The sequence below is a fragment of the Ornithorhynchus anatinus genome, chromosome 1, assembly GCF_004115215.2.
Source record: "Ornithorhynchus anatinus isolate Pmale09 chromosome 1, mOrnAna1.pri.v4, whole genome shotgun sequence".
Taxonomy (NCBI): domain Eukaryota; kingdom Metazoa; phylum Chordata; class Mammalia; order Monotremata; family Ornithorhynchidae; genus Ornithorhynchus; species Ornithorhynchus anatinus.
The window spans coordinates 10,707,019-10,851,197 of NC_041728.1; the positions used below are offsets into that span (position 1 = coordinate 10,707,019).

Here is a 144,179-nt window from a genome sequence, read left to right on the forward strand (position 1 = left end):
GAGGTCCCAAACTCTGAACTAAAATAGAAAAAAAACCCACTGTAGGCCTACACATGTTTATGAAAGTAAGTTTGGTTTCTAAGCTTACCAAAAGCAAAATATAAAATTTAAGAAAATTCTACCAATCAAGATACCACTCAAACTGATGTCATTTGATTCTCTTTTTTCCCCACTTCATAAAAGGCAGAATCAAGCTGGATTGCAAGGCTTGGAGGGAATTTTACAGCAAATTCCAATTGAATTGATTTCTGCTTTTATCTGCCTGCAGGGATCATTTTTAGAGAGGGAAAAGGGAAAAGGGGGAGAGAGGGACAGAGGGAGAGAGAGAGAGAAAGAGAAAGTTAAAGAATATTCATAGACTTTAGCCTCCAGACACCTAAAAATCTCTAGTTCCAGATGCTAAGCAACCCAGCAAGAGTTCTGCATAGTACTTTGGGAGCTTGAGAGCAGAACTGGCAGGACAGTTTAGACTGTGAGCCCGTTGTTTAGAGTGTGAACCCGTTTGTGGGCAGGGACTGTCTCTATCTTTTGCTGAATTGTACATTCCAAGCACTTAGTCCGGTGCTCTGCACATAGTAAGTGCTCGATAAATACGATCGAATGAATGACAAGGAAAAATAATGGGAGGGGTACAGTGGGTATTTGAGAAGCAGAAGCTGAATTACTGCCCACTTGACTTTGAACATGAGTATAGCTGAAAATCCTGGCCACGCTGAGCACACGTAAGGGCTGTTCCTTGATGTCACGTCGGACTCTGGCAACCCCTCTTTTGTTTCCTCATCTCTGGTGAAAACTAAGCATAGACCCAATTTCGAAAGGCCTATAGAAGCCTTTCAGAAATCACCCCTTGCACCTTTCTTATTTGCTCCCCATCAGAGGATCTGATTTAAGCATCTGTGAACTCTGATTTTATATTGTGGGTGTATTTGTTTTTTTGGTCACTAGAGAAGAAAACACGGGTTCTCGTTCCAAGTCAGTACAGCAATTGTTGGTAAACCTAAGGTCATATCGTGCTTAGGTCTTGGCATTTTGGTGTGCCCTATTCCTAATTAATACCTCTTTAAGAAAGGGGGGTATTAGTTGACAAGACTAGCAAGTAAAACAGGTGCCAGTGACCCATAGGTGTTAACCAGGAATGCTTTGGAAAAGGAGGGGCCTCTTTAAAATCTGACAACATGCTACCATTCTAAACTGAGGAAGATTTAAGAGCACAGCTCTAATAGACAAAAACAACATTATTCACGGTAACCTTTAGCCAAGTCTTCAGGATTGAGAGTGGTGATTAAAGCTATTTTGGGCCGGGGTGTGAACTCCTCTGCTTTGAATTAAAGTAATGTGATTCGTCTCTATTTATGTATATAAATGTATATATATAGTGTAGGGAGATCTAACACTTTTGAATAATTAACCGAAGTCCCAGTGCATGTTAACCTATAATTTGGATATAAAGCAGAGGGTCAGATTATCAAAATTCATACTTATTTGGGGCAGGGATAATAATAATAATGTTGGTATTTGTTAAGCGCTTACTATGTGCAGAGCACCGTTCTAAACGCTGGGTTAGATGCAGGGCAATCAGGTTGTCCCATATGAGGCTCAAAGACTTAATCCCCATTTTACAGATGAGGTAATTGAGGCACAGAGAAGTTAAGCGACTTGCCCACAGTCACACAACTGACAAGCGGCGGAGCCGGAATTCGAACCCATGACCTCTGACTCCCAAGCCCGTGCTTTTTCCACTCAGCATGGATTTCACCCACGATACAGGTTTAAACCAACATACTACACTGCCAAAAGACATGTATTCTACTTTTGGAAAGGAAGGCATTGTTTCACGAAAATGAATCAAGGAGCTAGAAATATCTTACGAAAGGAGGGTGTCAAACCAGTACACTTTTTAAATCTGTTCCAGTTTGGCTTCATTGGGGACCTATGTGTTCAAGCTCAGCTCTTTTTCAAGTCCATAATGCTCTGGACAAAGATGAAACAATTCTTATGGGAAAAATATCACCAGAATCATTTTTCAGTTCAGTTCCAACTCAACAACAAAGACATCACCATTCTTACTTAAGGTGAAAGTGAGACTTCAGTGGTCAAAATGCATGGTGTAGCGGATAGAGCACGGGGCTGGGGATCAGAAGTCAAGGGTTCTAATTCCAGATCCACCACTTGTCTGCTGCGTGACCTTGGGTAAATCACTTCACTCCTCTGGGCCTCGGTTACCTCATCTGTAAAAAATGGGGATTAAGAATGTGAACCTAATGTGGGACAGGGACAGTGTCCAACCTGGCTAACTTGTACTTACCCCAGCTTCACACATAGTAAGGGCTCAACAAGTACCATTACTATTATTATCATTATTAATTCACAAGATAGTCTGCCCCACTGTCCAAAAGTAAAATGAAATTATCGTACATAGAAAAATAGCTCAAAAAATAGCATGGTCCTGGGAGTCGGAAGGACCTAGGTTCTTAACCCTGTCTCCGCCACCAGTCGCCTGTGAGACCTAGGGCAAGTCACTTCACTTCTCTGTGCCTCAGGTCCCTCATCTGTAAAATGGGGATTCAGCCTCTGAGCCCCATGTGGAACATGGATCGTGACCAAGCCTATTTGCTTGTACCCACCCCAGTGTTTAGTATAGTGCCTGGAACGTATTGAAGCGCTTAATAAATGCCACAATTATTATTAGCTTGTACCTACTCCAGCGCTTAGTACAGTGCCTGGCATATAGTAAGTGCTTAACAAATATCATTTAAAAAAGGCATTATACCTTCCTCTATCCTCTAGAGTGACATCTTTCTCTTGAATATAGATTATGAACAACCAGCTGCGTGTAAAAGAGGTACCCTTGGGTCCAGGGCCTGAAAACTGATGGAGCCCAATATTTATCTCATACTTCTATTAATACTAATCCCTCTTCTCTCAAAGCGCTTTACAAACGTCGGTGAAGTGGTGCTCTGTTCCTGTTCTGCTCAAACTAACCGCCTCACCATCCCTCTTCCTGCCCTACATCCTAACTGGCTCCTATTGCTCAACCCTCACACAGCGTGGCTCAGTGGAAAAAGCCTGGGCTCTGGAGTCAGAGGTCATGGGTTCGAAACCTGGTTCTGCCATTTGTCAGCTGTGTGACTGTGGGCAAGTCACTTCACTTCTCTGTGCCTCAGTTCCCTCATCTGTAAAATGGGGATTAACTGTGAGCCTCACGTGGGACAACCTGATTACCCTGTATCTCCCCCAGTGCTTAGAACAGTGCTCTGCACATAGTAAGCGCTTAACAAACAAATACCAACATTATTAACCCTCCCTCACGCCATTCCCCCTCACTTCCTTGCTACTTGAAAAGCCTCCCCCCTCCGCCGAGCCAGATTATGTCGCTCCCAACCTCCCAAACCAGCCTCCTCCTCCAATTTTTCCCTGACTAACCTCAGGTGACCCCAGCCGCACCGCCTACCAACGAGTATTAATAGGCTCCAGAGGCTTTTGGTTGGATGTGTGGGTGAAGGATCCAATCTGGGTTACTGGAGACAAGAGACTAGAGGTTAGGCAAGCGTTAGGGAGATTGACCGATCAATCGGTGGTATTTATTGAGCGCTTACAGTGTGCGCTTAGACTAGAGGTTAGGCAGCATGGGGGAGTGGATAGAGCCCGGGCCTGGGAGTCAGAAAGTCATGGATTCTAACCCCGGCTTTGCCACTCGCCTGCTGTGTGACCTTGGGCAAGTCACTTCACTCCTCCGGCCCTCAGTTACCTCATCTGTAAAATGGGGATTGAGACTATGAGCCCCATGTGGGATAGAGACTGTGTCCAACACAATTTGCTTGTATCCAACCCAGTGCTTAGTTCAGTGCCTGGCACATAGTAAGCACTTAACAAATACCATCATCATCATTATTATTATTATTACAATTCAAGAAAAGCAGTGTGGTCTAGTGGATAGAGCATAGGCCTGGGAGTCAGAAGGACCTGGGTTCATTCATTCATTCATTCGTATTTATTGAGCGCTTACTGGGTGCAGAGCACTGTACTAAGGGTTCTAATCCTGACTTCGCCACTTGTCTGCTCTGTAACCTCGGGCAAGTCACTTCACTTCTCTGGGCCTCGGTTACCTCACCTGGAAAATGGAAGTTAAGACTATGAGCCCACGTGGGCCAGGGATTGCATCCAGCCCAATTTGCTTGTATCCACCCCAGTGCTTAGTACAGTGCCTGGCACATAGTAAGAGCTTAAAAAATACCACTGTTATTATTATTATTACTTGGTAGACATTCCTTTTTCACAGCGAGCTCAGTCTAGAGATGTAGCAATAACATTAAGCTCGATGCGGGCAGGGAACGCGTCTACCACCTCTGTTGTATTGTACTCTCCCAGTCGCTTAGTACAGTGCTTTGCACACCGTAGGGTAATCGTACCAATAAGTCCGATTGATTGACTGATGCCAGGGAGGTTACCGTCACAGTGTTCCTCTGCCCATAGCCTTCTGTCCCCTGGGGAGAGAGGATCCCGGCCAGGATGGGGTCCACTGCTTCCATCCTTTGGCTCTCTGATCATCCTCATCACAGCGTCTCCTGCTGCTGCTCCTGTAATTCTGGCCACCGCTTTGACATCTTATCAATCAATAGCATTTATTGAACGCTTACTGCGTGCGGAACGCTGTACTAAGTGCTTGGGCGAGTACAATAAAACAAAACTGGTAGACAAGCTCCATGCCCACAACAAATGTACTATATAAATTATATTAAGTACATTTATAGAATTTATTATTCTATTTTATTAACCATGTGTATATATCTTTGATTCTATTTCCCTGTTTTGATAGTATTGATGCCTGTGTACTTGTTTAGTTTTGTCTTCTGTCTCCCCCTTCTAGACTGTGAGCCCGTTGTTGGGTAGGGATTATCTCTGTTGCCGAATTGTACTTTCCAAGTGCTTAGTACAGTGTTCTGCACACAGCGAGCACTCAATAAATTATATTGAATGAATGAATAAACAAAATTATACTCTTCCTCTATTCCATCCACACTGTTCTGGCCCATTCATTCTTTCAGTCATATTTATTGAGTGCTTACTGTGTGCAGAGCACTGTAATAAGTGCTTGGGAGAGTACAATAGAACAACAAACAGACACAGTCCTGCCCACGGCAAGCTCAAGGTCTAGAAGCTCGTTTCTCTTTTGCCCCTTTTCTCACTCCTCTTCTGTCACCTCGTCCCAGTGACTTGATGTGGAGATGGACTAGAGGTTCTCTAATCCAGGATCAGCAATTTCAATCCCTGTGCTCCCTTGGGTGGGGGGGGAATGGACCAGTAATATCATTATTATTAATAATAATGATAATTATGGTACTTGTTAAGCATTTACTATGGGCCAAGCACTGTTCTAAGTGCTGGGAAAGATATATGTTAATCAGGTTGGACACAGGGCCTGTCCCACATGGAGCTCACAAGTCTTAATCCCCATTTTCCAGATGAGGCAACTGAGGCCCAGAGAAGCGAAGTGACTTGCCCAAGGACACACTGGAGACATGAGGTGGAGCTGGGATTAGAATCTAATTGGGTTCTAATTCTGACGCCACCACTTGTCTGCTGTTCATTCATTCAATCCTATTTATTGAGTGCTTACTGGGTACAAAGCACTGTGCTAAGCGCTTGAAAGAGTACAATATAACAATAGACACATTCCATGCCGACAAAGAGCTCACAGTCTAGAGGGGGAGACAGACATTAATATAAATTAATTAATTAATTAATTAGTTAAATAACAGATACATAAATATGTACTGTGGGGACGGGAGGGAGGATGAATGAAGGGAGCAAGACAGGGTGACGCAGAAGGGAGTGGGAGAAGAGGAGAGGAGGGCTTAGTCAGGGAAGGCTTCTTGGAGGAGATGGGCTTTCAACGAGGCACACTGAAGTTGAGGAGACCGATTATCTGTCCGATCTGAAGAGCGAAGATGTTCCAGACCAGAGATAGGATGCGGGCTAGTGGTCGACGGCAAGATAGATGAGTTCTAGGTACAGTGAATTAGAGGATTAAAGGGTCAGAATTAGAGGAATAAAGTGTGCGGGCTGGGTTGGAGTAGGAGAGTGGCGAGATGAGGTAGGAGAGGGCGAGGCGATTAAGTGCTTTAAGCAGTGGTGAGGAATTTTTGTTTGGGCGAGTCGCTTCACCTCTCTGTGCCTCAGTTACCTCAGCTGTAAAATGAGGTTTGAAACTGGGAGGCCTGTGTGGGACAGGGACTGTGTCCAACCCGATTATCTTCTATCCACCCCATCACTCAGTAAAGTGCCTAGGCCACAGTAAGTGCTTAACAAATACTGCAACGATTAGTATTTTTCTTCTTATTTTTCTATTCCCTGCCCACAGTGAGCTTCTTCTCTGCCCTTCTCCTCCTTTCCCCTTCCTCTCACCTCCCTTCTCCTCCCCAGGGGGCTTAACAACTGTCACTGTTGCTAGGAAGCAGTAGTGGAGCACAAGGATATCATCACACTGCTCTAAGTGCAGTGTGATGTAATGACATCACGTATCTATCACAAGGAGCCCCCAGTGAGGATGGGGCAGGGGAAGGTGAGGGAGGATGGATTTAATTCAGGCTAGTCTCTAAACAGTGAGTATTGCACTACTGTGGAAGGGGGGTGAACCATTTAACAATCTTTAGAGGAGGGAAGGCTGAAGGAAGATGGTTGATGTGCGTTTAAATTGAATGATTGGCTCTATTCACGTCTCACCCTCTAGACAGCAAGCTCGCTATGGGCTGGGAACGTGTCTGCTAATTCTGCTATACTGTACTCTCCCAAGCGCTTAGTACAGTGCTCTGCATATAGTAAGGGGGGAGACAGACAACAAAACAAAACGAGTAGACAGGCATCAAAGTGTCAATATAAAAAAAATAGAATTATTTATTATTATTTATAGCCCTTAATAAATACAGTGGATGATGATGATGGCTAAAAACTGGTATGGAATTAGGTAATGTTCTTCTGATAATAATAATAATGTTGGTATTTGTTAAGTGCTTACTATGTGCCGAGCACCGTTCTAAGCGCTGGGGTAGACACAGGGGAATCAGGTTGTCCCACGTGGGGCTCACAGTCTTCATCCTCATTTTACAGATGAGGTAACTGAGGCACAGAGAAGTTAAGTGACTTGCCCACAGTCACACAGCAGACAGGAGGCAGAGCTGGGATTCGAACTCATGAGCTCTGACTCCAAAGCCCAGGCTCTTTCCACTGAGCCACGCTGCTTCTGATAACATATGTCTACCTTGATAGAACATGAAGGGGGCCCCCAGATTGAGCTCCCCTGTCCCTCTGCTCCTCCTCCCCTCACCATCGCCCCCACTCCCTCCCTCTGCTCTACCCCTCTCCCCACCTCACAGCACTTGTGTATATTTGTACATATTTATTATTTTATTATTCTATTTATTTTATTAATGATGTGTATATATCTATAATTCTGTTTGTTTATATTGACGCTATTGATGCCTGTCTACTTGTTTCGTTTTGTTGTCTGTCTCCTCCCTTCTAGACTGCGAGCCCGTTGTTGGGTAGGGATTGTCTCTATCTGTTGCCGAATTGTACTTTCCAAGCAATTAGTACAGTGCTCTGCAACAGTAAGTGTTCAATAAATATGATTGAATGAATGAATGAACGATGCAATGTCACTGTCAAAGCCTTGTTAAAATTACATCCCCTCCAAGAAGCCTTCCCTGACCAATCTTTCATCTTTCCACCCTGTTTCCCCCACTACTATGTCATCTATGAACTTGAGTCCTCACTCCCTAAGCATCCAGGTCCTCATCCCAAATCAGTCAATCCATCAGATCTATTTATTGAGCACTTACCGAGTCCAGAGCGCTGTACTAAGCACTTGGGAGAATTCAATATAACAATATAACGGCACGACTTAGTGGATAAAGTACGGGCCTGGGAGTCAGAAGGACCTGGGTTCTAATCCCAGCTCTGTCACATGTCTACTGTGTGATCTTGGTCAAGTCGCTTCACTGCTCTGTAAAATGGGGATTAAGAGTGTGCGCTCCATGTGGGAAGGGAACAGTGCTCTGCACATAGTAAGCGCTTAACAAATACCAACATCATTATTATTATTATTATTATTATTAGAGATCATTGGTCCTCCCAGGGACCTGAGTGCAGTCTCCTCGTCTCAGGTAAGTCTTTTTATTTCATTCATTCATTCCATCGTATTTACTGGGCACTTACTGTGTGCAGAGCTCCCTCCCACCTTTCCCATAACCAAATTTGAGTGATTATTTTGTGTGCAGATGACTGTGGGCACTAGGAAGAGGACACTTAGTAGACAAAATCCCTGTCCTCAAGGACCTTACAGCTTCCTGGGAGTGGCAATTATTAAAATTAAATGATAGGGGAGTAAAAAATATATTTAAATATATTTACATAATTGGGATATCTGCCTCCCCCTCTAGGCTGTAAGGTCAATGTGGGGAGGGAATGCGTCTGTTATATTATACATATAGATAGATAGATCTGTAGATGGATCTGTAGATATTATAGAGAAGCAGTGTGGCATAATGGACAGAGTTCGGGCTTGGGAGTCAAAGGTCGTGGGTTCTAATCCTGGCTCCGCCACTGACCAGCTGTGTGACTTTGGGCAAGTCGGTCGACTTCTCTACGCTTCAGTCACCTCATCTGTAAAATGGGAATTAAGACTGTGAGCCCCACGTGGGGCAACCTGATTACCTTGTATCTACCCCAGCGCTTAGAACAGTGCTCAGCACAAAGTAAGTGCTTAACAAATGCCATCATCTTTATTATTCTTTTTATTATTATTATTGTTATCCTCACATGAGAAGCAGTGTGGCTTAGTGGCAAGAGCCTGGCCTTGGGAGTCAGAGGTCGTGGGTTTTAATCCCGGCTCCACCACTTGTCAGCTGTGTGACTTTGGGCAAATCACTTGACTTCTTCAGTTCCCTCATCTGTAAAATGGGGATTAAGACTGTGAACCCCACATGGGACAACCTGCCTACCCTGTATCTACCCCAGTGCTTAGAACAGTGCTTGGTACATAGTAAGCGCTTAACAAATACCATCATCATTCATTCATTCAATAGAATTTATTGAGCGCTTACTATGTGCAGAGCACTGTACTAAGCGCTTGGAATGTACAAATCGCTAACAGATAGAGACAGTCCCTGCCCTTTGACGGGCGCACGGTCTAATCGGGGGCGACGGACCGACAAGAACAATGGCAATAAATAGAATCAAGGGGAAGAACATCTCATTAATCATCATCATCCCCTTGTCCCGGAATGCCTTCTCAGTTCATAAGCAACGGATCACTCCTCTCCCCACCTTCCAAGCCTTACTAAACATCACACCTTCTTCCAAGAGGCCTTCCCCGACTAGGCCCTCTTTTCTCCCATTCATCCTACCTTCTATGTTGCCCATTGCTTTTTATCCCTCCTTTTATCTCCCTAAGAACTTGATGTTCACCCATCCTCCAGCCTCACAACATCTAAGTACATATCATTGCACTCTTCCTTTCCCCCCCTCCGTAATCAGTTAATGGTACTTGTTGAACACTTACTGTGTGCAGAGCACTGTACTCAACACTGATGCAGTAGAGTCGGCAGACACAATCCCTGCCCACGAGTTGCTTACAGTCCCCAGGGGGAGAAACCATTTATTTTAATGCCTTTCTCCCCCTGTAGACTGTGAGCTCCTTGTGGGCAGGGGATGAGTCTACCAACTCTACTGCATTAATGCATTGCTCAGAACTCAGTATGTCCTCAGTAGACTGTGAACCCGTTGTGGACAGGGATCGTCTCTCTTTATTGCTAAATTGTACTTTCCAAGAGCTTAGCACAGGGCTCTGCACACAGTAAGCGCTCACTGATGATGATGATGGTATTTGTTAAGCGCTTACTATGTGCAAAGCACTGTTCTAAGCCCTGGGGGGGGATACAAGGTGATCAAGTTGTCCCACGTGGGCTCACAGTTTTAATCCCCATTTTACAGATGAGGTAGATACGATTGAATGAATGAATAAATACCACTGATTGAGTAATGATGATCACTAAGGATACTGAACATGAGGAAACAAAATAGTAAGGGACCAACCACAGTTAAGTGGAATACAGAAAAATACTTTGGGAAACAAATTTCACTTGCGTGACTTGATGGGCAGTTCTACGCAAGCCTCCCAGATAATGCAATAGGTCATGACTCCATTGCCAAAGCAAACTGGAATATTAGAAAATTGCCTGTTACTCAGACAAATATGCTTTTCAGGCCTCTAGATTGTTAGCTCGTGGTGAGCAGGGAACATGCAAACTCTGTTTTATTGTATTCTCCCACAACACTTAGTACAGTGCTCTGCACACAGTAAGCGCTCACTAAATAGCATTGATTCTTTTTAGCCAGTTCGTAACAATTCATTAAATTGTATTTATTGAGCGCTTATTGTGTGCAGAGCACTGTACTAAGCACTTGGAAAGTACAATTCAGCAACAATAATGGTAATAATAATGCTATAATAATAGTATTTGGTAACAGTCTACTGTGTGCCAAGCACTGTACTAAATAATAATAATAATAATAATTTTGGTATTTGTTAAGCACTTACTATGTGCCAAGCACTGTTTTAAGCGCTGGGGTAGATACAAGGTAATCGGATTATCCCACGTGGGGCTCACAGTCTTCATCCCCATTTTCCAGATGAGGGAACTGAGGCCCAGAGAAGTGAAGTGACTTGCCCAGATTCACAAAGCTGACAAGCGGTGGAGCCTGGATTAGAACCCATGACCTCTGACTCCCAAGCCTGGGTTCCTTCCACTGAGCCACGCTGCTTCTCAAATGGTATTTGCTAAGCGCTTACTATGTGCAAAGTACTGTTCTAAGTGCTGGGGGGATACAAGGTGATCAGGTTGTCCCATGTGGGGCTCACAGTTTTAATCCCTATTTTACAGATGAGGTAACTGAGGCACAGAGAAGTTAAGTGACTTGCCCAGAGTCACACAGCTGACAAGCGGCGGAAGCGGGATTAGAACCCACATCCTCTGACTCCCAAGCCCGGGCTCTTTCCACCGAGCCACGCTGCTTCTAGTCAAGTTGGAAACAATCTCCGCCCTACATGGGGCTCACTGACTAAGAGGGAGAACAAGTATTTAATTCTCATTTTCAGAAGAGGAAACTGAGTCACAAAGAAGGTCACACAGCAGGCAAGTGGGAGAGCTAAGATTAGAACCCAGAACAGAACTCTTTCCATTAAGCCAAGATGATTTATTTGCTCAGTTTTCAACATCAGAATCTATTAATGCCTGTTTACTTGTTTTGATGTGTACAGTAATGATGATGGTATTTGTTAAGCGCTTACTACATGCCAAGCACTGTTCTAAGCGCTATGTATACATCTATAATTCCATTTACTTATATTGATGCTACTGATGCCTATTTATTTGTTTTGATGTCTGTCTCCCCCCTCCTAGACTGTAAACCCGGTGTGGGCAGGGATTGTCTTTATTGCTGAATTGTACTTTCCCAAGCGCTTAGTACAGTGCTCTGCACACAGTATGCGCTCAATAAATACGACTGAATGAGTGAATGAAAACTTCCAATTTCTTGCCTAAAAGTGTGAAAAACATCCCCTCTGGAGAGTACTTCTTAATCCAATTTCACATGATGGCCCAAAGGGTTGGGCCCCCAAAACCAGTTCCCAACTGTCTCAGGCAACCTGTTTTTCACACAAACAAAAGTAATTAGCAAGCCTCTTTTTAAAAAATAAAGATAAGATCAATTAATCGACTGTGAGCCCCCACCCAAATCACATTACCACTTGGTAGTCCCCTAAACATGGTATTCCTTAAGCTATTATGTGCAAAGCACCGTACTAAATACTGGGGAAGATACAATGCAATTAAATCAGATGTAATTCTGTCCCTCAAAGCTCTCACAGTCCAAGGGAGAGGGAGAATAAGTATTTTATCCTCATTTTTAAATTGAAACTGAGGCACAGATTAGTTAAAAGACTTGCCTAGGGTCATGGCTCAGTGGAAGGAGCCCGGGCTTGGGAGTCCGAGGTCATGGGTTCGAATCCCAGCTCCACCATTTGTCAGCTGGGTGACTGTGGGCAAGTCACTTAACTTCTCTGTGCCTCAGTTATACCTCATCTGTAAAATGGGGATTAACTGTGAGCCTCACGTGGGACAACCTGATCACCCTGTAGCTACCCCAGCGCTTAGAACAGTGCTCTGCACATAGTAAGCGCTTAGCAAATACTAACATTATTATCATATTGCACAGAAGGGATCAGAACTCATGTCTCCACCTCCCATTTTGTGTTCTTTCCACTAGGCCGTGCCGCTTCTCATATTATATTTTAACACGAGAACGACTGAATTTCGGTTGTTCTTACTTGTACAGATAACCCTTGATTTAGAGAAGTTTGTCTCCACTCTCACCTCTCCACCGGAAGTACGGTACCATTCTAAATTCACCTTTCCACTAAAAAATAACCCCAAAAAAAGCCCCCAAGGGGGAAAAAAAATCACTTTAAAGCCTTTCCTGGAAGTTAAGTTTAATAGGCTTAAATACTCCTTATAGTTACCAGTGAAACTCCTTACTCTCAGGACACAAATTATTAGGATTTCCTAGTTAGCTTGGGATTCACTTTTTATGGAGGGCAAAATGGGAATCTTTGATCCCCTCTCAACTTTATAGCCTTAACGCTTCAGTTCCAGTTCCCTTGAAGCAATCGAGTATCAACATGTCACAAACTAAAAGCAAAACACAAACCAATAGATTAGGGGTGGTGTTGGACTATGTATGATGTGCAAACGAGTCTACTTCGCCATACTGCTATTGGTCTTTCACTCTTCCTGACCCTAAAAAACATCTAGTCTACTCTGAACTGGACCCATTAAGGCCTCCGACAAAGAAAACACCCGAAAACCATTCTAGTCCAGCTATAGGGAAGAAGCATGGATTAGTGGCAAGAGCACAGGTTTGGGAGTCAGGGGATGTGGGTTCTAATCCTGGCTCCGCCACTTGTCTCCTGCGTGACCTTGGCAAGTCACTTAATTTCTCTGTACCTCAGTTACCTCATCTGTAAAATGGGGATTAAGACTGGGAGCCCCACGTGGGACAACCTGATTACCTTGTATCTACCTTTGTATCTTATGGGAAGCAGCGTGGCTCGGTGGAAAAGAGGCTGGGCTTCGGAGTCAGAGGTCATGAGTTCGACTCCCGGCTCTGCCACTTGTCAGCTGTGTGACTGTGGGCAAGTCACTTCACTTCTCTGTGACTCAGTTCCCTCATCTGTAAAATGGGGATTAACTGTGAGCCTCACGTGGGACAACCTGATTACCCTGTATCTACCCCAGCGCTTCGAACAGTGCCTCGCATATAGTTAGCGCTTAACAAATATTATTATTATTATTCCTTCTTTCTGGTCCCCCCAAAAAAAAAAAATCCCCAACAGAATCAAACCAACCTTACCAATCCTACATCTGTGTAGCTTAAAGGGGGCCATGAGAACTGCTTACACTGGGATCTGGCTATACAGATAATGACTTTTTTTAAATGGCATTTTTTAAAGTGTTTTCTATGTGCCAGGAACTGTACTAGGCAGTGGGGTAGACAGTCCGTGTCCCACGTGGAGATCAGTCTTAGTCCCCATTTGACAGGGGAGGTAACCAAGGCACAGAGAAGTGAAGAGACTTGCCCGAGGTCATACCAGCAAACGGCAGAGGCGGAATTAGAACCCAGGTCCTTCCGACTCACAGGTCTGCGCTCTACCCACTCGGCCATGGTGCGTCTCACTGTAACACTTGTAGATGAGGAAAAGAGGTCCGGCCGTCCTGTGCATCTATATCTGCATATCTACTCCTGCAAATAAGAATAATAATGGTATTTGTGAAGCTGTGTGCCAGGCACTGCTCTAAACACTGGGGCGGATACAAGCAAATCGGATCGACTTGCCCAAGGTCACGCAGCCGGCAAGTGGCAGAGCCGGGATTTGAACTCATGAACTTCTGACTCCCGGGCCCGGGTTCCAGATGTCCAAAGGGTCTCAGCCAAAAGGCAAAGGAGAGGGTGGAGGTTGGGCTACTCCATCAAGCATCGTGTAGTGATCCTCCGCAACTCCAGTAACAGCAGGGCCTCATGGGGAAAGCATGGTTCTGGTAGTAAGGAGGACCTGGGTTCTAATCCCTGCTCTGCCACGTATCTGCTAAGGGAGACCTTGGGCAAGTCACTTCACTTCTCTGTGCCTCGGTTGCCTTATCTGTAAAATGGGGATGAAGACGGAGAGGGGAGGGGACGGGAGGGGAGAGGGATTGGGTCTCCTCTGATTAGCTTGTATCTACCGAGAAGAAGCGTGGTTTAGCGGAAAGAGCACAGGCCTGGGAGTCAGAGGACATGGGTTCTAATCCTGGCTCTGCCACTCATCTGTTGTGTGACCTTGGGTAAGTCACTTCACTTCCCTGTGCCACAGGGGACAACTGTTGACCTTGCATGCTTTCCAGCGCTTAGAACAGTGCTCGGCACCCAAACTGCGCTTTAGAGAAGCAGCGTGGCTCAGTGGAAAGAGCCCGGGCTTGGGAGTCAGAGGTCATGGGTTCGAATCCCGGTTCGGCCACTTGTCAGCTGTGTGACTGTGGGCGAGTCACTTCACTTCTCTGGGCCTCAGTGACCTCATCTGTAAAATGGGGATGAAGACTGTGAGCCTCCCGTGGGACAACCTGATAGCCTTGTAGTGTAGTGCTTGGTACATAGTAAGCATTTAACAAATATCAACATCATCATTATTGTTATTATTGGCCATTCCACATGGGACAACCTGATGACCCTGTATCTACCCCAGCGCTTAGAACAGTGCTCTGCACCTAGTAAGCGCTTAACAAATACCAATATTATTATTATTATTATTGGCCATTCCAAGTGGGACAACCTGATGACCCTGTATGTCCCCCAGCGCTTAGAACAGTGCTCTGCACCTAGTAAGGGCTTAACAAATACCAATATTATTATTATTATTATTATTGGCCAATCCACGTGGGACAACCTGATGACCCCGTATCTCCCCCAGCGCTTAGAACAGTGCCCTGCACCTAGTAAGCGCTTAACAGCTTAACAAATACCAATATTGCTATTATAATTATTATTATTATTGGCCATTCCCAGTGGCAAGTCCCGACACCGCCCCCTCCCGGCTTCGAATCAAGGCCGTCGACGGCGCCAACCAATCAGAAAAAGAGGCCCCAGCGGCGCTAGCCAATCGCGACCGGGGGGCCGGGACCGTCGTCGGTGACGTCAGAAGTAACTAGGCGCCGCGTCACCGACTCACGTCAGCCTCGGCCGCCGGCGTCTCCGGCCCGAAGCGAAACCGAAGCGCCCGGGGAAGCTCCGCCCCCTTCCCCCCCCCGCGGGCGGCGGTAGCCAATGGGGAAGGGCCGTGCGGGGAGCCGGCCAATGAGCGCGGCGGGGGGCGGGGCTGCGGCGGCGGCGGCGGCCGGGGCCGGGGCCGGGGCCGGCGCTGCTCTGCTCTGCTCTGCGGGCGCGCGGTATATGACAGTAGGTGAGCGTGGGGATGGCCGGAGCCGGAGCTGCGGCGGCCGCGGCGGAGGCAGCGGCGGCGGCGGCGGCGGGGGGACTGTGAGATGGCGGGGCCCGGGGCGGCGGCGGGGCCCGGGGGCCTGCGGGAGGAGCGGCGCTACGGCTTGGCCTGCGGCCCGCCCGGCCAGGACAACATCACCGTGCTGCACGTAAAGCTCACCGAGACCGCCTTCCGCGCCCTGGAGACTTATCAGAGCCGCAAGGTGGGTCTGCTGCGCCGGGGCCCGAAGCCCGGGACTCCCGGAGTCCAGCCCCATGGCGCCGGACGGTCGGACGGACGGAGGGAGGGAGGGAGGGGGGGGTGGATGGGTGGATGGGTGGATGGATGGGGGGACCCCCTTCCTCACACACACACACACTCCCCCCTTAGTCACAAACAGACACACACACTCCCCCAATTCCCTCCTTAGTCAGACACACACACACTCCCCCCCCCCCCTTAGTCACAAACATACACACACGCACACTCCCCCCTTAGTCACAAACATACACACACACACACACTCCCCCAATTCCCTCCTTAGTCAGACACACACACACTTCCCCCCTTAGTCACAAACATATACACACACACTCCCCCCCCCTTAGTCACAAACATATACACACACACTCCCCCCCCCTTAGTCACAAACATACACACACACACACCCCCCCCCCCTTAGTCACAAACATACACACACGGACACTCCCCCCTTAGTCACAAACATACACACACACTCCCCCAATTCCCTCCTTAGTCAGACACACACACACTCCCCCCCTTAGTCACAAACATACACACACACACACTCCCCCCCTTAGTCACAAACATACACACACACACACTCCCCCCTTAGTCACAAACATACACACACACACTCCCCCCGTAGTCACAAACATACACGCACAATCCCCCAATTCCCCCCTTAGTCACACACACACTCCCCCCTTAGTCACAAACATACACACACACTCCCCCATTCCCCCCCTTAGTCACACACAGTCCCCCCTTAGTCACAGACACACACACACACTCCCCCAATTCCCCCCTTAGTCACAGACACACACTCCCCCCCTTAGTCACACACACACACATTCTCCCTCCTTCATTCTTATACACACACTCCCCCCGTAGTCACACACACACTCCCTCCCCCCTTCATTCTTACACACACACTCCCCCATAGTCACACACACACACACACATACACACACTCCTCCAGTTCCCCCCTTAGTCATAGACACACACTCCCCTCTTAGTCTCACACACACTCCCTCCTTCATTCTTACACACACACTCCCCCCGTAGTCACACACACACACACTCCCTCCCCCTTCATTCTTACACACATACACCTCCCCCATAGTCACACACACACTCCCTCCCCCCTTCATGCTTACACGCACACTCCCCCCCCATAGTCACACACATACAAACACTCCCCCACTCTCCCCTTTATTATTCACACACACACACACACACACACTCCCCCACTTAGTCACACAGACACACACTTCCCCCTTAGTCACATACACACTGCCCCTGCTTAGTCACAGACACACACACACACTCCCACACTCTCTCCCCATTCAGTCTTACACACACTCCCCCCCCCCTTAGTCACACACATACACACACACCCCTTAGTCACACACACTTCCACCCCCCCTCCAGTCTTAAACACACACTCCCCCCTTAGTCACACACACACACACCCCTTAGTCACACACACACACACACTTCCACCCCCCCTCAAGTCTTAAACACACACTCCCCCCTTAGTCACACACACACCCCTTAGTCACACACACACTCCCCCCCTTAGTCACACACACACACACACACACACTCCCCTCCTCAGTGACACACATACACACTCCCCTCATCCCCCCCTTCATTCTCTCACACACACACACACACACTCCCTCCCCTCAGCCACACACACACACACCAGTCACAATGTGTCCCTCACACCCCAGTCCCAGGGTGTCCCTGTCACCCCATGGTGTCGTTCGTACACATCAGTCACCACGTCTCTGACACGCATCACAGCCACAGAGTGTGTCATACATACACACACCAGACACGGTGTCTGTCCACGTACACCGCAGCCAGAGTTTTTCTCTCTCGCAGGCAGAAACACAAACACACACAGCCAGTGTGTCATTCGTTTGGTCGTATTTATTGAGTGCTTACAACGTGCAGGGCCCTGTACTAGCCCTCTGGGAAAGTATAACAATACAACAATAAACAGTGACATCCCCTGCCCACAACGAGCCTCGGGTCTCGGGGTCTGTGTCACACACCTCAGGCAGTGCGTCTCTCCACACACCTAGTGTGTGCCTCACACACCACAGCCGTTGTGTGTCTCTCTCACACACAGCCATTTTGTGTCTCTCTCACACACCACAGCCGTTGTGTGTCTCTCTCACACACCACAGCCGTTGTGTGTCTCTCTCACACACCACAGCCGTTGTGTGTCTCTCTCTCACACACCACAGCCGTTGTGTGTCTCTCTCACACACCACAGCCGTTGTGTGTCTCTCACACCACAGCCGTTGTGTGTCTCTCTCTCACACCACAGCCGTTGTGTGTCTCTCTCTCACACCACAGCCGTTGTGTGTCTCTCACACACCACAGCCGTTGTGTGTCTCTCACACACCACAGCCGTTGTGTGTCTCTCTCACACACCACAGCCGTTGTGTGTCTCACCACAGCCGTTGTGTGTCTCACACACCACAGCCGTTGTGTGTCACACACCACAGCCACAGTGTGTCTCTCTCACACACCACAGCCACAGTGTGTCTCTCACACCACAGCCCCAGTGTGTGTGTGTCTCTCACACACCACAGCTAGTGTTTGTGTCTCTCACACACCACAGCCACAGTGTGTGTATATCTGACACACCACAGCCATATTATGTGTGTCTCTCTAACGCACCACAACCACAGTGTGTGTGTCTCTCACACCACAGCAATAGTGTGTGTGTCGCTCACACACCATAGCCCCAGTGTGTGTGTCTCTCACACACCACAGCCCCAGTGTGTGTGTCTCTCACACACCACAGCCCCAGTGTGTGTCTCTCACACACCACAGCCCCAGTGTGTGTGTCTCTCACACACCACAGCCCCAGTGTGTGTGTCTCTCACACACCACAGCCCCAGTGTGTGTGTCTCTCACACACCACAGCCCCAGTGTGTGTGTCTCTCACACACCACAGCCCCAGTGTGTGTGTCTCTCACACACCACAGCCCCAGTGTGTGTGTCTCTCACACACCACAGCCCCAGTGTGTGTGTCTCTCACACACCACAGCCCCAGTGTGTGTGTCTCTCACACACCACAGCCCCAGTGTGTGTGTCTCTCACACACCACAGCCCCAGTGTGTGTGTCTCTCACACACCACAGCCCCAGTGTGTGTGTCTCTCACACACCACAGCCCCAGTGTGTGTGTCTCTCACACACCACAGCCCCAGTGTGTGTGTCTCTCACACACCACAGCCCCAGTGTGTGTGTCTCTCACACACCACAGCCCCAGTGTGCGTCTCACACACCACAGCCCCAGTGTGCGTCTCTCTCACACACCACAGCCCCAGTGTGCGTCTCTCTCACACACCACAGCCCCAGTGTGCGTGTCTCTCACGCCACAGCCTCAGTGTGTGTGCGCCTCTCACACACCACAACCACATTGTGTCTCACACACCACAGTGTGTGTCTCCCACAGGCACATTGCATCCCTAGGGTGTCTCACACACTCACACACCACAGCCAGTGACACTGTGTGTCACACACACACACACACCCCAGATATCTCTGTTAGGTGCACACTTACTACAACCCCAGAGTGTCACTCCCAGACACACACACCCCAGGCAGGGACTCTCTCTTTCTCACAAAAACACACCCCGCAGCCACAGAGTGTCTCACACACACACACACCCCCACCCCCCAGTCAGAACATCTGTCTCGCACCGTAGCGCCTCTCGTACATATACACACACCCCAGCCCCAGGTTGTGTGTCTCCCCCACACCCACAGCAGAGCCACGGTTTGTGTGCGCCTCCCAGGGACCCCGGTCACAGAGCGTGGCTCTCAAAGTGGCGGAGGGGAAAGTCGCCCCCTCCCCCCGCCTCCCAAGGACGGGTGCAGCTGCCCTCCCCCCAACCACACACACACACACATAGTCGTTGCAACTGTTGTCACGCCGGTCCTTCGTGGGGGCCCGGAGCCATGGCCGCCCGGCGCGGGGCGCTGGGGGAGGTTCAGGGGTCCGTCCCCCTCCTCCTTCACACCCCTTCCCCCTCCAGCCCCAGCAAGAGGAAGGGGACCGGGTTGGATGTGTGGGGAGCCCCAGCCAATCGATCAATCAATGAGGCAGCGGTGTAGATTGAGCGGCCGGGAAGTGCTCCGGACACCGTGCGGGGGCACTTGGCTCCCCCTGCCTTCCCGGACACCGGCCGGACATTGGCTTGCAGGCCCAGTGCGGCCCACTTAGACCCCAGAGGTGCCCGGAGCACACACCCCTGGCACAACTGTTGCTCCCGGCCGGGCAGGGCCGTGCAGGATACCCTCAGGTGACGAGGGGGCCGGGGCCGGGAGGGGGCTGCCCGCTGGGCCCCCCCCCCCCCCGCATCCATCCCACCCTCCCTCCATACCCCCATCCCTCTATCCCCCCATCCCTCCCCCCATCCCTCCATCCCATCCCCCTACTCATCCCTCCCTCCCTCCCCCCATCCTTCCATCCCTCCCCCCATCCTTCCATCCCTCCCCCAGCCCTCCATCCCTCCCCCCAGCCCTCCATCCCTCCCCCCCATCCCTCCCTCCATCCCTCCCTTCCCCCATCCCCCCATCCCTCCCCCCCATCCCCATCCCCCCATCCGTCCCCCCATCCGTCCCCCCATCCGTCCCCCCATCCGTCCCCCCATCCGTCCCCCCATCCGTCCCCCCATCCCTCCCTCCATCCCTCCCTCCATCCATCCCTCCGTCCGTCCGGTCTGGTCCGGTCTGCCCCGGCCACCACCCACGGCCCTGGTCAGCGCCTCCAGCCGACCGAGACGCCTTTCAAGTTGACTTGAAAGTCTCATCTGAAGGGTGTGTAGATTGAAGCTGCGTGGCTCAGTGGAAAGAGCCCGGGCTGGGGAGGTAGAGGTCATGGGTTCGAATCCCCACTCTGCCACTTAGCTGTGTGACTTTGGGCAGGGCACTTCATTTCTCTAAGCCTCTGTGACCTCATCTGGAAAATGGGGATGAAGACTGTGAACCTCTTGTGGGATAACCTGATGACCCTGTATCTACCCCAGCGCTTAGAACAGTGCTCTGCACATAGTAAGCACTTAACAAATACCAGCATTATTATCATTATTGAAGGTTGCATCGGCGAAGCCCTCTTAGAGAAGCAGCGCAGTGGAAAGAGCCCGGGCTGGGGAGGCAGAGGTCATGGGTTCTAATCCTGGCTCCGCCGCCTGTCAGCTGGGTGACTGGGCAAGTCACTTCACTTCTCTGGGCCTCAGTGACCTCACCCGGAAAATGGGGATGAAGACTGGGAACCCCATGTGGGACAGTCTGGTTACCTTGTATCCCCCCCAGCACTTAGAACAGTGCTTGGCACATAGTAAGCGCTTAACAAATGCCATTATTATTATTGGTCAGGTTCTTGGCCTCTGCAGAAACTCCTTCGATTTGCCATGGAATTGTGTCCCTGTCCCCCTTCCCTCCCTCCCTCCTTCCCGAGCTATTCATAATTCATGGAGAGTGGTGCCAGCCGGCAGGCTTCAGCCCGGCCAGGGTTAAACCTCTTATTCCCCCCCCGATCCTCGAGCTTTTTTAAAAGGAACAGGACTTCTTGGAATCTAGACCGTTCCGACCGTGTGGAACTCTCCCCCGCCACCCCCCACGCTCCCTTAAATTAAACATTTCTTCATATTTCGTGTCTGCCTTTCCCCCCGATGCGTATAAACTGGACGTTGGGATCTCTCTCCTCCAAGGAGTTCAGAGGGAATGTCATTTCGATGCCTTAGGAACTGGGAAGAAGAAAAGCAAAGATCGTTAGTGGTGTATTTGAGTAGAAACGATCAGTCCACTGTGGTCTAACCTAATTTTTTTCCTAGAGCGGTGGGGTTGGTTTGTGTGAGATTCTAAATCGTTTTACTTCCCAAATCACTGTTTTTTTTCCATTTGAGAGGCGTCCTAGCCAAATGAACCGTTCCAGTACTTTGGCCCAGTAAATATGAGGCAGCATCCCCCTCCCTTCTCAGTGTAATTTTCTCAAACGGTAGGGTTTTTAGGTAAATGCACGAATTAAAGCCCGTGAGCAAAAATGATCATTTGGAGCAGGTTAGCTTTAAGGGTAGTTTTCCAGTCGGTTTAAAACATTTTATCGTACCTGTAAATGTAAACTTGAAAATAGTTAAGGGTTTTCACAACTGGTATTATAAACCCTACATGTTGGAACAGATTTTTTGGATACTCTGCTGACTACAGCGGAGCTGCTTTCTCCAGTGCAGGTAACTATTTCCTGGGTGAGCAGGCGGTTTAAGGAAAACAACAAAATCATCTACTGTCGAGATTTCAGAAGAATGAATATTCGTTTTCTGTAATCTTGTTGAGGGGTACTAAACGTAATTCCATTAGTCTTTTAAATTTGCAACTGTTTGAAATGTCCCCGAACCATTATATATTAGCTCAACAACTAGTTCTTCAACTTAGAATAATTTTGCCCTTCCCGAGAAATGTCAGGTACCGAGTTGAAATTCTAGATACAGTCTATCTTAATTTTGATTTCAGTGGCCCGATGGTCTTTTTAAAAAGTCTTGCAGGAAACCTCAATGCTTTGTGACTTACACATTTTAAAAATAGCAGTGTGCTCACCTACAAACTTCATTTACAGTATAAAGTCCCTTTTTATCCGTAGAGCACCCGAAGCTAACGTAATAATAGTACCCTCCGTTCTCCCCTAATGCATGTTTTCACTGTGCCGTTTTGGCTAGAAAATTGTCAGGGAATTAGGGAACTTTTTGTCTCACAGCTAGAGCCCCTTTGGATACAGTGCACTGCGGTGACAGAAGGAAGAGCTTTTGTGCATAAGAGTTTTCCATTATGTGGAGTTTTGTCAGGGGAAAAAAAACTCACCACTTTATAGGAGAACTGGACGTACAGTTCCGTTAAGCACTTTGGCCCCTTTGTTTTCTTCCTATCTGCAGTTCGTTTTAATGTCTGCCTCCCCTCTTAGTTTGCAGAGTCTTTTGAGGGCAGAGATCCTGTCCTCTCCCAACTGTTCAGTACACTGTTCTGCATAGATAAGTACTCAATAAATATTGTTGATTGAATATACATTAAGGATTAGAAAGTAGATCCCTTAAAATTCTACCTGTTAATTCCTTTTTCAGGAATTACTCTACAGCATAGATTTTTTTCCCCCAAAGTATTGTGTGGGTTTTGTGGAGGGTTTTTTTTCTGTTCTTTTGAAAGTACCTCATGTAAGACTAAATCTTGCTTTTTGATTCCTTCCCCCCTCCATCCACATTAACATTTTCTCTTATAGTTTCTCCTCAGTTTTCAAATCAATCATTCATATTTATTGAACACTTGCAGTGTGCAGAGCACTGTACTGATCACTGGGGAGAATACAAAAGAGTTGGCAGACATGTTCCCTGCTCACAGTGAGCTCACATTATTCCTTTGCGAATGTGACCTAAATATAATTAATGAATTTCCTAGGTTTGTGGCATACATAAGGTGTACATCTCCAAACACTTTATAAGATCAAATAAAGTTAAACTTTAGTTTGAGGCCTTTTCAATTGTTCTCTCTCAAGTTAACAGTGCTCTGCACATGGGCAGTGCTCAATAAATATTATTGATTGATGATCTCATATTGCGGAAAGTCGACGTGAAAAGGTTTTTGAGATTGTTATAGATTGCTCCAGGGTCCAGTTTCTGACAGGGGGCAGAGTGTAGGGGGAATAAAAAATAGGCCAGGAATTCTGGCACCCAAAAAAATGAGGGAGAAGCAAGGTGCGAGAGAGATTGGGAAATAGTCCAAGAGAAAATTTAATGGCAGTAGAGAGAAGCAAAACTAGAGCAAGATCCATGGAAGCTAATCATTCGCATGCTGCTTTATCTGAAAATTTATGAGCAACCCTCTCAGAGCTTGTAGAAGCCAAATTCGTCATCCAAGCCAGGAGACATGAAAAAAAGGCATGAGTATGAAGTGAGAGGAATCATTGTGCAGCATCCAGGATTTACGGTGCATAAAGGCTCAGGAACCTAAATCTGACAGGGAGGTTGGCTCACTCCATCTGAACGATGACGATGATGTCCCCAAATGGGGATACCTTGAACGTCGTGACTACCCTGAAAATGAATAGTTTTTAAAATCTTAGTGCACTTGCCCTACACTTAAATTTGGCACTTCTGAAAAAGATAAGGATCAAAACTCTCCACAAGATTAATGGAAAAAATCTTGTAGAGCCAAGAGTGATCGACCCCTGTCTTACCTTGAAGGCCAGTTGATGGCTAGATTGGCACAACCAGAGAGCAAAAATGAAGACATTATCCAAATAATTTTGATCCAGAAATGGATTTTTGCCTGATATTTTTTATTTGGTTGTTCTCTGTGGGAATTGTTAAATTTGCAGGAAGAACAGATTCAAGACGTTTCACCTTCAGCCAACCTTCTATCTGTTTCTCGCTTTTGACTTTCACCTCCTCTGTTCTTTCTCTCTTGCTATACCTCTGGCATGGATCTTACGACCCTTATCAGACAACCCACAGCTCTCCTCATTTTCAGAGTCCTCCGAAAAATCCCACTTTGTCCAGCATGCTTTTGACAACTAATATCCCAACACCCTGAGCCGTAGGATCCCTTCAGTTTTTATGAACTTATTTGCATCCTCCGAGGCACTCATCTTTATGTGTCCACTTTATTTTTGGCATCTTTAGTTATAAATTTTTTCATTTGTTATAAACTCCTGGTGGTTAGGGAATGGGCCACTTTGTTATTTTTTAATTGCCAAGCACCTCCCTAGATGGGTGCTTAATAAATCACATCTGCTACTACTAGAAATAATTTGTTGTTCCCAGGAAAATATAGGTAGCTACTGTGGAATGGAGACATTTAGCCTGAATTTTATTAAAATCTAAAGTTTACTCTTCTTGCGTGGAATATAATGTATGATCCGTGGGAGCAAAGCTACTGTAGAATCTTAGTTCTTACCTTACAAAGGCCTGAGGAGAAACTAGCAGTAACCAATTAGGATTCAGTCAGGTCACGATCATATATTTGCAATATTTTCTTCAAGACTCAGTTTGAGCGTCACATTTGTTTTAGGAATCCTGATGGAAGTGGTATTTTCAAGCATTGTGGAAGTAAATTAGGATACAAATTTAGGACTTTGCTATATCTTCTAGTTGCCGTCCTGCTTCCAATCTTGGTGAGTTTTTTGTTTTTTGTTGTTTTTTTTTGTGGGAGCTGTTGAGGGTGGGTGAGACCCAGAGATAAAGTTTTGAGGTTTTTGACTGGTTGGATTTTTCCGCTTCATGGCTTTTTTTACGCCTTCTTAGACTCTCACTCAGTCATTTATCATTTACTATTGAGCGCTTCCTCTGTGCAGAGCACTGTACTACACAGTTGAGAGAGTACCGTGGAGAAGCAGTGTGGTTTAGTGGGAAGAGTCCAGACCTGGTTTCTAATCCCGGCTCAGCCACTTGACTGCTGGGTGACCTTGGGCAAGTCACTTAAATCTTCTGTGCCTCAGTTTCCTCATCTCAGTCAGTCTTATATGTTGAGTGCTTACTGTGCACAGAGCACTATAGTCATTTGGGTACAAAATGAAACGTTAATCACATTCTCTGCCTGTAAATTGGGAATCCAGTACCTGTTCTCCCTTCTGCTTGGACTGAGCCCCATGTGGAACAGGGACTGTGTCTGACCCGATGATTTTGCATCTACCCCAATGCTTTAGAATAGTACTTGACACATAGTAAGCGCCTTACAGGTATCATACAGTAGAATTAGTAGAAGTGACCCCTGCTCTCAAGGAGCTTGTAGCCTAGCCAGAGATGTCAGACACTAAAATAAATTGCAGATAGGAGGAAACATTAGATTTTTTTCAGAGATTACAGTTCAGCGAACTCATCTCATTAGATTTTAAGAAAGAGAGCAGTGCCGTAGTGGCTTCTGCACTAATAATTAGTGTAACTGTGGAATATCCCTTCCTACAGAGATGTTTCGTGGCATTTCTAAATATTGACAATTAAATAGTAGAAAACCTTAAGATCGGTATTTTCCCTCCTTGCCTCAATCTGACTTTTTTTTTTCTGGATGCCTTATTCCCCTTTGTTTTGATCATTTCCTTTTGTGGAGTTAAAAAAAAAACCTCACTTATCAAAAGTCTACATAGGGCTTTTCTTCAGCATAAAATTAAAATTTATAATGGGCAGTTATCAAGACGTTGTTCACTGCCTACTGAGATAACCTGCCAGAAAACTTTTCAGGGCAAACAATGGACCTTATTCATTGGGTGGAGTCTGACTTGTCAAAGAGAATCTGACAACCACAGAAAATCTTGACAAGAACCAATCTGTCGGCGGCTTAACCTTTCTCCAAAATCTCACTGAGTCACTTTGGAACTCAGCTTTATGAATGTTTATCTGAAACTGGGATCTTGGTAGACCTTAAGGTAAAATGAAATCTGGGCCATTGACAGCTTATTCATTTCCTCTGGTGTTCCCAGCATTGTGGCAGAAGTGGGCGATGATACGTGTTCATCGCTTCATAAAAGTATAGAAATAGGAGCCCCAATAAAAGCTATCCTGTAACTGGTACTCTCATCCCCTGTCTCTCTTCCCTACCAACCCCTGCCTTCCCCCCCGACAACGCTTCTCAGCTCCTCTTTCTCCATTCCACTCCCCCAAACAGCAGAATTCCCTAGACCTCCAGAGGATTTTGCAAGATGAAGAATGTTTCCCTCTTCTCTTCTTTCTCCATTCAGACACTCGCCTGCTGAGCCCCAAGAGGGGTTTGGTTGGACCAGAGGTCAGCCTTGCTAAGTAGCACATTGCCCGAGGCAGATTTTTATAAAGGACTTGTGAGAGTCTGAATTTTTTAGTGCCCAACTATTATTTCTTCATGATTGCCAGCATTTATTTAGTACCTTCTGCGGGTAGAATACTGTGCTCAGAGGCACTTGGGGAGCATACAGTAAAAGCGTTTTACTTGAATGATTGTGGCAGAACCATTTATTTTTAAAACAAGGAAATAAAGATCACATTTTTTTTTTTAGGTGCAGAGGATAACTAGTCATTATTCTGAGAAACGAGAGCCAAGTTTTTATGGTTTTTGTACCCAAACCTTGGCAATCTTTTCAAAGACAAAGGGCTTACAAGCTAATGGCAGCATCCTGATGGACAGCTAGGAGCATTTGGTAAAACTGTCCAGCACCCTGAAAATGAAATCTAAGTGTTCTAAACTGTTCAATCAAAGCTGGATATTTAGTTATGATTTCTAACAGGTGCGTGATGTCTTTGTACACGTTGTTCTCGGCTTCACTTTTGTCAGCTTTTTATGCTTTTAGCCTAGCTCCCACACTTTTTAGCAAAGCTCACTTGTCACTTCTAGCCGTAAATCCACTACTCAATTGATTTAATCCCTGAGAACAGAGCTGCCCTTATATTCATCAAGGATAGACAGATGTGAGATGTAAACTTGTTTTACAATTATAAACCCAGAGTGGATGACTCTTTAAAAAAAAAAAGAGAGAGAGAGAGATTTCAGGAGTACTGTGCTTCAGTGCTGCAAATAAAAAGGATGATTCAGGGTAAATCAAACTGCTGAGCTTGCTATTTTTGTCCAGAGAAGAGCTTTTCTTCTGTATTGTTGACTGCTTAAGTCATTTCAAATCCTAACATTAGAAACAGCCAGAAACTCTCCGCAAAGCCTTAATAATCAACCTGTTTCCCAGTGGTTGCTGTTTAGCAAGACTTCATCTAGACAGGTTTTGAATCTTGTCCTCCCTTCTCTCTCCCCTGTCTCCACTCACACCCCCCCTTCCATCTAGGACAGTTCTGTTTTGTAGTTCACTGTCTTTTCTGCCGCAGCACTGGCTGCTAGCACCTCACTTAAGCCCAGAAGTTAATTAAATTGTTTTTTAACAGTTCAGGCTGCTAAATATAATCAGCCACGCTTTAATAACGTCCGACCTGGGTGTCTGCAGATCTCCAGAGGAGACCCAGAGTGCTCCCAGATTGGTTTGACTCCTCGGGCAAAATGACCCCTTCCCTAAGTGGGAGGGGAGCCTTTTAAACACATCTCTGAAGAAATGATATTTTTGAATTATCTGTGGATCCTAATTACTTATCGTAGATAATTGAGAGTGGGCTGAATGTAATTCTTCCCCCTTTCCCTGGTGAGGGGGGAAAACCCTTCATGGCCTGAAGAATCATTGCCCTCGCCGGCAGTGGGAGAAGGCAGAACAACCCTGTCTGTGTTCAGCTTCCGAGTAGGTCCAGACATTCTCCCTTTGCCTATTTATTGAGCTCTTACTTTGTGCAGAGCACAGTACTAAGAGTTTGGAAGACGACCGTAGGAAAAAATTAGGAGAAAAGTTCCCTGCCCATGGATGACAGCATTTCAAGGATTGTGATTTTTGTGGAGAACGATCTGTAACAGTTAGATCTCCTGTCTATCTGGTGTTGGAGAGCATCTAAACTTTATGGTTGCAAGTTCCTCGAGGGCAGGGATCGCTTCTCCTTACTATAGTGTGCACTACCTTCCGACTGCTCAATACCAAACTGTGGACGCAGTAAGCCCTCGATAAATACCATTGATTGATCCCAGTAGCAGTATCGATCATTTCATTTCAGAATTGTTTAGTAGCCAAGCATCGCTCTGACTTTTCTTTTTACTTGTGTACTTGTCCTTGTGTTTTGTGCTGTTTTGGCATTTTATTGTTTCAGCCCTCCTGAAGGGTCTTTCTCCAGTCCCTTCCCCCAACACTTAATATTCTTAGATTGTGAGTCCCCTTGAAAGACAGGGACTGTTTCTAATTCCTACGTGGCCTCGTGGATAGAGCACGGGCCTGGGAGTTAGACTGCTGTGTGACCTTGGGCAAGTCCCTTAACTTCTCTGTGCCTCAGTTACCTCATCTGTAAAATGGAGATTAAGACTGTGCCCCTACGTGGGACAGGGACTGCGTCCAACCTGATAATCTTGTATCTACCCCCAAACTTAGAATGGTTCTCGGCACATAGTAAGCACTGAACAAATGCCATCATCATTATTATTATTATTATTCCCCTGCCAAGAATACAGACCTCCAAACACGGTAAACGCTTTCCAGCTCTGTTGTATTGGACTCTTCCAAGTGCTTAGTACAGTACTTTGCTCACAAGAAGTGCTCAAGAAATGCCATTGATTGGTTGATTGATTAATAAATACCACTACAACTTCTCAAAAGATGCTCAAACAAAACTAAGGCAAATTTAACATCACTCTCTCTTAAGGACACTGTAAAAAAAAAAAAAAAACAAAACAAGACACAGGGGACTCAATAGGAACTCCACTGGGCATTTTCCCTGCTAGTAGCGTTCATGAGTGGGGAAAGTTCTGTGAAGTTTGAGCTACTTTGCACTCCCTGTGCTGGAGAGAAGAAAGTTGGTTTTGCTGTTTTTCAATCTAGTTTTTGTCCATCAAGATAAGAAGGGGGAAGGCTGGTATTGATGTTCATTTTTGAAAATGTGGGTTTTTGGTGTTCAGTTGAGTAAATGTTGTTTTTTAAAATGTCCAGTTGGAAACATTCCGTCAGTCGCGGGTGGTGTCATAAAAGTATTTGCTCCTCTTGACCCCTAGAACCTTAGTGCACATTACACTGACGTTAACATGGTGGGTGAACAGTGAAGAAGCATTGTTTACTGCCTTTCTTCTATTTAAAAAAAAATAATGCCAGAAATCTGGGCTTGCCTGCCTGTATATGTATTGGATGCTTTCTTTAAAGTCGTGGGAAGGCACAAGGGTTAGCTTGAATATTGGACTGCTAGGACCTCTCCATCATCTTCAACCCGGACAACTCTAATATTGCTTAAATGCCATCGGATCTACCTGGAGTTGAGTAAAATAGCTAAGCGTGAAGTAACTAACTGAAGCAGGAACAGTTTGCATTTGGCCAGAGGAGTGTGTCTCGCTCAGTCTAAACTTCAGTTCTGCTTCTTGACCTGTTGTTACCAGATTGGCATCTTCCTTATGGTTCAAATGATGTTGAATTAAATCCTGCAAAGTCACTTTATCTCTGCAAGTGCTTCTTGCGGCAAATATTTAGTGATATTAAAAGGTCGGAAAGCACCCAAAACTCAAGTCTTTCGTTCCCTTTATAAATCCTCTGAGGGACTCTGCATTGGTTAAAAACATGGCAGACCTTATTTGGCCAGTCAACCTTTTATTATCTTAGATTTGACCTATGTTTTTTCTTTTGTAACTAGTGAACTTCAGGCTTATTAGAACAGGCTTAGGTTAGTGGCTAATAACTTTATTTAACAAGAAGTTCTGTGACTGACATTTGTTGTGATGTGGAGTCTTGGGTCAGCTATCCAAAATAGTAAGTCTAACAAAAGGGAAGAGTTTTGGCAGAGCTCGAGCTCTAAAAAGAAAGGGTAGGGACTGTAAGCTCATTGTGGGTAAGGAAAGTGTCTGTTTTATTTTTTTAGCATACTCTCCCAATTGCTTAGTACAGTGCTCTGCACAAAGTAAGCGTTCCACAAATACGATTGAGGGGAACCTGCCTCCCATTGCATTTTTTTAAAAATACATCTATGAGCTGCAGCACAGCAATCAAGATAAGGTAACATTTAAAACTATTGGGCATACTGGTCTGAAATACCATTAGTCCTTTAATATTTGAATTTTTCTTGTACTGTTAGCTTTAGGTGGTAACTGTTGACCTTCTGTTGTGTGGTAGAGTTGACCATAGAGTGTGAAGATGAGATTTGCCTCCATAAGTGTTTATGAGAGAGACCCACGCACACCCTTGTGTCCTTTGTCAGTGAACATTCAGTAGTACACCTTTCCAGTGGGGTGAGCATTTCTCAGTGGAACACCAGTTCAGTGGGGAAGAGCATGTCTTACCGCTAGCTTTGGTTGTTCTTGCAGTTAGTGGCGATGGTTTGTACTGTACCATCCGCATTCTCTCGCCCGGGGGTCCCCGTGCCCAGCAGCACACATCACAAGACAGCTGGTCTAGGGCACGGGCGCAGTCCGGGGGTCACAGAATCAGCCACAGACCCCACTGTTCCTTCACTAAGGCAGTGAGCCATCATTGAATAAGCTCGCTGGGGGCAAGGAACGTGTCTACTTTATTGTATGAACTTTCCCGACTGCTTAGTACAGTACTCTGCACACGAGAAGCGCCCGATAAAGTCCATCGATCGCTTGAGCGTTACTGCAGAGCAGTACTGTGCCCTGCACCTAGTTCAGCGCTAAATACTATTGATTAATTGAACGATTATCCAGATTGGCTTCAAAAGGGGCAGAGATGGGGAGAGGGCCTTTTCCACTTGTTGCAAAAACCAGAAGTCTAGTGCCCGCCGCACAACTAGACAGAGCAGAGCCAGAAAATAGCAGGGGTGTCAGAACAGGGCATGTTCAAGCAAGGGCAAGTCATTTCAAGGAGGAGCCCAACGTCACCAAATCCGTCGGGCACGTTGGACGGTCTGATCCCAGCTGTTGCCTGACTGCAAGCCACTCCCCCCGTCAGCTGCTCCTGCCTCATTAAGCCATCCCACCTCATTAGGTCCCTCAGCATTGCCCACTGCTACAGGGGATGCCGTACTTTCTGGATAACGCTTAATTAATAACTTCAGTTTGTGCTAAGCACTTACTATGTTTCAAGCATTGGTCTTAGCGCTGGAGTAGGTACAAGTTTATTGGGTTGGACCCAGTCCCTGTCCCATCTGGGGCTCACAGTCTAGGTGGGAGAGATCACATCATCTCACCATCATTCACTGCCTCTCCCCGATCGGAAGGGGTGGCCAGCCTGGAAGTGACATCTGTTGACAGGGTTGAAGCGGGGTGAAAAAAGTTCAAAACCCACAGTTGCTAGCATATCAGGAGGGTAAGGGATGGTAAACCATACCTCCTCAGAAGCCCCCATTTGGGGGTTGGGCTTTTTTGTTGGATTTGGGTTTGTAACAATGATAGTAATAAAAATAATGACGATATTTTCCAAGGGTTGTTCTGTGAATTGGGGAAGATATAAGGTTATCAGTTTGGACCCAATCCCGGGAATTCAGTCCTTAGATATTTTAATTTTCTACTGGGGGACGAGGGGGGAAACTTTCAAAGTCTCCTCAACTGTGGCACTGAGGCACAGCATTGACCCTGTCTGGGGTCATTGTAGCCGTAGAAGAGGCATAGACATTGCACCCCTGCCCTCCGTCTTGGTTGTTACACTCTATGTCTTGGGGAAAGAACAGCTGATAGGAGTGAGAGTGCAAGGGGGTTACACAAACCACCAGCATTTGAATCAGTTCCTTCACTCTGGTTCTCAGACTTGAAGTCCTCTTGACTGGACCAACACCAGTCTGTTTCCAAAGGCTGACCCCGTTTGTAATAGGACATATCGCTGGTTGAGAGATTCACATTTAGTGGTGAAAATGTTGAGGTTTTTTGTTTTCTTTTGCTTTTGTTCGTTTTGCCTTTTTTCTTTTTTTTTTTTAAACTGCATCATGAAAATCATGGTAGAATCTTCACGGGGCACACCATCCTCAGTCCGAGAGCCATTTGCAGAATCGACATTTTGTTCAAGCCCTAACAAAATCTGCTTTGTTGGCCAGCTAATGATAGGGAGATTTGCTAACTCTCTTGTTGTAGTTCACCATGGAAGGCCTGAAAAACATTAGAAGGGAGTGTCGTAGACCTAACTGGTTTGCCGGGGCACCCGAATGATAGCCTCGGCATTGTTCCCTCCTGCCGTTCGGCCCAGTTGGACACCAGGTACTGCCTGATGCTGTTATGGGTGGCAACAGAATGAGGACAGAGCTGGAGATGAGACTGGAAACAGCCTTAAATTCTGTCAGACAGACATAATGTTGTCAGTGCCTGGGGTGAGCTCTGAAGTGGGACTAAGCGTTACCTGCAGTTAGTCCACTAATGTGGTTCTGTTTTCACAGTGGGATCTTGTTCCCATTTGCTTACAATTTCAGGCCAAAAAACTCAGAATTTTCCAGTGTTAAAAAATTAACAAATGGACTAGTGAATCTAACCCATGGGTATTCTGTCTTGATAAAGGGAGAGATCGCTTATAGTATTCAGTGAAATCCCAACTAGGAACACCCAGGTAAGAAACTTGTGAACGAGGGATTTGAGGAGCAGAGGTTTCTTTTATTCCTCCAAAAGGCTTTCCCTGACTGATCCTTACTTCCCTGATCAGGTGATCCTATTAGCCACCTCTGTCACTTGGCCGTATACCAATTTTGGTGTTTTATTGTTTCATTTTCCCTTTGTTGTCTCTGTTTTCCTTCTCGTTCTCATAGTATGCTGTCTGTATTTACCTGCCTTCTCCCATTAGATTTTAAACTCCCCAAGGGCAGGGATTGTGCCCTCTATTGTAGGCTCCCGCAGTGTGGCTTAGTGGCCTGTGAGTCCGAAGGACTTGGGTTTTAATCCTGGCTCTGCCATTTTTCTGCTGTGTGACCTTGGGCAAGTCACTTAACTTCTCTGTGCTTCAGTTACCTCATCTGTAAAATGGGAACTAAGACTGTGAGCCCCATGTGGGACAACCTGATAACCTTGTGTCTATCCCAGTGCTTAGAGCAGTACTTGGCACTTAGCAAGCACTTAACAAATACTACCATTATTATTTAGTAATTTAGTTGTGGATAGGGCATGGTCCTGGGAGTCAGAAGAACCTAGCCCGAATCCCAGCTCTGCCACTTGTCTTTTGTATGACCTTGGGCAAGTCACGTCACTTCTCTGGGCCTCAATTCCCTCATCAGTAAAATGGGGATTAAGACTGTGAGTCCCTTGTGGGACAGGGACTATGTCCAATCCGGTTTTCATCTCTTTCGCCCCCTACCCCCCCGCACAATGCTTCATACAGTGCCTAACACATAGTAAGTGCTTAACACCATCATTATTATTACTGTTGTTGTTCTTATTATATTTAATAATGTTGTTAATTTTGCTTTGCAAGCAAATACTGATGATGATGATGATGACCTCCCCCAGGCCCACAGGAAAATGGCCCAGGTGAAGAGTGAATGGCTTTGTTTTTTTTACTGACCTGTAGATTGCCCTGGGCCTGAGTTCCTCCTGGGTTCATCCAGGGCAATCTAGAAGCCCAGCTCTGGGTAGGAGAAACCAACTCAGTGGTGAAAACTTAGTCAGAGGGGTGCACACCCTGCCTGCTCTGGGGGATCCCGTGGCCCGTCCCACCCACTCGATGCCGAGGATGATGATTCATCCATGCTACCTTAACTGGCCTTGCCGCAAAGAACCACCTTGCTGCAAGGTAGGAGAGTGACTCCTTGACTTGGACCTCGTTAGAGCAGCGGTGGGAAACTTAAAGAACTCTGCTGAGTGGCTCAGTCCACCTGGGCATTGGCCAACATGGCTTTCCCTCTTAACTGTAAGCACCCTATGGGTAGGGAGCGTTCCTTCCAACTCTTATATTGTACTTTCCTAAGCGCTTAGTATAGTTTTCCGTACACAGGAAGCGCTCAATCAATAGAACTGATTGATTTCCAGTGTCCTGCCCGGCCAGAGGACTGGAGGGAGTGGACTTGGCAGGAGAAAGGCATCTTCCCTTGGAAGATGGAAAGGGTCCCGAGAAGGCGTCTAGTCCACTCTGTCCTAGCTCTTGGCTGAGGGCCCAACCTAGGAGATCAGTCAGTGATATTTATTGAGCTTTTACTTGATGTGCAGAACCCTGTACTTGGGAGAATACAATGCAACGGAGTCGGTAGACAAAGTTTCCTGTCCATAAGGAGCTTACAGTCCAGAGGGAGAAACCTGCTTTGTCACTAGTTTCCCCTTCCCACCTCCATCAAAAGCCTATTTTCTCCCCCTGGCATTGCATATCCTACGAGTCCCCAGGGGAACGTGCTGGCACTCTTCCTCAGCCACGTGGAGCAGAAAGTAATTGGCTAAACAGTCTGGAAATCTTTTCCAAGATCCCAAGGCTCTTCCTGGCACCTACTCGAGCGTTTGTCTTCAGCAGCATCCTTGCTCTACAGTTGGTCCAATGCGGGGATGCTCACCAACTGCTCACCCTTTGGCGTCCTTGCCATCTTTGATTTCTCCATGCATACCTAAGCGTGCCCCTGAGCAAGGGATTCCTTAGAGGAATGGTAATGTTCCTAGCCTTAAGTAAGTGATTAAGGTGGCCAACCCCGGAGTTATTATACAAAAATCAGTCAATCAATACTTGTTCCTGGCCCCCAGGGAATTTACAGTGCAGCTGAGGGAGGACAGACACTTAGAAGGATGCCATGGATCAACAGTAAAAACAAGAGTAAAATGTGACAATCAGAAACATCAGCAGTAAGATATTTAAGTTAAAAACTACCTTATTATCTCACCACCCCTGGGGATGGTGGGGAGAGGGAGAATTTATTATTATTATTATTATTTATTTATTTATTTATTGGTATTTAAGCGCCTCCTCTGCCAGGGTAGATATTAGATCATCAGGTTGGATACAGTCCATGTCCCCTGTAGGGCTCACAGTCTCAATCCCCATTTTACAGAAGAGGTAGCTGAGGCACAGAAAAGGTAAGTGACTTGCCCAAGATCACACAGCAGACAAATGGTGGAGCTGGGATTAGAATTCAGAACCTTCTGATGCCAGGCTTTATCTACTAGGCAATGCTGCTTCTCATACTTTATCCCAGGTATCAGACATGTTTACATCCTGAAATTCCCGGAGCCTGACAATAGGAGCTCCAAAGTTATACCTGTGGGTGTCTAAGGTAATTTCTCCAGATATCTGCCCTAAATTCCTCCAAAACAACATCTGCCTGGTTTTGCAGCGGTCCAGAAGGCAACTGCTCATGGCCAATAAACTATTCCTTCATATATGTAAAGACTGCTGGTCGGTTTCCCCCCTTCCCTTCTTTTCTTCTTCCTTTACCCCACCTTCCACCCACACTATTAGTTCATTCATTCAATTGTATTTATTGAGTGCTTACTGTGTGCAGAGCACTGTATTAAGCGCTTGGAAAGTACAATTCGGCAACAGAGACAATCCCTACCCAACAATGGGCTTACAGTCTAGAAGGGGGAGAGAAACAAGAACTCTAGAACATTCTCCTCTTTCAGCTAAATAAGTCCAGTTCCTTTAACCATTGGAGGCCATTATCGAAACCTTCATTTACCAGTTTTTCCTCCTCTGGAGTCTCCAAATTAATCATATCCCACTTAATAAGTCAATCAGTGGTATTTATTGAGTGTTTCCTATGTGCAGAGCAGTGTACTAAGCACTTGGGAGAATACAGTTCAACAGAATTAGCAGAGGCATTCCCTGCCCATAACGAGCTTACAGTTTGAGAGGGAGACAGACTTCAGTTGTGGGTCTCGAAGCAAAATATAGAAACTGGTAAAGATTTGACTATTCTCTGAGAGATGTGGGAAAAATGCGGTCACTAGGCAAATTAAGGACCGTCACCGGAAGAGGCAGTATTTCAAAATGCCAATCGACACAAAGCATTTTTTCCAGACAGAATCCAACTAAGCACCCGAAAGAGCACAAGCAGTGCCTTTGATGAGTCAGACCCCTTGGTTGGGTCAGGCCAGTGGCTTGTCGATAGCCGTATTCCGTCCCCAACCACGGCACCGAGAAACACTGAGAAATCATCACTCCCCTTGACACCCGACTGTACAATTAGGGGTATGCCAGCAGACATCCCCAACCCACCCTCCTCTTATCCATAAAAGCATTTTAAAAAGCCTTTGCTCTTCACAGAGAAGAGGGGCCAGGATAGTGATTTAACTTCATATACAGAATCCAACAGAGTTCTCTGTTCTTAAAAGGTGTCGATGAACACCGAGGGCAGTTCTCTTGTACTCTGAAGTACCTGTCAATTCAGCTCAACCAATCAATCTGCCGATAGTATTTATTGAGCACGTACTGTGTGCAGACCACTAAACGAAGCACTTGGGAGAGTACAGTGTAACAAGCACTTTCCCTTTCATTCATTCAGTTGGATTTACTGGGCGCTTACTGTGTGCAGAGCACTGTACTGAGTGCTTGGAAAGTACAGTTCACCCATCAAGAGAGGCAATCCCTGCCCCACACCTGGCTTATAGTCTAGAAGAGGGGGGAGACAGATACCGAAACAAGTAAACAAGCATCAATAGAAATAAATAGAATTGTAGAGATATACATGTCGAAACAAGTAAATAGGCATTAATATAATTAAATTAATATAATACCTGTCCTCCCTGTCCTCAGCGAGCTGACAGTCTATGAGATTGCAAACACTTTGCATCATGTTACCTTCCCCCGTACCTGAATTCACATGCCCTTTAAAATTTGAAAGGATTGAGCTCACTACGTGTAGCTTCATGCCCCGGAAGGAAAACTGTCAATGAAATACTGTCAATAAACTGTCAATTAAATATCCCCAGGATGCTCAACTTGAATAACAATAATAACAGTGACTGTGGTATTTGTTGAGCACTTACTATGTACCAAGCACTGAGGTATAATCAGAGTACAGTACAATCAGGTCAGACATAGTCCCTTCTCCCACAGGGGACTTACAGCCTTAGGGGGAAAGAGAATAGTTATTTAATCCTCTTTCTGCCAATGAGGAAACAGGTTCAGATAAATGAAATGATTTTGCCAAGGTCACTTAGTAGGCAAGGGATGGAACTGGGATTAGAAGGTTTTCTCACTCTCGGTCCCGTTCTCTTTCCATTAGGCTACGCTGCTCCTTTAGAATTTGTCAGATCGATCCAAGATGGGGAGGGGAGAGAGGATGGGTGACTTCCAAGGACTTCCAGTTGTAGGGGATGACCAGTCGATCAACATGATCATCAGTGGAATTTATCAAGCATTTTACCGTGTGCAGGGTACTATGTGAAGCGCTTGGGAAAGTACAGTATGACAGGATCGGTCGTTGTGGGCCCCGCCCAGAAGGAGTTTACAGTCTAAGGGGGAGGCGACATTAAAGTAGATTAGGGATAGGGGATATGGGAGAGTATGAGAACATTTACATAAGTATTATGCGGCTGGGGTGAGTATCAAAGCGCTCGAGGGGTCCGCAGCCAAGTTCACGATCGAAGCAGAGGGCGGATGGAGAAATGAGGGCTCTGTCAGGACGTGTGATTTTTAGGAGAGTTTCACAGGTGGGGAAGAGGCGGCCTGTTGGACGTGAAGCGGGACGGAGAGGGAGGGAAGCAGACCGGCGCCATCTGCCCCGAGTCGTGGTGGCCCTGCAGTCGGTTTGGCAGAGCAGGCACGGCTTGGAAGATCTGCACATTTGGGGTAGACTCCTGCCTCCGCGAGTAGGGAAATGCCCGCTGGGCCCGTGTCACCTGTAGGGAAGCCTGGCTTGTTTGTTGTGTGCCTTTGTTTGAAGAACCACTTATAATAATAATTAAGGTATTTGATTTAGGGCAACCTGCAAGGAGATCGGGCCCAAATAATCCTGAAACGTAGCAGGCTCGTGTGAGCAGTGAACAGCGCAGCGGCAACTGGCTGCCGAGCTCTGGCACTGAGGCCCCGGCTCAGGAGGGGGCTGGGACCCTATCACCTTCCAGTGGGTCACACACAAGGAAAACCCCCTTTCTTATTACTTCACAACTTGCTGCCCCCTGCCACGTTGAGTTTCTCGTTGCGCTCCGTGTTCTAGCAGGAGCCATGACTGTTAAGACAGAATGTGCAACCAGCTCTGCTCAAAGCAATCACTCCTACTTATTGAGCGCTTACTAGGCTTAGGGCACGGTACTAAGCACTCCCGAAACCATCACTCCATCAGTTCCACCACATGGGTTCCCAGCCCAGAAATCTCAGGACCGAGGCTTGGCCCTTGGGTTTATTTTGTTTGTTTTCTCATGGCATTTGCTAAACAGCTTATTGTGTATCAGTCACTGTACTAAGCACTGGGGTAGATAGAAGCTAATCAGGTTGGTCACAGTCGCTGTCCCACACGGGGCTAACAGTCGTAATCTCCATTTTACAGATGAGGTTGCTGAGGCACAGAGGCGTGGAGTGACAAGGTTACTACACACCAGACAAGTTCTAATCCCGGCTCCACCGCTTGTCTGCTCTGTGAACTTGGGCAAGTCACTTCACTTCTCTGGGCCTCAGTTACCTCACCTGGAAAATGGGGAGGAAAGCTGTGAGCCCAGTGTGGGACAGGGACTGTGTCCAACCTGATTTGTTTGTATCTACTCCAGTGCTTAGTACAGTGCCAGGTGCTTAGGAAGTGCTTAACAAATACAATTAAAAAAAAAAAAGCGGCAGAGCTGGAATTAGAACCCAGGTACCCTGACTCCCAGGCTCTTTCCACTAGGCCATGCTGCTTCAAAAGAGACTTATTCATCATCCTGCTTTCAATTTTATCTAATCTGAGGGTTTCCATCTCCGTTTTCTTCTGTCAGTTGAATTTATAGAGAATATCTACTGGGTGCAGAGTACTTTACTAAATGCTTGGGAAATGGTTCAATCAGTGGTATTTATTGAGCATTCACCGTGTGCAGAGCACTGTATTAAGCTCTGGGAGAGAATATACCTGGAGGAATTAAACTTGGTCGCTATTCCTTGGTGTATGGGATGCTCACAAATTGTTGTTTAATAAAATTACCGTATTCAGGTTCCACAGAAGTCACACTTTGAAATGAAATGTTGTCGTAATTTTTAGTTGAAGAATTCAAACACTAGAAATTGTTTCTCATTATGCTTTTTACCTTTCCCCTCCCGGCTCCCAAAATGAATTTGCTACTTAAGTGAAGTTTGGACTCTGCTGATAAGCCTGATGCAAACTTATCTGTAGGTGAACCCTAATGGGGTATTTTAATTAAATCATGCTTCCAAGTAATGTGAGTTCCTAGCAACTATTTATCAATTTTAGTGAAGGAAATAGCAAATACTTTCAGTAACATACCTTTCAATAGTCTTATGTGACTAGAACTGAAATTGTTTACTAAATTATTGAACTTGATAAAGCGATAAAGGTTTTTGGTAGTTAAGTGCATGTTAAACTTTCCAAATAAATGTTAGGGAGAGAATATATATTTGTGTATATATATATAAATATATATAATGTAAATATATATATTACATATATATGTGTATATATTATGTATGATTATATGTATGTGTGTGAGGTCAGTAATAGGCTAATTATTTGGTTTTATTTTTCTTGTAGAAATGCCTACATTTTTAGTTATTGCTAGCAGGTTGTAGTGTTTTTTTGAAAAGGAAGTTTTTTTTTATTTTGTACTTACTTAACTTTCGTTATCATCAATAGTATTTGTTGAGCAATACCACCGAGGTACAGTGCAACAGAGGGCAATTTATTAAAAGTAAGCTTTTTGATTTCAGTTATTTGGATTCAGTATTACATAAACAGATGTTCATCAGACCGTTTTGAAACCTTGAATTTCCTGAATATGTGTCAGCTAGATAGGTTTCTGTATGGCGAAATGCCATTTGTTTGTTTCATTACTTTGTTTTTCTAAGTTTCAGCCTGAGTTCCTCTAAGCTTCTATTTTGTTTGTTATAGCAGTTCAATCACTATGAAGAGACTCAAAATGTATTTGAGACCTATTCAGTGAAATGTCTTGATTTCCTTTAAAATAAAAAGTTGCAGAAAGGCATTTGTTCATGCCAAAAGTTGACCCTCAGTCAGTGGTACTTATTGAGCACTGACTGTGTACAGAGCACTGTATTGCGCAGTTGGGAGAATGTGATGCAACCCTTCCTAAGGATTTTGGAGTTTTGAGGTCTTCATAATTATATCCATTTTAACAAGACTGAACTATTCCTTTTCTTTCCTTTTATAGAACTCGACTCCTTCCAGACCCTCTATTCAATTTCAAGGACTTCAAGGGGTGAGTGTTCTTACCATTTCACAATTTCTCATTTGCTGCTGTGTACAATAGCTTTGTCTTGTGCTTTTCTCCCCTCCCCCTCCCAAGGGAGCCACTAAGCTTGTGTGGTTTTAAATCTATTAAGCACCTCACCTTATAACACTTGAAATAACGGAATGTATGGGATAGATAGCTGAAGTTCTCTTTGGTGCAATCAAGGCAGTCGGATTATCTTCCCTTCTCCTAAGCGAGGTGTAGTTGGTACTGAATTCTGGACCTCAAAAGCACTTGTGTAAAAGAAATGTAAAGTCAAGAATATCACATAAACCAGTTTAACAACATAATTAGGAAACTAATCAAGCGTATGCCGGTCGATTCAGTTAATAATGTCAATGGAGACCGCCGATTTGTATAGCAACTTTTAGGTTCCGCTTCTCAAGGTGGACTTTAGGAAATGGAATGAGTGTGTTTAGTAGGAAGTTGTACTCATCGTCCTTGGTTTAACGTAACACGATGTAACAGTGGTGGGGGCGGTGTGTGGAGTTTGTTACTTTGTTCTAAAAGTGACACTTGCAACTGAAATATAATTTCCGGTATTGGGAATTAGCATAATAATCCAGGAGTATTATGGTAAACTGTACAGGTTAAATCTCAGAATTTTTTTCAAGCCACCTTTCAGATGAATCTGGGTCATAGTGCAATAGTTGTATGTAATGCTCCTTTCTCTGGAAATGGGAAGAATTGGTCGAGAAGTGAGGTTAGGGAAAAATTTCTTAAGTCTTGTCTTTTTGTACACGTTTCTTGCACTCTACCATGTTAAGAGTGTCTGCACGTAGTAGACACTAATAAATACCATTGATTGATGTGAGCCTATCATTGGGCAGGGATTGTCTCTATTGCCGAATTGTACATTCCAAGCACTTACTACAGTGCTCTGCACATAGTAAGCATTCAATAAATATTATTGAATGAATGATTTGAAGCCAACCTCCCTCCTGTCAAAATGCCCAGGTACTGAGTGTTATAGCACACTTAATGATAGGACACAAGGATATTCCATTCATAGACCGTTCCCTAACAGCTAGTTGCTTTTAGTTTGTAAAATTGCAGATTTCATGTGCAACAGCTGTTATACTGATCATCAAAGGCAATATCAATCAGTCAGAAGTTTTTATTGTCTGCTTGGTACAAAACACTGCACTAAACCTTTTCGGAGCATGCAGTAGTTAGTAAACAAGAGAATTTACAGTCTATTGGAGGAAGACAGACTCTGTTAGTGCTGTGTAATAGGGTAAGAAAGAGGAAGTTGGAAGTACACTAAATAACAGTAATAATAATTGTGGTTTTTAAGTACTTACTATGTGCCAAGCACTATATTAAGCACTGGGGTAGATAGAAGATAATCAGGTCCCACATGGAGCTCACAGTCCAAGTAGGAGGGAGAACAGGTATTGAATCCCCATTTTGCAGATGAGGGAACTGAGGCCCAGAGAAATGAAGTGACTTGCCCAAGGTCACAGAGCAGACAGGTAGCAGAGCCAGGATTAAAAACCAGGTCCTCTGATTCCCAGGCCCGGGATCTTTCCACTAGGCCCTGCTGCTTCTCACAAATGTGTAGTTGGTGCAGAAGTGGTGAAATGATATTTGGGATAAAACTTGGGTGTGGGGTGGGTGGAAGAAATTAATCAGGAAAGGTGTCTTAGAAGAGAATTAATTTCAGAAGGACCTTGATAGGAATTACTGTGGTCTAATTAATTTGGAATAATGACTGGCCTTTATTAAGCACTTACTATGTTCCAGGCACTGTACTAAGCACTGAGGTGGATGCAAGCAAATTGGGTTGTATACAGTCCCTGTCCCATGTGAGACTCACAGTCTCAACCCCCAATTTACACATAGGGAACTGAGGCACAGAGAAGTGAAATGATTTGCCCAAGGCCACACAGCAGGCAAGTGGCGGAGCTGGGATTAGACCCATGACCTTCTGACTCCCAGCCTTATGCTCTATCCACTATGCCAGGCTTCTTGAGAGTTCCACGCAGAGGAAAAGGATTAAGCAGAGTTGGGAGCCAGGAGAGACAAAGAATGAGGTATAATGAGCAGTTTGACTTAAGTGGGACAAAGAGTGCAAGCTGGGGTGTAGTGGGAGGAGACAGAATATGTAAGAGGAAGAAATTGCCTTAAAGCCAGTGGTCTGAAATTCCTGCTTGATGCAGAGGGGAATGGGCAGCCAGTGGCAATTTTCAAAGAGTAGAGAGCTATACAGAATATTTAGAATAATAATAATTATGGTATTTGTTAAGCACTTACTATGTGCCAAGCACTGCACTAAGTGTTGTGATTTGAGGAGCAAAGAGAAGGGCGAGTCAAGAGACAGGAAGACCAGTGCGTGGGCGAGCAGAGGGGCCATTTGGACGGACAGAAGGACGGAATCCTGGAAGCGTTGTCCAGGAAAGACCGACAGGATTGAATGAGTGAGAGTCAAAGATAATCAAAACAGTGGTATTTATTGAGCACTTGCTTTGTGCAGAGCACTGTAGGCAGCTCTTGTGGGAGAATACAGTATACCAGAGTTGGCAGACACATTCCCTGCCCACAAGATGTCCAGGGATACAGGTTTCGGAGACAGTGGAACCGGCCCTTTTGTCAGCTGTGTGGGGAATGTTAGATGTTCTTAGAAGCAGAATTGAGTCTTCAGGCCTCTCAGCTGGCCCAGGAAGCCTGACCGTAAAAGCCGATCAGAACTTCTAGAAGACTTGTAGTGCTGTCTTGTAGGAAAGTTCGTTGTGCAAAGTACAGAGGGATGCAGATAAAATTAAAAAAACTAAGCTTTATGTTTAAAGTAGTAGCAATAATCATTTGTTAAGCATCTACTTTGTGCGGAGCACTGCTGGGAGGCAGAGACAGGTGGAAATTAGCCACAGTTCCTGTCCTTCCTTGGCCTCACAACCTAAGACTTAAAAGTCTTATAAGGGTGTTATGCTCACTCATGTGTTATATTTTTATATTAAATGTTATGATAGAATGAGTGATTAAAAATGAAATGTTTAATGCGTAGTTGAAAAATTGAAAGAACTATTTACATTAATTCACTGAATCAGATGCAATACCACACCGTCTTGTGATTCTTAAGAGTCACACTGAACAGTATATGGTTCACTGCCTTTTTTGCCCCAGAGGGCTGTGGTGATAATTAACAGAAGCTTTAGCTGATTACAATAAAACCTTCTGACGGCATACAGTATTGGCTGATAAAGTTTTGCCATATGTTATAAAGGCAGATGAGACTGAAAATTTAGATCCTCTCCCCGTTTACCCTGTCAGAAGTTTGTAAAAGCTGGTGTCTACCAAAAAAGTTGGGTGCTCTGTATTGTTTCAGAAACTTCCCTACCTACAAAAAAAATTAACAGCATTTTTTAAAGTCTATAACAGTCTTCTGTATGTGTCAGACTTGGTTTTAGATCATCTTAGAGCATCATGACAGTGCAGTTTACAGGACTGTTCAAAGATGAGTTTGGATGTTATGAAAATTCCCAAATGGGCTGGAAACACTCAATACAGCCCCAAATATGAAAGCAATTTGCTTCTTCATTTACCTGCCGAGACCTGTGCTGAGGGTTCTAAAGTTCTCTTTTTCCATGTTACTGTTGATGTCATTTCTTAATCATTTCTTTGGAAGGCCCACAATTGGGCCTTGGCAAATGTACCTTCTGTTTACCCCTTTAAGAATTTTTACTTTTATGCCTGAACATGTACTCCTTTGTTGAAGTTTTCTTCGTAAATGTGAACTACGAAGAAGCTGTTCAAAGAATATCAGCATGGCACCTTGGCAGTGTATAATCTCGTCAGAGTTTTGGAATTTATTTTTTTTTTGTCACCAGTCCCATTATTCCCACACCTCAGACTTTGAAAGCTTAATAAAGGTTACAAGAGTCTCATTTTTGCCATTTTGGGGCATTCACGTAACTGTGCCATGTCGTTTATGAGGAACCGGGGGCGGGGGGAAGGATTTCCTTTCGGACAGCTGCATTTATCAATTTGAACCTGCCTTGTCTGTAGCCTGAAAAACGAATGAATGAAACCTCTTCCCTCACCCAGAGGTTTTCAGCTCTTCTCAAAAACTTGATGCCCACCGTCTCAAGGTTTCCTAAAAAGAATTGCCCCACCTCCTCTCTTTCCCGCCGACCCCCAAACACACACACAGGTCCCTTCACATGGAGGAATAGTCTTCAGAGCTGAGGGAAGGGTGCGTCCGCAGTCAGAGCAGCCGAGAGGAGAGGCAGTGTACAACTGGGTGGGCCAGTTGGGCTCCAACTCAGGACTGGAGGTGGCCCGTGCATGAATCAATCAATCAATCAGTGTTATTTACTGAGTGCTTATTATGTGCAGAACACTATTCTAAGCTCTTGGGAGAGTACAATAATAATAATGATGGTATTTGTTAAGCGCATACTATGTGCCAAGCACTGTTCTAAGCACCAGGATAGATACAAGGTAATCAGGTTGTCCCCCGTGAGGCTCACAGTCTTCGTCCCCATTTTACAGATGAGGTAAATGAGGCACAGAGAAGTTAAGTGGCTTGCCCAAGGTCACACAGCAGACAAGTGGCGGAGCCAGGATTAGAACCTAGGTCCTCTGACTCCCAAGTCCGTGCTCCTTCCACTAAGCCGCGCTGCTTCTCAATACAAGAGAATAAGCAGGCATGTTCCCTCCCCATAATGAGCTTACAATCTAGAGGGGAAGAAGGTCATTAATATGAATAAATAATTCATAATCATTTAAAGATATGTACCTACGTGCTGCAGGGTTGGGAGTGGGGCAAAAATCACATGCCCAGAGGTCACAGATCTAAGTGTATAAATGACGTAGAAAGGAGAGAGCCAGGGAAAAGAGGGCTAAATCAGGGAAGGCTTCATGGAAAAGAGTTCTGCCGCTTCTCAAGTGCTCCAGTTGTTGCTGCTCTACTTATTCCTCAGGTTCCTTGGATTTCTGGTCTTGCCCTCCAAGAAGCGGTTCAGCAGGGGCCAAGTCAGTCCAGGCACTTGCCATAACCCCTCTCAATCCCTGCATCGGCTTCTCCCAGCGTGGTTCAGTGGAAGGAGCCCAGGCTTGGGAGTCAGAGGTCATGGGTTCGAATCCCCGCTCTGCCACATGTCAGCTGTGACTGTGGGCAAGTCACTTAACTTCTCTGTGCCTCAGTTACCTCATCTGTAAAATGGAGATTAACTGTGAGCCTTACATGGGATAACCTGATTACCCTGTATCTACCCCAGCGCTTAGTACAGTGCTCTGCCCATATTAAGCACTTGACAAATACCAACATTATTATTATTAGTCCATACTTCACTCTGCTGCCCAGGGCATTTGGCTATAGCAGTCATTCTGTGCCCTCTTCAGAAAACCTCCAAAGGTGCCCCTCCATCTCCTAATGTAGACAGAAACTCCTCACCATCAACTTCAAAGCCCTCACTCACCTCCTCGCCCATTAAAACCTAGCCTGCGCACTTTACTCCTCCGTCACCATCCTTCTCTCACTGCGCCTCGCTCTCGATTCTCTCACCGACCACCCCTTGTCTTCGCCCTTCCTCCTGCTTGTGCTCCCTTCCGTTTCACATCTGGGGGTCCAATACTCTCTCCACCTTCTGAGTCCTTTTAAAAATCTCATCGCCTCCAGAAAAGCCTGCCCTCATCACTCCACCCTATTTTCCCTCTCTTACCTATATATTTGTGTGTGTTTCCCTTGAGCACTTGGGTGGTTATTAACACCCCCCCCAAACACACACAGCACTTGTGAATATTCCTCTGCTAGATTGTAAGCCCCTTGAGGGCAAGGATTGAGTCTACTAACTCAGTTATATTCTGCCAAATGCCTAGTAGATTGCTCTGCACACAGTAAGTGCTCAATGCGTACCACTGACTGAAAATTGGCCTTACTGTAGGTGCTTCTTCAGTGCTTTGAAGTATCTTCTGCTCTACCACCCAACTAGAGAAACTTAATTTAAATGTCGGCTACTTATTTGGTAAATGTCACCTGATATTCTGCAGGAGGGATGTTCAAATTATGTAATGCACCAGCCTGGCTTGGTAACCTGCCAGATGTCTAAAGGCTGCACAATAATTTGCACGTAAGTGTACATAAATTCAGAACACCGTGTTCCTGTATTTTAACCAGATGCCAATAATCTGCTGACTTTTTTCAACTCCTGTAAAAGAAATCAGCAATGTTCCCATTGCGTATGTTCAACAGATACATTTGCAAACTAAACATCTAATACTTTTCTAATCCAGAGCTGTGATTTTGGAGTCCCATGTAATCACAGTAGTCTACCATTCCCAGTGCCCTATAAATCCAGATGTTAATGATGTGTAGCACTTTTCCAGAACCCTCCATTTAGACGTTGAGGAAAAGCATATGTCAACAAGAGACTAGGAGGGGAAAGAGTGGGCTGTGTGTTTGTGTTTTTAAGTGATAAAAACACACTCCAAGTAAAGCTCCATTCTTCTAAGATATTGCAGAAGGTAAAGTCATGTGTTCAGAAAGCTTTCTGAAGAGTTAGTCTTAATTTTGAGAAAATCTGTAGAATCAAGATCCTCAGTAGGACATAATGTCCCTGGAATTTGTCCTGAGCGATCAGGAATCACCAGGCTTATGGGGAATCCCCAAATATTTGTGATGGGCTTATCGATTTTGGTGAAAAAAGGTTCCAGCCTCCCAAGTCATCCTCTCTTTTTCCCTTCACACCCAGGCCTAGACAATATTCAGCTCTTCCCCTGCCTTGCCCCGAGAGCACACGCCTCTGCTCCCCAGAGCTCTCCCATCCCTGAGTCCTACCTTGCAAACACAGGGACTTCGGTGCACTACTGGCAACTTGGGGGCTGCCTTACTCCAACCTGGAGGCAGGTGGTGGGGAGAAGAGTTGGTGGGTGTTAGAAACTCAGAGGGCCAGGCCATTGGGAGGAAAAGGAAGAAGAGAAATGGCTGCCAGGAGCAGACCACCCCCCACCGCATCCCCTCTGCCTTTACAACCAAGATGATTGTCCTTACACCCGACAGCCAGGAACCAATAAATGAGGAATGGTTATAAGAAAACTGAATACAGTGCAGTATTTCATTTCAGTGAGTTGGAATGCTCATTAAAATAGGATCAAAACTATTGCAGTTAATGGGGGTTGGCTGGGCCTTCTGAAATTTCTCATAGCAGGCGAGAGATTATTCCTCTTAATGGAATTTTACCTGTGATTATTTTATTAAAGGCCAGTCAGATCTTAGTAATCATATTTACACTCCCAGAGAACTCATACTCTGAGTGCAATTGAATTGACCCAGTATTATGTTTTGAGCAATAGTACTTGAATTTGTTTTTTTCTATCTATGTAAGTGGTACATGAAAATTCATGTCCAAAGTCCTACCTCAGGCTCTACCAGTGGTCTCTTTTAAAATGAAAAAAAAAAAAATGCAGAAAAGGAAGGAGTTGCAGATACCTCCTACGGGGATCCGTCCCTATGAGTCACTGAACTGGGCCCTCCAGTGAAATCCATGTTTGCTCCTCTGAGGGCAGTTAAGACATAGCCAGCCTAACCAGTTTTAAATGTGCTTTTCCAGAGAGACCCAGCCATCTCCTAAAGATTAGATTCCTGTTGGACTGATTCATCTTTTTAGGATGTAAGTGCTCTACAGAATTGTTAATTCTGGAGGAAGGTGTAGTTGCTTCAGATTTATCAAATATTTCAAAAATAATTTTTTGTTACTTAAAAATCTTCAAGCAGATTGAGAGCAGTGAAAAAAGTGTGCCTGAAAAACAAAATGACTTAGCGCTCCACCTTAGGTCATTTATTTCTATTACTTGAAACGAGCGTCTCTGTTCTCTGAAAATGGCTACTCCATAGGCTGTTAAAGATCTTTATAGTTCAGAGACCAGTAGAGGAGGAAAAAAATGCCTTTCTTCTCCTAAATCTCCCTTATTTCGTTCACTTGCTCTATTGCCCCAGCTTTTGGTCAGTGCTTAAATTTAGGTAATCTCTTTTATAGAAAGAAAAAGGTGCAACTGCCTCATAGCAACATCAGAATGCACACGAAAAAAATATCATCTTGCTTCCTATCAAGGATACTAGTCCTTGAAGCAACTGATTTACTTTGGTGTCTATAGTTAAATACCCCAACCTCTTGAAATAAATACAGGCTTTTATAGCAAAATTGAGAAGTTGTCACAGTTTAATTTGGGGAGAAGAGTAAAATAACACCTGATGATAATGATAGTAATAACAAAAAATTCCACGAATTCATAGAGCCCTTTTATTTTTCCGAGGAGCCTTTCGCATGAGTTAATAATTGTGGATGTAATTGTAGTATTATGCACATACTTTGTGCCAGGCACTGTAGTAAGCGCTGGGGTAGAGGCAAATTAATCAGTTATCTTTACTATCCTCCCACCACCCTGTGAGATGGGGAGAGGCAGATATTCTTATCACCATTTTACAGATGGGAAACTAAGGACAGAGAGTTTAAACAACTTGCTTAAGTTCCCAGAGTAGGACAGTGGGAGAGATGAAACTAGAATGCTCAAATTCTGGCTCCCAAGCCCATGCTCTGTTCACATTCCCTCTCTTGAATCTGGGTGTTCAAAATCTGTTTTTCTTGGGAGGTCACTGTAGCCACATGCTACCTTAACCATAAAATATCCGTGTTAAATATCAACAAGAAAAACTATCAAAAATCCAAAAGTGAAATGTACTTTTTGGAGGATAGTTTCCCCCAGGCTTTTACTGAAACTCTACTCTTTTGAGCCATGGAAAAATTGACGAGTGATAAAGCAGCAAGGTTGGAAAAGTTCTCAGTTCCGCAATTTGGGGAACTCATACATATATTTTGAAATCCTTCGTAACTCATTTTATAAAGCGTATGAAATATGTCATCACATATTGAATGTTTTGTGTGTGTGCATGCACGCACTCAACACTTCCTATCCCAAAAATGAACTTGTTGAGCTACAGGAAAGTGTGTCACTTGCAGCACACCAGTTTCCATGAAGTCAGATTTTGGAAAAAGATCTTTTCTGCCCTCTGCACATAGTTAACACTCAATAAATACTATTGATTGATCAGAGTGCACCACGGTTTTATTACTTTTGCTGGAATAAATCCTGGGTCTCTCTTTATTGTTTTAAAAGTAATTTGAATATCCAGGTGCTTTTCTTCATGGACATTATGGCTCGTTCATCAGGAAAAAATTTTTTTTAAGTCGTGTTTGTTAAGCATTTACTGTGTGTCAGACACTGTACTAAGCTCTGGAGTAGATGGGTTGGACACAGACCATTTCCCACAGAGGGTTCTCAGTATTAATCCCCATTTTACAGATGAAGAAATTAAGGCACAGAGAAGTTAAGTGACTTGCCCATGATTACACAGCTGACACGTGGTGGGGCCGGAATAGAAACCAGGTCTTTGGACTTCCATGCCCACGCTCTATCCAATAGGCCATGCTGCTTTCCATTAAGAGGTTCTTCAAGCTCATTTCCTCAACTTTGATTCAGAATTGAAGGCACAGAGAGGCAGGTGCACCGAAATGTTGTAAAACTTTCTTAATGCCAAACATAATTATTGAAAATTGAAATCTTAAAAAAAATTTCATGTAGGGTAAGTTTAAGTTAAACCAGCAGAAATAGAGTAGATAGCTACCTTTTGTGCTGAATCCTTGCTGTTTAAAGTATGAGCCCTAATTTCTTCACCTGTGCCTGAGATTCTGGAAGTATTGTTGCCGGACACTTAATAAAATGCCGACATTTTGTATTTTAAATGGTCCGTTTTACGGATTGTCAAAGAAAATCAGCCACATTTTCCTTTACTATTGCAGAATGAGACTGAGTCCACTGAATGTGGAATTGAATTATTTTTCAGGCTATCATTAAAATGAAGGCTTAAGTCTAAAGTAGGATTGCCTGAAAAATTAGGCCTTTTAGATGAGCTGGAAGGGAGGGTTCGGGGAGGCCAGGAGAGAGGGGAAAGTAGGGGAGCTACAAAGAAATGAGAGGAAAGAGGGAAGGAGAAGAGGAGGGCTCAGGGGAAACTTTCCCCAGCTTCCTCCCATGGCACTTCTGCTCAGCAGAAATGCAGCCCAGGATGGGCCAGTGCCCTGATTTTGGGGGTGAACTGGCACGTCCCAAGCTGGCTCTCCACTGGGCTGGCACCACCTCCCTACAGCTGGCAGGCCGGCAGCCTCCTCGGTCCACCTTTCCGGACCTCGACTTCCCCACCCAGGGAGACGTGTGCCCGCCTGAATACCCATCTCCCTCTGCAGGGAATCTCATCCAACATCTAGGCTGTTTTCTGGACACGAAATGGGTCCCCTAGAATCCGTGAGTGGGACAGGCTAAAATTTTCAGATCATTTTAGTTGTAAGTCTCAAAGCAGCTCTTTTTCTGTGGAGGGAGAAAGCCACACTCGTACATACACAGTAAGGTTCTCGGCCTAGGGCTATTGTTAAAATGTTTTAAATTTTAGTTAGTCAGTAGTATATATTGAGGGTCTACTGTGTAGCGTGGCTCAGTGGAAAGAGCATGGGCTTGGGAGTCAGAGGTCATGGGTTCTAATCCCGGCTCTGCCACTTGTCAGCTGTTTGACTTTGGACAAGTCACTTCACTTCGCTGTGCCTCAGTTACCTCATCTGTAAAATGGGGATTAAAACTGTGAGCCTCACGTGGGACAGCCTGATCACCTTGTATCCCCCCCAGTGCTTAGAACAGTGCTTTGCACATAGTAAGCGCTTAAAAAAAAATACTAGACACTCGTGTGAGTGCAGTAGAATCAGAAGACCTGATGTCTGTCTGTGCACCTCAAGGAGTTTACAATCTCAGAAGGCAGACAGTGAGTGCAGTTAGGAGGAATATGTCTTCAAGTGCCATGAGAATGTCTGAGGACCCAAATGCTTTGAATGGTGTAAAGTGCTGAAGGTAGCAGGAGAAGGGGATATAGGTTAGGGGGTGAGAGAAATATCAGGTAAGGCCTCCTTGGAGGAGAGGTGATTTCAGAAGAGCAGCACCATGGCCTAGTGGAAAGTGCACAGGCCTGGGAGTCAGAAGGCCCAGGTTTCTAATCCTGGCTTTGCCACTCTCCTGTTTTGTGACCTTGGACAAATCACTTAACTTCTCTGTGCCTCAGTTACCTCATTTGCAAAATGGGGATAAGACTGTGAGCTCCCTGTGGAACATGGACCATGTCCAACCTGATTAGCGTGTCTCTTCCCCAGCGTTTTGTAAGCACTGGCCCATAGTAAGCGCCTAAGAAATGCCATCAGAAAGATAGGAAAAAGAGTTTTGAAGATGGGAAGAGCAGTAGCCTGCCTCATTGTAATGAGAAAAGGACTTGTAGGTAGCAGGGAGGTGTGAACAAAAAAGGTTTGCATGTGGGAGACACCAGATTGAGGTCCAGAGAGTAACTTGTCTTCAGAGAAACAGAGACGAGCCTGTGGCACAGGTGCCGGAGAAGGTTTAATGGTCCTCTCTCTCTCCTGACCTTGTCCTATTAGTGTCCTAATCAAAGTCATTTACCAGCTGCTTGAATTGTGTGACGCCGAGTGGAGAGCACATGAAAATTACGACTCGGTCCCTGCCCCACTAGGAACTCTGTTTCAACAGGGGTAAAAAGCTACAACTTTTTCTTATTAAATCCTGGGGTGATTACTAATCCTTGCTGACAGGAATCCCCTATGGTAAAATGGCACTGAGTTCAAGAGCTTGTTAAATTAAAGGTGTCACTGTGACATTCACCTTATATGACCCAGACACTAGCCAGCTTTTAATATTCTGAAAGAGAAGACTTAAGCCTTTTTTTTTTTTTTTAAGGAATCGGGGAGTTGCAGTTGACCTCCAGAGATCGCTTATTTAGTCTTGCCTGCCTGCATCTAAATACTGGCCAGGCAATTGTATAACAACATAATCTGTCTTGGTAAAATGTCCCAGCATTTCGCAATTGGTACAGTCAAAAAACCTAGCTTGCGACTCCACATTCAGTAAGGGCTCGATAAATACCGACGTCTGACCGGCTGCTTTTTCCATACGAGCTAAGTCTTGCTCAGCTGTGATTTCAGTCCATTCCGCCCTGGTCTACCGTGGCGGAAATGGAGAGCAGTGAGTGGCCATTCACAGTCCTTTCGTTAAATCAGAGATTTGTTAGTCTCCCCTGAGGAGTGAACAAAAAGAAATGGGCCTGATTTGCAGCCTTAGTTTAGCTATAAACTTTGTTCCAAATTGTCCGTGAGGTTTTGCTTTCTGCTGCAGGGCTTGGATGCAGCCTCTGAAAATCATCTTTAGAGAAATGTGTGCGTGTGGCGGCGGGGCATCCTATTAAATTCAGTAATCCAATTTGTAGATTGTGGTTGCTTGCCCAGTTCTATATGGCACCACATACCACCTACTTACTCATCGGTCCAGACTTTGGTGCTCTGCACACAGTAAGCGTTCAAATACGATTGAATGAATGAACTATTAGATCTATTTTCTGCCCCTCGGATTACTCCCCCCCCTTTTTTTTTTTGGTGTTTTCTGGTTTATTTCCTTTAGCCCAAAGGTAAACACCATATGGTCTTGGACCATATTTTGGACACTCAAAATTTAGCGATTTTGAGTGTCCCAAGATCCATAGCCTCATCCTCAGGAACCCCAGTGTCTGTCAGAAGGCAAAGAAAAATCCTGTTGCGACATAGTGGAGAGACTTCTCTGTTTATAGATTAATATGATGCCAAATTAAAACCAAATCACTGATGTAACGTCATCTTCTTTAATTGTGGTACCCACCCTAGAAGACGTAATACACGGATGTTATCCTTTCCCTTTTTATATCCCATTTTAAACCTCTAAAATGTCAACATGATCTTAATAGCATTTCCTATTGTGCAACTGAACTAGTCTTAAAGACCCTATTTTCATATTTGGGTTTAAGAATTAAAAGAACAAAAGATAAAATAGGAGTTTGTAACTAAGTGGATATCTTCTAATCCTCAGATTGTTCCATGTCCATGTAGTTTAGGAAGTTACAGTATTGAAAGCTTATTTTGCGTGGAAGCCCAGGACAATAAATTTTAGCCCAATGCTGGGGGTCCATAGAAGAAGATAAACAAATCAGTCAACATATCAGTTCCATATGGGATTCACAGGCGAGATGGGAGAGGTCAGACCTGTAGAAAGAAAAAATAAATTGCAGACTGTGGGAGTGTCTCTCTCTTTTTTTTAAAAAAAAGGACAAGTGTCACAAATTAAGGCAGAAGATAGGAAGTTGTATCTAAAATTGGTGGTTCTACAAACTGCAGAAGGGGTGAATGTAACACTTTCTGCTTTACAAGTTAATTATTCACGGTTTGCAAACCTTTTCCGCAGGTAAGTGGATAGGAAGAAATTAAATGGTAGTCACTTGTCCTACTTCATAGAAGTGTGGTGATAAGATTTGGACAACCCTTAGAAGGTTCACACAGTGATTGGAACATTCTATAAAATTGCCCATTTACTGCAGTTTTAGGGCTCATTGCATTTTTAATGCCAGAAAACCAGATCCACCTAAGCTTTTACTGAATCGAATGTTTTTAAAGCCTCAAAATTGCAGTTCCCATAAGGACACTTAATTTTATTTTCTCCTGTCTTTGTTGTGCTGTAGCTAGAATCTGCGCCTCTCTCTGGGGTGTGAAGCCATCAGATTTTTTCTGGCTCATGCACTTAGGGAGCAGTGTTTGCTCCTCTCCTGAAGGAACAGCAATTGTCCAGAGTCTTTTTCTTTTTTCCCTGCAACTCTTACAAATAAGAATAATAATAATAGAACTCTAAATAAAATCATTTCTTGAACAGTGTGTAATTGTAGGGGTAAACTCTACTCACAGGAAGGTGCTCTGTAGGCCCTCTGAACCTCCCAGTTTGATAGCACAGGGCTTCTTGGGTACTGTAATAAGAGACTAAAAAGGTGTAAAAGTTAATTGCCTGTTTTCCATCTCTTGGCAACTTCAGCCGGTTTGAGTTTACAACCTTCTGGGAGTGAAATATATTTTTCGGTCAGGATACGCAAGTTAGGCAGAGTGTGCACAGCTAGAAATCAAAGCATGTGGCCATTACACTAAAATGTTGCACTAAATCATTCTAATGTGTGTTCAGTTGTGTTTACTTTTTAGGGGGTAGAGGGATGAAGCCTTCTAATCTCATATCCTCTTATGCAAGCAGAGTCTGAATTCCTGGTGCTTCCAATACTAATCTTGTTTTACTGCAAGAGCAGAAATTAAGTGTGGGTGAATGGGGACCCAGGGGAAGGGGATGGGAAGGTTTGATGTCTGTGTGTGTGTGTATGTGTTGAGGGGGAGAGGGGGCAAGAGGTTCTGGGACACCCCCAGCCTCATGGCTGACGGGGAGCAGCTTGGGGGTGAGGGGTGAATCTGCAGCAGCTATCATCCTTACATCAACAACAAAAAGGAGGGCTGTTTTCACCAGTGCCCTTTTTAGGATCATTTTCCTCTTGTGCAACCAAACAAGTCTTAAAGACCCTATTTTCATGTTGCTGTTGGAGAAATTAAAAAAACTAAAAATCAAATGGGAGTTTGTAGCTAAATCTTCGAGCCCTCAGATTGTTCCAAGTCTGTCCATGTAGTTAGGAAGTTATATGGCATTTATTAAAAGGTCATTTGTGCAAAAGAACAGTACTGGGGTAGATGTGCGTGTGTGCTACATCTCTCTGTGTAGACACACACACGTGTGTGTGTGTACATAAAATAGATATTTTGATGAATAACACGGTTCTTATTGCTTGACTGAAAATTATTGCAAGCTACTGTTCCTCACGGATGATGCATTGCTTACTCCGGATTCCAATTAGAAGTGCTGTTAACAAAAATAATCACACACTTTAAAAATATACACAACAGACCAAAATGCTATTTTTGGAACAATTTATTAGACAAGAGTTTGCCAGCATTCATATTAGTAATTAGTAACCTGTGTGCTGAACTTAAACTGCAGCCTTTTAACAAGAATGTTTTAAGAAATGGTAAGACTATATTTTGAGGCGCTACGTTTGGAAGATGCGCACTGGGCAAGTCGTACTACTTTCTGTTCCTTATGGGCAGGAAACATGCCTACCAACTCTTATATTGTACTCTCCCAAGCATTTAGTACAGAGCACTTTGCCTGATCTTGTTTCTTAGTGCAACTGTTTATAATTAAGCCAGGACAAAGAAGAAATGGTTTCTTTTGTCCTCAGTTGTTCCAACAGACTGTCTCTCCACCCTCTGATATTAGAAATGCTCCACTTGGTTCTCTGGTAGGTGACTTGCAAAGGCCAGAGTCTTCATCCTGTGTTTCTGTAGAAGCAAGTGATGCGGTTTTCTCCGTGAGCCCCTTCCCCCACTGTGGTGATGGACCTCGGAGTGACCCCTCACTTCTTCCTTCACTTCATCTGCCTCGAGCTACTTGTGAAGTCCTTCCATTGTGGAAGTTCTAGTCCCATTCCAGGTGGGATTAGTACCCAGTGGATAGAGCCCAGACCTGGGAGTCAGAAGGACCTGGGTTCTAATTCCGGCTCTGCCACTTGTCTGCTGGGTGACCTTGAGCAAGTCACTTCACTTTTCTGGGCCTCAGTTACCCCATCTGATAAATGGGGATTAAGTATGTGAGCCCCATGAGTCTAACATGATGAGCTTGTTTCTACTTCAGTGTTTAATACAGTGCCTGGCATATAGTAACCCTGAAGAAGAAGAATGAGGCGCCAAAACTGCCTTGAGCCATGATGCGACAGTCTTATGCACCGTCCAGATAGATAGACGTGGCCTAAGGAATTATTTCTTGAGTTTGTTATAGCTTCCGCAGATCAGCAATGCTTCTCTGGACAGAGCCAGAAACAGTGGCCCCAAGACTAGAGTTCACACATCCTGTTAAGCTGCTTTCCTTTTTCATTTTTTGACCAAATCTCTTGGACTGTCGGTTGGCTCAGCCTGAAGTAACCGGGCAGTTTACCAATCCCTCACTCTGCTAGGTAAATGTGGAACTCTAATCGAATCATCAGTTTCAGCCTTCAACTTTTATTGATTGCTCCTGCCAGTAGAGATTGCAATCCATTAGGCCGTAGTTTCCAACCGCTGGTCCCTAGAATTTCTCCGGCCAGTCTGTGAGGGCAGCAGCACTGCCCAGCTTCAGCTCAGGGAACATTGTTGGGAAGGCCAGTGGAGACCTTTGAGCCCAACCCTGATTTTCAAATGAAGCCCCCAAACTCTAGTTTGAAGTGAGCATTCCTGTAGTCTGGGAAGAGCTCTCACTCCCAGCCTGCTCCCTTATAGGTCTTGATCAGCTCAGAAAACCGAAAGTGTACCCATCTTCTAGACATAAACAAAAGAGATGGAGGGCGGGAGAAGGGAAAGGTGTTTTTAGGTCAAAAATTCAGGTTCTTTAAGGAGTTTTGTGGGGTGGTGGGGATATGGTATTTGTTAAACGCTTTAGTATGTGCCAGTCACTGTACAAACCACTGGGATAGATACAAGCTAATTAGATTGGACACATGGGGCTTACAATCCTCATCCCCATTTTACTGGTGGGGCAACTGAGGCACAGAGAAGGTAGATGACTTGCCCAAGGTCACCCAACAGACAAGTGGTGGAGCTGGGATTGGAACCCAGGTCCCCTGACTTCCATGCCCATGCTCTTTCCACCAGTTCTTAAAAGGTTCTTATAAAAAGTTTTATTGATTTGTCATTTTTCATTAACCATTCCAGCTAAAACTCATGTTTTCTAAAGTAAAAAGCCAAAGAAGATAATTCACTGCATATGCTGTGGAATAGCTTATGTCTCATGTCCACCTCTAATACAGAATTTAGCTGAAAACAGCAAATTCCCGTGAGTAGTAGGCATTTAAACTTTTGTTAAATGAGAAGAGATCGGCCCTGCGGCCCATCCCAGTTCATTGTGGCAGTTAGGCTTACGCCTTTGAGATATCGGCGTATGATTTAAAACACATTAAGCTCATTCTTCAACAACGTGGGCTGTACTAGTAAAAAGATCAGGGCTTCTGCTCTCAATCCAGACCCTTATCCAAAGATGTCAGTGGATGGACCAGGACTGTGATGAAATGAACTTTTCCAGGAACACATACCCATGCATGAAACTTAGCAATGATTGAGAAACCTCAGCATGAACGTCTGGGTATATTTTGTCTATTCCTAACTCTTATCAGAGGCAGACTGCAGTTTGGGAGAACGGGTGTGGATTGGGGTTTCGACCCCTTGATTGCAGTCTCATTTCTGAAACAAAAATAAAAAACCCAGACAGGAAGAGTTATGACATTCATCTAGATAGGAGTGAAAATCTGAGTGCTGCTTTGATTCCTTTGAAACAGAAACCTGTCGAATTTTTTGGATCTTGCAACCTGTTTTAATCCTTAACAGAGGCGGCTGGATTGAAATCAATCAAATGGTGCTATTTATCGAGTGCTTACTGTGTGCAGAACACTGCGCTAAGCGCTTGAAGACCTCTATAAATGACCATAGAGTTTTGAGAGAGAAAGAATCTGAATTTGCCTTTTAGGGAAAGCGTGAAACTGTTCCACGACTTATACCGTAGGTTTTGTTGTGTGTTGAGAATGTGTTCACTTTCCAGAGGCAAAATGGCAGGCTCCCAGTGGCACACAGAATCTGCGTTAAAGCTAAAGGCAGACCTAATTGGCTCCCCGTGACCACGTAATTTCCGAGTCCTGGCACGTAGTCTGTTTACTGGTCCAACCAACTACAGCGCAGCCCATGTATTGACAGTCTGTGTGGCAGGTGGTCGATTTTAAAGTCAGTCCTCCAAGACATCCACTGTAGGCCCCTCTAATGCCTCCCTTCCCCTTCTCTCCTGTGGATTCTCTTTGCCCTCTCCTCCTCTTCCCTCCACTCCCTTTCCCTCTATTATGCGCTGCCCCGTATGTCTCTCCTCCCTCCCAGCCTTCCTCAAGGCAAGAGAAGTGCCGCACTAGCCACCGCAGCCGCCATCTTCGTCATTGGTTTAATAATGATGACAAATGCTACCAGTGCCCTTTCATCCTGCCACTGCCCCTTTCCCGTCTAGAAACTACATAGCTCCAAAATTTCAGGTCATCGGGCTCCACTCACCCCTGGGCAACAGCCAAACCACCGTCTTGGGTTCCAGCCCATCTACCTAATTTCTGTGCATGCACTAAACCTATTTTAACTGTCATCTGAGTTGTATTTCTAAGACATGACTGATATTATTCAAGAAAACAAGATCAGTCAGTCAGTCGGTGGTAGTTATTGGGTGCTTACCTTGTGCGGAGCACAGTACTAAGTGCTTGGGAGAGTACAGTACAACAGGGTTGGTAGACACATTCCCTGCCCACAGTGAGCTTACGGTCTACCGGGGAAAAATTGGGTTGAAAGCAATAGAAAACCGAGTGTGATATGAAACTAGGATGCATTTAATGACGCCCTAGGACCAAAGAAAATGAGCAAAATGAACAATGGAGACATTTTATTAATATATTAACTTTGCCATCATCAGAGAATTCGGTGGAAAGAGCCTGGTCTTAGGAGTCAGAGGTCATGAGTTCGACTCCTGGCTCTGCCACTTGTCAGCTGTGTGATTGTGGGCAAGTCACTTCACTTCTCTGTGCCTCAGTTACCTCATCTGTAAAATAGCGATTAACTATGAGCCTCACGTGGGACGACCTGATTACCCTGTATCTCCCCCAGTGCTTAGAACAGTGCTGTGCACATAGTAAGCACTTAACAAATACCAACATTATTATACTGGACCATCTCCAGACATCCTGAGAAGCATCGTGCCCTGTTGGCACATCCCCGCCGTGTAGACTGTAAACTCATTCTGGGCAGTGATTTTACTTCTAACTCTATTCTCTTGTACTTTCTCAAGTGATTAGTACAGTGCTCTGCACACAGTAAGTGCTCAATAAGTACCATTGATGGATTGAGTCTATAAAATTAGTCCATAAATTTAGATTTATGATTGGTCTGCACTCCATGACTGTGTGGCCAATGAAGATAAGAGCTTTAGTTTCCATGACCTTTCAGAAATTGAGTATAGACATTCAAATATACATTAGGACTTAAGGATTTCTGATCTTTTAATATTAAAAAAAAAATTGAAGTCAGTTGAGTTGTCTCGTCCTTTCCCTCTCCCCACCAAGAATCTGGATTTCTCTTGTTACTGTAGTGCCTAGCCCAAAAGAGAGACCTTTATATTCTTGAGGTGGGAAGCAGTTTGGCCTAGTGGCTAGAGTGCAGGCATGGGAGTGAGAAGGACCTCGGTTCTAAACCTGGCTCCATCACTTGTCTGCCAGGTGACTTCTGTATCTCAGTTCCCCCATGTGTAAATTTGGGTTTAAGACTGTGACTCTCCTGTGGGATGGGAACTGTGACCAACCTGATTAGCTCGTAGCTACCCCTTTGCTTGGTCCAGTGCGTGGCACATAGTAAGCTCTTAACAAATACCATTTAAAAAAAAAAAAAGAATAGAGCATCGGGCCAGGCCTTGTGTGTGGAGACTCTTCCTGAGCCAGAGTTGTTTTTCCCCTCCAGGGATTCTGCCTCTGCTGGAGTTCCAACCATTAATGCCCAGTGGAGGAACTCTTACCTCTTATCCACTTTATTAATATTATTTGAGCTTGAAGCATCACCAACAGCATCAGGATTTATTAATAATGCCCTGTAAATGGCATTTTAGGAAGCACTGAGGGAAGCAGTTGAGCAGAGAGGAGTAATCCTGCTTGGGTAGGCAGTGCTGAGCTATACCTCTGCTTTTTTCTCTTCTCTCCCTGTCAGAGCGCACACACACACATGTGCACACGTGTGCATGTGCGTCCGCACACGTAGACACACACACACCTGTGCCCCCCCTTCCCCCTTGCTTCCATCCTGCCCAGATGTCTCCCTGTCCTGGATTAATTTTTAGTTTAGTTTTTTTAAAAAAAAACCCAACAACGAACAGTCGATCAATCAGTGGTATTTATTGAACACTTACTGTGGGCAGAGCACTGTACTAACTGCTTGGGAAAGTCCAGTACAGCAGAATTAGTAGATAGGGTCTCTGCCCCCCAGGAATTTACAATCTACTCAGTCGTCTTTATTGAGCGTTTACTGTGTACTGTGTTAAGTGCCTGGAAAGCACAATTCAGCAACACATAGAGACACTCCCTCCCCACAACGGGCTCACAGTTTAGAAGGGGAAACAGACATTCAAATGGGGGAAATGATAGAATACAAGAATAGACTAAGCTCGTTATGGGCGTGGAACATACCCGCCGATTCTGCTGCACTGTACTCTCCCAAGCGCCTAGTACAGTGCTCTGCGCATAGTAAACGCTCAGTTAATTCCATTGACTGATCGACTAGCTGTAGGGCTGGGATGAATATCAAAGTGCTTAAAAAGGTACACAGCATACCCAGCCAAGGGCAAAGTTGACACAGAGGAGACAGGGTTGGTGGGGGAAAAAAAAATCACTGTGAATCATTATAAAAGAACTAGCATAAGATGGAGACCTGTTTGGGAATCCCTCAGATGCCATGTGCATTATACACCCAGTGCACACACACCCACGCACGCGCGTGCACCCCTTTCCCCTTCCCTTCCCCTCCCCTCCACCCTCTTCCCCCCACCCCCCAGGTGTGGGAGGAGTTAGTTCTTGGAAACAACTTGATAATTTAATAGTTTATAAATCCCTAATTTCAGAAAGTTCACAACTCTTATGTGAACAGTAGGTAAGTATTATGAGCTCCTGAGTATTCATCCATGTCATCTTATTGGGAGTAACATATGAAACAGTCCACAGTTCAAGCGTACTTACAGATAAGTTGAAAGAAAAGGTAAGAGCTGCATCTAAAGGAATGCAGACTTGTGATATTTGCCATCACTCGTTTGGGTTTTGGGTCCCCTTCCTAGGAACAGATTCTCTGTCCTTCAGTCTTAGGTGTTATGCATGTAATAATAATAGTAATAGCAGTGGTATTTTAGTGCTTACTAAATTAGAAGTGTAGCGAGCGTAGATACAAACTAATCAGGTCGGACACAGTCCCTGTCCACATTGGGCTCATGGTCTAACGGGGAGGGAGAACAGGTATTGAATTTTCATTTTGCCAGTGAGGAAACTAAGGCGTAGAGAAGATAAATGCCTTTTGTCCAAGGTCACCCAGCAGGCAGGTGAAGAGCTGGGATTAGAATCCAGGTCTCCTTGACTCCCGAACCAATAGTCTTTCCACAAGGCTGCCCCGCTTCCCGTAATTCTTAATACTTCAGAAGGGTGTCTTTTTCAAAAGCACTTAGGTTTGTTTACTTTTTAATTTCGGTTTTTTCCCGCTCTCTTCCCCGGAATTTATTTGAAATTCTAATCTAGTCATGCAGTAATATTTATAGAGTGACTACTGTATTGAAGAGCACTGTGCTGGGGAATGGTACGAAGATGAGAAGTCGACGTGGTACCTAGCCCTCGAGGGACTCTCAATCTAAGATTAAGTAGCAGAAGGGGTTAGCGATGGACGTGTAGCAAAAGATTGAAATGATAGAAACAGAAGGTGATATACAGGGAAAACAATCAGAACCTCATTAAAAGTTGTGGAACATTGTGGCTCTTACCACTCAGGCAGGGCCTCCAGATTTGAATGTTTGTACCGCATATTCTGCACCAGCCCCTCCCTGCCAGGTGGGAGCAGGATGGGATTTTTGGGGGTGTGGAGGGGTGTTTGTGTGTGTTGGGAGGAGGGGATGGTGGGCACAAGGAAGATAGTGGGACAACGTGCTGCCCACTTCAGCTTTTCTCTGACAGGCAGAAACAGGGCAAGGGCACGTCTGACATTTTTTCATTTTGGACTACCAAACTCTCCTAATTGGACCATCTGTCTTCTATTGTAAGCCTAAGAAGCATGTGCAGGATGGCACCAGTTACAGTGTATTCACTGGAAGCCACCTGTCGGCGCTTAGCTACAGTCTAACTGTTTTGTTGCTTTTGAGCATAATCTTCAAGGATTTTTCATTAACTTAATATTTTTAGCAAAACTTTTTCTTTTCTTCAATCTGGCCAACTCGCTAGTGTTATTCAGAGAGGGTCATAATCTCGGAGAGAGTTTAAAATTTCCCAAGATTGATCAACCCACAGTTTTATTTCAAACTCAGCCAGGCAGAATGTTCAACACAGAATACTGTCCTTCCCAATTACATTAATTCTCATGATGTAACTCTTTGATAGCCCCCAGCCTTGTCCGGAAGCGTGTTGTGACCTTAAGGAAGGTTTAATATCAGGGAAGGAAAAAACACCTTGAGATTTGTTGAAAAAGGATTAGTTAATAAGGACTGAGGTTAATAAATTCAAAATAAAGTATGGGAGAAAGTTTAGTTTAAGTTAATCATGTGCGGTGCATCTTGAGCTGGATCCAGAGTAGTAGCTTATTATCTGTTTCTCCAAAGGGAGCTCATTGGTATCTTCATAAAACTGTGCACAGGAACACAGACCCGCACAGCACGTGGTGCACTGTTTCATTGATCACCTGAAACTGATACCTCTAGTCTCAGGTTTAGTACAGTGTGTTCTTTCTGTGCTCACGGGCAGTTATGACTGCAAAACTAAATTAGGAAACCAGGTTATATCACATCTGAAATGGATATTTACATAGGCCTTCACTCAAATTGGGTAGAAAATAACCTTTTTTGGCAGCACATTCTTTAATAGTGCTCAAAATAAAAACCTAGTAGAGTAAATCATTGAATTCTAAAAAACTTTTCAAGGATATTAGTAGTTGAACTTTAACTGTTAACTAACCTCATTTCCTTTTCACTACTTTGCATTCTTGTTCCCGTACATGATTCCTCTCCCTCGTTTAAAAGAGTTTAAAGTGTCTAAAAATACAAGGCCCCAATTCTAGAAACTCTGCAAGTGTTTCTGAGAATTTTTGTCCCAGTGGTATCGAAATTTAGTTAAATACCGGCAGTGTCCTTCTTTTGACAAGCAAGACCAAAATACCGATCTGACCTCCGGTGACGGATTTTTTTATATAGCGAGTGCCTATTCGAAGAGGCACACAGGACTTCGTGGAGAGCGTAAAGGGTATTGCCAAATCCTTTGAACGTAATCATTTGGTTATTTGAAATGTAGGAGGCTTTACCAGCCTGTAAGCTAGTAATGTAAAAGTTGCCTTTTAAATAGTGACTCCATAGATATATGTAGAATTTATAATCTGAGCTATTTCTCTCCTTTTTTCCCTCTCTCATTAGCTCGTCAAAATTCCTAAAAGTGATCCCCCAAATGAAGTGCATAACTTTAACTTCTACTTGTCGAATGTTGGTAAAGATAACCCTCAGGGAAGCTTTGACTGCATCCAACAAACGGTCTCCAGGTAAGTCAAACTTCATCCAGGAGTTCGCAGGGCAGGCAAATCGATTTCTCGGCTTTTTAGTGTGCATTTTTTTTTGTGTGTGGTATTTGTTAAGCCCTTTCTATGTGCCGGGCACTGTACTCTGCACTGTAATCAGATTGGACACCGTCCCTGTCCCACATGTCGCTTCTCCAGCTGAGCCTGGAGTTGAGGAGAGAAGAGGTATAGGGAAGACACTGGAAAAATTTGAGCTAAGCAAATAAAGTCTTGCTAAACCTGCCACAAAAAGAGAAGCATCCTGGCCTAGTGGACAGAGCACGGGCCTGGGAGTCAGAAGACTTGGTTTCTAATCCTGGCTCCGCCACCTGTCTGCTCTGTGACCTTGGGCAAGTCACTTCACATCTCTGGGCCTCGGCTTCCTCATCTGCAAAACAGGGGATTCAATACCTCTTCTCCCTCTTACTGTGAGGTCCTACACTTAGTAAAGTGCTCGACACATAGTAAGCGCTTAACCAAAATAGATGAGGTAACTGAGGCACAGAGAAGTGAAGTGACTTGCCTAAGGTCACTCAGCCAATAAGTGGCAGAGCCGGACTTAGAACCCAGTGCTCCATCCACTTGGCCATGTTGCTTCTCAAGTGGAAGTTCCACCAACTAGCACTTATATCTGCAAGAAAAGAAGAGTGGTATTTCTTTAAAGAGTATTTCTTCATGTTCGGTTTAATAATAGTGTGAGGGTTGCTAATGGTTTTCCAAGACTCAGTAATTTGCAACCTTTTTTTCAAAAAAGCAAGGCTTACCAGTGAATATATAACTGCGTACCTAGCCTATGGACAACAATGAGTTTGACTTCTCTACTACAGATGCCTATAATGAAATTCCTCACCCTTTCAAACTACTCCACTCACCCTACTTAACAACTCATTTAATTCTTTATAAAATTTTCAAATTTTGTGCTACTATTGCCAAGAGTCAATATAGCATACTTCTAGAAGCCAGTTTAATTTTACAGAGTTTTTTGGTACCTACTTTTCCAAAGAAATGCTTCGATATTCTGGGGATTCTTTCTATTACCATCCTGTTCTGAGCGACTTGTGATGTCATTCTTCATAGTCACTTCTCAGTAGTTCCCACCACTCATTTTGAAAACCGAGAGGAAAAAACACATTGGCATATTCATAGTGGATGACTTTACCTTAAGACTGTACCCATCGTGTTCACATTGAAACATTGCTCTGCCAAATAAAGAGTCTACATTAAAGTTACACCTGACCTTTTTTTTGAAGAGTTGAGCAGGAAGAAGTTTCAACTTTTCCGGATCCTGAAGTTCTCATTTCTTCCTCCAAAGATCTTGGAAGCAATTAAAGCATGGAACTTGTTTTTGTTATGAACAAACTGTCACACTGTAGATTTTCAAGTCTTCAGTTTGTTTTTATGGTATTTGTTAAGCGCTTACTCTGTGCCAGGCACTGTACTGTGGTAGAGGCAAGCTAATCAGGTTGGACACAGTCCCTTTTCCACTTGGGGGCTCACAATCTAAGTAGGAAGGAGTAGGATTTCATACCTATTATACAGACAATGAAACAGAGACAAGAGAAGTTAGGTGACATGCCCAAAGCCACACAGCAGACAAGTGGCAGAGCTGGGATTAGAACCCAGGCCCTCTGACTCCTAGGCTCATGTTCTCTCCACCGGGCTGTGCTGCTTCAATTACGAGTTGCTGCTTGTTCAGGGAATTATATGCCGACGACCACCTCCCCATGATTTTTATTTTGAAATCATTGCGTAGCCTACTTTCAAGCAGATGTTAGCACAATGGGTAAGAATGCTTGGAACACTGTGCCAGTCAATTGATAAGCTCCCTTTACAAATTTTCATTTTATAAAATATTTATCACCGTCTTTGAAAGTACATTACAGCAAGTAGTTTAATGCCTCTATGATTTTCCCTGTAACACAACTGTGGGATTATATTTCAATTCTGTGACTCTTGTAAACCACCATGGTCCCTGCCCAAATGACTATTTGCCTAAAAAGATGGCTTTAAAAGAAGGTAAAAGGAATTAATTACTCTTCCAAGACCTCCTCCTTTCCCAACTTCCCCTGCCTTTACTCCCACTTGCAGCAGAAGTGTCTTCTCTTCCCTTGCAGCTGAACTCTTCCCAGGATGTGCCTAGGCTTAATAGCTGGGACAGGGACCATATGTCTCATGGGTTATTCATTCAAGCATATTTATTTAACGCATACCACATGTAAAGCACTGTACTAAGCGCTTGGGATAGTACAGTATAACAATAATCAGACACATTCCCTGCCCACAGTGAGTTTACAATCTAGAGGGGGAGATAGACCGTACAAGTAAATAAAATCCAGTGCTTAGAACAGTGCTCGGCACATAGTAAGCGCTTAACAAATACCAACATTATTATAACAGATATGGACATAAGCTCTGTGGGCCTGGGAGGTGAGGGGATGTAGGAAGGGAGCAAGTCAGGGAGAGGGAGAAGAGGAAAAGGGGGCTTAGTCAGGGAAGGCCTCTTGGAGGAGGTGGTCTTCAATAAGGCTTAGGAGGAGGGGAGAGAAACTCTCTGATATGAAGAGAGAGGGGGTCCAAGCCAGAGGTAGGACGTGGGCGAGGAGTTGGTGGTGAGGGGGAGGTAAGTGGTAAGTGATTGTTGAATATTTTATTCTGAAATGTCAAATTAGAACTCTGTTGGTAAGATTTGAAGCAGCTCAGCCCAGTGGAAAGACCACGGGCCTGGGAGTCAGAGAACCTGGGTTCTAGTCCTTCTCTACTACTTGTCTGCCTTTTGACGTTGGGTGAGTCACTTCACTTCTCTGCACTTAAGTTTCCTCCTCTGTAAAATGGGGATTAAATCCTATTCCCTTCTACCTGGACTGTGAGCTCCACACAGAACAGGAACCGTGTCCAAAGAGATAACCTTGTATCTACCCTCAGTGCTTAGAATAGTGCTTGGCACACAATAATGAATACCATAACTTAACAAATACCATAAAAAATTTGATGATGATGTCATTTTTATTTGTAGGACAGCATCAAAATTAAATAGTAGTGTGGAGATTGAAATGATTGAAGAGGGAACAATCAACATCATCATCAGTGGTATTTATTGAGCACTTGTGTGCAGAGCACTGTGCTAAATGCTTGGGAAAGTACAGTACAACAGAGTTGGTAGACATGTTCCCTGCCCACAACAGTTCATTTCTAAAGTGCCTTCGCTGCTTTTTTGACAAATGATTTTGTGCTTTGTTTGGCAAATATAGAAAAATGTAGTAAATAAAATACTTAGCTTATTTCTGGGAACAAAAGACAAGTTCTTATAGTTGGGATTATTGTTTTACGAAGCTACTTCGATTCTTCACAGTTCTGGAGCCTCACAACTCAATTGCCTGGGATTTATTCAAGATAAAATTACAGTATGTGCAACGAGTGATTCCTATCAGATGACGAGAGAACGGATGACCCAGGCGGAAGAGGAATCTCGCAACCGGAGTACAAAGGTCATAAAACCTGGTGGACCATTTGTAGGTATGAATGAGCTTTCGCTTTTTTTTCTCACCACCCTCTCCCCATCCCCCCATACTGATTTGGGCAGTTTACTTTGGTTTCAGTGTCCTTGGCCTAAATTTTCACAGGCCTTTTATGTTTAAATAAATCAGTGGTGTAAGAATTTTATCTTCTCCTACCAAGTACCAAATGGAGAAGCAGTGTAGCCTAATGGAAAGAGCCCGAACCTGAATCAGAAGGACCTAGATTCTAATTTCAGCCCTGCTACTTTTCTGCTGTATAACCTTGGGCAAGTCACTTAACTTCTCTGGGCCTCAGTTACTTCATCTGTAAAATGGGGGTGAGGACTGTGAGCCCCATGTGGGACCTGATTAGCTTGTATCAATCTTGGCACAGTGCCTGCCACATAGCATTTAAGAAATGCCATATACAAAATATTATTTATAAATACCATTAAAGTAATTTTGAAAATCCTTTTAAGGGAGGGTTTGTCCTCCTCAACTTGTTTGTTACTCATGATTCCTCACCACCTTTGTGTGCCTGACTCTACCTTGCTAGCTCTGATCTCTCGCTTTCTGTGTCATCTCACATCCCCTCCTGCCTTCGGGGCATCTCTGTGTGGACGTCCCACTGACCCTTCAAGCTCAACAGGTCCGAAACTGTACTCCTCATCTTTCCTCAATCAGTCAACCATATTTATCGATCACTTATGTGTATGCAGAGCGCTGTACTAACCGCTTGGAAGAGTACAGTTGTAACAGAGTTGGTAGATACATTCCCTGCCCAGAACCAGATACTTCTGTCACAGTTGACATCAACTGAAATCACCTCCTTCTCTTCCTCTTCCTCCTTCTTTTCCTCTTTCTCCCATAATGATTGAAAACACCCCCATCTCCAGCCTCCCAAACCATGGCTTCATCCTCAACTTCTCCGGCTTTTTCAGTCCTCATATTTAGTCACCTTATGGTCTCTGGTCTTCACCTGTAGTATTTTTAGAATTCGTTCTTCCCTGCCCACCCTAAACTGCTCCCACACATATCCAGGCACATGTCATGCCCCTCAACAATTGCTTCTGCCTTTTCTCAGCCCTCACTGTCTCCAGGCTTTCTCCAGACCATATGACAACTCTGCTACTTGGATCATTTTTCTGATACATCATTCTGCCCACATCTCCCCACACCTCAAAAGCTTCCTATGCTTGCCCATCCTCTCTGCATCAAAGCCAGAGTCCTGACCACCAGCTTTAAGGCACCAATCAGTTGTTTCCCCCCCCGCATATCTTCCCGCTACATCTCATCTCACAAGCTTTGCTCCTTTCAGGCCTCATTCTCGTGTTTTCCTGCCACTTGCCTCATGCTCTTACCCTCCCTTCTCCTCGTCAGTCGATCGTAGTTATTGAGCTCTTACTGTGCGCAGAGCACTATACTATACTAAGTGCTTGGAAGAGTACAATTTGACAATATAACAGACACATTCCCTGCCCACCATGAGTTGACAGTCTAGAGGACAGAGTAGGAGCTCTCTTCCCCTTCACACCCAGCAGACTACAGTGGTTCTCCCTATCTTCAAAGCCTTTGAGAGCTCGGCTCCTCCCTGATCAATGTTCCAACTCAACATGTCCTCCACCCAAGTGCCACTTCAGAGCTTTGGCATCGTCCCAGAATTTGGGCACACCCATCCTCCATAGCACTTAAGTATATATCTTCTTACTCTTATCACTCCCAGCTACCAGTAATTTATTTTAGTGTCTGTCTGCTCCACTAGATTGTAAACTTCTTGAGGACAAAGATGGTTAATTTTCTTCTCTTCTCCCAAGGGCTTAGTTTAGTGCTTTGCAGACAGTGGGCTCTAAATAAATACTATTTATTGAAATACACCTGGGAAGGGACAGAGGAAGGTTAAAGTTGTGACTCTGGGTTTCCTTTGCCTTTAGATGGTGTGATTGCCAAAGATGGAGGATCTTTTGGTTTGTTTTGTTTTGGTTTTGGTGGGGAGTTGGGGGAGGTTGCTGTTCATTAGGATTATTTTTGAAGTTCAGATGTCTTTAATAATGGCACTTCTGAGTTGACAACCAATAGTGGCAGAGTTTGATTGCCAGTCAGAATTATTGCTAGGCAAAATTTGGTCATTGCAAATTTGGTCATAATCTAGGCACAGTGATGTTTCAGTCTGGGTACTGCCTATCAACGTTGATCTTAACTGGTCTGTCATTTAAGAGTCTGATTCAATTAATCAGTAGTATTTATCGAGTGCTTAATGTTTGCAGAGTACTGTACTGAGGACTCAGGAGAGTTCAGTAGAACAGAGTTGGTAGACATGCTCCCTGTTCACAAAGAGCTTACAATCTAGAGAGATAAAAGGGTTTTATGAGATCTCTCTCCCTCTACCCTCTGAACCCTTTGTCCCCCAAAATAACAACCAGCGAGAGCAAGGTAGGTAACCGATGAAGGTAGGAAGTCGTCATTTCATAGCCACCCTGATAGAAAATCATCCTAACTTAAAACAGTGAGTATCTGGTTATCAGCCCTTGCTAGATATATTGGTGTCAGACTTGGATCAGAGCCTCATTTTAGCTTTATATACAACACTTGTAGACTAGAGATGCAAAAATGAATGGTGTTGGGTGGTTGTTTTGGCAGCTAAATGCCAGCAATAATTGCCTTCTTTAAAGGCAGAATTTCATAACCTCATCTTTTCACACTTAGCTGTAATTCTACTCCTGTATTTCCTCTTTTTATCCATGTTCCAGGTTTTACATAATCGGTGCTTCTGTCGGCATTACCTTAGAAGTTATCTTGTGTTTCATATTCCCTCTCCGTGCCCGGGGAGTGTTCTAATCCTTCTCTTCACCTGTCTTCGAAGTTAGATTTTTCTCTATCATTTTTACAATGATTCCCTTGCACGGGGCCACCCAGAAATGCCCTCACACTCGGAGAAATGCTGACACGCATGCACCGGCACAGACCCAGGAACACCTGAAATGGAGGAAAGGATTGGCCTAAGGGGGGGATTAGGGAAACAATCAGAGCACAGAGGGAGGAAAAGCTACACTCTTGTCACCGTCCCGACAAACTACGTGAAGGAGTTCCTAAACCCGGTTTTATGGCTGGAGATGTAGAGTTTACTTTTAACACTCGTTATGAAGGTTCGTTATCTTTATACATACATATGGAGCTGTGCATGTCTAAATGGGAGACTTTCTGTAAACTAAAGTATTTTAGAACCAGAAGAGACATAGAGACATAGATAGGTCCAAATTATTAGGAACATCTAGTACAGGTGGGTGATAAGAATTTGCCTACTCCATTCTTAAATCTCCAAGAGAAATTCAGCATCCTCTCAATTTCCAGCAACTCCTGAAAATAGTCAGGGAACTTGTAATGGAGGGCCTAAATCTTGTATTCCACCCTTAGGGAAATCAGGATACAGGTACTTTCCACCATCCACATCACATTCCCTCTTTTATTTTTTTAAAGCCCTCAAACATCTCTTCTCCTGGGCACATCACCTTGGATTCTTTGGTCTTTCCTTCTGTGACCTATTTTGCAACTTTTATCATTTTATCATTTTCATTGCTCTCTTCTGGGCTTTGTCCAGTTCTTCTTAGCTCACTTAAAGTTGCAACTCCATTCTGATCCCACCATTTAAGATCTGGCCATTTGGAAAAGCAGCATGCCCTAGTGGAAAGATCCAGGCCCTGGGAGCCAGAGGACCTGGATTCTAGTCCCGACTCTGCCAGTTGCCTGCTTTGTGCCTTCAGGCAAGTCACCTCACTTCTCTGCGCCTCAGTTCCCTCATCTGCAAAATGGAGGTTCCTATTTTGTGCTCCCTCCTACTTAAACTGTGAGCCCCATATGGGATTTGATTATCTTGGGTCTGTCCCAGCATTTAATACAGTGTTTGGCACAGTCAGTGCTTAACAAAGACCCCTCTTGTTATTATCATTGTTGTAGATGGAGCGACGGGTTGTCTTCAACAACAACTGCAGCAGTTTTAAAGACTGGGGTACCCACAGGTTTCTTGGTTAGGACGTGTTCTTTGTGTGGGTCAGAAACTGTCAAGTTCTTCTCTACTAAACTAGTTTACAGACCCCAATAATGTACTGAGAATATATGGATTTTTATTGGTTTCTGAGTAGTATGGGGTTTTTTTGTTTGTTTTTAATCAGTTGTCCATTGGTGCCATTTATTTGGCTTTGGAATCTACCCTTTCTTCCCTTCTTTTGCTCTTCCCCTCACATTCCGCTTAGTTCACTACTTGGCACAAAGTAAGCATTTACCTCAGTTATTGTGATTACACCCCATCTCGTGTATGTTCCCCCACAAGCGAACGCCCCATTCTCCAACTTCTCAGGGTAATGTCTAGCATTTCCTCCTCCAAAGTGATAGACACTTAACTTGTTGTTCTCAACCAACGTATAAACATAGTTTCTGTTCCAGCATCCAGGTTGCTGTCACGAGTATTAAATAAATCTAGACCCCAAACCAACTCCGGCATAAATCTTACTTGGTAAACAACCTTGAGCCCCACTTTATGGCGAAGCGATTAATACCCTATTCTTTTCTGTCCGGTGATGGATCTGTCACTGGGAACTAAAAGCTAAGATACCTGCCCACAGTTTACATTCAAGATGTCTCCTACTGCCTTTATAGAGGAAATACTAGTTTGCAGGATTGTTTTTCTCAAAGTGATATCTCTCTAAACCGTATGTTCATTATCGTGCCGTCTAATTTTTTTTAATAGTTTCTAATTTTTTTCAGGTTAAGGTAAGATGTCATACTTAATTTGCTTTTTATTTATTTATGTATTTATTTTGAACCTGTTGCCTCTTGACCTATTAGTGGCTCATCTTGGCAGTAGACCAAAAATTTTGTTCTAGATGTTGGCATTGCCAGACCTGCAGTGAAATTGTTATTAAGTTGTAGCATTTTCATAATGCCACCCCTCCCGCCCCCCAGTGCTTTTTTAAGACCCATTTTTGCTAGACAGTTTCATTTGTGGGATCTTTGGAGGCAAAGTGGCTGCCCATTGTCTACATCTTGTAGATTTGGGACTGATTGAGCAAGGAGCGTGCCTACCAATTCTTGTGCTGTACTCTCCCAAGTACTTAGTCCACAGCTCTGCACACAGTAAGCATTCAGTAAATAAAATTGATTGATTGAACTCCTAAGCACAACTGGCACAACTGGTTAGAGGCCCTGGAAGAAGGAAGAGAAGTGAAAATACCTGTCTTTCTTTAGTGGCTTGGCACGACTTAGAGTTATATTGTTTTAAGAAATGCTTTGGGAAACACATATCTTCCGTGAAGCCTTCAGTGAGCACCGACCTCCTAGTGAGACCGCCGGATTGGTAACGCCATCGTCAGAACGGAACATTTTGTCTCCCTGACTTCGGGATGGGTCCGTGTAGCCATCTCTAAAAACAGGAAAGATGGGCTGGTGTCAGTGCCGAGCCTAATCCCGCCTTCCTTCAGCCTGTGGGCTCCTCTGGAAGTCCTTTCTGCCGCAACTAGCTGTGCGGTTTGGTTCTTGCCATTTGTCAGTCCCAGATGATCCAACGTAGATTCGTAGGGCTGAAAAGGGGACCCCCAGGGGGTGTTCAGTCCTAAAGGGTAAGGCTGTTCCTAGGCAGCCACCCTGACTAGGTGGTTAGCTATTTTTAAAGCTTTCTCGGGAAGGAGATTTCCTCAGCGGGCGGTTCCGTTGTCACTGAGTTGTTCTGTGTATCTAACCTCACCCACCTCAACCCCCCACCGATACTTAAAGCCAGTTTTTGTCTCATTCGCTTCAGTGGTTTCAGGGGCTAAACCGTTTTAAAAATATCCTTTAACAAAGTGGCGGCGGTGGTGGTGATAGCAATGACGGTGGTAAGATTCATTCATTCAGTCGTATTTCTTGAGCGCTTACTATGTGCAGAGCACTGGACTAAGCGCTTGGAATGTACAGTTGGGCAACAGATAGAGACGATCCCTACCCAGTGACGGGCTCGCAGTCTTAACGGGGGAGACAGACAACAGAGCAAAACAGAACAAAACGAGAACAAGACAACATCAAGAGCATTTATTAAGCACACACTGAGGACAACGCAGTGTGCTAAGCCTTGTCGGATGAGCAAGTGGCACATGCTGTGCCCACAAGCAACTTGGACCCTACCAGAACACCCAGGTGCCCTCCAAAGCCGTGCGGAGGGCGGCGAGGGCCCTAGGACGGGCTGTTTTGGAGTTGTGATGTCACTCGTACTCTGTAGCAGAGTAAGTTCATTTCCCAACTGCCACCACCACCTCTAGAGACTTGTGGAGACTTACTGAGAGGCCAGTTGAGTCTTTACAGGGGAAGGGGCAGCTCCGCCCCAAAGCTGTGCTACTCTGTGCCTGGAGATCTGCCTCCCTTGGGCTTGAAGTCACTTAACTGTTCTGTGCCTTGGTTTCCTCATCTGTAAAAAGGGGGGGCTCAATCCCTGTTCTCCCTCCTACGTAGACCGTGAGTGGGACACGTGGAACAGGGACTGTGTCCGACCTGATTATTTTGTATCTGCCCCAGTGCTTAGAACAGTGCATGACAAGTACTCTGCGCTCAGCAAATACGATTGAACGAATGAATGAATGACAAAGTTTAAGCACGTAAGAAATGTCATTTCAAAAAAAACCCAACCTACTCGTCTTCTAACTTCCCACTGAATATTTTAACGGAAAAACATCCTTCAAGTTGAAGGCTTCGTGATAAGGTGATGTAAAACATTCCCTCCTTGTTAAGAGATGTCACAGGGTCTCAATCAGAATTCTGAAAACCGAGAGTTATCGTAGCCCAGAACCACTTTTATGCGGTCTCTTCCTTTCTTTTTTTTTTCTTATTTTTTTTTTTTTTTTTAACTTAGGTAAGAGAGTCCAGATTCGGAAAGCACCTCAAGCTGTTCCGGACACAGCACCGGAGAGGAAAAGGTCAACTCCCATCAACCCCGCAAATACGATACGAAAGACCCACGTAAGCAACAGTGTTTCCCAGCGGCCATACAGGGACAGAGTGATTCACTTACTGGCGCTGAAGACCTACAAGAAACCAGAGATACTGGCCCGTTTACAGAAAGATGGGGTTAATCAAAAAGACAAGAACTCTCTTGGAGCCATCCTGCAACAGGTAAGGACAGCCGGAGGAGGAGAGGAGGAAGAGACACCAATTCCTCTCCACCCACCTCACCAGAGAGCCCCCAGATCCAGTAGAACCCAGGCTTTCTTAAAATGGGGACATTTCTGCCATATTTTAGCTCCAAGGGACAGTTTGGGAATTCAGATTGTTTGGGCTCTTTTATCTAGCGAGTTAAAAGTTAAATTGCCCAATGTGTAAACTCTTCATTCCACACCCATCCTAATACGATGCTTTGAGTTTTTGTAATCTAGAACATTAAAATGTGCCTGCTAAAATTGCCATAGGATTCTTATCGATGTTTCTCGTAGAGTGTAGGCTGACAGGATTCTCTTTGACTCTGACGTTTGAAATTAATTGCTTTTTTATATGTATTAAAAAGTCAAATTGTATTTGCTACGCTTACCTCTTACTTAGCCTTTGCCTCCCATTGGCTCTGTTTGCTGGGATCAGTTAGTTGTTTGCTCCAAAAAGAGGTGGCATCCTTTGCCCGTGAATTTGGAAAGACCGTAAGCTTCCTTAGACGTTATCATTCTTGGAGATCTCCCGTCTTCTAGGATGGTGGAATTAGGCCTCTCCCAAGTCCCTTCCATCAGTCCTCAAGTCTCTCTGTCTCTGCCTCCCATTGGCTCTGTTTGCTGGGATCAGTTAGTTGTTTGCTCCAAAAAGAGGTGGCATCCTTTGCCCGTGAATTTGGAAAGACCGTAAGCTTCCTTAGACGTTATCATTCTTGGAGATCTCCCGTCTTCTAGGATGGTGGAATTAGGCCTCTCCCAAGTCCCTTCCATCAGTCCTCAAGTCTCTCTGTCTCTGGTCATTGGAGACCCTTGAGTCCCCCTACTCCCCTGAGACCAAATGATTGGCCCTGTACTTGACACCCAGCCCTTCAGACTTGGATCTAGAGGGGAACCCCCAGGTAGGCCAGGTCTTGTGAAGGCCGACTCTCTCTCCCTCTTCCTCTCTCCCTCTCTTCCTCCCCCTCCCTTTCTTGACCGCTCCCTCCCTTCCTCACCTGGGGCTGAGAGCATGGCCAACAGACACTGATTTCTCAGGGAGGAAGGAGAAGCTTTTCCCATTTTAGAAACGGTGGTCACACACTTCTATCAGGTTTCTGCAGGAATAAGTCATTCCTCTCTTAATTACTATCCCAGTAAATTGTAAGGATTAGTTCCCTCTGGTATCGTGTGTGTGTGTGTGTGTGTGTGAGAGAGAGAGAGAGAGAGAGAGAATGAGAATAAAAATAAATATATAGAGGTGCACGGTAGAGCACGGGCCTGGGAGTCAGAAGGTCATGGATTCTAATCCCGGCTCCACCACTTGTCTGCTGTGCGATCGTGGGAAAGTTGCTTTACTTCTCTGTGCCTCAGTTACCTCATCGTAAAATTGGGGTTGAGACTGTGAGCCCCACGTGGGACAGGGACTGTGTCCAATCCACTTTGCTTGCATCTACCCCAGCGCTTAGTACAGTGCTTGACACACAGTAAGCGCTTAACAAATACCAGAATTATTATTATTATTATTCATCATTCATTCATTCAAATAGTATTTATTGAGTGCTTATTTATTATAAATGTAATTATAATAAATATTTATTATTATTTATTATTATGCATTGGACTAATCATTACATTTACATTTCACTTGACAAGAGATGAACTACTCTGTTCATGTCTGTCTTCAATTTTTGTGCTCTGGAGTGGCATGTTTGAGGAAAACACCCTGGACTTTTGTTCTTTTGAAGATTCTCTTCTCTTTTGTAAGTTTTAGAGATGACTATTCCTGCTACTAAGGACATATGAGAGCAACACTGGCCTCATTCAGTAAAAAGTGGGGTAAATATATTCTACGAATACTTTGCCTCCCGTTTTGTCGTAATGAGTTCTCATTACATATTTCTGTGGACCCGTGGTACACAGAAAGGTAAATGACCTCATAAGGACAAATGGTAGACAAAGTGAGTATGAATGAGTTGCATAACAGCAATAGCCATTTGAGAAGGAAACTTTCTGGGATGTGCCCCCAAACCTATGTAAAATCAAATCAAATAATGAACTCGATATTTCCCACATTTTGAAGGACATCCTTAGCTGAACTGCACAAGACTGAAATGTCATATACCCATCCAAATATATCAGATTGCTTTTGTTTTATAATAACTTTGCCCTAAATATCCATGACTTGAATTTTGAGTGCATGAAGCTTTATTAGGTGTAACTTCTTGTTGAAACTTGTACAACATGTCAGTGGTCACTCTGTGGAGAGGTAACTCAGCCATATGCTTGAAGTAATTGGAAAAAGTTGCCATTTCTGGTCTAATAGAAACTCCTGTGGATTTGGCAGATAGATGTAATGTGTGTTCTCATGTTGTGTGTTCCAGGTAGCCAACCTGAATCCCAAGGACCTCTCATATACTTTGAAGGATTATGTATTTAAAGAGCTCCAGAAAGACTGGCCTGGCTACAATGAGATAGACCGGCAGTCATTAGAGCTCATTCTTTCTAGGTAAGTTGTAGTTGAAAGAAGCGAAAAATCCTAATTCTGTGAACATGACGTCTTTGAGAGGGGAGAGGAGAAATCTTTAATTTTTATAGTAACCTTGGACATGTACGGTTTTTACAGAAAATTAAATCCATCTCAACATGCCACCAGCACCAGTCGTTCAGAATCTCCTCTTCGTGCTAGTAAAGAGGCTGCGTCGTCTTCTCCATCTCAGGTATTGAGTGCTGTCTCAGTTCAGGTGCTGCCGCATCCGGATTCATTCATTCATTCGGTCACATTTATTGAGTGCTTACTGTGTGCAGAGCAACAGGACAGGAGATTCGAGACAGGATAGGTTTTTACTCGGAAATCGAAAAGGCCGGAGCGGGAGAGCCCACTGTAGCATTTGTGAGCGGATTAGAGAGCCTCTTAAGCCCTGTGTGGGTTTAAGATTCCCTTATGTTCGGAAGAAGGGCCTTTCTAGTTAAATGAGAGGCAACGCGGCCCAGTGGAAAGAGCCTAGGCCTGGGAGTCAGTGGACCCGGATTCAAATCCCAACTCTGCCACTTATCTGCCCTGTGAACTAGGGCGAGTTACCTAACTCCTGTGGACCTCAGTGCCCTCATATGTATTTGGGGATTCCAAACCTGTTCTCCCTCCTACTTAAACTGTAAGCCCCATGTGGGACCTGATTATCTTGTATCTACCCCAGCACTTCATAGGGTACTTGGCACATGGTAAGCACTTAACAAATAAAGCCATCATTAATGTCATATAACTGTATCAGTCAATCAGTGGTATTTATTGTGCACTTACTGTTTGCAGAGCACTGTACTGAGCACTTAGAAAAGTACAATACGACAAGAAGCTTACAGTCTACAGGGGGAGAAAGTCATTAAAATATATTGGGGGTAGTTGACACAGTAGAGTATAAGAATGTATCCCTAAATATTGTGGGGCTGGGGTGAATAGAACTCAATAGGAAGAGATTTTCTGATACTGTGATCACTTAGCTGACAAGGGGGTTTGAAGTAACTTATGAATGATCTTTCACTTGAGGCATTTCCCAAAAACGTTCTAGATGATGTTAAAAGCCAGGGTGGTGGGTCGATCTTTCACTTGAAGCGTTTCCCAAAAACGTTCTAGATGATGTTAAAAACCAGGGTGGTGGGTGACTGTGAGGAGACAACAGCTGCTGTAAGTCACTGGTCCACATGTGGTCCAGCTTTTGAACCCGGGTTGGGTCTGGATAGGGAGAGTTCCAGAATTGCACTCCCACTGGGGAGGTTCCAGGGGTTCAGCTGGGCCATGGATATGCACTGCTAATTAGGCCTTGGCCCCATCTTCCTTTCATTTGTTCAGTTGTATTTATCAAGCGATTACTGTGTGCAGAGTACTGTACTAAGCGCTTGGGAGAGTACAACAGTAAACAGACACATTAGACGCCCAATCCCCAGGACATCTTTCCAACCAGAGTATTATTCCTTAGATCCTTGACCAAATATGTATTTTCTCCCTGCACTCAATACAGGGCCTTGCACCCAATAAGCACTTAATAAATACTGTTATTTATTTTGGACCCTTAATGAGCTGCTCAGATGGGAAAACACCTGCGGGGTCTCCCCTGCTGGGCAAAACCCCCTGGATAAAAAGCAGGTGGGGCTGATGCAGCTAAGAGCTGTCCTCTATTGCTTGTATCCACCCCGGTGCTTAGTACAGTGCCTGGTACATAGTAAGCACTTAACAAATACCACCATCATTAAATTTCAGTCTAAAGTAGCTGAACGTTTTAAAGTCATTAACTGTTGTGACAGTATTTCTTGCACTTCAGTTTAATTATTTTCTGAAAGAGAGTTGACACTTCATCTTACAAATAAATGGGGTTAAATGGAATAGAAGCTCAACATTCAAACAGGCTGTAGACTGACGTGTAATGTAGAAGAGTGCATTAGTTTAAATTTAAAGCTTAAACATTTTACTGCCTTTCTTTTTTTTAATCAATTTAGATGTGGTCCTTACTAGTGGTAGATTAGATACAGTGGCAGAGGAATCCCCCATCATTGTAACCGAGCCTAAAGTTAGGTATCTTCTTGTGATTTTATTGAGGAAATGTTACCAGAATATGTAGCATTTCACAAAAGGCAGCTACTCCTGGAAATGACAGTTATCGGAGCTAGCGGTTTTTATTCCAAGGCAGGCAAAATCCTACTGAAAGCCACCAAAATAGTCATTCCCTAGCTAGAACATTTTAGCACATTTGAAAAGGCTAAGTAAGCATATTGCGTATTGCCTTTTGTTATCAGCCCTTGTTAGTTATCACAAGGCAAAAGGGTATAAATTGATTCCCTCTTTTTCCCTCTCTAAAAAGTAGGTTAGCTGTGCTCCGAAAAAAGCCAAACCCCACCCTCTTTTCCCACCACAGCTGCTGCTTACTCCTCAAACCTACACGATGCTGATGGATTAGGTAAAAATGAGGCCATACTCCCAAGAAATGGGAGTTGTCAAGTTGCTCTTCCTTGCTAAAAAGTAATCTGACTGTGTTTCATGAAACACAACCTGCCCTGTGAAAATCCCTATAGTTTTCAGTATTGTACATTTGGTTTCTACTGAGGAGAGAGGGCGTTCGTTTGACTGATTGGATTAGGAGCATGAGCAGGGTTATTCTTTTAGCCACACATACACCGTGCTTAACATCAGCACAGCGTCGGATCTTAACGTCAACCATCTCGTCTTCTGTTTCGCAGAAGCGACCCCTGGACTCGGATTTCATCGACCCCCTGGCCAATAAAAAAACCCGGATATCTCACCTCACCAACAGAGTTCAGCCGACCCTAAATGGTCACCCAAATGCCACCAGTGAGAAAACTGCCGCGGCCCCCCCTCCCCCACCACCTCCTGCAGCTGCCGCCACCCCAACCCCCCCGCCCCTTCCCTCGACCCACCTGCCGGTTTCAAATCCTCAGACTGCAAATTCTAACTCCAATTCCCCCAGCACCCCAGAAGGCCGGGGGACTCAAGACCTGCCTGTCGACAGTTTCAGTCAAAACGGCAGCATCTACGGGGACCAGCAAGACAAATATACCTCTAGGACTTCTCTGGAAATCCCAGCACCTGCTTCGATCCATTTGGAGTGTTCAAAGCCTGGGGGTGACAAACATTCGGCGTCCCACAAAAAATCCAAAAAGAAGTCTAAGAAACATAAGGAAAAGGACCAAATTAAAAAACATGACACGGACAGTGTTGAAGAAAAGGAGAGAGAAGTTAAGAAAAAAGATGACGTTGCCAAGCTAAACAGCTCCGGCCTGGATTTGAACGAAGGTAGTTTTTTGGGTGTTTTTTTAATTTCTTGGTGAAAGAGTTGGATCACTGCACGTTCTAATGGAGTAAAAGAATAATGGTATCCCCTGCGAAAAGAAAGAGCTAAACTGGTCTGTTGGAGTTATGGGGTTAATCGCATCACAATTTTGCCAGAGTTACCCCTGGTTTTTTTATTTTGTTGAGTGGAGTTGCCCATCCTCTGTTTTGGATGAAGGAGTTTGGGAAGGATCAACATTTCCCTCTCCCTTCTTCAGTAGGTGCACGCATGTGCCCACACACACATAACACAACACACACCCCCCCCAATATTTCCCACTGGTACACACTCAACCACCCCATTCCCCTTCTCCTACCCTATCCTGCCCCCATCTCACCCTCCATATCTACACATGGCCATCTTTCCAAACCGTCTACAATTCAGCCCTCTCTTCTCCTTTCCCTGCTCCCGCCCTACTTTCACATTCAAATACATTCTCTGGGAAATCCATGATCCTGTGTAACTTTTTTTTCTTTGCAGATCCTTTAAGCCATTTAGAGCCTCTATCCTGCACTGACTGTTCCCTTTCCCTTGTAAAGCCATTTAAGGTGGTCTTTAAAAAGAGGTTTCATTCTTCTGGGTAGTGAACCAAATTGTTGCTAATAATACGATTATGACATCAGGAGATGACTGTTTGCATCCAGAGAATGTTTTGTAATTCTGTCGTAGAAGGGGTGGAGTTTTTCCTCTTCGTTATTTGTCTAGTTCGACTGTGAATGGTTTAATATTGTTTGTGTTGGCCCTTTTTAATCCGAAACACATCCACTATAAGAATGTGTAGGATTTTTCCCCTTCTCCAAAGGAGTTGGGATTTTTCTGCCTAAATTAATGTCTGTTGGGGAAGGGAACATGAACACTTCATCATAGATCAGGCAGATGAAAGTACGTTTATGGGATTCAGAATATGATTGAATCCGTTGTTAGACGTAAGCTCTTTGCTAGCTGACTAGTGTTAACTTGGTTGTTAACTTGGTTGTTTCCAAAATCAATTTGGCATAAGTAAACTTCTACTAACTATCCCTGGGAAAATGAGGAATTCTCTCCATTCCTGAAACCCTTCGGGTCAGACTTTAAGATGCGGAAAAGTCGATCCAGTCCAGAGCGTATTTTGCATTTCTAAAACCTGAGTTGGAGGTGATTGTGTGATAGGCTGTTTTTTGAGATAGCATCAACAGACTTAATGTGTGCTCATTTGCTACAATTAGATCTTTCCTAATCATAGAATAATACTGCCCTTTGAGGAAGTTTTTTACCAGGTGGTAATGTCTGGCAGTGAAAAAAACACTGTCTTTCTGCCTTGCAACTAATTTTACCACTTCTGCTGACCGTGACCTAATTTCCCAGTAAATTACATTTTAAGTGAATACAGCTTTAAGGACTGCACTCCTTTTTTTTTTCTTTTTCACCTATGTTGTTCATAGAACTGACACTGCATAGTTTAGTCTCTACATTGTATTTAGCACCTGAACGCAAATACAGGTAGCTTCCTTGGAAGTATGGCTAAAAGAATAGCCATATTTCCAAGGAAGTGATCCGTAGTTGAATTTTCAGCAGAGTGGAACTCACCTGCTCCCCACCCTCACCTCCAAAAATCCTATTCCAGGCCACTCCAAGGCTTTGACTGACTGGTTGAATGAGAGATGGAAGACTTGGTTTTGGGTACTATGCTTTTCTTACCAGTGGTGGAAGTTGAGGCTCTTAGGAAGAGCTTTAGTTCTCTTCCCCCAGGCCCTCCAGACATCATTTTAGGAAGCTGAAAGTATCTTTCTCAGGTACTCTGATTGAACCCCCATGCCCCTCTACATGACCACATTCTTCCCCGGGCCCCAGTTGAGTTGTTCAAATGTTGCCCCATTCCACTTGTGGACCACTGGGTAGCCAGGGGCCCTAGAGCAGGCCCAGCTCTCTATAACCCACTCATCCTGGCTGGCCCAGACCCTCACTCACACCCTGGAAAAGGCTGGGGAGAAAGAGGAAAGGGGAAGTACCCACTCGCACTGGATGACAATGAAACCCAAGGGCTCAATTTTCCTCCTTCAAAGATATCCCTAAGACTATGAGCAGATTTTTTTTTTATCCGCCTTGAGTGGGGTGCATTTTTTCCCCCAGGAATTGTCAACCTAACATTTACATGGTTTTGCAGGACCTTCCTTGTAAATAATGAGATTGTCATGAATGTGTATGATGTGATTTCGACAGTAGGTTGCAAGGAGTAATTTTGGTTGTTAGCATGGGAGCTGATCAGAAGCTGGTAATTCTTTCTTTTTCCTGAATTTATTAAGAGACCAGTTAAATTGGTTTTTTATTGGGGGTGGCAGTGTGTAGGGGTGTGTCTGTGTGTGTGTGTGTGTGTGTGTGTGTTTAAATCTGGAGCACGATTTCATCCCAAGGTAAAACCAATTCTCTGAAGATAACGCTGCCGAACAGAGATGGAATACATTGGGGAGTTTGTACACACCCCTCGGGGTAGCCTACGCACTATTTTTCAGTCCTTTTTTTACAAAAGCTAAGTTGCTGTTCAGAAAGTTGCAGGTGAAGTTGGTACCAGTGAAAGATCAATGGTGCTTTCTTTCAAGAGGCTAAAAATGGTGGGGAAAATACCCAACACAGTAACACGAAGTAAAAACGACGACCACGGGGAAAAATACAGGCACCCAAATAGTCCAAGAGTCAGGCTCTCTCCTTCCCCCACCGTCTTGCTCCAAGCCCATGAAAAGTGGATGTCGATGTAAACCTTGTATCTCCTATTGTCTGGCTGCATCTGCCACCGCAGTTCTTGAATTGCGGTGCAGATGCCACAACTTTTCTTGAAAGAAGAGAAGCTTGACCTTGGGTTAAGATTGGATTCCTTTATTGTGCAGACGCCACAGAAGCCAGCGCGCTTTAAATGCCGGGATGCCGGGAACCGGCTATTGCGGGAGCTTGTCATATGGGGCCTCCATTGTCCGCGTCCAATTGTATTGCTTGCTCACTGGTGCTTACTGATGTGGCGGAATAGAGTTTCTAGGCAGGGAGAGTTCCAGATGTTTGTGATTTGGAACCGTTCGTTAGAACCCCCGTCAGCAGGCCCAAAGATACTAAAAATCTGTTTCCTTCTAGGGGTGCAGGTTTGCAGTGCTTCTACCGATCCTTCGTCCACAATCGAACTACCGGATTACTTGATGTAAGTACAGATGTCCGCCGGAAACGCGGCCCTCCGAATATCTCTCGGGCAGCCTGCTCGGGTCTGGCGTTTCAGACCGCGTCGAGACTGAGGCCCGGGGAGCGGTCTGTGGTCAGAAGGGTGCAAGGTTGCCCGGGGTTCTTCAGATTAATCCTGCCAGCTGACATTACTGCATCTGGCCCCTCACACCACCCCTCTCTGCGTGCTGTGTTTTTGTGTGCAGCGGCCTTTAAAAGTACAAGAATCCTTCCCTTTGTTCCCATGAGGAAACCAGGCGTTTGAATTCAGAAGAATTCCGCCCTCTGGTACTTCAGAGCCGACAGTCTGATGTAATCAGGGTTCAGCCATTTGCTTGGCTACCGTTGAGTGTTGAAATCCTTGGGATCCTGGTAAAAAAAGAGGTAATATCGATTGTTGTTTTCCCTCAGACTACCCAGAACCAGCGCGATTAGTCTAAAAAGGGGAAACATGATCATTTGATCGGATGTGTTCCTCGGCCCGATTCACATTAGCTTGTTGCGACAGGCGCACGTGAATGCTGAGATGGGGACAGGATCATAACTGGTCTTTGTGGAAATTATGCCTTAGACACATAATTCTCGACTTCAGAAATCAAAAGTCATTCCGTGGAGTGGAAAAGAATCAAGTAGCAGGGAGGCTGGGGCAGTGGAGTGTGAAGGGGCAAAGCTCTGCTCTCGCTACAGAGAAACAGCCTTGCTAATGAACAGATGAAAGAAAAGTAGAACCTGGAAAACCCAGTGGAATTTAGGCTGATGTTGGACCAGCTGCGGCCATGGAAAAAGCTAAGCTTAAATGAAATTAACCTTCACGTGGGTCAGTTTCTACGTTTCACTTCTCTCCCTAGATCTCTTTTGGGCCCCTGGTTTATTTTCCTAGAGAGCCTGAAGAGTATTTATTAATAGTAGTCCTATCTCGTGAGCAACTTCAATGGCAACAAGTGGTATTCCACTGGGCAGGTAATTCATCGAAGCAAAGTCCACGGCGTTATTTTTCCAGTTGAAGAAAACACAAAATAATGGCAGTGGGGTGAAATGGGATCCCCCACCCCTCCCCACCCCCGCCACCCGCCATCTGAATTTCTTTGCTTTAGAGGAGCCTGAAGAACCAGTAGTGGCTGGCACAAAATCAACCCCTACAGACAGCCTGCTGAGTTGGCAGAGCCAGAGTCGAAAGTCAGCAGCAGTTGTTGGTGAGGCAGCATTTTGCTCTGTTGTGTGCGAGGAAAACATTCCTCAATTACAGAAACGATCCCGGGCTTGGAAAGCCTTCTCAGATTAAGCATTTCCATGAGATTTTTTTCAAAAAAGGAATTGAAGTTAGGATGTGTATCACAGGTTTTTTTAACCTGTTAACTTTTTGGAAGATAGGAAAAAATGGATTTTATCAGGAAAACTACTAATAATAGGGAGCAGCATGGTGTAGTGGATAGAGCACGGGCCTGGGATTCAGAAGGTCATGAGTTCTAATCCTGGTTCCGCCACTTGTATGCTGTGGGATCTTGGGCAAGTCACTTCACGTCTCTGGGCCTCAGTTCCCTCAGGCCTCGTTGAGACTGTGAGTCCCACATCAGACAGGGACTAAGTCCAACCTGATTTGCTTGTATCAGGTTGGACTTAGTACAGTGCCTGGCACATAGCAAGTGCTGAACAGATGCCATATTATTATTATTGTTAATAGTAGGATTTTTAATCTTAAATAGTATTTAAGCACTTGCTGAACACTGTTCTAAGCCCTGGTGTAGGTATGGATACAATCCCTGTTCCACATGGGGCTCACTGTCTATATAGGAGGGAGAACAGGAGAACTGAGGCCCAGATAAATTAAGTGTCTTGCCCAGGGTCACACAGCAAGCATCTGGCAAAGGTGGGATTAGAACTCAGGTCCTCTGACTCCCAGGGTTGTACAATTTCCACTAGACTTCGCTGCTTGGATTTCTTAGCCATAGGAAGTTCGGGGTATTGAATTCATGTCTTGTCCAATTGAATTTAAGCAGTTTGGAGGGAAAAGAGCAGAGCTATTAAATGGAAAAAGCTGGAGGAGCCTTAAAGTCAACAGTAACGAGTTCCTGTTTAGCACAGAGGGCAGCGGGGATCGTTGAGCAGAAATTCCTTGCCAAGAACTTGAAGGTTCTTCCTGCTTGTTCTCTTCCAACTGTACCTCATTTTCAGCTCAAGCCTCTGACGTTGCACTCGTGCTCCTCCACCAACCTCCTCCACCAACTTGGAACTCCTTCTCTCCCTCCCCCCGACCCACCAGTTCACATTCAAAGCCTTCCTAAACCCCCTTCCTCTAGGAAGCCTCCCCTGATTAATTCTCAACAGCCCCATCAAATGACCCCCAACTCTACCGTGACCAATTGTGTGTTTCTTTCCTGTTTTCGGTTATCCTCAGCATTCAGAAGCCATGTGAAGTCAATTATTGAGTTATTTTCATCCGGCTCCATTTGTACTGCTTCCTGTTCTTCTTCCCACTATTTGGAAATCATTAAAACATTTTCCCTGTATGCCCGCCCCACTAAAATGTAGACTCCTGGAGGGAAATGTTCTTTTGTCTCTAGACTGCAAGCCCCTTGTTGACAGGGAATGTGTCTGCCAACTCTGTTGTATTTTGCTCTCCCAACCGCTTAGTACAGTGTTCTGCCCACAGTAAATGCTCAGCAAGTACCACTGTTGTTGATAAAGTTAAGTGTTGAGTGACATTCATTTCCTCTCACATAATAAAACTCTATTAGTAGCATTTATTGAGCACCTCCTCTGAGCAAAGCACTGTACTAAGCGCTTGGGAGAGAACAGAAGAGTTAGAAGACAAGATCCTTGACCTCAGGGAGCTTAGAGTCCAGTGGGAGAGACAAGTACTGAAATGAATTAGGGATAGAGGAAGTAAGAAGAGAATCTAGAATAGGGATGTAGGGGCTGTGGGGTTAGGGAAACTTGAGTGCTCAGATGGAGCGTATACTTCATATGGAGCGTACGAAGTGGGAAATTGGAGATTACTTGGGGGAGGCCACCTGGAGGGGATGTGATCTCAGAAGGACTTGCCTGGCACATAGTAAGCGATTAACAAAAGCTACAACTATTATTCTCAGTAGTATTACTACTACTGTTTAAGGGCTTCGGAGAGAGCACAGCTCGGTCACATATGCAGGGAGAGAGAATTCCAGGCAGGGGACAGGACTTGAGCAAAAGCAAAAGGAAAATGAGACAGAGGCACAGATTTGTGTGAGAGGAGTGAAGAGCTTGAGCTGGGTGGTTGTGGGAGAAGAGAGTAGGTAGGTAGAGGGAGAGCTGAATTGATTTTTTTCTTTTTAATGGTATTAAGAGCTTACTCTGTGCCAGGCACTGTACTAAGCTTTGGGGTAAATACAAGCTAATCAGGTTTGGACACAGTCCGTGTCCCACATGGGGCTCACCATCTTAATCCCCATTTTACAGATGGGGTAACTGAGGCCCAAAGAAGCGAGGTGACTTGCCCAAGGACACACAACAGACAAGCGGCACGCTGCTTCTCTGTGTGATTTAAAGCCAATGATGGGGAGTTTCTGCTTGATGCGGAGAGGAATGTGCAGCCATCGGAGGTTTCTTTGGAGTGGGGAGACGGGTGCTGTTCGACGCTTTATAACCTGATCCGGGAAGAGAGTTAAGAATAGACTTGAGAGGGGAGAGGCTGGAGGCAGGGAAGTCTGTGAGGAGGAGGATTTGGTTCTGTTTTTTAACAAAGGACTTCCTAAACACTTTGATTTCACCTGCTTACTCTGGGCAGATTCTTTTCTCTGGGCTCCCTCTGGTGAGCAGTGACAGCAGCAGCCCAGAGGCAGGGCTCTTTGCCTGCTGGAGCAAAGTCTCTCTCATGGCAAAGAGAGGAGCCGAGGCGCTTTAAACCGGCATACTAGCCCTGTCTCAGTTACACTCAGATTAAACTCAGTTATCGTCAAACTCAGCAAGAATCAAAATACTTTCTAGGAACCACAGAATATCACTCTCTGACAGGTTCTTAGTTGAACGTGGATTTAAGCTGTATTTTTAGGAAAGGAAATCAAAGCAGCACCCAGCACTTCATCTAAAAATGTCCTGGTATGCCCATCTAGTACAGTGTGTCATGTCAGTTCTTTCCAAGGCCTGAGCCGGGAGGAAGGGAAGCGGGAGAATCGAAAGGAACCCCATCTAGGGCACTCCTTCTCTTGCAAGTGTCTTAAAAACAGGGTGTTAATGATCTCCATTAGCGTCTGTCTCATATGAAAGGTTTCCCAAGTCTGGAGGCAGAGGCAGTCACCAAGTTCTGTTTCTATCAGCCCAGTCATTTTATTAAGTTACAAATGGGCCTTTTGTAATCTGCCCCTAGCGTGGCCCCGGCAGAGCTGGAGAAACCCCATTAAGAAGCTAGAATTATCTTACTTGAATAGTTCTGCTGCCAGCCGCTCAGAGGTTTAAGGACAGGCAATGTGGCTAAAATGGAAGGTCAGTAGAAGGCTTTTGCTTCAACATTTCCTAGCCTGCCGTTGGGCTGGTTTTAAGTTACATTTCAATTCCTAATTCCTGGATGTGACTTTCCTTTTTAAATGGTATTTAAGTGCTTACTAAGTGCAAGGTCCTGTACTAAGCGCTAGGGTACATACAAGCTAATCGAGTTGGACACAGTCCATGTCCCACATGGGGCTCATCGTCTTAATCCCCATTTTACTGATGTGGTAACCGAGGCACAGAGAAGTTAAGTGACTTGGCCAAATTCACACAGCCGGCAAATGATGGAGCCGGGATTAAAACCCAGATCAATTAATCGTATTTATTGAACGTTTACTGTCTGCGAAGCGCTGTGCTAAGCGTTTGGGAGAGTACAGTATAACAGAGTTGGTAGACATGTTCCCTGCCCTCATCAAGTTTCCAGTCTAAAGGGGGAGACAGACATTAATATAAATATATTTTGGTTACATACATGGGTGCTCTAGGGCTGAGGGAAGGGTGAATAAAGGGTGCAAAACCAAGGGGCAGGGATGACAGCAGTCCTCTGACTCCCAGGCCTGAGCTCTTTCCACTAAGCCACACGGCTTTTCATTATTGACTGTTGACATGTTAAGTCTCTTCTAGTAGTGCGGCGAAGGGTGATTCTTCAGGAGAAATACTGAAAGGGATGGAGTTGCAGACTCATTTGAGCTTTATTTTTTGCTTGAGCTAAAAAAGGCACTTTAGTGACTGCAAAGTTTTTCTAGTCATTTCATTGGAAAGAGGAGTCTTTTCAAAGAGTACCTTCACCCAGTGGCTAGCTAAACCCCCTCAGTGCTGATCTTCAGATCCAGCATTGTGGAGGAATTTGCCATTCACTTTCCGCCCTCCCAAATCCCCATAGCCCACCTTAAACCAGAGTTGATTATTTCTGGAGTTTTCCTGTGTTATCGTGCTGTGGCTGAAATTATTCTTGTGCTACTGGGCCTTCCTCGACTCAAGTCTTTCCTCTGCCTTCTGCATTGCCTGTGGACTTGGATCAGAACCTTTAAAGTACTTGATGTTCACCGCACCCTCAGCCCCAGGGCACAGATCCGTAAATCATTTTAATATCTCTCCCCCCTCTCGACTGGAAGCTCATTGGGTACAGGGAACTTGTCTGTCAGTCCTGTTGTATTGTACTATCCCAAGTGCTTAGAATGGTGCTTTGCAAACAGTAATGCTCAATAAAGACCAGTGATTGATTAAATATTGATAATGGAAATATAAAAATGGCAGCTCTTGAAGGCCCTAGGAAAACCAACACAGTGGCTTCAATTTCGTAAGTGTACCTTCTAAGTATTTGGCTAGAACAAATCTGCACTAGAAATGGTTTTCCCAAGAGTTGATTGCCCTTTTCTTGATGATTTTGTCGCTGCACTTGCTCCAGATGTCATTCATCAGTAATTTCCTTTTAAATCTTTTTCTATTAGGAAATATATCGCTATAGTCTCATACGAGCAACGCCAGACTTACAAAAATGACTTCAATGCAGAGTACGATGAATACAGAAAGTTGCATGCCAGAATGGAGACCGTTGCTAGAAGATTTATTAAACTCGATGCCCAGCGTAAGCGCCTTTCTCCTGGTACAAAAGAGTATCAGGTAAGAAGTGGAATTTTTCCTTGCATCGTGCCAGAGCTTCTCACCCCTCTTCTGATTCGTGAATCCTACTGTGAAAACGCTATGAGAAGCAGCATGACCTGACAGATAGAACTGTGAGCCCATTCTTGGGTAGGGATTGTCTCTATCTGTTGCCGAATTGTACTTTCCAAGTGCTAAGTACAGCTCTCTGCACACAGTAAGCACTCAATAAATACAATTGAATGAATGAATAAATGGAACTCAGGTCTCGGAGAAGTAGCGTGGCTTAGCGGATAGAGCACGGGCTTAGAAGTCAGAGGATGTGGATTCTAATCCCGGCTCCATCGCTTGTCTGCTTTGTGATCTTGGGCAAGCCATTTAACTTCTCTGTGCCTCAGTTACCTCATCTGTAAAATGGGGATTAAGACTGTGAGCCCCACGTGGGACAACCTGAGAACCTCATATCTACCCCAGTGCTTGGCACGTAATAAGCACTTGATAAATATAATAATAGTTATTATTATTAGAAGAACTTGGGTTCTAATCCTTATCAAAACCTCCTTATCAAAACCTTCCCCAGAGTTGAAGTCCACAGTCAGGAAATAATGATGGATCTGTTATAGGTCATGGGTTAACACCTCCAGCCCCAGTCTGGCCCCCGAGATATTGTTTCAGGCCTTAACCCCTGCCCCCTGGGCCAGCTGATGCTTGGAGAACCTCACAGCTTCAGCATGCCCACGGTAGACCCTAAACTCCCTGTGGGCAGCAAACGCGTCTCTCGACTCTCTTGTGTTGTACTCTCCCAGGAGCTAAGGACATGACCCTACACACAGTTCCCTCTCGATACATGAGAAGCGGTGTGGCTTAGTGGGAAGAGCCCGGGCTTGAGAGTCAGAGGACGGGGGTTCTAATCCTGGCTCCGCTACTTCTCTGCTCTGTGACCTTGGTCAAGCCACGTAACTTCTGTGCCTCAGTTACTTTATCAGTTAAAATGGATTAAGACTGTGAGCCCCGCCTGGGACAACCTGATTACCTTGTATCCACCCCAGCGCTTAGAACAGTGCCCGGCACATAGTAAGCACTTAACAAATATCATCATTTTTATTACTGTTGATAGATTGGAAGAGGTCTGGGCCGTGTTACGGGGCCTTCTCAAATGTCTCAGCATTCTGTCATTGGTCGGGTAAAATCCTGGGCTGCATGTTCTCTTACGCACTTCCTTCTTCCCGAAACCCTCATGAAGAAGGACCTCCCCGACCGACTTTCTTTGTCCGGCTAGTAGTCGGCCTGGCAGCCTGCCATTTCCCGGGAACCGTTCCTGGTTCTCAGAGGGGGAATCTCCCTTACTGCGTTCCATCCCCCACCTCGTCCTCCTCCCTTCAACCCATCGACCCGATCCCGCCAGTCACAGTGGAGGGCGGCTCCAGACCAGAGTTCCTGAGGCCCACAATACATATTTGGACCAGTCTATCGGTGGTATTTACTGAGCGCTTTCCATGTGCAGAGCACAGTATGAAGCCCTTGGAAAAGTACAGTGCAGCAGAGTCAACAAGCATAATCCCTGTCCACAAGGAGCTTACAGTCTACAAGGTCATTTGCCTCTGCTATCGACATGGCTGGTGGTAGCATTAACGCTCCCCGAGCATAAGTAGCCTGTGTCTTTCTTAATGGCCCCGGTCAAAGCCTCCGTGTAACATCCTAGCAGCATTTCGCTATAAAACACCTACGGAGTTCTAGAAAATACACTTGTACGAGGAGATGGATGGGCAAGGTAAAGGAAGGGAGTCTTTCCTAGCATTGCAAACGGAAACAGCATATCCTTAAATCCGATCCATTCTGTGTGCCTGTCATCAAGAACTCCTATCGGTTCTGACTGTGAAATTTGACATTTCTAGATAGTTCACGAAGAAGTCCTCCAAGAATACCGGAAGATCAAGCAGGTAGGTGTGCCTTGCTGTGTTATACTTTCCGACGCTGCGACGGGCAAGGAAGTGTGGTTAATTTTCTGCAGCCTAACTTTGTGTCCTCCCCCCCCACACCTTTTTTTTTTCCTACAGTCAAGTCCCAATTATCATGAAGAAAAATACAGATGTGAATATCTTCATAACAAGCTGGCTCACATTAAAAGACTAATAGGTGAATTTGACCAACAGCAATCGGAGTCTTGGCACTAGAATTCTGTTTGGACCAGAGGATGTGAATACACTTAAGCTTATTTATTTAAAATTCCAAATGAGTTGCTCTAAGATTCTCAAAAGATGAAACTTTTATCAGTTGAAAGTTTCAGTGTTAGCAGACTCGAGTTACAAGTTTTTTATTTTTTATTTTATTTTTTGTTTTTATTTTTGCTTCCCTGCGTATTTGAAGCTGCTTTTTCCGGTCCCTTCTTTTCTCAAGACTTGTGTTTGTCCATGGAAATCATTTTTTAGACACCGGGGATCCAGTGTCTATATTTCAGAGTCGTGCACATTTAAAAAAAAATGTAGCAAGTTGAAATGCTTTTGGATAAATATAAGCCTGTTTTCTGATCTTTCTTAATGCAAACTCTTTGCCTTAAATGGTAGAAGGTTTAGAAATTTGCACAAAATACAAAAAAAAAAACCACGTTACATTGTTTGGAGGGTTAATAAGTAAAAAAGGGTATGTATATATGTGTGATATACAGCCGGATTTGATCTAGAACAGTAATTTATCCCTGCAAGTTAAACCCCCATTGCAATGGTTGCCTTAAGGTGTTTGCTTGTTGTATCCATAGTGTAGTTAACGATTAGCTACACTGCTTCCCACTCTCTCCAAGCAGCGGGAAGCCCACTGGCCTACCAGCGTCTGAAACAGTGTGCTTGGACGACTGAATGTGTGCAGAGGTTGTGTGGATGTGAGCATGCATGACGACAAAAGCTGCTACTCTTCGTAGGCCAAACGCTCAGGTTAAAACAACTGACGAGTGTTACTGTAGGTTTTTTTCCTAGAAAATTGCTACTTCTCTTGTGGAAGACAAAAGCATTTCCATTTCAACAGTTTGTCAGCTTTATTAATGTTGGGGAAAAAATCGATACTTTACGGAAATTAAACAGATCTATAGTTTTGGGGCAAAATTATAAAATTGAACATGTAGGTGACCTATTTATATACTGCTATAAAGTATTTTTTTGAAGAGAGATATGCAAAGAAGCTATTACCTACATGAAATGTATATTTAAAGATTTTTTTTTCCTCCTGGGTGCCAGGAATATAAAAAAAGAACAGATGTATTTAACTTTAAAATACTGTGATCATCAACAGCACAAACTTTCATTTCATGCAGTTTATCTGTTTACTTTGATTTAAACTATCACTCGTTTTATCACGTGGGAACATAAGTTATTTGGTCAAAAATGTTAAGATTTTGAACTAATATTGACTTAAATTGTGTTGTCTTACCGTATTGTCTTTTCAAAGTGCTGCCAATTGAAAAGGGAAGCATTATGTTTACAAATCTGATTTTTGGAATGTTTGCCAAAATTTTGGTAGTATCTTTAATAAACGTTGTCTCCAGCATCAAAACTTGTTGTGGATTGCTGTAAACCAGAAAATATGGGTGCAGTGGAGTCATCTGAGTGACCAGCCTCCTCTCTTGCCAATCCTTAGAGGGCGTTGATCGGAGAGATCAGATAGGGAAGCGGCATGGCTCAGTGGAAAGAGCACGGGCTTGGGAGTCAGAGGTCATGAGTTCGAATCCTGGCTCTGCCACTTGTCAGCTGTGTGACTGTGGGCAAGTCGCTTCACTTCTCTGTGCCTCAGTTACCTCATCTGTAAAATGGGGATTAACTGTGAGCCTCATGTGGGGCAACCTGATTACCCTGTATCTATCCCAGCACTTAGAACAGAGCACATAGTAAGCGCTTAATACCAACATTATTATTATTAGTTGAGATGAGATGAGGAATGTGCTTGAGCCCTTTCTATGGAATAAATTACTTCATGCAGAAGTTTTACTGTTGTACAGCTTGAAGTCCCGAGTCTATTAATAATAATACTACTAATAATTGTTAAGCACTTGCTAGGGGCCAAGTACCGCAGTAAATGCTGGGATAGGTACAAGATAATCAGGTCGGACACGGTCCCTGTCTCATGTGGGGCTCACAGTCTAAATAGAAGGGATTTGATCCCCATTGTACAGATGAGGAAACCAAGGCACAGAGAAGTTGAGCGACTCAGCCAAGGTCACGCAGCAGGTAAGTGGTGGAGTCAGGATTAGAATCCAAGCCCTCTGACTCCCAGGCCCGTGCTCTTTCCACTCTCAATCAATCAGTTGTATTTACTGAGCACTTACTGTGTACAGAGCACTGACTGAGCCCTTGGGAGTGTACAGCATGTAACAGAGTTGGTAGAAACATTCCCTGCCTACAGCGAGTTAGGCCACACTGCTTCTTAATGATACTCTTGGGTGCTCTTTTTTTACCCCACAAATGTAAATAAATAATATATTTCTTTTTAAGTGCTTACTGTGTGCAGAGCAGTATGCTAAGCACTGAGAGGAAATTTTCCAGTGGGAATTAGACACGATCCTTGTCCCTCACAGGGCTCACAATCCCAAAATTGAAGTTGGGAGGATTGAAGACAGACACAACAGTAGCAATAAAACATTAACACATACCACAGCACAGACAAGTAGACAAAATAGGCTCAAGGTCTTGGCGGTGTTCATTCAGTAGTATTTACTGTGCGCTTACTATGTACAGAGCATGTACCAAGCGCTTGGAATGTACAATTCGGCAACAGAGACAATCCCTGCCCAGTGACGGTCTAATCGGAGTTAAAGGAGTTGGAGGAGAGCACATGGGAGCAAGCCAGGAACACGGACCCCCAATGGCGGAAGGGAAGGCGGTTACCTGCCGCATCTCTCAGTGACGACGAAAGAACCTGGGAACACGTGGGAATAGCTTTTATCCCTGGCCCAGCGTGCAAGGAGCATTCTGGGAGCGGGAACCTTCGGCGGAGGGAGGAGTAGGGGCCAGTTACGTGGTACTCTTCTCAGCAGTGATAACAAAAATCATAATAATGGTGGCATTTGTTAAGTGCTTACTATGTGTCAAGCATCGTGCTAAGCGCTGGGGGGGATACAAGCAAATCGGGTTGGACACAGTCCCTGTCCCACATGGGGCTCACTGTCTCAAACCCCGTTTTTTACAGTTGAGGTAACTGAGAGAAGTGAAGTGACCTGCCCGTCGTCACACAGCAAACAAGTGGCAGAGCTGAGATTAGAACCCAGGCCCGTGCTCTAGTCACCAGGCCACGCTGCTTCTTTGTCAATAAACACATTTCTAAAGAATCGAAGAAGAGAAGGAAGGAAGTTCCATGTCAAGAGTCGCCATGAGATAATAAATACAGTGGTATTTATTGAGCACTTACTGTTTATAGAGCAAGGTACTAAGCATTCGGGGAAGGACAACACAACAGAGGCGATAGACACGATTCCTAGCAAAAAGAAGCTTAGTCTTCACATTTCCCCCCGCGAAAAGGGGATTCTCGACTGTGATGAGCCTGTAGAGAAGGCCAGGGTCTCCTTCAAAGGGGACGTTGGATAAGAACAACTTGGAAGATTATGAATCTATCTGCGGCATGAACCATGTCTTGGTCTTGCAAAAAGTATCTCCATTCATCTCTGGTGAACCGTAGTGCTGTGGACTTCAGGATCTGCCCTCATGTAAGCCTTACCTTCTGGCACTCCCAGAAGAGCTTACTGAATAGTTTATCAATATTCTCATAGCGGGATACGTGATTTCTCTCTACTGGAAGGAAAATGAAGCTCTGCAGATGATGGTGACAGAACTGGGTTTCAGCTCCCCGGTTAAAGCAGTTTGCTTTGTGTTTTTGTCTGTCCTTTAGGAGAATGAGTCATGTGGTTCCCCACAAGAGTTGCCAGGGGACCAGCCATCCGGAGGAAACTGGGTTGGGAGCCCCAGTTTTCTGTGGGCCATATGGGGTGAGCAGCGGGAGGAGGTCTGGAAAGCAGAGTGATCTGTGGGGAGTGTCTGCTCCGTGCTGTGTAAAATCCAGTTAGCCAAGGTTGGGACCCTTGTTCGTTTGGGAAAACAAACCAGAAAGGAGCTAAGGAAAGAGCCACACACTTTTTTTCTGGAGTGCTGGTGTATTTTTTTAGAGGAGGAATTTCTACCCAATTTTGGTATTCTATATACTCGGTTCTCATTCTCGCTGTCGGAGCAAAAGTAGATGGCTGCGAGCTGCTGCTCCTTTTAAAAATGCAGCGTTGGTTTCCCTCCTCTGCAGCTGTAAATGTAAGCCCCTCCTTTGAAGTCTCGAACCCGTGAATTATGTCAAGCAGATTCAGACTTGTACGTTGGAGGCAAGGTATTGAAATGAGATTGAGATGAAAATGATCAATCAGTTCAGAAACTGCAACTTCATATCCTTACTCATTCCATTAGAGCTTTTGGGGGGAAGCTTTATTTTTAAACCACTTCACTGAGGCACTTGAGGCGGTAGGCTGTCTCTCTGGCCAAATAAGTGTTGACTCAATGGGCTGGGCATCTGCCTTTGATACTTTTGAAGTTTTCACAGCTAATTATTTGCATAAATGTTACAAAATCCTTTCCTGATGTAGCCCTTGGTAGCCAAGAGCAATGGTCAGCGTTTTGAGGAGAAGATTTGGAGAAGGATATCCAACTGACACTTCTAAAGGAAAATGAGTGTCCACAGCATCCTGCAACTGGATTTGCATTTAATTGCAACTGGAGTTGCATCCTGCAACTTAATGCATTTAAGGCAGAGTCGGACTTTAAGTTAGTTCCCTTTCCAAATTTTCTGGTTTGGGGGGAGGAGGGTTAAGCAGAAACTCCCAAGTTGTCTCTCACAGGCCACAGTAAGAGTCTCTCAGGTGAAACATTTTGTTAGCCAGTGAACACGAGCCATTACTACCCCCGTGTTTTATTCCAGTTTTGTTTCAAAAATCAATCGGTGGTAATTGTTGAGTGCTTACTATGTGCAGAGCACTGTACTAAGTGCTTGGGAGAGAACAATCGATGGCTCTTTGATCGCTTACTATATTCAGAGCACTACTATGTGCAAGGGAGAGTAGAATACAACAGAATTAGCAGACACGTTCCCTGCCCATTACGAGCTTACAATAAAATGTTAAGCTTGGCAATTCTGATGCTCGTCTTTTTCTGGGCCTCACTGGGGCAGCCTCAGCGAGCTGGTTTTGCATGCCATTTGGCTGGCATAAAGGTGCACCCAGGGTAAAGGCCTCAGTGTTACCAAATATGGGCAGGGTAAGAACATTTGCTCCAGGGCCCTCCCTGCCTGGTTTCCAACGTCTGGCTGTCTCCATGGAAGCCCCTCCTGCGGCCAGAGGAAACGTTGCCACAGGCTGACGGGGAAGATGCAAGCCGATAGGATGTATGTCCTATCGGCCGGGACTGGCTCGTTCTGGGCAGGGAAAGTGTCTGCCAATTCTCTTGGATTGTTCTCACCCAAGCGCTTCGTACAAACCTCTGCACATAGTACGTGCTCAGTAAATACCATTGATTGAGAGGGAGAGCGAGTGAGTGAAAGGGATTCGAAAGGATTTTGCTCTCCAAGCAGATCCACCACCTCTCTCTAGTCGGCAAGGACTGAACTCCAGTCACCTGGTTTTGTGCGAAAGGGAATTAAATATGGCAGCAGAATAATGACAGTGGTTTTTGTTAAGTGCTTATTATGTAAGCACTATGTATTAAGCACTGAGATCAATACAAGAAAGTCGGGTTGGACAGTCTCTGTCCCACCTGGGGCTCACAGTCTTAATCCCCATCCGACCGATGAGGTAATGGAGGCGCAGAGAAGTGAAGTGACTTGCCTAAGTTCCCACAGCAGACAAGTGGCGGAATCCAGGTTAGAACCCAGGTCCTTCTGACTCTCAGGCCGTGCTCGACCTTCTAGGCTAAGCTGCATCTGAGGGGCAGGAAAAATCTGTGTGTCTGAAGAGTAATTAAAAAAAAAAAATCTGGAAAAATCTGAAGAGTCCCAGATTCATTAAAGCGGCAGGAAATTCCCTAGCTGTAGTGTTCTCTGACCTTTCCTGCATCTTTTTTGTTTTGTTTTTTGTTTTTTATTAAGGGGAAGAGGGAGAGGTTAACAAAGAGGGTTGAGTTGGGGGTGGGGTCTCTCAGGTTGGGACAAAGGTACACAGGACTGTAAGGGCCCAGAATGGAGGTGGTGGGTGTGATTACCACCCCCATAGCTATGTGAGCCGAATCCCCAGATTTCTGACCAGATGAGTTAATCGGTGGTATTTGCTGAGCACTTACAGGGGAGCAGAGCATGGTACTAAGTGCCTGGTAGATGTGCTCTCTCCCCACAAGGAGCTTTCTATCTAGAAGGGGAGACAGACATTAAAATAAATTATGGATATGTACATAAATGCTGAGGGTGGGGTGATATCAAGTGCTTTAAAGCATACAGATCGAAGTGCGAAAGCAATGCAGAAGGGACAGGAAAGAGAAAAAGGAAGACCTTTTGGAGGTAAGAGGGTTTTGAAGGTGGAGAGAGTGGTGATTTGTCATATAGGAAGGGGTAGGGAGTTCTGTGCCAGAGGTAGGATGTGGGCAAGGGGTCCGTGAGATAGACGAGATTGAGGTACAATGAGAAAGGTTGGCATTTAGATGAGGGAAGTGTGCAGCATGGGTCGTAGTAGTTAATCAGTGAAGGAAGTTAGGAGAGGGCCAGCTGATTGAGTGCTTAATGTCTGTGATAAGGAATTTCTGTTTGATTCAGATGTGGATGAGCATCCACTGGAGGTTGTCGAGGAATGGGAAACATGGACTTAACTTTTTCTTTTGAAAAATGACCCAGGAAGCAGAGTGAAATATGGACTGGAATGGTCAGGGAGTTCAGTGAGGAGATCGAGGCAGTAAACTTGGGATCTGGTAAGCGCTTAGATCGGCATAGCCATTTGGATGGGGAGGAAAGGGCGGATTTTAGTGATCTGAGTGTTCTCCATCAGGGATGAAAAGATTCAAAATGGAGGCTTTCCGGCCTGTTAGACTTTCCAAGCCTGATGCCTTCCTCGTCACAGAGATTAACATCCCTGTTCTCCCTCACCTTTAGATTGAGCCCCATGTGGGACAGGGACTCTATCTGATCTGCTTCCATCGTGTGTGTGTACATTTCATGTACCCCAGCACTTAGTACAGTAAGGGCTTAAATACCACAATTATTACTCTTGCTATTTTCGCCTCCATGGTTCAAAATGAAAAGTTGGCTCCTCTGGATAAAACCCTGCTGAGGCCACCAGATCCCAAGTGACTGTCTTTCGGGGAAGTGGACGGTATGATGGATCAAGTAAGTGGCTCTGGAATCAAGGTTTCTTCTTGTGTGCCATGGCTGGTTTCCTTAACTTGCCTCTGTTTCCTCCTCTGATGAGACTGCATCAAGCCTGAGGAACCGGGAGAACTAATTATTGTTTGTAAAGAACTCAGGTGCTCAGCGGATAAGAGATGAGCTTGGTACACATGGTTATTAATTTGCCTAGTGACTAAAAGCAGGTCAGGCCTGGTGACTGGGGAGGGCGTTCGGTTTCAAAGTGAAGAATTTAAAGATGAATCAGAAAAGCAGAAAGAGAGAGAGAGGCTGGTGCATGGTGGGTGGAGTGTTCAGGCTTTTCTTTTTCTCTTTCATTTGCCTGCCCAATCATCTGATTGGCCTTCCTGGGAGTGTGGGAAGCGAACTGATGGCAGGCGACCACTCTGACGTGGAATGGTGACTTAATTTTGTGATTCCCACTGGCCCCGCTGAGGGAATGAGGAGCGTGAACTTGCATGGGTGGCTTTTTCAGGTCCTACCTGGGTGATTGGGTAGCCTGGGTTGGGCCAGAGGCCGGGATTCAGGGTATAGTACTGAGATTGGATTGTACTCTGCCAAGCGCATAGTACAGTGCTCTGCACATAGGAAGAGCATAACAAATGATTGAATGAATTGAATGAATAAATGAAGAAATCAACAATCAACTCAAGAGCAGCAACAGACAGTCTCGATCCAGGGAGGACCAATACAGGGAACAGTAACATTGATTTATGAACCACAGTGAATTACAAGTTCAACAGTCCAAGGTAACAATGTGACAGTGAATGGCTCAAACGGGGCGAAGCAGTGTGGCCTAGTGGATAAGAGCATGGGCCTGGGACTCAGAAGAACCTGGGTTCTAAATTCCGGCTCCGCTATCTGTCCACTCTGACGTGGGGCAGGTTGCTTAACTTCTCCGTACCTCAGTTACTTCATCTGTAAAATGGGGATTAAGACTGTAAGCCCCATGTGGGACAGGGACTGTGTCCAACCCAATTTGCTTGTATCCATCCCAGTGCTTAGTACAGTGCCTGGCACATAGTAAGCACTTAATAAATACCACAATTATTACTATTATTATTACTACAGGGAGGGGCGACTTTAGGCTGTTCGTCTCTCCTGCCAGAGAGTCCTTGGTTAAGCGGTTCGCCAGCCAACGTGATCTTCTACTGGGCTTCTTGCATGGAATGGACCTCCTGACCCACAATAATCTAATATTAGTATTATTATTATTACTATGGTATTTGTTAAGCACTTACTATGTGCCAGTCATTGTAGTAAGCACCGGGGTAGATACAAGCTCATCAGGTTAGACAAAGTCCATGTCCCACATGAACTTCACAGTCTGAATCCCCATTTTGCAGATGAGGTAACGGAGGCTCAGAGAAGTGAAGTGACTGGCCCAAGGTCACACAGTAGACAAGTGGCGGAGTCAGGATTAGAACCCATGACTTTGTGATTCCCAGGCCCGAGCTCTATCCACTACGCCATGCTGCTTCTCATGATTGGTGGGCAGCTGGCTCGTCACTCACGATGCTTGTCCGCCTCCAGACTCCTCTTGGACCTGCTGATTTTTCTCGACTGCATAATTTCCTCTAAAATGAATCCTCTAAGCTTACCACTTGCAGTATAGAAAAATACATAGAGAGTCCTAGTGGGAGTCAGAGGATTTGGATTCTAACCCCGGCTCCGCCACCTGCCTCCTTTTTGCCATGGGGCAAGTTGCTTAACTCCTCTGAGCCTCGGTTTTCTCATCTGAAAAATGGGGATCAAATACCTGTTCTCATCCCCAATTTAGAACGTGAGCCCTATGTGGGACAGGGACCATGCGTGATTTAATCGTGTTGTCTGTTTATTGTCATATTGTTTATTGTCTCTCAAGCGCTTAGTAAGTGCTTTGTACACAGTAAGTGCTCCATAAATGATTGAATGATTGAACTGTATCCACCGCAGCAGCTTGGCATGTAGTGAGGACTTTAACAAACACTATTATTATTCAAGGTTTCCTTTCATTTGTTTGAAGCCTACCGCCTCCAAGCTTCACCTACCCCTTCCCTTGTCCTGGACTTGCAGAATTACGTGTCTCCCCTGCCCACACCCTCACCACTGGGTAAACTTCAATCATAACCCTTCTCGGCCTGTATCTTTCCAGGCTACCAACCTTTTGGTCCGTCCTCGTACGGAAGCTTTTCCATTCCCCTAATCATCTATAGGTTGCCCTTCCCAGTACCATCTCTATTTTGTCCTTCCTAGAAATAACAAACTATTCCAGATGGGTGTGCCACACCTTTCTAGAGGGACAGGCACAGTAAACATTTCAAAGCCTGGCCTTGGTTTTTACCTCCTTATATAGCTCCCTGTGGCTTTTCTCCCTCTTCCCACCGTCGGCCTGTATTTATAGCAACACTAAGGGTGATGGTATTTATTAAGCACTCACTGTATGCCAAGCACTGTGCTAAATGCGAGGGTGGATGCATGATAATGAGATCGGGTCATCGTCCCTGTCCCACCGTCTAAGGGAGGAAGGGCCGGTGTTTTATCCCCGTCCTATAGGTGAAGAAACTGAAACACGGAGAAGTCAGGTGACTTGCCCAGGGTCACACAGCTGGTGGGGGCAGAGCCGAGACTCGATCCTGGGTCTCCTGACTCCCGGGCTTGGATCTTCCCCACTAGATCACACAGCCTCTCATCCTGCCGTAAGCAACGAGGGCGCAGAAGATATAGTACCGGTGTTGGAGATGTATTTTCCATTTCCATCGTGATATTTGGCTGCAGCCTAATTTCTCTTGGCCCTGGACACGTTGATCGGAGCCAACCCTTGTGCCCAGTTGAACAGTGAAATCAGCAGGCAGGCGGCAGGACACGGCTGAACCATAATGAGCCAGATGGGAGGTCAGGTTCGACGAGTTTGTCAAAGAAGGAGCTGTCGTCAGAACGGTCTGTTGCATCCACAGGTTATGGGCCGAGGGAGCTCAGGGCAACCCAGAACATACGGGAGAATCTGTCCTGATCCTCTAGGAGATCACAGGACGGGCAGCACGTAGCACGGTGGAACGAACATGGCACTGACAGGCAGGAGACCCGGGTTCTAGTCCCAGCTTCCACAACTTGCCTGCTGTGTGATTTGGGGCAAGTCACTTAACCTCTCTGGGCCTCAGTTGCCTCATAATAATAATAATAATGTTGGTATCTGTTAAGCGCTTACTATGAGCCCTGAATGGGACAGGGACTGTATCCAGTCTCGTATCCACCCCAGTGCTGAACACAGTGCTTGGCACATGGCGGGCCCTTAATAAATACCATCGTCATTAATGTTAATAATGATGGCATTGATTTTTCTAAGCATTTCCTGACTCCACCCTAAGGGAGAGGCCTCCAGAGACAAGCAGTCGTGGGAACGCGTCAGGAAGGTGGCGGTGACTTTGCCCTAATTTTTTTTTCCTTTCTTTTCTTGACCTTTAAGCTTTCCCTCAATTCTATTTTAGGGTTGGCCTGGGACCTTTGTAAAATGGGTGTGCGTGAGTGATAACGATTGGGATATTACGTCCTTTATGCCAAGCACTGGGGTAGGTACAAGATGGTCAGATCAGACCCAGTCCCTGACCCTCCCCACCAAAGGGACGTATGATTGAAAAAGGGGCAGGGCCCGTGTCCAATCTAACCGGTACCTAGCTCGGCATTTAGAACGGTGCTCGACGCATAGTAAGCGCTTAACAAATAGCATAATCATTCGAGGAAGGGAGACCAGGAATCTTATCCCCATTTTACAGATGAAGAGATTGAGGTCCATAGAAGTTAAGTGGCTTGTTCACGGTCCCACAGTAGGCCAGTGGAAAAGCTGGGATTAGAACCCAGGTCTCCAGCCTCCCGGACCCATGATCTTTCTACTAGATCACGCTGCCTTTTCCAAAGCACTAAGGAGATTTTTGCAAACTACCAATTGGCAGGGTTCTTGCAGAGACAAAAATGGCAATCGCCTCCAGCCCTCTCAAAGCGCCCCACCTTAGCTGCCAGTGGACCCACCGTAGTCCCTCTCCTCCACACCCCCACCACCTTATCCCTCATCCCCAACACTTACTTCCATCTCAGCTAGTGTTTCCTGCCAAAAGCACATCCAGAGGAAGGGAAAGGAGAAGGGGAAGGAAGGGGGGAAAAGTGAGGGAGAATGTCTGGGTAACTCCAGGCTCACAGATCTTCCCGCTGACGGAAGAAGCTGAAGCATCTTCCACGGCCCTGCCGGGTGCAGGGCTAGTTCTTGCTCAACGTTTGCAAAAATAACTGACGATCTGACACCGTGTGGGACACACCTTTGGGAAATTAAAGAAAAGCAATTCATTAAAAAGATTTCTGTTTCACATCAAAAAAGAAAATGGCAGTGACTTTTTTTTTTTCCTGAACGGGGGAGCAGTGGCCTTCCTGGCACTGGTCTTCTCCACATTCATTCATTCAATTCATTCAACCATATTTATTGAGAGCGTATTCTGTGTGCAAAGCACTGTACTAAGCACTTGGGAGAATACAACAGAGCAACAGACACATTCCCTGCCCACAATGAGCTCACAGTCTAAAGGGGGAGACAGACATTACAGCGTGGCTCAGTGGAAAGAGCCAGGGCTTGGGAGTCAGGGGTCATGGGTTCGAATCCCGGCTCTGCCACTTAGCTGTGTGACTGTGGGCAAGTCACTTCACTTCTCTGTGCCTCAGTTCCCTCATCTGTAAAATGGGGATTAACTGTGAGCCTCACGTGGGACAACCCGAATACCCTGTATCTACCCCAGCGCTTAGAACAGTGCTCTGCACATAGTAAACGTTTAACAAATACCAACATTATTATTGACCTTGGGCAAGTCGCTTTACTTCTTGGTGCCTCAGTGACCTCATCTGGAAAATGGGGACTAAGACTGTGAGCCCCACGTGGGACAACCTGATCACTTTGTATCCCCCCAGCGCTTAGAACAGTGCTTTGCACATAGTAAGCGCTTAACAAATACCGTTATTATTATTATTAAAATAAAGAAATTACACATATATACATAAGTGCTGTGGGAATGAATAAAGGGAGCAGGTCAGGGTGATGCGGAAGGGAGTGAGAGAAGAGGAAGGTAGGGCTTATCGGGGGAAGGCTTCTTGGAGGAGATGTGCCTTCAATAAGGCTTTGAAGGAGGGGGAGAGTCATTGTCTGTCAGATATGAGGAGGGAGAACTGTACTAAGAGTTTGGAAAAGTATAATAATAATAATGTTGGTATTTGTTAAGCGCTTACTATGTGCCGAGCACTGTTCTAAGTGCTGGGGTAGACATAGGGGAATCAGGTTGTCCCACGTGGGGCTCACAGTCTTAATCCCCATTTTACAGATGAGGGAACTGAGGCACAGAGAAGTTAAGTGACTTGCCCACAGTCACACAGCCGATAAGTGACAGAGCTGGGATTCGAACTCATGAGTTCTGACTCCACAGCCCGTGCTCTTTCCACTGAGCCACACTGCTTATAGAAGTATGATATAACAGAGTTGGTAGACACGTTTCCTGCCTACATCTAGCTTCTAACCTAGAGTGGCAATCCAGTCAGAGGAACCCCTCTCTCTCCATCCACCTTCTCCTATCTCCTCAGGCCCCCGGCCTCCCCAGCCTGGACCACTCCCCTCACCCCTCAGAGACAGGGCCCTGGCCAGATCAGCAGAGGGGAGTGTTCCAGAAGGAGAGTTAGGATAAGGGCTAGCTCCTCCTACCCCACCTCCCTTCTCTTCTTCTACATCCCAGCCTGGACACTCTGCTCCTCTGGTGCCACTAACCTTCTCACTGTGCCTCGATATCACCTGTCCCACTGCTGACCCCTGGCCCATGTCCTACCTCTGGCCCTGAACGCCCTCCCTCCTCCAATCCACCAATCACTCTTTCCCCCTTCAAAGCCCTAATGAAGATGCACCTCCTCCAGGAGGCCTTCCCAGACTAAGCCCCCTTTTCCTCAGCTCCCCCTCCCCTCCGCGTCACCTCGACTCACTCCCTTTGCTCTTCCCCCCCGCTGTGCCCCATAGCACTTATCTATATATGTTTATATCTATAATTCTATTTATTTACATTGATGCCTGTTTACTTGTTTTAATGTCTGTCTCCTCCCCTGCTCCCCCCCCCCCCACCACAGACAGTAAGCCCATTGTGGGCAGAATTGTCTCTCTTTATTGCTGTATTGTACTTTCCCAATGCTTAGTACGGTGTCTGCCCACAGTAAGCGCTCAGTAAATATGATGGAATGAATGAATGAATGAATGAATAGGAGCCCTAGGGAGATGCACAACCTCTCCTAACCCCCTGCCAGGCCCCCTGTTCCCCTGCCCCCTTGTACCCCGTGTCCTCAAAGACTTGGTCAAGCAGAGAGCTTAATTTCCCAAAGGTGTACCCAACACCATGTCAGATTACCAGTTATTTTTGCATACACTGAGCAAAAAATACCTGCAGGAGGAGGCGGGGAACAGCCCCTTTTCCTTCTGGGAAATCCTTCTGACCTTGAACTTGACTTCCTACTTCCTCCACCCTGTCCCTGCTTACCAGGAAAGGAGCTAACTGGAATCACAAACACGAAGCCAGTCAGAAACAGTGGAGCCGGTAGCCCTGGGCTCCTTTCGCTTTGCCTCCCATCTTGGGCCTAGGCTGTGAGAAGAACATTTGATAATATTGGAACATTTCCACCAAGGGCAAGAGGTAACAGCTCCACACATTTGCAACCTGCAGTTAAGCTGGTCTGCAAAAGAGAGGGGAAGTAGAAAAGCCACCCCTTCACCTCTGGTTAAGCCCACCCCTTAGAGGACCTCCCCTGGGCAAATAAACTGGGCGTCCAAAACAGGGGCAGAGGTTTTGGTCGATCAATTGATCAATCTCAGGCATTTACTGAGCGCTGACAGTTCCAAGCTCTCTAGTAAGAGTTGGGGAAGCCTGGCAAATTTGAATCTAACATGGCCCCCGGTCTTCAAGGGATGCACAATTTTAACCTGGGGGAAAGAAACAGTCAAGGGAAAAGACCGCCAGAATCTCCAAAGAACAGGCCCAATCCAACAATTCAAAAGAGGTAAAAGTTCATTCTTTCTCTGCAGGAATTGTGATGATGATGATGACGGTATTTGTTAAGCGTTTACTATGTGCAAAGCACTGTTCTAAGCTCTGGGGTAGATACAAGGTAATCAGGTTGTACCACGTGGGGCTCACAGTCTTAATCCCCACTTTACAGATGAGGTAACTGAGGCACAGGGAAATTAAGCGACTTGCCCCAAATGACACAGCCGATAAGTGGCGGAGTGGGATTAGGACCCACATCCTCTGACTCCCAAGTTCTTTCCACTAAGCCATACTGCTGTGTGAGTTCTTTGTGGGCAGGGAATATGTCTCCCGAATGTACTCTTCCAACGGCTTATAGTGCTCTGCACACAGTAAGCACTCAGTAAATGTAACTGATGATTGATTCACCACTCCAGCAGGGCCATTCCCAGAATCCCAGGTTGGGAACAGTTTCTGTTGGCTCTCTACTCCCCTGGGGGGACGGGGAATCATGGGGAAAGGGTCTAGCCTCCTGCCCCCAATATAAATATCAAGATCAGATCAGACGCACCCACCAGGCCCACAGTCGAATGGGTAGATCTATTCAGGGCTCCGCAGCTGGTGTGTAGGGAGTCATTTGCATTAGAAGTGTATGGGTGGTTGATGAATTGGTCCGATATTATCAATCCTTAGTAGAAGGGGTTAAAGCAGCGTGGCTTAGTGAATCAAGCACGGAACTGGGAGATAGAAGGACCTGGGTTCTAATCCCGGTTCTACCATTTGTCTTCTGGGAGACTTTGGGCAAGTAGCTTCACTTCTCTGTGCCTCAGTTCTCTCCTTTGTAAAAGGGGAATTGAAACTGTGAGCCCCATGTGGGACAGGGACTGTGTCCAACCCGATTTGCTTGTATCCAACCCAGTGCTTAGTACAATGCCTGGCACCTAGTCAGTGCTTAGCAAATACCGCTATTATTATTATTATAATAACCCAGCATGGCTGGACCTCTCCCTGCCAATGGTCATAGGATGTGATCTGCCTCCGAGCTGGTGCCCATCAGCTCCCGGCGCAGTGGCCGCTGCTCTCTCCGATCCGGTGGTTGCCCTTGCCTCAGTCCGCTGCTGGGCCCGAGGAATCTATTTTTGATGGTTTTCTAAATAAAAAGCAAACAAACATGAGGCTTCTTGTCTGACCTCTTCCACTTGCCCTGGACTGGAAACCAGAGGGTCCAGTGAGGGGCCTCACATGCTTCCCCCCTCTGGGCTGATAAGGGAGGCACAGACAGACCTCAAGCAGCACGAACCTGCCAGTCAATCAATTATATTTATCGAGAACTTGATGATAATAATAACTGTGGTATTTGTTAAGCGCTTACTATGTGCCAGGCACTCCCTGTACTAAGTGCTGGGGTGAGTACAAGCAAATCGGGTTGGACACAGTCCCTGTCCCACGTGGAGCTCACAGTCTCAATCCCCATTTTACAGATGAGGTAACTGAGGCCTAGAGAAATTAAATGGCTTGCCCAAGGTCACACAGCAAACGAGTAGCGGATCTGGGATTAGAACCCACATCCTCTGACTCCCAAGCCCGTGTTCTTTCCACTACACTATGCTGCTTCACTTACTGTGTGCAGAGCACTGTACTAGGCACTTGGGAGAGGGCAATATGACAGAGTTGGTAGACACATTTCCTGCCCACAGTAAGCTTCCAGTCTAAAAGCTGGGGGATCCCCAAATGCTGCCCCCCAGAATGGGGTCCCTTCTGCTGCGAGGGTCAGCTCCGGTGTTGCCCACAGATGCTCCCCTCTAGACTAGAAGCTCCTTGTGGGCAGGGAATGTGTCTCTTCTATTGTATTTTTCCAAGCACGAAGTACAGTACTCTGTGCACAGTAATAATAATAATGATGACATTGGTTAAGCACTTACTATGTGCCAAGCACTGTTCTAAGCACTGAGGTAGACACAAGATAATCAGGTTGTCCCACGTGGAGCTCACAGTCTTAATCCCCATTAAGTTGCAGTTTGAAAAGCAGACAGAATTTCCCTGTGAAGGCCTGCACTATAAAAAAGCACACCAGAGAAGCAGCGTGGCCTAGTGGATAGAGCACAGGCCTGGGAGTTTTAAGGACCTGGGTTCTAATCCCAACTCTGCCACTTGTCTGCTCGGTGGCCTTGGGTAAGTCACTTCATTTCTCTGTGCTTCAGTCCCCTCATCTGTAAAATGGGGATTAACACTGGGCCACAGTGGGTCATGTCCATGTGGGTCACGGACTGTGTCCGACGTGATTAGTTTGCATCTACCCCAGTGGCTTAGTACAGTGCCCGCCACATAAGACCTTAACAAATATCATTTAAAAAAAAAAACACCCTCTGGATCTAGTGGATCTGGACCACATGCTACCATTAAATTTTCATTCAATCGTATTTATTGAGGGCTTACTGTGTGTAAAGCACTGAATTAAGTGCTTGGAAGAGTACGATATAACAATAAACGATAATGGTTGATAATGGTTGACTAAAGGTCAAGTCTAACCGTAGAGCTCCCAAGCCTTGATGGGCAGGTGGGTGTTCAAAGAGCCCTGGCCGCAAGAAGAGCTGGGTCCTGTGGACAAAGCCAAGGCCCCACTTCTCATTTGGGGGATTTCCAGTCTCCCTGGCATTCTCGAGGGCCAGGGCCTGCTCGAGTCAGGTCACAGGGCTGCCTTGCCAGGAGGGAGTGAGGTCTCAAGGAGGCCCACACGAGGTAGAATAATAATAATAATAATGCTGATATTTGTTGAGCACTTACCATGTGCAAAGCACTGTTCTAAGCGCTGGGGGATACAAGGTGATCAGGTTGTCCCACGTGGGGCTCACAGTTTTAACCCCCATTTTAATAATAGTGATAATAATGTTGGTATTTGTTAAGCGCTTATAATGTGCCGAGCACTGTTCTAAGCACTGGGGTAGATACAGGGTAATCAGGTTGTCCCAAGTGAGGCTCACGGTCCCCATTTTACGGATGAGGTAACTGAGGCACAGAGAAGTGAAGTGACTTGCCCACATTCACACAGCTGACAAGTGGTAGATCCGGGATTAGAACCCATGACCTCTGACTTCCAAGCCCGGGCTCTTTCCACACTGAGCCACGCTGCTTCTCAACAATCTTGCTTCCTGGAGTTCCATCTCTTGCCTGCCCAAAACAAAAACGACTTTGGCGATTGTGGGCAGGGAATGTGTCTGTTTATTGTTGCATTATACTCTCCCAAGTGCTTAGTACTGTGCTCTGCATACAGTAAGCGCTCAATAAATACACCCGAGTGAATAAATGAATGAAACAGCCTAGGACCCTTGAGGAGGCGAGGTCTCCGCTCCCAAAGACATAAGCAACCCAAGTTCCAGCACTATGGTAACTACAAAAAGCAGCATGGCACAGCACATAGATCACTGGCCTGGGAGTCCGAAAGTCATGGGTTCTAATCCCAGCTCTACCTGTCTGCTCTGTGACCTTGGGCGAGTCACCTCACTTCTCTGTGGCTCAGTTTTCTCTTCTGTAAAATGGGGGCTGAGACTGTGAGCCCCACATGCGACAGGGACCGTGTCCAACCTGATTTGTTTGTATCCACTCCAGCGCTTAGTACAGTTCCTGGCACATAGTAAGCACTTAACAAATACCATCGTTATTTTCACGTCTCCAGGTTCTCTTAATTTTTCTGGGCCTCAGTTTCCTCATCTGTAAAACGGGGAACAAATACCTGTTCCTGCTCCGCCTTAGACTGCGAGTCCCACGTAGGACAGGAACTGGGTCTGACGCATAGTGCCTGGCGCATAACAAGTGCTTAACAAACGGCAATGAGATGATCATTATTATTACTAAGCCTTTAGCACAGTGTTTGGCGGATAGTGAGCACTTAAGCAACACCACAATTATCATCATTATTGTTAGGTTGAGCTGGGGCTCGCGAGGAGTGCCAGGGGCCGCGTCCCCAGTTTCTGCTGACTCATGCCTCTCGATGGCTGAGTCACGACGCCTCAGCGGCGAACACCATTTCACATTTCCCAGAGGCCACAGGACCCTTGACCCAAAGAGAAGGAAAATCTGCAAAAAAGGAAAGCCAGAGGTGAGAAGAAAACACATCAAGGCAATGACGGCGAGCTAGTCGATTCAGCCTGGAAAGACCCAGCCTGGAATAAAAGAACCATCGTTCTAAAGGACGACGACGGAATCACAGCTCCGAGTTCTGAAGATTCAATGTCCATTAATCGTTCATTCCCTCTGGCTCTCCAGTCCGGTTCCTTAAACCTGTGAGAGTAGAGCGGAAGGAGTGTGGCCTGGTGGAAAGAGTCCACGCCTGGAGTCGGAAGGCCTGGGTTGTAATCCCGGCTCTGCTACATATCTGCTGAATGGACTTTGGCAAGTCACTTAACTTCTCTGTGCCTCAGTTTCCTCAGTTGTAAAGTAGGGATTCCATACCTGTTCTCCCTCCTAGGCTCTGAGCCCCATGTGGGACAGGGACTCTGTTGGACCTAATTAACTGGTATCTACCCCAGAGCTTAGAACAGTGTGTGATACATAGCAAGTGCTTAACGACAGAAGAGAAGGAGGAGGTGGAGGAGGAGGAGAACACAAAGGTATGAGGAAGCTGGCCTTGCATTAAACTGTATCCTCCTGGAGGGTAGGGGCCATGGCTTTGATTTTTATTGTACTCGCCAGAGGCCTGAGACGGATCCCTGCACACAAAAAGGCCTCAATAAACATGGTTGCATGAATGAATATGCCAAATCTCTCCATCAGTGGTATTTATAGAGCACTTACTGTACTAAGCGACTGGTAGAGTTTAATACAATATTGTTGGTAGACACAATCGCTGCCCTCGAAGGACTTTCAATCGAGTCGGGGAGACATTAAAATAAATCACAGGTAGAGAATGACCTTTCAGACTTTCCTTGAGTTTAATCAATCAATCAATCAATGGTATTTATTGAGCACTTACTATGTGCAGAACACTGTATCAAGCACTTCGGAGAGTACAATACAGTGGAATTAGAAGGTATGTTCCCCTCCCATAACAAGCTTCCAATCTAGAGTTTATGAATGCATTTTTCTCCCCACAACCTGCTCTTATTTTTCTCTTGGCCCGTGAACACCTGCCTGGAGACCAATACTGTGTGATCATTGTTCATTGAGTACTTACTGTGTGCAGAACACCATACTAAGGACTTGGGAGAGCACAATCTGACAATAATAATAATAATGGTATTTATTAAGTACTATGTGCCAGGCACTGTACTAAGTGCTGGAGTAGATACTAGCAAATGAGGTTGGACATAATCCCTGGCCTATAGGGGGTTCACAGTCTCAATCCCCCATTTTACAGATGAGGTAACTGAGGCCCAGAGAAGAAAAAATGACTTGCCCAAGGTCACACAGCAGACAAGTGGTGGAGCTAGGATTAGAACCCATGACCTTCCGATTTCCAGGCCCGTGCTCTATCCACTACTGTTGCTGCTGCATGTTGCTTCTCTAACAGCAGAGTTGGTAGTACAGTGCTCTACACATAGTAAGCGCTCAATAAATATGAATGAATGAATGAATGAATGCTCACGTTCCCTGCCCACAGTGAGCTTACAGTCTAGAGGGCTGATCTATAATAATAATAATAATACTGTTGGTATTTGTTAAGCACTTACTATGTGCAGAGCACCGTTCTAAGCGCTGGGGTAGACAGAGGGTAATCAGGTTGTCCCAAGTGAGGCTCACAGTCTTAATCCCCATTTTACAGATGAGGGAACTGAGGCACAGAGAGGTTAAGTGACCTGCCCAAAGTCACATAGCTGATAAGTGGCAGAGCCGGGATTTGAACCCATGACCTACATAGGCAGTCGGAGTAAGTAGCATTCTCAGCGCTCTTACTAGTCCCGTAGGCTGAGGAGGCTGTACTTCAACAATCGATCGATTGTATTTATTGAACGCTGACTGTATGTAGATCACTGTAATAAGAACTTGTGGGAGTACAGTACAATAGAGTTGGTAGATATGATGATGATGATGATGATGGTATTTGGTAAGCGCTTGCAACATGCCAGGTACTGTACTAAGCACAGGGGTGGCTACAAACAGATCAGGTTGGACACAGTCCTTGTCCCACAGAGGGCTCTACAGTCTTCATCCCCATTTAACAGATGAGGTAACTGAGCCCCAGAGAAGTGAAGGGGCTTGACCAAGGTCACACATAATCCCTGTACATAAAATTGGTGGTGGACTTTTCTAACGGGGGTCATTAGGATTCTTTCTAAATTGATCTCGATTCTGACACCCGAGCCAGTTAACGGCTCATAAAGTCCAAGGATAAAGCCTCCCGGAGTTTCGTCTAGAGCGGGAAACTGCTGCACAAATTTTTCAATCCCGATTTGAATCTCGTAGCCAGACCAAGGGTGTGTACTCTGGAAAACCCTTTGAAATCTCTTCCCACCCACTCTGCTCTGAGGAAGCCCTAGACTGTTGACTTTTAGGGCCCAGCGGAAGATACCTCTGTTTGTTTTGGCTTCCTCATGGTCCCAGAGTGTCCCAGTTTGGGAGCTATTTGTGAATTTGGTTTCTGCTCTGCCTTCTTTCTTTAAATTTAGACGCTCAGGGTTTTTCAAAGAGTTTGTTCATTTGCCTCCAGATTTTTGGTGAGAGGGTGTGGGTCCTTTTGCCCCAAACTGAAGACCCTGACAACTTCTTTATCTAAAAATGGGCATTTGAGCTGTCTTCCGGACAGTGCCACTCTGGGTGGGGTGGAGGTGTTGGATGGTCCCCGCCTGGATTTACTATTGCAGAGGAGTGAGTGTAACAAACCCGAGCGGGCCCAATCCAATGATTTCTTTTTTATCTGTTAAACACTTACTATGTTACAGGCACTGTACTAAGCACTGAGGTAGATACAAGCTCATCAGGTTAGACAAAGTTCATGTTCCCCATGGGCTTCTCCCAGTCTTACTTCCCATTTTACAGATAGGTAGGCAAGGGAGAGAAATGAAGTGATTTGCCCAAGCAGACAAATGATGGAGCTGGGATTAGAACCCAGGTTCTTCTGACTCCCAGGCCAATGCTCTATCCTCTAGACCACACTGCTTCTCAAAACAAAAGACTTTCTGTGGCCTCCCCACCCTAGGCCAACCTCGGGCTAGGACGATCCAAGCAACCAACCCCGGTTCCGTTTGTCCTGGAAATCAAACGTCACCCCTGCCCACACCTGCCCCCCTCAACATCGCCACACCCCACTACCCCTTCATCTTCACATCTGACTGACCACCGCTCACTCCATCTCCCCTTTTAAAAATGCCATCTCTTCCAGGAGGCCTCCCATGATTAATCGCTCAGGTCCACACCTTATTTCGTCTCCAACTCTAGCACTTCCCCTAAGTATCTGGGTCCTCCCCCAGGCCCCACATGTATTTTGAAACTCTCTCGCTTCCCCTACTTGTAATTTATTTTGCGGGTCCGACTTCTGAACAGACTATAATAATAATGCTGGTATTTGTTAAGCGCTTACTATGTGCAGAGCACTGTTCTAAGCACTGGGGTAGACACAGGGGAATCAGGTTGTCCCACGTGGGGCTCACAGTCTTAATCCCCATTTTACAGATGAGGTAACTGAGGCACCGAGAAGTGAAGTGACTTGCCCACAGTCACACAGCTGACAAGCGGCAGAGTCGGGATTCGAACCCGTGACCTCTGTCTCCGAAGCCCGTGCTCTTTCCACTGAGCCACGCCGCTTCTCTCTTTGAGAACAGGAAGCGTGTCTACTGACTCTCTTGTACCTTCCCAAGTCCTCTGCACAGTGTAAGTGCTCAATAAATACTATGGATCGACTGGAGAAGCAGCTTGGCTTATTGGAAAGAGGATGGGCTTGGGAGTCGGGGGTTGTGGGTTCTAAACCTGGATCCGCCACTTGTCAGTTGTGTGACTTTGGGCAAGTTACTTAACTTCTCCGTGCCTCACTTACCTCATCTGTAAAATGGGGATTAAGACTGTGTCCCCCATGTGGGACAACCTAATTACCTTGTAATAATAATAATAATAATGATGTTGGTATTTGTTAAGCGCTTACTATGTGCCGAGCACTGTTCTAAGCGCTGGGGTAGACATAGGGGAATCAGGTTGTCCCACGTGGGGCTCACAGTCTTAATCCCCATTTTACAGATGAGGGAACTGAGGCACAGAGAAGTTAAGTGACTTGCCCACAGTCACACAGCCAACAAGTGGCAGAGCTGGGATTCGAACTCATGAGCCCTGACTCCAAAGCCCATGCTCTTTCCACTGAGCCACGCTGCTTCTCCGCTGCCCCAGTGTACTATGTACCCCAGTGCTTGGAACAGTCCTTGGCACATAGTAAGTGCTTAATAAGTACCATCATTAATGTTATTATTATTAATTCATTCAATCATATTTATTCATTCATTCATTCAACAGTATTTATTGACCACTTACCATGTACAGAGCACTGTACTAAGCACTTGGAATGTACAAATCGGTAACAGATAGAGACAGTCCCTGCCCTTTGACGGGCTTACGGTCTAATCGGGGGAGACGGACAGACGAGAACAATAACAATAAATAGAGCACTGTACAATCTGCCAACCAATAGAGACAATCCCTACCCAACAATGGGCTCACAATCTAGAAGGGGGGAGATATACACAAAACAAAACAAGACAAGTAGACAGGCTTCAATAGAATCAATATAAATAAATAGAATTTACACATCATTAATAAAATTAATAGAATAATAAAATAATAAATAGGTTTGTTAGTAAGTGAGTCAAATTTCAAAACCCCCAGACCCTTTAGGCCCCGAGAAGAAGACAGGGTCTACGATTCATTTTTTTTTAACGATATTTGTTAAGCGCTTTCTCTGTCTTGTTGTCTTAGCTGTTGAGTCGGCTCTGACCCATAGGGACTCCATGGACACATCTCACCCAGAACATCCCACCTCCATCTGCATTCATTCTGGTAGTGTAGCCATGCAGTTTTCATGGGAAAAATATGGAAGTGGTTTACCATTGCCTTCTTTGGCCCAGTAAACTCGAGTCTCTGCCTTCGACCCTCTCCCGTGCCGCTGCTGCCCAGCACGGGTGAATTTTGACTTGTAGCGGATGGCCTTCCACTCTCTAGTCACTGGCCAAGCTAGGAATGGAATGGGTAGGCCTCTGCTTGACTCTCCCTTCCGTAGTCGAGACTAGTAGATTACTGGAAACTCTCCAGGTGCGATCCTGAGAGGGGGGCTAACTCTGTACCAGGCACCATGCTACGCGCTGGGGTAGATGCGGGAAAAAACAGGCTGGACACAGTCTAGGTCCCATATGGGGCTCACAGTCTTAATCCCCATTTTATAGATGAGGCCACTGAGGTCCAGAGAAGTGAAGCCATTTCCCTAAGGTCGGGCAACAGACAAGTGGCGGAACTGGGATTAGAACTCAGGTCCTCTTACTGCCAGGCCTGTGCTCTATCCACTAGGCCATGCTGCTTCCCTTTTTTTCCTTCCCTTCTTTTCATCCCTTCACTGTCCCCAACTCGAGAGCAGGTCCGGCCGCAGTGGGAGGGCAGGGATCCAGACTTAACCAGATCCCCAGATCACCGGGAGCAGCCCGACCCCAAGCCCCCGACCCCGGCGGAGGGAGGCCAAGCTTGGCAAAGAGGCTAGCGAGCCCCCCTCGCGGAGGAAGGGTGTCTGTGGGCCCACTGCCTCGCCCACAGAGCGCTGTTGCCAAAGAGCTTCTGGGAAGAGTCACTGTGGGAGCAGTCACTGTGGATTCACCAGGGTGAGTCAGGTGGTGCATGAATGGACACAGGACAGGCAAATCATAAAACCACAATGACCACAGCCTCCCTACGCGATTTCCCTCCCTCAAGGAAATCCTGCATTTGACAAAACCCGTATCCTCACGGACACGAACCTTTTACACCCACACCCCGCCCTACGCCACCGTGCCACTGGGCAAACAGCCTGGGTTATGTCCCCCTCTGAACCGAAAGCTCACTGTGGGCAGGGAATATGTCTGTTATACTACTTCATTGTCCTCTCCCAAGCACGTAGTACAATGCTCTGCCCAGTAAGCACTCGATAAATATGATTGGCTGACTGACTGTAAGCTCGTCCTCTAGACTGTAAACTCATTGTGGGCAGGGAATATATGTTATATTGTTCTATTGTCCTCTCCCAAGCGCTTAGTGCAGTGCTCTGCACACGATAAGCGCTCAATAAATACAATTGACTGACTGACCGACTGCCTGCACTGCCTTCTAAAAGCCTTTAAATGGGCTCGTGCCTCTGCCGGCACTGGCTGAAGAATAGGAGAGTTCTAGGTTCCCTCTCCTTCCCCAGAAGTCTATCCGTCAGTCAGACTTACTCGGAAACCTGCTTGGGGCGTGTGTACATCACCAACGCCCAGAAGAGAGGCACGTCTGGATCCGGTCATCTGATGGAGACGGGATCGGTAAAGCCATATGGGGCAAGTGGTGAAATCTCCAACAGTGGATGGCCTGAATTAGTTGCATACTTCCAAGCCTTCTCTGGGCCCTTGTCATTTGGGTGGGCATTGCTCAAACCTCAGTGGTGAAGAGGGGAAAAGCGTGTCGCATTATCAGCAGGATGTAGACCCGAGTTGTTCGTTCAGATGTGGTGACGGTTTGCACCACGCCATCCACACTCTTTGAGCCAGTCTCCCGGGGCTCCGCGGTCTGCACCACGAGTCGGCTGGTGGGGAGACGGGGAGAGGACGGGTGCAATCTGTGCTCACAGAACTGAAGACCTCCGAGACCTCAACGGTGACTGCCACCGCCGTCTGCTAAACTCACGGGCGACTGTTAAACTCGCTTAGCACCTCTCAGGGTCACTCCTGGAGAGTTTCCAGTACTCTACCGGTCTCGACTATGGGAGGGAGAGTCAAACAGAGGCCTTCCCATTCCGTTCCTAGCTTGGCCAGTTGGCTAGCGAGTGGCAGGCAATCTGCTACAACTCAAAACTCACACGTGCAGAGCAGCAACGGCACGGGAGAGAGTCGAGGGCAGAGAGTCGGGTTTACTGCGCGGAAGGAGGGAATGGTAAACCGCTTCCATATTTTTACCAAGAAAACTCTATGGCTACACTACCAGAACGATTGCAGATGGAGGTGGGGCGATCTGGGAGAGACGTGTCAATGGCATCACTATGGGTCAGACACGACTCGACAGCATAAGACAATAGAGAAGCAGTGTGGTCCAGTGGATAAAGCACAGACCTGGAAGTCAGAAGGATCTGGTCTCTGTTCCCGGCTCTGCCACTTTCTGCTGTGGGACCTGGGGCAAGTCACTTCACTTCTCTGGGCCTCGGTTCCCTCATCTGTAAAATGGAGGTTAAGACTGTGAGCCCCATGTGGGACGTGAACTGTGTCTGTGTCTGTCTACAGTGCCTGGAACAGAGTAAGCACTTTAAAAATGCCATTAAAAAAAGGAACTCACAAGCCTTAGCTATTTTACACACATACACACACACACACACACACACACACTTCACCAAACCTCAATCCTCCCCATCTTCAAAGTACTACTAAAATCCCCTAAATTTCCCACAAATCTTTCCCGACTAATAATAATGATGGTATTTGTTAAGCGCTTGCTTTGTGCCAGACACTCCACTAAACACTGGTGTGGATATAAACAAATTGTGACTAATCCACAGCACCATATATTTTATCATCTCTGAGCTTGCCTCTTGCATTTATATCCATTTACTGGTTTATGCCCATCTTCAGCATTTGTGCATATGTGTAAATTTGAGTGAACATTCCATTTATGTTTATATTGATTCTCCTGCTTGTGAATATTTTTATGTTTGCCTTTCCCCATAGAATGTAAACTCCTTGCGGGCAGGGAACGCGTCTCGTGTTTCTGTTATACTTCCCAAGTATTTAATTCAGTGCACTCGGTAGATGTTCAATCTATCGATGGATCGTATTTGTAGAGCACTCGCTGTGTGTGGAGCGCTGTACTTAAAAGCTTTGGAAAGTACAATATAACAGAGTTGGTAGACACGGTCCCTGCCCTCAGTGAACTCACAGTGCTCTTAAAATACTACTATTACCACCAGCACTTCACATTTGGCTCTCTTTGGTGCTTACTTTTTGGTTATTGCTTGGAGTTGGTTTGGGGTACGATAAGGACCGCTCAAAAAAGGGATCAACAGAATGCGACGACTTGTGTCAGCCTCATGAGACACTTAGGAAGTTGAACTTCTTCCTGACTGTCCATGACTGTCCATGGAAGCGCATAAATGCTCTGCCCAAAGGGACGCCTGGAGGAGTACTGTGGTCTGGTGGAAAGAGCAACTCAGTGTCGGGAGACCTGGATTCTACTCCCAGCTAGCTCTGCCTCTTCCCTGCCGTACAACCTCTGGGCAAGTCGCTTGCCTTCTGTTTACCTCAATTTCCTAATCTGTAAAATGTGGATTAAACACCCGTCCTCCCTCTTTCCCAGACTGTGAGCCCTATGTGGTACAGGGATGGTGTATGATCTGACTGCACTGAATCTAACCCGGTGCTTGGCCCATAGGCAGTGCTTAACGAATACCACAAGTATTAGCTCAATGGATGCTTTTCCCTGCCCTCCCCAACCCCGGCCTCAGACTTGGAGAAGAGTCTGGATAGGCAGAAACTACTGTGCTTCTCCTCATTGTTTTATTTCCCATGCAACCAACACCCTCTCTAATAGCAGATGAGGCGATAAAGTTTGTCACGGAGGCGAAGATCCCGGTGGTGACTCAGCCGCTGGGCCATCCTGCCTCACCGGTGAAGCCGAGCCGAGGGCCCTGAGAAATCCAGACCCGGGCAGGGAGACAGCAACTCAGCAATTAGCCAGGGCATCGTGGGGCTGGTGAGCAGGAAGCAGCGTGGCCTAATGGGTAGAGCCCGGGCCGGGGAGTCAGGAGGACCTGGGTTCTAATCCTGGCTCCGCCACTTGTCTGCTGGGTGACTTTGGACAAGTCACTTCACTTGCCTCTAGACTGTAAGCTCCTTATGGGCAGGGAAGGTATCTGCTAATTCTGCTGTTTTGTACTCCCCCAAACTCTTGGTACGGTGCCCCGAGCATAGTAAGCGCTCAATAAATACCAGTGACGGATTGATTCATTCATTCATTTCTCTGTTCCTCAGGTACCTCATCTGTAAAACAATTAAGACCGTGAGCCCCACATGGGACATGGAATGTGTCCAACTTCATATCTACCACAGTGCTTGGCATAGTGCCTGGCACCTTGTAAGCGCTTAACCATTCCCCCCCAAAAAAAGCTTCTCCGTGGCCGCTTCCCCTCCGGCTTCCTCCATCTCTGTCGGGTTTTCCACTTCCTCGTCGGGGGCGGGAGAGGACTCGCAGATGGGACTCTGGGGTCCGGGGTCTGGTCGCCGCCCTCCGACTGGACAAACTTCCTGAAGATCTCCGGATTTTCCAGCCTGACGGAATTCCAGCCACTAGTCATTCCCGTCGGCGGCCTGGCTGCAATAGGATGAGTCAGGTCGGGCTGGGCGCTGGACCTGGCACTGGGCCTGGTCTACTTGCTGCACAAGGGCCGGAAGCCCCCGCTAAGCCAAGGAAGGGTGACCAGGGGGCCGCTTAAAAGTGAGAAGCGGAGCCATGCGCGCCTCAGGGAGACCGTCAGAAGAGAAGGCCCAAGTACAGTTCGCTCCACAGATCAAGCCTTCCCAGAGCTGCGGCCTTCATCTCCACAGCTCCGGAATCTGCCCCTCGGTCCGAATCCCTACAGCCTTTGGCCTGGCTGAGCCCCATCTCCCCTCTGCCGATCCCCCCAGTCCCCGCTTCCAGAGAAGCAGGGTGGCTGCTACGTGGCAGAGCCCGGGCTTGGGAGTCAGAGGACATGGGTCCTAATCTTAGCTCTGCCACTTGTCTGCCGTGTGGCCTTGGGCAAGCCACCTAACTTCTCTGTATCTCAGTTACTTCATTTGTAAATTGAGGATTAAGACTGTGAGCCCTACTTGGGACAACCTGATTATCTTGAATCTACCCCAGCGCTTAGAACAGTGCTTGGCACATAGAAAGCGCTTAACAAATGCCATAATAATTATTATTATTATTACTATTCCAGCTGGTCCTCAGGGTCGCTGGCCAAGCCTCCTTCTGGGTCATCTTTCTGCCCAGGCTTCGACCCCGCCTAGGTCCTGGAAGGGTTGTTGAGATGCTAAAGAGCGGCTTCAGGAGCTGTCCCGAGCAGAGCCATGTTCCCACACCTCCTGGGTCCCATCTTCCCAGGCCCGCCGCCAATCTCTGTCCCTGGCTCCCTGGAGGGCCTGCCCCTCGGCCCCAACACCCTCAGCCCCTGCTCTATCTCCTCAGGGCCCCTCTCCCAACTCCCCGGCCGTTCTGGGTGCTAGCACTGCCCTCTTTCCTGGGGGAGTCAGGGGGCGAGACAAAGATTTTGCTGTGTGACCTTGGGCAACTCACTTCACTTCTCTGTGCCTCTGTTCACTCATCTGTAAAATGGGGGTTAAGACTGTGAGCCCCCTGTGGGACAGGGACTGTGTCCAAACCGATTACTTTGTATCTACCCCAGTGCTTGGCACATAGTAAGTGCTTAACAAATACCGCAATTATTACTATTATTATTCCGACACCTCCCCTACTCCCTCAGTGCCCAAGGATTAGCGACACCTCACTCTCTCTGGGTCGTTTCAGAGTGCTACCGCTCAGCTCAGGGTGAGATGCAGAGGAGGTGTTGATGATGCTAGAGACCCCTACCTCTGTCCTCTCCTACCTGCTACTGCTAGACCACCCGCCTCATCCAACAAAATGGAGCCAGAGACCTCCTGTGACCTCAGTCTCCACCCTGTAAGTGTTTGTTTCCGGTTTTTGTTTTTACGGTATGTGTTAAGTGCTTACTATGTGCCAGGCACTGTACTAAGCGCTGGAGTGGAAACAAGTTAATCTGGTTGGACACAGTCCCTGTCTCACATGGGATTCACAGTCTTAATCCCCATTTGACAGATGAGGGAATTGAGGCACAGAGATGTGAAAAGTCTAGTCCACAGTCACAAAGCAAGAAAATGGTGGTGGCAGGATTAGGACCCAGGTCACTCTGATTCTCAGGCCCATATTCTATCTACTAGGCCATGTTTTTTTGAAGACAATCACAAACACCTGTCCCGACCTAGCCCAGCACTGTCTTGGGACCATCTCATCCCCATGGAGGGAGAGATAAAGAGAGGAGAGAAAGAGATTGTGTGTGTGTGTGTGTGTGTGTTAGAGAGAGAGAGACCAGCAATCACCTCTGGGGACAGGTGGGCAAAATCGGGGTCAGCGAAATCATGCCTCCTCTATTCTACCCCTTTACCTGGTCCCAGCCCAACCCCACATCCCACCCAACTGATACAAAAACAGAAAGCCAGAGTCCCCACTCAGACTCCCCTATCCCAGGGACAGCTGCTTATCGACCACCTCTTCTCTGCTGGCAACTTGGCCCAGAACTACCAGAGATAGTCAAGAGACGTGGGTTATAATCCCACATCCATTACTTGCTTGCTGGGTGACCTTGGGCAAGATGTTTCACTTCTCTGTGCCTCAGTTTACTCATTTGTAAAATGGGAATTCAATACTTGTTCTTCCTTGCCCTTTGACTGTGAGCCCCAAGAGGGAGAGGGACTGTGTCCAACCTACATATAATAATAATAATTATGGGACTACGTGCCAAGCACTGTTCTAACCCCTGGGTTAGTTACAAGTTAATCACTTTGGACACAGTCCCTGTCCCACATGGGGCTCACACTCTTTATATTATTTCTAGTAAGCACTCAATAAATGCGGTTATTGTTATTATTACCCCAGTGCTTAGTGCAGTGTGTGACCCACAGCGAGCCCTTAACAAATACCACAATTATTATCGTTATGAATAATACCTCCCCTTCCTAGGAACCCTGGGAGCAGAGTGAGGAGCGTAAAGACGATAAGGCCGGTGACACGAAACTTGACCTTCCGAGAAACATGAGGGCCTGAAGCTTCTCTGAAAGCAAATCTGAGTTCCAATCCAACATGACCTCATGCCTGTGAAATACGAGGATCTTCCTTCAGCCGAGGAAATTCCACAAGAGTCAAGCGGGAGCTGCCCGGTTTGCAAAGCTCAGTGTCCTCGGCGGCCCAAGGGTCTGACCCAGGGCCAAATCCTGCACCAGGAGCCCGACCGAGAAAAGGGTAGAACCGTAGGGCGCCGCTGCCACCTGCTGAAAAGACCATAATATAACACCTGCGTGGTGGTAAAGTTTTATTGCTGTTTATTAGTAGTAATGGTAGTAGTAGTAATAATAATGGGGAAGATACAAGGTCATCCGGTTGTCCCACGTGGAGCTCACAGTCTTAATCCCCATTTTACAGACAAGGGAACTGCAGCACAGAGAAGTTAATTGACTTGTAATAATAATAATGGTATTTGTTAAGTGCTTACTAGGTGCTAGGCACTGTTCTAAGCACTGGTTGGTTTTTGTTATTAATAATAATAATAATAGTACTTGCGAAGTACTTTGCGCTAAGCACTGTTCTAAGCACTGGGGAATATACAAGTTAATCAGCTTGGGCAAAGTCCCTGTCCCACATGGGGCTCACACTCTTAATCCCCATTTTACGGTAGAGGTAACTGAGGCCCAGAGAAATGAAATGACAAGTGGAGGAGCCGGGATTAGAGCCCAGGTCCTTCTGACACCCAGGATCGAGCTCTATCCACAAGCCGCACCGTTTCTAATGGGGACTTGCCCAAGGTCACACAAGCAGACGTGGCTTGGAGTCCAGAGAGAGAGAAAGAGAGAAGAGGGATAGAGGTAGTGGGAGAGGGAAGGGAGAAAAAAGGAGAAGAAAAGACAAGGGGGAAAGAGAATAGGGGAGAGGATGGGATAATAATAATAATACTTATTAAGTTGCTCACAGCATGCCAAGGACTAGGGTAGCCATGATGTAATCAGGCCAGGCAGAATCCCTGTTCACTGTTTAAAGGCGAGGGAGACCAGATCTCTTATCGCCATTTTTAGAGATGAGGAAACTGAGTCCCAGTTAAGTGCTCACTTTAATCTCAGTTTAGTTCTTGTTGACCCCAGCGAGTCAGGGAAATGGGGGTAAATATTATTATCTCCATTTTAAAGAAGGAGAATCTAAGGCGTAAAGAGGTTCAGTGACTTGCCCAAGGTCACACAGCAGGCAACTGGCAGAGCCAGGACTCGGACTCCAACTTCCAGAACCTCGCTTTCTCCACCGCGCCAACTCTCAGGACACGCTGGCTTCTGGGACCAGGTTCCGAGATGCCGGGGCCGTACGTCTCCCCGACCCGGCCGGGACCCTTCCTCTGCCACCTCCCTGTTCTCCTGGTAACGTCCCTTCCCACCCTGATGGGACCTTTATCCTAGCCTCCCTGGGCCCCTCGCTCCCCGGTGACTGGACTCACCCCACTCCTCTGGGCCAGGCCGGGGACGGTCCTGACTTCCCCGAGGGGAGGAAACTGGTCCCGAGACAGAGGTTGAGTCAGAGGCAGAGGGAGAGGCAGAGGCTGAGTCAGTGGCAGAAATGGAGGACTCAGAATAGTCTTTCCACACACTTCCTGAGGTCATTCTGGCTCTCCAGAGACGTGCTGGGGCTGGTGACACGGGCCCCGGTTGAGGCCCAGCGACTTGGCAGTCAGCTCAAAAACTCTCTGAGGCCCAACTGTAAATCGGATTTGCCCCTTGAAGGAGGCGTTGGTTTGAGGTGCGAGCACCTGAGACGTCTGTAACCCAGTGGTTCTGAGACAGGGTTTGTAGACTGTGTCTACACCAAGACAATAACTCACTTCTGGGCCACTGAAATCTGAAGAGTCTCATTTGGTTCTATTGCCTTCATTGACTTTTTGTGTGTCCAAGCCTCTTAAGTCACACACGCCCTTGTAGATGAGAGGAATCTTCTTCAAAAACAAAGAGCAGCGTGGCCTAGTTGATAGAGCACAGGCCTGGGCGTCAGAAGGTCATGAATTCTAACCCTGTCTCTGCCATTTGTTTGCTCGGTGACTTTGGGCAAGTCACCTCACTTCTCTGTGACTCAGTTACCTCATCTGTAAAATGGGGATTGTGACTGTGAGCCCCACGTGGGACAGGGACTCTGTCCAATCCAATTTGTGCTTGTAACCACCTCAGCGCCTTGTATGTAGTACTAAGAATAGTAAATATCACAATTAGTATTATAATTTTTACATACTCTTACAAAATGAGTTTACATTAATTAACAGAGAAGCACCTCGTTGCCACCACTGGGTTGTGTTAAATCATTGGGCATTAAGAGCTGGGGGCAAGAAAAGGGGCTAGTGGTACTTTACCCTGAGCTGGAGATGGAATTCCAAGAGCAGACTGGGAAATGGCTGGAAGAAAATCCCTCCTTTCCACCCCCTCACCCCCCAGCCCATCAGGTCAGAGGTCACAAACAAGCTCCTTGAGGGTCCAGAAGGGGGGGATCCCAAAGACTAACACCAGCCCCGTGGCTTCCTATAGGACGAGAGACGGCAGGATCAGAGCCCCCAGAGTCAAGAGCGGCAACCAAGCTGCCACCACGCTGGGCCAGGTACTTGTCAGGTCCCACCTCAACTATTTCATCAGCCTCCTTCCAAACCTCTCGGCCTCCAGCCTTTCCCTTCTCCAGCCCTTACCTCACTGGTCTGACTGGATCATTTTTCTAAAACCGTGTTTTGCACACATCTCCCCACTCCTACAAAACCTCCAGTGGTTGCCCGTCCACCTCAGCATTGAACAGAAACACCTGATCATCAGCTTCAAGGTGCTCAATCAGCTCCCCCTCCTTCCTTATTCTTTCTCCTCTCCCACTTTATCCCAGTTTGCACGCTTTGCTCCTCTCAAACCAATCTTCTACTGTGCTTCATTCTCATCTCTCTCTCTCCCTCCCTATCACCCTCTTGCTCATATCCTCCCTCCACCTTTATATCCAACAGCCCACCACTCTTCCCATCTTACTCTTCCCATCTGCAAAGCCCTCCTGAAATCACATCTCCTTCAGGAGGTCTTCCTTGATGAATCTCTCATCTTCCCATCCTATTTCCCCTATTCTCCTAACATCTGTGTACTCAGACCTCCCCTCCTCTCATCCAGTAGCACTTAGACCAAAAGCTCGTTACGGGCAGAGAACGTGTCCGCTAATTCTGTAGTATTGTATTCTCCCAGATGCTTAGTACCGTGCTCTCCCATAGTAAGCACTCTATAAATACTATTGATTAATTGACTATGTACACAACTTTAAACTCTGATTTTTTTTTGTGGGGGGGAGGTTGTTTGCTTTTTTAATGGTATCTGTTAAGCACTTTGATACAAGCTAATTGGGTTGGACACAGTCCATGTCCCACATGGGTCTCACGTGGGACTCTGTTTCATCCCTCTAACTGTAATTTATTTAAACATCTGTCCCTTCTAATAGACTGTAAGTTTCTTGAGAGCAGAGATAATGTCAATTAACTCTTTTGTACTCTACCAAACGCTTAGCACATCACTCATTAAATCCCATTTATTAGCACCATTTGGTGTGGTGCATCGCACAGGAGCTTGACAGGGAACGTGTCTTCTAACTCTGTTGTATTGTTCTTATGCTGTACTCTCCCAAGTGCTTAGTAAGCACTGTATCCTAATCCTCCTAGACCTCTCAATCTCCTTGAACGCTGTAGACCGCGCCCTTCTCCTTGAAACTTTATCTAACCTTGGATTCGCAGACACTGTCCTCTTTTGGTTCTCTTACGTCTCTGATGGCTCCTTCTCAGTCTCTTTTGCAGATTCCTCCTCTGCCTCCCACCCTCTGACTGTAAGGGTCCCTTAAGGCTCAGTTCTAGGTCCCCTTCTATTCTCCCTCTACACCCATTCACTCTCTGGGCTTCAATTACTAACACTACGTAGATGATTCTCAATTCTATCTCTCCAGCCTGACCTCTCACCTTCCCTGCAGTCTCGCATTTGCCACTGCCTTCAAGACACATCTACCTGGGTGTTCTGTTGAGACCACAAATTAAACATGTCCAAAACTGAACTCCTTATCTTCCCACTTAAACCCTGTACTCCCTGGTCTTTTCTATCACTGTAGACAACACCACTATCCTCTTTATCTCTCATAACATTGGCATTTTCCTCAACTCATCTCTCAGTCCACCTTCATATTCAGTGTCACCAAATCCTGTCGGTTCTACCTTCACAACATCGCTAAAATCCCCCCTTTTCTCTGCATCCAAACTTCTACCGTGCTGATCCAAGCACTTATCCTATCCCTACTTGACTTCTGCATCTATCTCCTCGCTGATGTCCCGGACTTCTGCCTTTCCCCACTCCAGTCTACTCTGCTGTAGGGATCATTTATCAGCAAAAACATTCAGTCCCACTCTTCAAGAACCTTCAATGACTGTCCATCTACCTCCAAATCAAACAGAAATTCCTGACCATTGGCTTTAAAGACCTCAATCAGCTCACCCCATCCTGTCTCACTTCACTAATCTCCTTCTACAGCCCAGCCTGCACACTCTGCTCCTCTGGTACCAGCTTACTCACTGTACCCCAGTCTCGTCTACCTCACCGCCAACCCCTTTCCCACATCCTCCCCTTTTCCTGGAACTCCCTCCTCCTCCATATATGCCAGACCACCACTCTCTTCACCTTCAAAACATTATTTAGGTCATATCCCCTCCAAGAGGCCTTCCCTGTTTGAGCCCCCTTTTTCCCAGCTCTCTCTCTCTCTTCTCTGTCACCTATGCATCTTGATCTGTGACCTTTAGGCATTTGATATTCACCCTACCCTCAACTCCACAGCACTTATATACTTATCTTTAAATTATAATATTATAATTTATTTATTCATATAAATGTCTGTCTGCCCCTCGATATAGTAAGCTCTTTATGGGCAAGGAACATAACTGCTTGTTCTGTCTTAACGTACTCTCCCAGGAGCTTAGTACAGTGCTCCACATAGGGTAAACACTCAATAAATACCACTGATTGGTTGATTAGTACAGTGCTCTCCATGCAGTAAGTGCTCAATGAATATGATTGATTGTTTGATAAGGAAGCAGATGCAGAAGTCTGGGTTGACCACTGAACCCTAGGTTGACCAAATCCACCTTTCCACTTCTTTCCCAGCCCCGACAACCAGCGGCCTGAGGAGCGTGGCTTAGTGGACGGAGCACAGACCTGGGAGTCAGAGGGTCATGGGTTCTAATCCTGGCTCCACCACTAGTCTGCTGTGTAACCTTGAGCAAATCACTTCACTTCTCTGTTCCTCAGTTACCTCATCTGGAAAATAGGGATTGAGATTGTGAGCCTCATGTGGGACAGGTACTGGGTTCAACCTGATTTGCTTGTATCCATCCCAGTGCTTAGTACAATGCCTGCCACATAATAAGGACTTAACAAGTACCACAATTTTATTATTATAATTATTATTAAAGGGGGTAGTAAGGAGCCATTCCCCTTATCCACCCAGGCACCCCAAATGTGATGCTCCCACTTTATATGAGCTTCAGGCAATTGGTCTGCTCCGTCCCCTTTCCACTCTGCTTCCAGACCCAAAGCTGGCTCCTGGCTCACCAATTAGAACAGCCAATCATCCAGTCCTAAGACTGGTCTGCTACAGGCATGACACTGGACAACTTTGTTTCCGGTATTCCCAGCAATTCTTGGAGCTCAGCTTCCCATCATCACAACTCCCGTTGCCAAGTTCCACAAGTCGGCAGCGGCACCTGAGTCTATAGGCTGGGAACATCTTGGAGGAAATCCCGGAGAAACCTAGCTCCCGGATTTTTAATTGGAATTGGGCAGACCTGCCCAAATGGCACCCATATGACATCATCACATTATGCTGTATGTGGTTGTCTTGTGTATACTGGGGTCAGGTATTCCCAGGGCCAACGAGAGTCACCTTATGATTGAAGCCTTCCTCCATCAGCCAATCTCCTGAAGGACCAAAATTCAGGTGTATTGGTTCTTAATTCCCTAAGCAACTCTACTACGCTAAGCAGGGAGGGGAGAGCACTTAGTACAGTGCTCTGAACACAGTAAGCACTCAATAAGTACAATTGACTGATTGATTGATTGATTGATTGATTGATTGATTGAGAGGGGACTGGGCTTCAGGAAGAGCTCATTCTTTTCCAGGCTAAACTGCAGAGTTGCCATGTGGCCTTTGGTCAGTCACCTCTCCTCTCTGAGCCTCAGCTTCTTTGTTTTTCAGGAAATGGAGCTGCAAAGCCCCTCCTGACTGGGGTTTGGCCAAAGCCTCAGCAGGAAAATACCCGACGAGGGAGACGGTGACGGAGTTGTTCAAACATAATCATGGGCTCAGCTTTGCCCCGGCGCCTGGCGGCCCTCTCCCTTCCTCTAGGCCCGCACCCTCCCAGGAGAGTCGTCCTGGGTCCCTGCCAATTCCTCCACAAGGCCAGAGATGGGAGTCCCTGGAATACGCTTGCTCGGGTCCCTTCACCTCGGGAAACCCAGCCAAGGGGGCAGGGCGGAGTCCGGCTCGGCCCTCTCCTCTGTTTCTCTCCCCAGCCCCTGCCAAGGAAGCTGAGAGACTCCATGGGGAAAGCCCTGGGGAGGCTGGGTGGGAAGGAAGGGACATTTCTGGACCCTTTGCTCCCCCATCTAGGAAGGGGGGAAAGGTAATTGAGACACCCCTTGGACTTGCTCTCTCTGAAATGGAAAGAGCAAAAGTCCAGGATCAGCCTCTGCTCTAATAATAATAATAATAATCATGGTGTTTGGACTAAGTGCCAGGCACTGTACTAAGCAATGGGGTAGATACAAGCAAATTGGGTTGGACCCAATCCCTGTCCCACGTAGGGTTCACAGTTTCAATCCCCATTTAGCATGAGGTAACTGAGGTACAGGGAAATGAAGTGACTTGCCCAAGGTCACATGGCAGACAAGTTGTGGTCGGGATTAGAACCCATGACCATCTGACACCCAGGCCCATGCTCTATCCACTACACCATGCCGCTTCTCTGCTGCTTCTCTGCGACCGGTTTGCTGTGTGACCTTGGGCAGTTGGCTTATCTCTGGACCTCAGTTTCTTCATCTGTAAAACGATGGTGATAATCACTGCCTCTCCCTTGGGAGGACAAAATGAGACAAGAACTGTAAAAAAAAAAGGGGGCTTTGGAAAATAAGAGAAGCACTTTACACATTCATTCATTCATTCATTCACTCTATCAAATTTATTAAGTGCTTACTGTGTGCAGAGCACTGTACTAAGCTCTTGGAAAAGTACATCCTTACAACAATAAACATTGACCTTCCCTGCCCACAATGAGCTCAGAGTTTGGTGGCGGGTGATAAAAGTATTGTTGTGGAGGTAAAACGTTCTAGTGGAAAGAACATGGGACCGGAAGGCCGGAGACTTGGGTTCTAGCCCCAGCTCAGCCACTCATCTGTTGTGGGACCTTGTGTAAATCATTTAACCTCTCTGGGCCTCAGTTTTCTCATCTGTATAATGAATACCCTAATCCCTGCCTCTCCCTGCCCGTCAGGGTCGACGTGAGAATAAAATAAAATAATTGAAGCGAAAGTGATTTGGGTAAAATAAAAGCAGCATGGTCCAGTGAGAAGGGCACAGGATTGGGAGGCAGGGTGCCAGGCACTCTACCACATGCCGGGATAGGTACCCGCTAAGCAGGTTGGACCCAGTCCATGTCTCACAGTCATGTTCACAGTCTTAATCTCCATTTTAAAGATGAGGGAACTGAGGAACCAAGAAGTAAAGTGACTTGTCCATGGTCACGCTGCAGACAAATCGTAGAGACAGATTAAAACCCAGGTCCTTCTGATTCCTAGGCTCCTGCTCTATCCACTGGGCCATGATGCTTCTCAACCTTTGCCTACAGTGTGACCACGGGGGAGTCACTTAACTTCTCTGGGCCTCAGCGGTAAAGTGGGGATTAAATACTCTCTCCCTCTTGTTACTGTGAGGCTTATGTGGGACGGGGACTGTGCCTCATCTGATTGTACTCTATCTTACTGTTTGATCCATAGTAAGTGCTTAACAAATATTATGATGATGATGATGATGATGATTGTTATTACAAGGTTTTATGGTGAGAGTGTGTCTCATCCCAGAATCCTTCAGATATCCAATCTAGAAGGGAAAACTCTTTTGTCGTAGGAGCTGAGGAAACACCACTGATGTCACTATCCCCAAACCAGCAGCAAAATGACTTTCTGAACTACAGTTGCCCAACAGGAAACAGACTCAGTTTCCTTCTTGAGCAATGATAAAAGCTGACGTTGAGGATCCAAACACCTCTTTTCCCCCGCCTGTCGATGGCACAGCTCCCTTACTTCAACTGGGGCTCAATAGTGTTGTCTGAACCACAGGGTAAAATAATAATACTAATGATGGTGGCATTTGTTTATCCACTACTATGTGCTTATCTCCCCTACCAGGATGGCAACTGGAGAGTTTCCAGTCTCGGCTACCGGACGGAGAGTCAAACAGAGGCCTATCCATTCCATTCCTAGCTTGGGCAGTGGCTAGCCAGTGGAAGGCAATCTGCTACAAGTCCAAACTCACCCGTGCTGAGCAGCAGCAGCATGGGAGAGTCAAGAGAGGAGACTCCAGTTTACTACGCGGAAGGAGGCAATAGTAAACCACTTCCAGATTTTTCCCAAGAAAACTCTATGGATCCACTACCAGAATGATTGCAGATGGCGAGCAGGGCGTTCTGGTAGAGATACGTCTGTGGAGTCGCTATGGGTCAGAGACAACTCCACAGCATAAGACAAGACATATCCTAATCACTGAGGTAGTTACAATGCAATCAGATAACAATGATGATAATTATGGAATTTATTAGGCCCTTATTATGTGCCAGGCACTGTACTAAGTGCTGGGGTGGATACAAGCAATTTCAGTAGAACACAGTCTGTCCCCCACACAGGGCTCCCATTCTTCATCCCCATTTTACAGATGAGGTATCTGAGGCATCAGAGAAGTGAAGTGGCTTGCCCAAGGCCATACGCAGACAAGTGGGATTAGAGCTCATGACCTTCTGACTCCCAGGCCTTTGCTCTATCCACTACGCCATGCTGCTCCTGAGATGAGAAGCAGCGTGGCCTAGTGGATAGGGCATGGGCCTAGGAGTTAGAAGGACCTGGGTTCTAAATCCGGCACTGCCCCTGGTCTGCTGAGTGATCTTAGGTCATTCATTTCACTTCTCTGTGCCTCAGTTATCTCAGCAATAAAATGGGGATTAAGACTGTGAGCCCAGTGTGGGATATGGACTGTGCCCAACCTGATTGGCTTGTATTTTCCCCAGTGCTTAGTACAGTGCCTAGAACAGAGTAAGCACTCAACAAATGCCATTAAAAAAAAAGACAGTTCCTGTCCCACATGGAGCTCACAGTGTAAGGGGTAAGTCCCCATTGTACAGGTGAGGAAACTGAAGCATGAGAAGCAGCATGGCCTAGTGGAAAGAGCGTAGGCCTAGCAGTCAGAGGACGTAGGTTCCAATCCCAGTTCCATCACTCGTTTGCTCTGAGACCTTGGGCAAGTCACTTAACTTCCCTGTACCTCAGCTATCTCAGCTGTAAAATGGGGATTAAGACTGTGAGCCCTGTGGGGGACAGAGACTGTGCCCAACCTGATTATCTGGAATCTACCCAGTGCTTCGTACAATGTCTGGTACATAGTAAGCGCAAAACAAATACCATAAAAAGAAAGTCAAAGCAAATGGTGGATCCAGAATTAGAACCCAGGACTCCTAACTCTCAATCCTGTGGCCAAGCTGCTTTATTTTATCTGTCATTTTGTGGGCAGGGAACGGGTGTACCAGCTCTGTTCTATCATATTCTCCCAAGAGTTTAGTACAGACGTCTGCCCACAGTAAGAGCTCGATAAATCAATTGATTTTTTTTTAAAGCCATTTCATTACGATTCACAGTAAGAATGAAGAAGTTTGGTCTCCATCCTCAACCTCCCTCAATCCCTCAGATGGAGAGTGTCTTTCAGAGGGCAGAGCCTCTGGTCTGGGCAACTCAGCTGGACTTCATAGGTATCCACTGGGGCCTTGGTTCAGAGGATGAGCCGGAAATGGAGTCACACGACGTGCGCAAGTGCCACGGCGCTTCTCTGGGGAGTTCCTGGGATTTCTTGTACTTGGTGCAAATCCTGACACAGTGGCTTGCCCACCCCTGCCCAACCCATCCCCTCTCCCCCTTCCACTGAGCCTCACTATACCCCCTCTTCCCCAGGAGAGCTCGAAGGGATGGAGGGGCCCAGCTGAGCTACATTTCTCCCTTCCTTCCTTCCCTGAGGGTTCCAGGGGTCCCAGCCCTCACTCTGCCAACCCCTCATCCCCCACTCCTGCCCCTTTGGGATAACCCCACTCTCCCCTTCGCTTCCAGGCTGGATCCCAGCCCTGCTCTCGCCAACAACAGCTCGTCATTTAATCGGGAGGTCAGTGAGATTTATTGAGCACTTACTATGTGCAGAGCTCTGTACTAAGCATTTGCGAGAGTACAATAGAGTTGGTAGACGTGGTCCCCGCTCACGATGAGCTTAGGGTCTAGTGATGATTTCACAATAGTTTTCTAGGGCAAGATGACTTTTCATACAGAGGGTGGGGACTTTGGGGATGGTCTCCAAATCTGTGGAAAGCAGAGCAAGAGGACACAGGCAGAAACTAAACCCAAGAGATTGGGCTAGATACAATAACAATAATAATTAAAAAAGCAATAATAAGAGTAGCGTAAGATGTACCAAGCTTTGCATTAAACACTAGTGTTTGCTTGCCTGCAAAATTTACAAATAACTGACTGAAACTGCTAAATACAGATGATATGAAACCTAAATTTATAGCATAAATTGAATATAAGCAGTTTTACATTTAACAGGCATGATATTCAAAGATTCTCAAGTTGTTGTTTTTTTCATATTAATGAATCCACACTGACAGAACCAATAGAGAAAGAAATAGACAGCAGAAAGAGAAAGTGAGAGAGGGAGGGAGAGAGAGAGAAAAACAGAGAGAGAGGGAAAGAGGGGGAAGAGAGGGAGAGAGGAGAGAGAAAGAGAGAGAGGGAGGAAGGAGGAAGAGAGGCAGAGAGAGAGGAAGGAGAAAGGGGGGAGGGAGAGAGGCTGGTTCTCTCTCTGTTGGGCTCAGAAATTACTTTTATTTTTTAAAGGATCCTGTCTCCAGTTGTTGGGGAAACACAGAGGGCACTCTCGGGCACCAATGACTGCAACCACAAAACCAAATCTTTAGTTGGAATCTTTAGTTCCTCTGATGAACCAGAGAGGTCCTGTTTTGCTGGTGATGTAGTCGCTGGGAAGAGTAAGCTGACTCCACCCATTTCCAGGAACTGGACAGTCTAGGGAAGAGGAAAGCACCCTACACAGGTCTGAGAATTCAGCTCAGCGTGCGGTGTAATTGCTTTCGTTTGGAGTAAGAGCTCACAGATCACGCAGCGACAGCAAAAAGTAGCCAAATTCGAATGGCTTTGGCACATGATCTCGAGGAAAGGCTATCGCCACCTTGTGGAAAGAGCTGGGAAAGGACGATGGGGAGACCCCGATTTTAGCCCCGGTGCCGCCACCTGCCGGCTGCTGTGACCTTGCGCCGGTCACTTCACTTTTCGGTGCTCTAATTCCCTCTAGATAAAATGGGGGTAAAATGCCTTCCCCCTCCTCCTGAATCTGTGATCCCCTAGTCTGTGATCCCCATCGGAGAAGCAGCGTGGCTCAGTGGAAAGAGCCTGGGCTTCGGAGTCAGAGGTCATGGGTTCGACTCCTAGCTCTGCCCCTTGTCAGCTGTGTGACTGTGGGCAAGTCACTTCACTTCTCTGGGCCTCAGTTACCTCATCTGGAAAATGGGATGAAGACCGTGAGCCTCACGTGGGACAACCTGACTACCCTGTATCTCCCCCAGCGCTTAGAACAATGCTCTGCACATAGTAAGCGCTTAACAAATACCAACATTATTATTATGTGGCACAGGGACGGTGTCTGATCGGATACCTTGTATTTACTCCAGATCACGGCTATGTAGTAAGCACTTATGAAATATCAATATTATTATAAGAATGAACTTCCCAAATTGAGCAGTTTATATTCTGAAGGGCCTCGGCGATCCTCGATTAGCTTTCAGAATTCTCATGTGGATTTTAGAACAATTAAGGATTCTGCAGAAATTGGGACTATATCTCAAAAGAGCACTTTAGAAATACAGGATCTGACCCAGTTGCGTGTGACTATTTAGCGCTTCCAGTGGAACTAACAAAAGAATCCACCCCTTCACCTTCCCGCCCTGTATGTTCTCTCTAGGAGATCGTTTTAGCAGCGGGTTAAATTCTGTAGAGAAAGCTCTCAGATATTCTCCTGGGGACATGGTCTTCTAAGGGGAGATGGATAGACTGACGATTATGATGATAATGCTTAGCATCGTTTTTATTATTAACGTTTAAGGCAACCGCCTGCTGCGTTATGACGCTACTGGGAGTACACTGCAGACACTTCGACTGTAAATGGATTCTGCATCTAAAATATATTTGCAGGCATGCCCGCAATGAGCTGCACCCGTCCCTGCCTACTGGTTTGTTGCACTTTGTGCCCCAGCAGGCACACGACTGGGAAAGATGAGAGAACGTGAATAGAGCCGAGCAAACCACTAGCACTCAAATCAACTCTTTCACACAGGCGCTCTGTTCCATAGTGTCAAAACTGAGGTTCATTCAATCTGGACATTAGACTCTGACAATGTCAATCACCATCATCACTAGGTGCCAAGCAGTTCAGATGCTGTCCCCATCCCTCTAATCAATTAATCAATCAAATGAATTTTTTGATTACTAGCTGTGTGCAGAGCACTGTACTAAGAGCTTGAGAGAGTACAGTACAGCAAAATAGATACATTCCCTGCTCACAGTGAGCTTACAGTTTTGAGGGGGAGACACACGGTAATATAAATAAATAAATTATGGATATGTACATAAATTCTGCGGATTGCAGCGTCGGGGGGTTGTGAATGAAGGGAGCAAGTCAGGGCAGAAGGAAGTGGAAGAAAAGAAACGAGGGATTAGTCGGGCAAAGCCTCTCGGAGGAGATGTGCCTTCAATAAGCCTTTGAAGATGGGGAAGACTAATTGTCAGTCGGATATGAAGAAGGAGGATGTTCCATTCAGTTGTATTTTTTGAGCGCTTACTGTGTGCACAGCACTCCGTTAAGCTCTTGGGAGAGTACAAAATAACAATAAACGGACACATTCCCTACCCAGGTCAGAGGCAGGACATTCGTGAGTGGTCAGCAGTGAGATAGATGATATTGAGGTACAGTGAGAAGGTTGGCATTAGAGGAGTGAAGCATGTGCACTGGGTTGTAGTAGGAGAGTAGTAAGGTGAGGCAGGAGGGGGCAAGGTCATAGACTGCTTTAAAGCCAATGGTGAGGAGTTTCTGTTTGATGCGGAGGTGGATGGGCAACTACTGGAGGTTCTTGAGGAGTGGGAAAACATGGAAGGAATGTTTTTATAGAAAAATGACCTAGGCGATAGAGAGAAGTTTGGTCTGGAGTGGGTACAGACAGGAGGTTGGGTGGTCAGAGACCCACAGAGACCTCCCAGAGACCCACAGTCTAAGAGGTGGAGTAAATGCACATCCACCGGTAAGAATTATCTGCAAGCACATTATGAATTTGTTGGTGAAAGGTTCCCTGCTTCTGGGCTATGTACAGAAAGATGACAGATGAGATGTGGGGGATCTTAGAACTCAGCTCAACACAAACCACTGCTGCTATATAGTCTCGTATCATGAGCTGGAGGTGGAAGTCTGTCTATGGCAGTGGGTTGGGGGAAGAAAGCTCTTTTCACAGCCTGGACATATAAATTGAGGCTACGCAGGTGAAAGGTCACCTCTGCTGAGCAATAGGTGGGAACTCTGTTGTCTTCTGAGACCAGAGCTGGATTGCAGACTTAGTCCTGAGGTCTGGGAGCTCCTAGAAATCCATAAAGTACCGCAGAGTTCCAGACTGTAAGCTCATGATGTGCAGGGAATCAATCAATCAATCAGTCATCAATCAATGGTATTTATTGAGCACTTACTATGCAGAGAGCACTGTTCTAAGGGCTTGGGAGAGTACAGTATAACAGAATTACCAAACTGTTATGTTGTACTCTCCCAAGATCTTAGCACAGTGCTCTGCACACGGTAAGTGCTCAGTAAATACCATTGATTGATTGATTAATTAATTACAGAGCATAGCTGGCCATTGTGACTTCTGGAAAATCCTACCCAAACTTGTATCAGATCTGTGAAGCTGCCTGGCCTCGTGAAAAGAGTATGGGTCTGGGAGTCAGAGGAGCTGGATTCTAATCCCAGTTCTGCCACTTGTCTTCTTTGAGACCTTAAACAAGTTACTTAACTTCTCTGTGCCTCGTTTACCTCATCTGTAAAATGGGAATTAATAATAATTGTAATTATGGTATTTGTTAAGAGCTTACTATGTGTCAGGAACTGTTCTAAGCACTACTATGAGCCCTATGTGGGACAGGGATTGTGTCCAGTCAAAATTTTTTTGCATCTACCCCAGCACCTAGTACAGTGCTGGTACATAGTAAGTGCTTACCAAATACCAGTATTATTAGTAATAGGGGAAGCAGTGCGGCCTAGTCAGTCAGTAGTATTTATTGAGCACTTAACCGTGTGTAGAGAACCGTACTAAGCACTTGGGAGAGTGCAATATTTCAATATTACAGACACAGTCCCTGCCTGTACTAAGCACTTGGGAGAGTACAAAATTATAACAGACACAGTCCCTGCCCACAATGAGCTTACAGTCTAATGGAAAGTGCACAAGGCTGGGAGTCACAGAACCTGGGTTCTAATCCCGGCTCTGCCAAGTGCCTGCTGAGTGACTTTGGACAAGTCACTTACCTTCCCTGGGCCTGAGTTTCTCATCTGTAAAATGGGATTCAAAACCTGCTCTACCTCCTACTTAGGACTGTGTGACTCACCTGGGATCGGGTCTGTGTCCAACCAGATTGTCCTGTATCTACCCCAGCTCTAGTACAGTGCTTGGCACATAGTAAGCACTGAGCAAAGACAGCAATTATTATTATCATTATATTATTATTATAATAATAACAGTGAGGAGCAGTGTGTCCTAATGGAAAGACTGCGGGCCTGGAAGTCAGAGGACCTGGGTTCCAATCCCAGCTCAGCCAACTTTCTGCTGTGAGACCCTGGGCAAGTCACTTAACTTATCAGTGACTTATCTGTAAGGTGGGAATTCAATACCTGTTCCCAGCTCCTACTTAGATTGTGAGCCATGTGTGGGAAAGGGATTGCGTCTGACCTGATGATCTTGTAACTTCCCCAACACTTAAAAAGGGGCTTAACACATGTAATCACCTAAGAAATATTATTATTATTATCAGTATTATTATCTCGTAACACGGAAGGCACATGTAAGTGAGAGTTGAGTTGATCTACTTGGAAGAGAGGTAGCCTTCGTCAAACACAGGCTTGTATTACATGTCTTGCGTAGGCAACTCTGTGGCAACAATTACTTCTGCAAAAAGTAAAGCTGTTGTGTTAACTCATGCCCGTGATCTTGAGCAAGCCCACCCTACCCCCGCCCCATCTTCCATTGTCCCTCCCCTCTGCCTCCCGCTGTGTTTTAAAACTTCCCCGGCTACTTCCCTCCCCTCTGTGACATTTAAGTTATTTTTCTGTTTCCCCTCAGATCCCACTCGGCTCCACCTGCAGTTCTGTTTGCCCCTCGCATCTCCGCCGTCCAAGCCACTCTGGCAAGTGGCCCTTCCCCCAGCTCCTAGCCCCACTCCAGGAACTGGCCAAACTGCAGAATCCAGGCCAGTCAAGCCGGTCCCCGCAGCTGTGACCATCTCAGGGAGGAGAATGCGAACTGGGGAAGGGGCCAGATGCAGTGACAAAACAAGTTATAAAACCAGCAAGGGAAGCGGGGTGGCCCAGTGGAAAGAGCACGGGCCTGGGGGTCAGAGGATGTGAGTTCTAATCCTAGTTCTGTCACGTGCCTGCTGTGTGACCTTGGGCACATCACTTAACTTCTCGATCAAACATATTCATTGAGCGCTTACTCTCTGCAGAACACTGTACTAAGCGTTCGGGAGAGCACAATATAACCATGCAACAGATATTCACTGCCCACAACAAGCCTAGAACCCAGGACCTTCAGGTTCCTCATCTATAAAATGGGGATTCAAAACCTCTTCTCATTCCTTTGACTGCGGGCCCACATTGGGCAGAAATTGTGTCCACCTGATTATCTTGTTTCTGCGTCCCCTTTTCCCCTGCAGATACTTTAGTGCTTAGCACATAATTAACTCTTTACAAATGTTATTATTATTATTAAAAAGTGGTGCCCAGAGGGGACTAGAGGGGACCTGAAAGAATGGGAGCGGAGGATGAACATGAAGACAGCGGGAGTGGCATGTATTGGAGCTGTTAGCTCTGTATTTTTTTGTATTTTTAGCTCAGTGCTAAACACTCCGGTAGATACAAGGCAATCAGAGAAGCAGCGTGGCTCAGTAGAAAGAGCCTGGGCTTGGGAGTCAGAGGTCATGGGTTCTAATCCAGCTCTGCCACTTGCCAGCTGTGTGAGTTTGGGCAAGTCACTTAACTGCTCTGTTGCCTCAGTTACCTCCTCTGTAAAATGGGGATTAAAACTGTAAGCCCCATGTGGAACAACCGGATCACCTTGTATCCCCCAGCGCTTAGAACAGTGCTTTGCACATAGTAAGCGCTTAATAAATACCAACATTATTATTATATTGGACATAACCCTTGCCCAGTATGGGGCTGGAGTTCCCATGCTAGGAAGGATAGAGAGCAGGGATCTTATCCTCATTCTCCAGATGAGGAAACAGGTCCGTGTGATTTGCTTAAGGTGATCGAGCGGGTCCGTGGGATTAGAACTCAGGTCTCTGACTCTCAGTCCCATGCTCTTTCCCCTGGGCCACACTTTCGTTTGTGGGGAAATGCGCGGAGGCAGGGAGGAAAGGGAGGAGGGATGGAAAGATGTGGGCCCGCAGGAGGGATGGTGGGAAGAGGATAAAGGAAGGGAGGCCATACAGTGGGCCGGGGGTGGGTTGAGAGTGAGTGACCTGGCCAGGTATCTGCCAGTGTGGCGACTTGCGGTGCCCCGCTTGGGTGCAGCCCCAAACCCACGGACCCTTCCCCGTTCAGGAATGTGAGCCCAGCCCTGGCATCCCTGGCCGGGCCCTCCCCAAGCTCCCAACTCAACCCTGGCCTCGGCCCTCGGCCCTCGGCCAGCCCCACGCTCCCTCCTCCTGGGAAGCTTTTCTATTAACTAAACTCTAGACTAAGCCCCACTTTTCCTCATCTCCTTCTCCCTTCTGCATTACCTTGACTCCCTTTGCTCTCCCCCCCTCCCCTCTCCCCAAAACACTTAACGTACACACCTGTCATTTTATTTATTTATACTGATGTCTGTTTAGTTGTGTTGATATCTGTCTCCCCGCCTCTAGATTGTGAGTTCATTGTCTCTCATTACTGTTGTATTGCACTTTCCCAAGCTCTTTGTACAGTGCTCAAAGCACAGTAAGCGCTCGATAAATACGATTGAATGAATGAAGCAGCAGTTGCCGTCAGTACTGCCACCCATCCCTTTGGGGCTGACCATTCCCGCCTCCCCGGACTGCAAGACTGGGACGGGGGGCAGTGGAAGGGTGAGGGGATAGGAGGAGGGCAGCGGCGGTACCACCTGCTCAGATCCCTTCCCCGCCCACTGCTGCTCGTCCCTTCCACGACGACGGTTCCCCTCTCAGGGGAGGACTGACACCTGGGGCCTCCTTCTTCCCCGTTGCCGCGGCCACCACCGGCCCTCACCCTCTCCCATCTCGAGTCACTCCACCCATCTCCCGCCCCTGGGAAGATGCCCCCTGGGGGAAGGGGGGGGTCACCCTGGAAGGTGGTACCCCTGGCCCAAGTCCTACCTCTGGCCTGGAATGCCCTCCCTCCTCACATCTGCCAAACTGGCTCTCTTCCCCACTTCGAAGCTCTACTGAGAGCTCACCTCCTCCAGGAGGCCTTCCCAGACTGAGCCCTCCCTTCCTCTCTGCTCCTTCTCCTCTCCCCATCACCCCTACTCCCTCCCTCTGCTCTACCCTCTTCCCCGCCCCACAGCACTTGCGTATGTTTGCACATATTTATTATTCTATTCATTTTATTAATGATATGGATATATCTATAATTCTATTTATCTATTTTGATGGCATTGATGCCTGTCTACTTGTTTCGTTTTGTCTGTCTCTCCCTTCTAGGCTGTGAACCCGTTGTTGGGTAGGGACTGTCTCTATGTATTGCCTAACTGTACTTTTCAAGCACTTAGTACTGTGCTCTGCACACAGTAAGTGCTCAATAAATATGATTGAATAAATGAATGAATGGTACCACTACTCACGGAAAAGGCCAACGACTCAGGAAGGCAAGGAGGTCTGCGGTGAAGGCGATCAAAGGTAACAAGGGGATGGGGAGGAAGGCTGGGAGGGGGCTGCCTCTCTGACTTCCTTCGCCACTCCCAGTACCACTGCTGGCTACCCTCCCACAATTCCACCCCCGTAACCCCAGTCCCCTCGGCTTTTCACGCCCAGAAGATGGGGATGGCAAGTGGCGGAAGGGAGCCCGTGGTGGTAAACTCGTTGTGGGCAGGGAATGTGTCTACCAGTTCTGGTGTATTATACTCTCCCACATGCTTAGTACAGTGCTCTGCACAGGGTGAGTGCTCAGTAAATCCCATCGGTGGATTGATGGATGGACTGGTGGAGGGGGCTGCACCACTATAAGGTGTTAAGTTTTTAAGTATTTCCCATCCCAAACTTGGCAACAGCTCCCGAAACACAACATTTTCCTATGGGACTCCCTTTAATGAGAGTCCTGAATCTTGTCAGTTACCTGACAGAGGTCAAAGAATACATCGATCCATCGTATTTTTTTGCATGCTTACTAATACTAGTAATATTTATTGTGGTACTTGTTTAGCGCTTTACTGCGCTAAGCCCTGGGGGTAGAAACACGATAATTAGATCCGACACAGTCTGGCAGGAATGTTTCTGTTTGTTGTTATAGTGTACTCTCCCAAGCGCTTAATACAGTGCTTTGAACACAGTAAGTGCTCAATAAAGAGCTGCTAAGAAGCAGCATGGCTTAGTAGGTAGAGCACGGGGTTGGGAGACAGAAGGTCATGCGTTCTAATCCTGGCTCTGCCACTCATCTGCTGCGTGACCTTGGGTAAATCACTTTACTTCTCTGTGCCTCACTGACCTCATCTGTAAAGTGAGGATTGAACTATGAGCTCTTCATGGGACAGGAACTGTGTCTAACCCTAAGTGCTTGTATCTACCCCAGCGCTTAGTAGAGTGCTTGGCACATAGTAAGCACTTAATAAATACCACAATTAAATGATTGAATGAACAGGTATTTTGGTAAACTCTTTTGTATTGGACTCTTCCAGGGGTTTAGTACTCTGTTCTGTACACAGTACGTGCTCCATAAATGTTAATGACTGATTTTTACAGCCGAGGAGTCTGCTCTTTCCTCTCCATCCAAACAGCTACCAAGTTGCTCCAAGCACTCATCCTCTCCCGCCTTGATTATTGCATCAGCCTTCTTTCTGACCTCCCAGCCTCTTGTCTCTCCCCACTCCAGTTCTTACTTCACTCTGTGGCCCAGATTGTTTTTCTACAAAATCTTTCAGTCTATGTTTCCCCACTTCTCAAGAACTTCCCGTAGTTCCCCACCCACCACTACATCAAACAGAAACTTCAAACCCTCAGCTATGAAGCACTCAAACACCTTGCCTCCTCCTACCTCACCTCACTACTCTCCTACTACAACCCAGCCCACAAATTTAGCTCCTCTAATGCCAATTTACTAACTTTACCTCGATCTTGTCTATCTCATCACCGACCCCATCTCCCACACCCTGCCTCTGTCCTGGAATTCCCTCTCCCTTCATATCTGACAGACGATCATTCACCCCACCTTCAAAGGCTCATAATTGTCACATCTCCTCCAAGAGAAGCAGCAAGACAGTGAAAAGAACACGGGCCTGAAAGTCAGAGGAGCTGGGTTCTAGTTCTAGTTCTGCCAATTGCTTCCTGGATGACCATGGGCAAGTCATTTAACTTTGCTGTGTCTCAGTTTTCTCAACTGTAAAATGGGGATTCAATTCCTGTTCTTCCTCCTATTTTAACTGTGAGCCCCATGTCGGATGGGAACTGTAGCTGACCTAATTAACTTGTACCTACCCCGGTACTTAGAACAGTGTGTTTGACACACAGTATGTGCTTAACAAATACTATAAAAGAAGAGGCCTTACCTAAGCCCCTCCTTTCCCCTATTCTCTCTCTCTTCTTCGTTGCCCTTGCATCTGGATTCGTATGCTTTATTCACCCCAACCTCAGCCCCACAGCACTTATTGCATATCCACAGTTTATTTTAATGCCCATCTCCTCCTCCAGACTGTAAGCTCCTTGTGGACAGGGAACCTCTCTACCAATTCTCTTACATCGTACTTTCCCGAGTTTTCAGTAAGGTGCTCAATAAATATGATTGATTGATTGATGGATTGACAGAGGCACAGAGAAGGGATGTGACTTGCCCAAGGTAACACAGTAGGCAAGTGCAGAACACTGTAATAAGTGCTCAGGAGAGGACAATAGAGTAGGGAGATGATTCAGGTACGAAAACTTATTGTCCCCTTGAACCTCTGGGTCTTGGAAAGCCCGGGAGGACCCAAATCTAGGTTGTGGTCTCCACTCACCCAGTTTTCTTGAGGAAGACAGGAAAGCAGTGTAGCCTAGTGGAAAGAGCTCTGGTCTGGGATTAAGAGGATAGAGGTTCTGCCACTTGCCTGCTGTGTGACCTTAAGCAAGTCACTTAACTTCTCTATGCCTCAGTTTCTTCATCTGAAACATGAAGATTAAATCCTACTCCCTTCTACTTAGAATGTGAGACCCAGGTGGGACAAAGATTGTGTCCAACCTCGTTATTTTTTATCTATCCCAGTGCTCAGTAGAGTGCTTCACACGTAGTAAGCTCCTTGTGGGTGGGGAAAGTGCCTACCAACTCTTTTTTTTTAATGGCATTTGTTAAGTGCTTACTATGCGCCAGGCACTGTAATCATAATGATGTAATTTGTAAAGCACTTACTATGAGCCAAGCACTGTTCTAAGCACTGTGGTAGATATGTTAATCATGTTGGACACAGTCCCTATCCCACGTGGGGCTCACGCTCTAAATCACCATTCAACAGATGAGGTAACTGGAATACAGTGAAGCGACTTGCCCGAAGTCACACAGCAGATGAGTGACGGAACTCTCCCGAGGGCTTAGTACAGGGTAGTCGCTCAATAAATAGGATTGATTGATTAATCAGCCAACAAGTACAATCAGTCATTATTTTTATGCTTATGATTAGGAGTGGAGTGTGACGGGCTCTGCTGTCTGGAGAAGAGGAGGGCAGAGTTCCATGGTTGGTTGCGGGGAGTCCCTGGAAAAAAACCCAACTTCCATTTTCTGGAGCCCCACCTGCCTGTGTGACAAGAGTGGGATGTTTATGGGAAGTGGCGTAGTGGCTAGAGCTCCGGTCTGGTAGTCAGAAGGTCACGAGTTCTAATCCCAGCTCGGCCACTTGCCTGCCGTGTGATCTTGGGCAAATCGCTTCACTTCTCTGGACCTCAGTCACCTCATCTGGCAAATGGGGATCGAGGCTGTGAGCCTCACGTGGAATAAGGACTGTGCACCTGTGTCCAACCCAATTTGTGCTCGTATCCACTCCCGCGCTTAGTACAGTGCCTGCCACAGAGTAAGCGCTTAACAAATACCATCATTATTATCGTTATTATTTATCATTCATTCATCCATTGAAATGGTATTTATTGAGTGTTTACGGTGTGCGGAGCACCGTACTAAGCGCTTGGGAAAGAACCACACCCCAATAATCGGTGACATTCCCTGCCCACAGCGAGCTTCAGTCTAGAGGGAGGGGGAGCCAGACATCGATAGAAAGACAGTAAAAATGAACAAGTATAATATCATTTTAATAACAGAACTATAATATAAAAAATAAAGAAAATATAAGAATCAATCACCGATTCATTATTAATATATTGTTAATTTGTTATTCATACATCGAT

General features: G+C 45.9%; 1 protein-coding gene and 1 non-coding gene across 2 annotated transcripts; one reads left to right on the forward strand and one right to left on the reverse strand.

Annotated features, from left to right (window-relative positions):
• Window positions 1-15,629: 15,629 nt before the first annotated feature.
• On the forward strand, window positions 15,630-93,202 carry ELL2 (elongation factor for RNA polymerase II 2). The gene is made up of 12 exons (XM_029066587.1): window positions 15,630-15,788; window positions 40,560-40,607; window positions 63,816-63,937; window positions 67,302-67,465; window positions 74,318-74,577; window positions 76,961-77,085; window positions 77,203-77,296; window positions 79,806-80,379; window positions 83,516-83,579; window positions 89,509-89,680; window positions 91,555-91,599; window positions 91,717-93,202. The coding sequence occupies exons 1-12, from the start codon at window positions 15,630-15,632 to the stop codon at window positions 91,831-91,833; spliced, it is 1,944 nt and encodes a 647-aa protein (XP_028922420.1). The 3' UTR covers window positions 91,834-93,202.
• Window positions 93,203-115,113: 21,911 nt separating this feature from the next.
• On the reverse strand, window positions 115,114-115,251 carry LOC114815622. Its single transcript, XR_003763422.1, has one exon. It is a non-coding gene; the product is annotated as a small nucleolar RNA SNORA7 (small nucleolar RNA).
• Between the last annotated feature and the right edge of the window lie 28,928 nt (window positions 115,252-144,179).

What these genes read in the sequence shown, in the direction of transcription:
- ELL2 (XM_029066587.1), top strand. Translation starts at nt 15,630, where the DNA reads ATGGCGGGGCCCGGGGCGGCGGCGGGGCCCGGGGGCCTGCGGGAGGAG. An exon ending in ATCCAACAAACGGTCTCCAG is followed by an intron (nt 63,938 to 67,301) that starts GTAAGTCAAACT and finishes GATTCTTCACAG; the next exon opens with TTCTGGAGCCTCACAACTCA. An exon ending in CGGCCTGGATTTGAACGAAG is followed by an intron (nt 80,380 to 83,515) that starts GTAGTTTTTTGG and finishes GTTTCCTTCTAG; the next exon opens with GGGTGCAGGTTTGCAGTGCT.